The sequence below is a fragment of the Nuphar pumila genome, chromosome 5 (genome assembly GCF_984573655.1).
Source record: "Nuphar pumila chromosome 5, dmNupPumi1.hap1.1, whole genome shotgun sequence".
Taxonomy (NCBI): Eukaryota; Viridiplantae; Streptophyta; class Magnoliopsida; order Nymphaeales; family Nymphaeaceae; genus Nuphar; species Nuphar pumila.
The window spans coordinates 50,788,900-50,933,078 of NC_143253.1; the positions used below are offsets into that span (position 1 = coordinate 50,788,900).

The 144,179-nt window shown below is 37.7% G+C and overlaps 2 protein-coding genes and 1 pseudogene across 3 annotated transcripts in view; all 3 read right to left on the reverse strand.

Moving 5' to 3' along the window:
• Window positions 1-3,602, reverse strand: part of LOC149837575 (putative membrane protein At3g27390) — a 17,485-nt pseudogene extending 13,883 nt beyond the window's left edge. The window contains exons 1-5 of the transcript XR_016432234.1: window positions 3,592-3,602; window positions 3,172-3,353; window positions 2,603-2,713; window positions 2,298-2,488; window positions 974-1,110 (exon numbers count right to left, since the gene is read on the reverse strand). The product of XR_016432234.1 is annotated as a putative membrane protein At3g27390 (transcript). The remainder of the gene's footprint in view (window positions 1-973; window positions 1,111-2,297; window positions 2,489-2,602; window positions 2,714-3,171; window positions 3,354-3,591) is intronic.
• Window positions 3,603-15,402: 11,800 nt separating this feature from the next.
• On the reverse strand, window positions 15,403-20,569 carry LOC149837576 (protein-tyrosine-phosphatase MKP1-like). Its single transcript, XM_090007429.1, has 2 exons — window positions 17,752-20,569; window positions 15,403-16,220 (listed from the first exon to the last, which is right to left on the reverse strand). Exons 1-2 carry the CDS (start codon window positions 20,281-20,283, stop codon window positions 16,149-16,151), a joined length of 2,604 nt encoding a protein of 867 aa, XP_089863555.1. The 5' UTR covers window positions 20,284-20,569; the 3' UTR covers window positions 15,403-16,148.
• A 4,377-nt stretch (window positions 20,570-24,946) lies between these two features.
• On the reverse strand, window positions 24,947-114,627 carry HEXO1 (beta-hexosaminidase 1). The gene is made up of 15 exons (XM_090006131.1): window positions 114,125-114,627; window positions 113,386-113,469; window positions 112,956-112,991; window positions 101,998-102,109; window positions 101,806-101,876; window positions 101,395-101,525; window positions 99,234-99,250; window positions 93,742-93,790; window positions 93,548-93,648; window positions 55,335-55,394; window positions 54,602-54,635; window positions 28,794-28,892; window positions 28,571-28,630; window positions 28,211-28,461; window positions 24,947-25,418 (listed from the first exon to the last, which is right to left on the reverse strand). Exons 1-15 carry the CDS (start codon window positions 114,491-114,493, stop codon window positions 25,249-25,251), a joined length of 1,644 nt encoding a protein of 547 aa, XP_089862257.1. The 5' UTR covers window positions 114,494-114,627; the 3' UTR covers window positions 24,947-25,248.
• Window positions 114,628-144,179: the final 29,552 nt, after the last annotated feature.

The window sequence follows — 144,179 nt, forward strand, 5'->3', positions numbered from 1 at the left end:
TCCGAAAAAGGTGCATTTTACTGAACCTTTACTATTATTTGTTAAATTCATATTTTCCTACTCTTCTATGCAGTTGTCATGATTACACACTAATTACAATACTGTCATCTTTGTATCACTAGCTTTATCACTAGCTTTTGCAAAGAAAAGCCACAAACAAAATTTTGGTATCCAGTTGCAAGGTCAACAACAGGCTTCAAACATCTGAAACCGTTCAGAAACTATTGGCTAATTGGAAATTTTGGTTTTTAATAGGACTAACAAGTTTTTATCTACTATCATGGTTAAAGTCCATAGACTTGCTAGACTCACAAGGATTTCTTTTTCCTTTTTTTTCGTGACAGAATAACAAAGAGATTCATGTAAATTCCAAGCATTCTGAAGTCACTTGTTACCTAATTTGATAGTATGATCTCATTTCCTCATGTAGTTTCTCTTGTCAGAATGCCGATTTCTTCAAAGTGACACTTTATAAACTTCTCTCTGAGCACTTGCAGTATTCCTTTCTCCTCTCAAGATTTCAAGAAGTGGTGATTTTGTGAATGGAATAATTCTAATATCTATATACTGTTCTATGGAAGTAATAACATTGTTTATCCATTAACTATGTCAACAACTGGTCATCATTCTATTGAGAATCAGCTCCACTCATAATCTTTTTCCTAAATTACAAACTGAACCACAACCAGATATGTATGAACATGTGCAAGCTGGCAAATGTTAGGCACAAACTTCAGCAGAACCTACATATTTGCTGGCACATTTTTTATTATTCTGTTTAATATGTTAATATTAAATACAAAACCTAAAATCCACCATGATAAACACATCCAAAGTGATTGTGCCCTTCTAGAGAGAAAACTAGTCCTAGATTATAAAAAAGAAAATCTGCCTTATCCCTTACTATGGCTAAATGCTTAAAGCAGCAGTGAAATACTTGATATCTTAACAAAGACGAAAAGCAAGATCATACTTAATATCAAGAGGTTTATCATCATCCCGTATATCTTTTATCATGTCATCCATCAATGAGAAATATGAGTGGAAGCACAAATCTGTGAAATCCCGAACCAATGTACAGCTTCGCTTAACTGAACTCCAACTGCCATCCTGATAATCAGTAGAATGTATCATACAACGAACAGCATAATCTTAATTCACAGATGGAACAAACTAGTCAGCAAGAAAAGTTTATCCAAAACGCCCCATTATGATGCACATTTACACAACCAACCACATGTTGGGTATACCCGTCCTGACTCAGTGTCCCAAACCAATATTGGTGTACCCATGGGTTTGGGTTGGGTCCAAAATATAGACCCATAGTGAAAACGGGGTCGGGCTTAGGTATTGTAAATAAAGACCCAAACCCAATTGGACATGACCCTGATTATGTACCTGGACCAAATGGTTCTCCATATTTAAAAACTGAACCGACCAAACCTGACCTGATTTATGTACCCAAACCCGTTTCATACCCGATCCATTTGAAAGATTCTAATTGATAAATATTATATATTCAAATTAAACATTTAAAGATGTTGATAAACTTAGAATTACTAAAATGAAATATATACTAATTCTAAGTTTATCGTTTTTTTAGAGAAGAAAAAAAGATAAACTTAGAATTAGTATATATTTCATTTTAGTAATCTAAACTTTAATTCATTTTTGCATATACTCCTTATTTCCCTTTTGTCGTGAAAATTGTCGGATTGAAGTGAATCCCAGAATAATACTCAAGAACTCATTGAATTTGATACATTTTGAATATGATATATCATTGTTTTTTTGTTTCAACTTAAAATGTTTGGTTGGCATGGATATATCCTTTTTATATTCAGATTATGACATTATTTAGAATAGTTATGAAGCTTGTATTTTGTCAGCATATAATCTTCTTAATAACCAGTTGATTCCATTAATTTACCTATTTCTAATTGACCGGTAATTACGTCTTGAATACCGATCATATCAAGACCCGAGCTGAAACCCGAATCAAGACAGGTTTACCAAAGACCCAACCCAATGTATACCAGAAACCGTTAACCCATATGGGTCCACAGTTTCTAGCTGAACCCGAACTCGAATAAGATTGGGTCGGGTTTGGGTCTTACTTTTAGACCAGATTCAGAATTGGGTCTGATAAGACCCCGACCCGGTTACACCCCTAGACACTAGCAAGATCAAGTTAATAGCAGGTCATTACAATGGCCTAGGCCTTAAGCAGGCCATTCGATCTTTTGCATGGCTATAAACAAAAGAAAACATCTCTTGAAAAGCAGAATTATACATACCACCAAACAATGGTAGAGCTTGTCTCCTACTTCTTCACCAACGGCCTGCAAAGTGGCAACCAGTGGAGCAAAAAACCCATAGCCGATTCCAACAAGAAGGCTTCCCACTATAGTGAAGATTAGCCACAGAATCAAAGGCACAGTTAAAAGTATCAATGCCAAAATCTTCAAAACCGGTCCAAGCCTTTTGGCTCTGCAACCGTACACCAAAAAATATCACTGAACGTAATTGTGAAGCAAAAACCAACCAAAAAAGAAAAACTCACGAATCGATTGACCGAAGAGGAGGAAAAACAAATTGACACACCTCACTATGGCGTAGTAGATCCAGAAGGCATGCGCAGGCCAAAGGCCAAGCACAACCGCGGAATTTCCAACAAAAATGATAGCAGCCACAACCGGACCGAAAATCACAGCTGAAAAGTTGAATTGTCACACTAGAGTTAACAATTGGAAGTATCGCTCTGTTCATTCAGGTTATCCATCATGAATAAGGTAAAGCTATAGCGCTACATATCACTCGAAAGGAATAAAAAAGATATTCATTGTGCAATTCACAAGAAAGTCGGAGAATTAAGACGTTTCCACCGTCAAAACCATACTCCCCACATAATCGCTACTGAAAACCAAAACTTGTCTTTCTTTGATCAAAGAGAAAACCAGGAACTAACATAACATAAGTCACAGTTTTACACGCAAAAAAACCGTAATTAACTATAAACATTCATTAACAACTCAAGACTTCAAAAAAAAAGTGAATAACTCCCTTACTAGGGAAGAATTAGATCATGTCTTCCTCAAATTCAAGCAGAAAATGGCAAGCAAACAAATTCTCAATCAATTAAAGTCGAGGAGGAGAGACAAAATTCGCTACCCTTCAACGATCCAAGAACCAAAAGCATGAAGAAGGGCAAGAAGCTGATGAAACTCCAGAGAGACGAAAGGAACCTCCATCCTATAAAAAACCAAAGGAAGAACAAGAGGAGAGAGAAAGAGACGTCTGCGTTGGTAGGGTTTCTGCGGAGAGGGAATGGAGAAGCAGCAGAGAGTTCGTTTCTGCGGAGAGAGAGAGAGAGAGAGAGAGAGAGAGAGAGAGAGAGGTGTTACGCGCTAGGTGTCCTCTTCAGAAAGAAAGACGTGGATTCCAAACGGAGGTGTTACGCGCCAGGTATATATATATATATATATATATATATATATATATATATATATATATATATATATATATATATATATATATATATATATATAGAGAGAGAGAGAGAGAGAGAGGGGGGGGGGACTAAACGGATACCTGTGAGACATCTTGAAAGGAAAAGGGCGGTGGCGATCCGACGCAAACTCTGATACCCAACAAACTAAGCAAAGCACATATAAAGAAAAAAACGTAAGACACGAGATTTACGTGATAATACACGTAGGATAGAGCTCTCAACACCTTCACCCTCAATACACGAAACCCTAATACCTCGACTTTAAAAAAGAAGCTACTATATATGTGCATAAAACTCTACCTGATACAAAAATAAAAAATTATAAAACTATACAGGTTCATGGAGGCTCCTTCCTTGCAAGAGTTTGTAGTGGGCTCCAGTCTTGGCCACGATGGCTCAATCCCTATTACCACCAAAAACCCTTATTCAAGGTCACCAAAATATTTTCACATCTAATCACGCATAGAAACTACTCCAAAATTCAAGACACCCACAACACAAACACATGTGAAGGATAGTATGGACAGCTGCATCAGACTCAACATATTCTATAATGCCACTGGGAATTTTTCAGGCATCACATGGACCTTTGTCACCAAGATACGGGTACAACGTGATGTTAGACCTGAATCCTCAATTTGAGGTGCCAAGGGGTCGGATTTGACACGGATTGACTCATAGCGGGTTTGGTGATCAAGTCTGATAAAGAATTTATGTCGGATTTAAAGGATCGAATCTGATATGGTTTATAATTTTTTGCTATTCTATTTGTGTCCAAAATTGTAAATACTCAACTTTGTTATAACCTTTGCATGTATGACCTAGCTAAGTTCACACACAATCAAGGGGGCGTAGCTAGGATTCATATGTGTGTGTGTGTTGGGGGGTGTTGGAAACGGGGGCAGTGCCTTCGAAAAAAAATTTGAGATAAAATAAAAAATAGCTACAATTATTAATAAAAATCTATTTCATGTGGACAAATCACACTATTTGCTACAGTCTTTCTCAACCTCAACGGAAAGTTCTTAAACATTATCTAATGGCAATATATAACACTTTGCGATAATTTGAAGTTCATAACAATGCATAAATTTTATTTATGACAAAATAAATCAAAATACAAAAGTACCAACTAAAATGGACTTTATGCATAGGAATATATGCATAGGAGCTCATTCAGGAATAAAAAATAGGATTTATCTCAAAACTGGGTAAATTGTTTTTTATTTAAAATAAAATTTGATCAAAAATAAATGCAGTGAATTGTTTCAGGTCAGAATCAACCCTACTTCAGAGTTGATTTGATTAAATCCACTTCAATCCACCTATAATTTGATTAAATCAAACTAGCACATATTTAATTAATCAAATTACCCAAAAGATCGGTGTCTCATGGTCGTGCTCGGTCGGTGTCTCGTCATCTCGCTCACTCAGGAGCATGGGAGCAGCGTCGGAGGCTTGGAAGTGGGGGAACGGCGTCGAAGGAGAAGCTCGGCCGACGTCGAAGAAGAAGCTGGGCGGCTTGGCAACGTTGTATCGGTCGTCGAGAGTCAAAAAAATTGGGGAAGACGAGGACAAGAGCTAGGTCACTCAAAATCAAGATCGAAGAAGAAGAGGGGCTGAGGGGTAATAAGTTAAACGGGTCGGATCCAGCACGGGCGGGTGCCCGCCCTCGCCAGGTGCTAGATCCGACATGAAAATCAGGACTGGGCTTTAAAAATATATATATATATATATAATTTAACTGGGCTGCCCCCCTCCCCCCAGCTCCACCTTTACGACCCGAGAATCAGGACTGGGCTTTAAAAAAAAAATAGCTGGGCCGGGAGTTTTTTTTTTGTGTTGGGAGGCAGGACTGGGCTAGCCCCCCCCCAACTCGGCCTTTGCACACAATGTATGTATCGCTCCACTCTTCAAGTAATGTAAACTCTCACTTAAAAGGACTTTCACACGTTTTTTTATATGAACATTACGAAGTTTGCATAAAGGTACGTGTGAACTTTATATTAATCTCCAACTTTAGAACATCATACATACATGGCGAAATTCGCACATATATCATGAAATTTACATAAATTTATGTGTGAACTTTATATTAATCTCCAACTTTAGAACATCATACATACATGGCGAAATTCGCACATATATCATGAAATTTACATAAATTTATGTGTGAACTTCATGTTACTCTCAAACTTCAAAATATCTTACATATTGAACGAAGTTCGCACATATGTCACGAACTTTGCATAAAATTATGTGCGAAACAATTTAATATAAAAACCAAAACACCGCACCTCTTTTCGAATAGGGTTTTTTGTGGTCCCCAACCTACTTCTCGACATTGACTTTTTTGGCTGTGTTTTTAGTAATTATTTTTGTAACTATTTTGGCAGGAGTTCATCCTCAAGTATTTTGAAATTATCAAAGGCGATTTTTTTCACTAAACACATATTTAACTGTTAAACCAGCTTTTTTAAACATGATTTTTTCCATTTGTTTCGACAATTTGTATGTTTTTATTTCATCCTTCAGTTTTGTTGTTTATATGCTATGGATATTGTATAATAAACATGGTATGTTGGGTACAATATTTAATGCTTTTGTTGTTTTCTTAATAATTTGATGTTTTTTTTAGATATGATCATATAAACAACCCCATGTTGTGGATGTTTATATATATATATATATATTGTTTTTTATTGTTATTGTGAATCTTTTCAGTGTGTTTTCCTCTATTTTATTTAATAATTGTCACCAAATTTACTATTTAGGGTTTACTATATTTATCATTTTTTTCATAGATATATATATTTTGTGTATATGGATGTCTTTTTCTCATATGCTAGTTTTTGAAGATAAATGATATATGTTGTCTAGTTAGTATAGACATCTGATGATAGTCTCTGAAAGGGTTAAAATATCCTATTTTTGCATAATCACCCTTCTTGGAGATCTATATTGGTATAAAAAAACAGTAACTATAAGAAATTTGTAGCTTTGATATCTCGTAAAATCGGATACGTAGAAGTGTCAATTAGACTCTGGTATAAGGGAGATCCTAAATTAGATGACCAACATATATGGATAGAGGTCTTGAATAATGATGTTGTAGAATTTAGGTTATTTAGTGGTGATGTTTACTTAGTTGCTTACAAAACTGAAGAAAAAGTTGTTTTGAGAGTTAAATAAGTGGTTGATGAATGAAATGATAAGGATCTTTTGAAGAATGTGCATCTATCTCAGACATCATCTATCGAGCTTAGTACTTTAGAGCACGTGCATCTTCGACGTGCAGGCAATGAAAAACAAACAATTGATGTTGTGCACAATTAAAGGATCATTGTAGAGGATGGAGAGCCATATCGGCAAACCAATGCTAGTGATAAAGTTAGGTACAAGTTTTAATTTATACTTGAGATATAGATGCAATTATTTTATTTTTGCATATATGGTTAATCTTAAATATTGAAAATGCAAGAATGTTGAATGCATGAATGGGTTGAAAGCAATAGATACGATGAATCTTGACTTAGTTTATGCTACTAAACAATTAATTAGTGATAGCAGTGGAGAATCAGATGATATCGATGATTATGACTACGCTATATGGATGAGAGATGACGAAAATAGTGATGATATGGGATAAATAATGGTGCATGGAAGCAATGCATGAATGACATTTGAAAAGTTGAAGCCTTGGTATGTTGTAGAAATTATATGAATATTTTTTAGGCATACGAATTGTTTTATATTTTTTACACTAATGAGACATTGAATAGGTTCTCTTTCAATAGATTCTCGTACAATGAGAGAAATTTAAAATGATTGAAGCGAAAACATCTCATTTATATAAGCAATTGCATAATGAACTACTTAATGATTTCGATCAATTCCAATGGCTAACAAGAGACTCAAACGATTGAGAAATTGTTATTGATAAAAGGTTTAATGATCTCCAACATTGTCGCAAGTTTTTGAAAGATCATATGATTAGAAATAACTATAAACTAAAAATTTTGAAGAGCTAAAATAACATATTGATTATCGTATGCATGAAAAAAACCCTATAGACTATAGTTGTTTTTCCCTAGAAGATTCATTGGACAAAGGTGTGCGAAGCAGAGTTCCTTCAAATGAAGAAGTATCAAAGCGAGCATACATGTGATAGATCACCGAACAACCTTGCAGTAAAAAAGTGTCTTCCAAATAAATTTCAAATGTCATTCACAAACACATGCACAAAAACTAGAAGTTAACTCTAAGAGAATTCGTAAAAGACATAAGTCACAATGAAAGAATGGAGGTCACTTACAAACAAGCATGACATAGACAAGAATGAACTGAGGAACTTTATGGTTCATTCAAAGAGTCCTTCAAGATAATTTTCATCTATTTGAATCATTTAATAAATGCTAACCTAGGATCGCTAGAGTACATTCAGATTGATCAGAAAGATCGATTTCAGTATTTGTTTTTATCCTTTCATTCAAGCATCAATGGGTTTTTTAAAATGATGCCCTCTAGTTATTATGGTAGTTGATTTTTTTTTAAAAAGATACGTTGATATATTATTATTGACCCATAATATTGATCTTTGTGGTGAGATGTTACTGGTAGCGTTTGCAGATATTGGTAAGGAGTCAAATGATTCATGAGAGTGGTTTTTGAAACATCTAAAAGAAGAATTGATACACTACAATGAATATAAAGAGATATTAGAACTTATAGTTATCTTTGATAGGCATGAAGGTATAAAGTATGTTGTTCTCCACACATGGCCTACATGTCATATTGGATATTGCATGAAGCATTTGACATAAAAAAATTCTAAAAAATTTGGTTCACCACTTAGTGCACTTTGGTGGATTGCAGTTCAAGCAACCACAAGAGAGTAATGCACTTATTTTCTTCAAACAATTTGGAAGCAAGATGAGGCTCCATACAATTATGATGACATTGACATGCAATCAAAATATAGGGCTAACAGTTACTTTTCAATAAAATGATATATGTGTTTAGCGTCTAATAAAGAAGAGAGGTTCAATGTGTGGATTGTTTCCATACGTGACAAGCCCCTAATTCCTCCTATTGAAAAGCTTTGTCTCACATATTGGTGAAACTTTTTGAGAAAAGAAATAATGGTGAGCAACATATGACAAGCATTGTGGTGCCGAAGGTAAAAGAAAAGTTATAAGAACTCGCGCGGAAGGCACAACAAGTACGTGTATAAGTAGTGCATTGCCACCGAAAGCAGTACGAAGCATACGATGGATTTCACAGTTGTGATGTTTATCTTCAAAAGCATTTGTGCTCTTGTCAATAGTGACAAATTAGGGTGATTCCTTACGAATATGTGATTACATGTGTTTTGTATGAGGAGAACTTACTAAAGAATTATTGTGATAAGTTCTTCACAGTTGAAACGTATCGAGCTGAGTATATTATATTTTCATTTTTTCTAATGGCCAACAACATCCCACATATCAGTTCATCGAATCTTATACTTGTCTATCCACCAAAAGTGGTTTATAAAGCAGGGTGACCTAAGGTGAAGAGACAAAGAATAAAACACAAGGTTGTGCCATACAAGTACAGTTTATATGGTGAGATTGGCTACAACATGCAGAAGCATGAATAACAACATAGGATTTGTTAAGAGTTGTTTAATTACTTCTTTATATTTATCTAGTATTTTTTAATGAATTGCCTAAATGTTTTATATCTTCTATTTATATGTTAGATAAAAAAATGTATAAACGTAAAATGAAATATGGCATAAAGAAAACCAAATCTCCATCAAACCCAGCCCAAGCAAGAAACCAATTGAAGTGCCTCAAGTATAATCAATGCCCCGAGTCATGTCTGTATATTTGTTCTATTGTAAGGATATGTGCTTATATATAATTTAAATTGGTAATGAGAATGGGGTAATGAGGAAGGAGAAGTTGTGCCCCCAAAAGAGTATGAATTTAGTGAAAAAACTCTCTTGGCAAGTGATATAAGTGTTAGGTTTGCTCATTTGTATATTTGTTATATTTGTATACAGACTTATTTGAATATAACATGAATATACCACATTTTTTACGATTTAGCATCTAACAAGATTCGTAGAAAAATTACAAGTGGCCCACAATGAGGACATTGAAAGAGTAACGAAACCGCTGAAGACCCTTTCCTTACCCTATACTTTTTTATGAGTCTGAAAAGCGAGTTTTTGTTATTTTTATGTCGACTGATACAAACTAACTGATAAATGAGATTCCTTTCACAACAAATGATCAAAACTAAAGGGCAGCAAGATGGGGCAACTTCATGCTTAAAGGAAAACAACTTGATGTATCAATTCTTTAATGTTGACAAGGTACCTGTTGGACAACTTTACATACTTAGAAAACTTAAATTTTTATATGCATAATGATCATAAACTCGGTTTATGTTATAGGTCTTAATTTCTATCAACTAGGCAACTACATCTGGGTTCTTTGGAAAAGGAACATGCAAGAGGTGTTCAAGATGTACAATTCCATGGGGTCCATAGAGTTTGCAGATAATAACGTCAAACAACTAGTACCATAACATTACTTATTCAATATTGTACATGATTTTTTTGATACCTGTATGTTAAATAGAATTTTTACAGGTTAATTTCTTTGCAGTGTGGTTTGACTGTAACTGTTACACCGATTGGACAACTGAGGTCATGGAGGGTATTTCTCAACAGAAAAATGGGTAATTTCTTTGCATATGTCTGTTAACTTTTGTCATTTATTTTATATATGTACATGTTATTCATGACTTGATATATGATTGTTACATGTTTGATTGTGGTATATTTGTCCTCACGTACATGAAATACTTGGCCAAAATTTGAGGTTTGAACTTCACGCAGATACGTGTTTATGTCATATTCTGTTCAATTCTTTTTTTTCAGTTGATTATTTGCTAATAACCTTTTTTTAGAAAACTATTATGGAGTTTTGTCGATGTATCATAAAATTTTATGAACACCAAAATAAGAAGGCTTTGGAGGATACCAAAGAGAAAGTTGAACTGTAGTAGAACGAAGATAGTATGAATGACACATAAGACACTGAGGTGTCGACTAGCGAGGTCGCGACAACTGAACTGTGGACACTTGTGATGAGTTTATTTTGAATTGTTAATGTAAATTAATTTGTATGAATTGAATGTTCCAACATAGTCTATAAATTGTGAGTTTTTGTATGAGTTTTTTTATAAGTTTGATATGATTCATAAATTCATAGTTGATTTTGCATGAATTTAAATTGTGAATGTAAATTAACAGTCGAACTACAAGTTTAAATTCATATATATATATATATATATATATATATTCACAGTTTGATATGATCTATAAATCCACAGTTGCTTTTGCATGAATTTGAATAATAAATATAAATTTATAGTTAATTTTGTATGGATTCTGTATGAATTTTGTAAATTTACATTTTGATATGATTCTATAATTCACAGTCCGCAACAATAAATATATGCAAAAAATGAAGTTCATAACAAATATATGCAAAAAAATGAAGCTTGCAATAATTATATGGAAAAACATGAATTTTTGATGCAGACTTCATTTTTTTGCAACAATTATATGCGAAAAAATAAATTTGAATAATGATTTTTTTTTGCAAAAAATAAAGTTTGCAACGATTCTGTAAATTCTATGGACTACAAAATTTTCACATATATTTGATGCGAACTTCATTTTTTTTGCATATATTTATTGCAGACTTTATTTTTTTCATATATATTTGTTGCGGACTTCATTTTTCACATATATTTGTTGTGAATTTCCTTTTTTCAGGACCAAAACTTGCACAGTTCATACAAAACATATCATTTACAGAATCCACATCGACATTCTTCTCCTCTATCATCACGTCTTTATAGGGGCACCACTTTATCTACAGAAGCTCAAATAATTCAGGGTTAGTCATATATATAATTATGTTTCAAGACTGAGAAAAAATCATGAACAAAACTTACATCTGCCATGCTCAGCTTGCACAATAATTTTGTAAATTGGGCACGTCTCATTTGACGACTCATCAATCTTTCACCAATCAACTTTTTGTTATATAACCGACAAAATATTGCAACACGTGAAAATCCATGTAGACAATCATGCATTCGAGGTCTTGTAGTGAATATGTGCTCCTGTATCCAAACCTTCAAGGATTAGCAGAAGGATTAATATGAATGTTCCAACATAGTCTATAAATTGTGAGTTTTTGTATGAGTTTTTTTATAAGTTTGATATGATTCATAAATTCATAGTTGATTTTGCATGAATTTAAATTGTGAATGTAAATTAACAGTCGAACTACAAGTTTAAATTCATATATATATATATATATATATATATATATATATATATATATATATATATATATATATATTCACAGTTTGATATGATCTATAAATCCATAGTTGCTTTTGCATGAATTTGAATAATAAATATAAATTTATAGTTAATTTTGTATGGATTCTGTATGAATTTTGTAAATTTACATTTTGATATGATTCTATAATTCACAGTCCGCAACAATAAATATATGCAAAAAATAAAGTTCATAACAAATATATGCAAAAAAATGAAGCTTGCAATAATTATATGGAAAAACATGAATTTTTGATGCAGACTTCATTTTTTTGCAACAATTATATGCGAAAAAATAAATTTGAATAATGATTTTTTTTTTGCAAAAAATAAAGTTTGCAACGATTCTGTAAATTCTATGGACTACAAAATTTTCACATATATTTGATGCGAACTTCCTTTTTTTTGCATATATTTATTGCAGACTTTATTTTTTTCATATATATTTGTTGCGGACTTCATTTTTCATATATATTTGTTGTGAATTTCCTTTTTTCAGGACCAAAACTTGCACAGTTCATACAAAATATATCATTTACAGAATCCACATCGACATTCTTCTCCTCTATCATCACGTCTTTATAGGGGCACCACTTTATCTACAGAAGCTCAAATAATTCAGGGTTAGTCATATATATAATTATGTTTCAAGACTGAGAAAAAATCATGAACAAAACTTACATCTGCCATGCTCGGCTTGCACAGTAATTTTGTAAATTGGGCACGTCTCATTTGACGACTCATCAATCTTTCACCAATCAACTTTTTGTTATATAACCGACAAAATATTGCAACACGTGAAAATCCATGTAGACAATCATGTATTCGAGGTCTTGTAGTGAATATGTGCTCCTGTATCCAAACCTTCAAGGATTAGCAGAAGGATTAATACACAATATAGTACATCAAAATTTTAAATAATATTGGAGTATAAATCATGTCCTATTGTACAATGAAGAAATAAATATCTTCAACAATACCAACATCCTGGCCATGTTTTTCCTTTCACTCATGTTGCTCAAACTTGAATACAAGTCCTTCACTTCCTCTGTTAGTTTTATGAACCACTGATGTACTTGGAACCAGTAGAACTGGTGCATGTGATATTGAATCTTTTGGTTATGGATCCTACAATCATAATTAATTTTATTGGAATCAATCAAATGAATCATTTAATTACATTAAACTGCAAGAATCAAACTAGTGCTTGTAGGATATTCTAACAATATGTTTCACACACACATACATCAATCAACGAGAATATATATATATATATATATATATATATATATATATATATATATATATATATAACATTTTATAATTGTTAATGATTGCCTATAAGATAAATATATAATTAATGCTTGTCCACGAGCACCAGACAAACATCTTCTTTGGAGCTTGCACTTTCTCTTCCAAGATCGGATGTTTGAACTTGTGAGAATAATATCCCTTATGATCATTTAGTGCATTCTCCAGCTCAACCTAAAAATTGCCCTCAACATTTGATCTAGCCACATGATTCTGGGATATATCTACTTTCTTAAGATGGTCTACATTAACCTCAACTTTAGGTTTCTCATCCTCCTTTGGTGAGGTACCTCCATCCTCATCTCACTATTGCCACTGCAGTTGCCCGCATCTTCAGCCTTATTTATCCAGGCATTTAGGTTCGCAACAATATCAAAGTGAATCAATAGGTCACTCTCCTTTACCACTGAGTCATTTTCCGACCACTTTAGATGTTTTCGGGATGGAAGACAAGATTGTGACTATAAACCTTTTAACTTTTTTTACACATTCTTTCTTAGACATGGGCCACTGTAAAATGGCTACTTGTTGTTTGACCAACTTTCTTTGTATTTGTTGCTAAGTATTTTAGCACAGTTTTTTGAGTTTACAAATGATACATTTTTCATGAAAAATGTCATTGGATGTGGCTCTCTCTCTATCCACGTGTTAAGCAATCTCCTTGTTTTATAGTACAAATGATGACCCGGTTTACACTTTTTTTCTTTGGTTTTTTCTATTGTGCTCTAAGAGTAGAAGATGATTCGGGTGTGGACCCTTCTACGTAGACTTCTAAGTTTGTATATTGTATTAAACAAATTAAGAAATTTTTATATTACTAAATCAAGAAATATTGGTAAACATGTAGGCAACAGAGACATAAGACAAAAAACCAAATCGTTAAGAAAACAAAAAAAAATCAAATATTACGCCCAACATACCATGATTATTAAAACAAAACTAAAGGATAGAATAAAAGCATACAAATCATCAAAACAAATAAAAAAAAAGTGTTTTAAAAAAAATAACTGGTTCAACCGATAAATATGTGCTTACAAAAAAAATCACCGTCGATGGTTCTAAAATACTCGAGGTTAAAATCCCACTGAAATAGTTACTAAAATAAATGCAAAAAAAATCACCACCAAGAAGCAAGTTGAGGACCACAAAGAGCCCTAAAAAATTATGCAAAAAGAATTCTAAAGTACGATGTTTCAATTTTTATACCAAATTGTTTCACACAAAATTTTATGTGAACTTCATGACATATGTATTAACTTGGTCAGGTACGTGCAATGTTTCAAAGTTTGAGAGTAACACAAGGTTCACACATAATTTTATGTGAACTTCATGATATATGTGCAAATTTCATTGGGTACAATGTTCCTAAGTTTAAGAATAACACGAGGTTCGCACAATTTTATGTGAACTTCATCATGCACGATGTTTCAATGTTTGCACATAATTTTATGCAACCTTGGTGATGTCTACAAGAAAACATGTAAAAACTCTTTTTTAAGTAAAAGTTGGTATTATTCAAAGAGCAAAACAATATCACACAAACTTCACCAGTTCGGCATATACGTAGGTTAAAAAGGTCATAACAAAGTTAAGCATTTGCAATTTTGAACATGAGAGAATGGCAGAAATTTAAAAACAAGCATCACATTTGTACAGTACAATCATTTTCCGTTACTAATTTTCATACCAAACCCTAGGTCACACTGAAGTTTCAGTATCGGTTCAACCAGAGTTTAGATTAAGATTCATAATTTGTCAATAAAAAAAAATTTTAAGTTTTGCTTATGGGCCTTATTAGCTGAGTTTAGACCCCGGATTAACATCTCAAAGTCGGATCCAAGTCTGGACAGCCTTCACCCCTGTGTCAGTTACGTAATATCTTAATGAAAAATAAGGTACAAGGACGATTTTGTGAAAATTTTGAATTAATAAAAACTAAGTTGTAAATAATTTCATATATAAAAATACGTTTTTTACTAAATCCCTATAATTAAACAAGTAAAAACCATCGCAAATATTAAAATGAATTGATACGGATCCGGATGGCGTCAGTTTCTGGCGGCTACGCTCTGATGACATGACACTGCACATGCTTCTTAGACACACAGAGCATGACAGGATACTTCACCAGAAACACAAAAAAAACACCTCAACAATAAAAGTCTGATAGAGGGCCCCAAGATCTACACTATTATTTTGAGTGAATGTACAAAAGAGAGATCTTACGTTCACGGAGAAAAGAGAAATTACAGTCCCCTTGTGCAATGCAGTGGCAACTCCCTGAACAACCCTGCAAATGATGGCAAGCAGCTCCAAGAGCAACCTACTTTAGATGCAACGACATGGCGGGTCATCTGCAAACGTGGGATGGCTGAACTTGCTCAATTAAACAACAAAAACAGCAAAAACCAACTCCACGGATTCATTGTGATTGTCCACAACCAGCTTCAATGGGCTGCCTCCTCTAAAGTGCCGGAAGCATCATCTTCCGCCAAACAGGCAGTGATGTTCTTATACAGAAGAGAAGATAAACGGGTAGGAGGCAAATTTTCATCTTTTCAGAGCCTTTCTGCTAATTGTGATGGGAGTTTGTACTTTCAAGTTGCTACCATAAATTGGTCCTTGGCAAATTTGAGATATACGCTATGATGAGAAGTTATCACAATGGTGTACGAAGTTTCTTCATCTAGAAAATGCTTTTTTGGTGGTAAAACAAGGAAACCTGGCAGTTTTCATCATCTACAAGCAGCTAATGGTAAACAGTAGAAGTTGAAGATCAATGAAATCCTTGAAAGAATCAAGGAAGAGATAATGCCAGACTCTGCTGAGATATATTAGCAACGTTCAGTGCAAGTCGAAGGGGGACTTGCAACGCAATAATACTTAGATGAAGAATAGAGTGGAGACTTGCTCTTAATTAGTCCTCTGAACCAAGGAATTCAACCAATGTAAAAAACCTTCAGGCCGGTCTTCTTCCCTAACCACCTGCCCAAAAACAAACATAAGAAGCTGACACAGATAACAGTTGATTTTGTATAATTGGTGACACAAAACAACCACCAAGAAAGTGAGTCCAGTAGATGGATAACAATAAAGATATGCAAAATAAAAAAATAAAATAAAAAAACCTATATCACATAGATACTCTCCCAGTAGATCACAGGGCAATTTCCTTCATTCATCAGCGGGAACCAATTCAGTTTTTCTTATGGACCATGCACGAAATCTATGTTTGTAATGTCTTGATTCAGGTTGGTTTATTGGGTGGGTTTAAGTTGGGTTGGGCTATGTCAGGCTTGATGGGTACCAAATATGAATCTCTGAAAGGTTAAAAGATAAAACTACAGAGAATCCAATGTCCAGGAAGCAAGCGTTATGCCTAAGTTGGTAACGTGTGGATCATCTGGAACTCATTATCCCAAAAAACCAAAAAAACAAAATCCCTCACAGGTTGTTATTCAAAACCTGAAAAAAAAGTAAAAAAAAGCCCCACACGAGAACCGAGAAGGCTGGACAAAGTGACGCTTTAATTCTTGGACATGGATAAGAATACGTGGATGGAAAAAGTTGCAAAAAATACCCCTTATTAATTTTTTTTCTTGTAATTTTGTCCCTTTTCACTCTCATAAGTTTAGATTATGTGAAATGACTAAAACTCCCAGTCGCACCAACTTTTAGTAGTAGTTTCCACCTAGATCAGACTATGATATGCACTTTCACTAGCTATTCCTTTCTTTTGGGATAAGCTGGGATTTGCATTTGAACTGAGATAATTTGACACTTCTCTCATAATGTTTAACAGTAATAGAAGTAGCACTTGGTTTATTCTCCAAACAGGGTATCCTAAGTATTCACTTCAAACACGGACATCTTCTGAAACATTGTGATATAGAAAATGTTCTATCTTCATGAAGTTCTTTAGCACAAAAAAGGCAGGCTGAATTTATGATACATCTTCAATATGCATTGCTGAATCAATCATGAGAAAGTTTAAAACATCAATAACGACTTAACGACTTAACGAGTAGGTTAATGTAGCGAGTGCGTCAACTATAAACCTCGCCTAATGTTTAACCTATTAATCAGTTCATGCAATTGGAATGTCAATTGCACCGACCATCCATTCAATAGTCCATTCGCTTAACAGTGACTAATAGAAGAACAACTGGATCCTATGAGAATAAATAACAAATGGGTTTTGCAAGCAAATAAATATGTAAAATACCATATTGTGATAAACCTAACAGCACATGCAACAGCAGCATAATTCTAGATAACTAACTCCAAGACTCCTCATTTCAACAGCAGAGGAATATAATGAGTGCAAATAAAAGTAATTATATGACATTCATGAAGAGCAACACAGTTTCTTCAGAATCATACCAATCAAGTCAGCAGACAATTATTAAAGCAAGTAAAAGCGGGTCTTGCACATACAAATCTTAAAAAAATGGAAGGCATTATAAGATAGAGAAATCAGTGTGTATGAAGTAAGAAGACAAAAGGCTGTATATACCTGAACAAGGATATCTGTCGGTAGCCCCATTACTGTCAGGAACTCAATGCCAACTTGATTCCAATCAATGTTTCCAGTTTCATGTTTGTCTCTATCACTACATAACCATCTATCATCATGATTCCACTGACTTCCTATCCACAAGGTCAGGGCTTTAACTTTCTTAATGCCTAGAGAATCAGTGACTGGTGTTAGGACAAGTAGAGCTCCTTTGGAATCAACTCCGTCCAAACCATGTGGATCAATCTGCTTTGCATTTGGCCACTGATATACAATAGGATGCAATGAATCTGCAGCATGTAAACATTTAATGTTGGACGCAGTACTACCAGATGATTCTTGGGCAGCATGGCAGCTGCTACTAGTTAAAGAATCAATCTTGTGACACAACCCTTCTGATACTAAATCTCTTAAACACATATACCTTTGATATTTTACACTTGATTCTCTGTCTTCATTTGAATCATGCAGCTTGGAATCTGAAAGTTGGTCTCCATTATGCTTATCACTTTCCATCATCATACCCACTGACATACTAGTACAAGCAGAAGAGCAAGCATTTTCCAGCATTCTGGAATCACCAGAGAAAGTGGGTAACACAAGTGATGGCGACATATTTCCTCTACGCTGAGCAAGAGAAGTGGAAGATCCTTTAGAAGGTGAACTTGATATCCGACCACAAAGCTTTGATTTTTTTTCATTGCTAAATTGTTCATTGTCACTACACACAGGGTAACGGTACTCAGATGATGGAACTGAGACGCTGGGCCAAATCAATGATGCAGGTGATGAAGCTGATGAATTTGCAGAACATGAAGGTGAGAAAGAAGATTCTGAACTAAATCTGAAATCACGGTTTACATCAGAAGCAAGCGAACCAGAGAAAAGATTAAGGGGTGGTGGCTTCAATGACAACAAAGACGATGAAGTTGTTGATGATGATGATGGCAGTGATGAAAATTTGTCAGAAGACAAAAGCTGAGTCTTGTTTACAAAAGTATCAGCATCCTTCACCAACACTGAGCTTGAATATATATTGGATGACGACACCCCTGAAGCCGACAGCCACTCTTTTACATTGCCACAAACAAATTTTCGCCTCAATTTGCTCCAACCGATTTCTCTGGCTGGAAGGTGAGTCTCAAGCCCAATGCCAGACAATGATGCAAACGGAGGCACAACACCTCCTGTAAGGGCTCTATGAAAAATCTCAAAATCTAAGTTGTATGAGTCAACTATCTTCAAACCTACTGGGATGTTAGTCTCCAGTTCTACATGCTCCTTCCTAACCTCCTTTGTAGTATCCGAGCTTTCACCACAAAGAAGGCTTTTTGAGAAAGCATCCCAAAACTCGGCTGGTTCGTCACCTTCTTCAATTGCAACCACAGGACCCTGAGCTCGTTCATACCGAACAACCTGACATGCAGCTGCTTTGGCATCCCTTGCCATGACCGATTCACATTTCTTCCCAATCCAAACATAAATTGCTGAAGGTATATTGACAATAAAAGCACCTCTAGAATCTAAAGCTGCTGCAGAAGGTTCACTCAACAATTTTGGAACAAGATGCAAAGGGTCATATGGCGAATGTGGTGCTATCCTATAAATCCTAACTATCGAACTTGGGCTCAAAGGAACAGCATGGACTCTCTTTTGGCACTGCAACAACTGACATGCAAAACCCATATTTGGATTTGTGATCCCTCTAGCAGCCTTCACATACTGAAATGCATCATCGAAGCTCTGACCCTCCCTCCACATAAGGTAAGCAATTACCAACGATGTAGAGCGTGAAACTCCTTGACAGCAATGAACAAGAACTCTCCCTCCTTGCTCCTTCACATCTTCAAAGTAGTCAAAAACATCATAAAGTATACTTGTGATATCTTCTGACGGGATATCGTGTAACCAGAGAGTCTTGTAGACAAGGTCACTCTTGAAGTACTCTGGGCAAACAAAACCAACGCAATTGAGGACATGGGTGATACCGTGTTGGCTCAGAATTTCCCGATTCTTCGCAACTGAATCTCCGCCAAGGTAGATATGATCCGCCACCTTTGAGCATTCCTTATCGAAGCAGGCAATTCTCTCCCTCCTGACACTTGTTCCTGATGAAACCAAATTCTTCTCAAAGGGACCCAAATCAAGTTTCAATCCTTCGCTGGGCTTCCCAATTTCTTTCATAGCGCCCGGAGTGGGAGGCTGAAGCCAATCCCCTGTATCATCTGACCCTGGTTTCGGCCACTCATCCAAGCTCCGACGACTGATCGCCAGCGGCTGAAGAGGCGGCAAGCATGAACGAGCCTTCAAATTCTGCTGGGACCTAGGCGTAAGGGGCACGGGGAATCCCCCGAACGGGTTGGCCGATTTCTCTGGGTCAAATAGATCGGTTTGAGGTTTCCCATTGTCGCAGGAGATTGGAGGAGGCGTCGATCGGGCTGACCAGGAGGCCGACCGCCAGAACGACTTCTGGCCACTGGAAACCTTAAACTGCCCTCGTGGACTGCCCGAATCAGCTTCATCCCCCAACATTTCCCCGTTCACCACCACCACCACTAGAAATCAAGCTATCCAGAGAAACCCAAATCCCAAATCCCAAACCCTAACCCTAATTCCACTTCTCATGGACAATCCAACGTGACCGAAACCCTTGGCACCAACCAACTCATCCATGAAAAACCTCAAAAACCCTATAAACCAAAACGATAAGAACCGATTAAGGATCGCTCTATAACAAAACGAACGTCCAAATCAACGCCGAAAATTATCCGATCAAGCTACTAAAGATAATAAAAACTACTAAATCCACACATTAAAAGAAAAAAAAAAGGAAAAGACACCCACTAATAAAATCAATGAGAAAAACACTAAAGAAGTAATCAAATGGGATTTTTTTTTTCAATGAGAAAAACCCAACAAAGTAAAACAATCAAAACGGAGAAAGAGGGATGGAATGAATTCCTGCGGATAATGAGACGCATACAGAATGAAAATCATGCAATAACGATAAAAGAACAACTCACTACATAGGAAAAAAAAATTGAAGCCAAAAATTGAGATTTGAGGACTCACCAGGCGATCTAACTATGATCATGCAGAGAGAGAGAGAGAGAGAGAGAGAGAGAGAGAGAGAGAGAGAGAGGGAAAACCCTAGATGGCGAAAACCCTAAAGAGTTTTTTTTTTTATACTGAGAAGGCTCTCGGTTCACCGTGGTTAAGAGAAGGGGTTAGGTGCTGCAAATTGTACTACGGATTCGGTCCAATACCCTATAGGCCTGGCCCGATACGTTATGTTGGATTTAGGGTGGACCCTCTAGATCCAAACTCGACAGATGGTTACATTGGATCTAATAAGTGGTTTTCTACATGGGCATCGAATCGGATTAGAGATGCAAATCAGATTCAGAAGTATTAATGAGTTAAGAGAAGAGTGGGTCGGATCCAACTATGTGGGATGTAGCTGGGAGATCTCCAACATGATTTGGGGTCCAAATCCTGAATCCTATTAGCCTACATCTGCCCGAATCGGATATACTTGGACCCGAACCATTTCAAATGTCACTGCTTGATTTTGGTATTGACTCTTGATGGGACCAACACTGTGCACTTTGAAATTTTGTCACTAACTGGACTAAACTTGCTCATAAGTGGCAGTTTGGTGTGACTTTAATGTGGCAATTAAGGTTAGCAGTAATGTGGATTAATATATCAATACATATAAAAACATATTATCATCTTTGGCCTTCACATGCTACTCAGAGTATCATGCTAATATTTTTTATGGAACCTAAAAGTGTTCTTTATAAGTGAATACTAATCCCTATAAAGTAGCGTTGCACATCTTTTTGTTCAACTTTCGGATCAAATATATTTAATGGAAAAAGTCTCCCTTGACTTACTTTTAGCTGATTGGCAATAAATCGCCTTCATTGTTAATGACTTTTGGAGACCCTAAATGTTGCTTGGTTCAGTTTTGCAGAAAACTTATTATTCTACGTTGAAAAACAGTACATGAAGATTTCAAAGTTCCAAGTTTAGGGATCTGAGTGATTGAGCATTGGAGACTTTATACTTTTATATCGAAAGTAGAAAACTTTGGTCAATACGATTGAGTTGCTCTAGATTTTTTTTTTTAGCTCGAGAATGTAGTATAGACATGAAAAGATAGCTATAGGTTGTCAGGACCCTTCTCCCTTTCTCTCATCCTTCCATGCATCAGCACCCCTTTAGCTTCACAGCACACAGTGTTTAAGGACTGTTTTCTTTTTGGTTAATAACGTAGATGGCCCCTTATTTTTATTAAAAATATCATTGCTAGCCGCAAGCTAAAAAAAAATATAATAAATATAGTCAATTTACGAGAAAATAATTTATATGTCACCTGATTTTTTTCAGGTGACACTTACATGGCATCTGATTTTTTTAAGCGATAACTTAGACATGTGGTTTGATCAAAACGTGTAATTTTTTGGGCGATAAAAAGGTAAGACTAAGGGTGGCAATCGAGTCGGGTTGGCGGGTCATGTGGGTGGGTCAGCATACCTCAACACGAACCCAACCCGTTTATTAAACGGGTCGGCTGTGGCAAACACGAACCCGACCTATTTATTAAACGGGTAACCCGACATGACCAGGTAACCCGTTTAGTAAACGGGATGGGTCGGGTAAACGGGTTGGTGGGTTAGCGGGCAGGTTGGTGAGTTTGGTTGTCGGGTTGGCAGGTCGGGTTGGCGAGCGGGTCGGGTAAACAGGTTAACCCACCCGCCTAACCCGTTTATTAAACGGGTCAGCCTGGTTGGCATACCCCTAACACGAACCCGACCCATTTAATAAACGGGTTAGGCGGGTCGACCCGTTTATGACACGTACCCGTTTAAGCCAAACCCGAACCCGCCTAAGAAGCGGGTTGGCGGGTCGTGTCAGGTTTTGCCACCCCTAGGTAAGACCGTCAAGAAAAAAAGTAAGTGGTCATGTTTGACAGATTTTGATTAGTGAATTAGCCATGTTTGACATATTTCTCTGAACTCCGCCAAAACAAAAAATAGTGCCAAAAGTGAGTGTCATTTTCTATTTTTATCACCTTTTGGCAGGCCTCTGATTGGCAAAATCCTTGAAATCTCTTCTGTCCACTGCGAGTGAGTACACTTAGGGCACATTGGGTTGGATCATTCTAATTTACTTTGTCATTTGAATGAGAAAGTGAATCTGATTTGTATATGCAGCCGAACATAAAAAGTTAAGCTGTGAGAAAGAGAATCACTATATAATTTGCTTGAGATTCAAAAACACATGAGACCCCCATGTGATTCTGAATCTCAAGCAAATTACAAAGTGATTCTGAATCATGTTTTTTGAAAGGAGCAGCCAAACACCCTTACCTTCAACTTTATAGCAGGAGATGCTCTCTGTAGGTTTCGAAATCATGACATCTTGTCAACTTTTTACAAATCAGATGAAAGAAGACCTTGTGGGCTTAGATACTTGTTTGTAGCAAGAGGTGTTTGTGAATAACAACGACAATAAATTGAAAATTCTTATACATACGATGAGTGTATAAGCAGTGAAGCAAATGAATACAACTAATGTCCTCAACGCCGCCCCACTTGCCAAGTCGCTTTCTTTTTGTTTTAAAGTAAATCTCTCTCTCTCTCTCTCTCTCATGAATTCATGTGGAAGGCACGTGTCTAAGATAGTATTCTATGCGTAACCAACGTATCTAAGATAATATTCTCATTTCTTCATATCGTTTCATCTCAGATAAAGAGGTGAGGCACTAATGATATTTTTACATAAAAAAAGGCATTTAAGAAGTCGCATGTCTAGAGGAATCTTATTCAGCACGCTGCCCTTTAGGTGTCCTATGTACATCTATGGCACATGCTGCACTGATCTTCCCCATTTCGTTGGGAAAGACTCTCTCTCTCTCTCTCTCTCTGCTACTTTCATACCTTCAAACGTCATAATCTCCACAGGTAGCTCGATACAATATAATAAGTATTAGTTCTTATTACTGATCTTCTATTTCGAGCAATCTGAAATTCAACAAAAAAAAAACTACTGCAAAAGAAACAAAAACTATATATCACAAATAGCTAAGATGCATTAACTCACGTCACTGTCCTCCCTAATATAAAAGGAACATGAATACGGGAAATGCAAAAAACTGTCATTTGAAATATTGTAGTAATTATACATGGACTAGCAATATCCGTGAGGTCAGATGATCTAGACAAATGAAAGAAGCTAAAGTTGATCGGATCACATATCCGAGGATTTTACATGGCATTGGGCCCATGCTCAGATACAAGGCTATTCAACTGAGAGGTCACACATCAAGGATCTGAGATCCCTCTTGTAAAGGGAAATAGGACCAGACCCTCGGATATGAGGGGTTTCGTTCTCAGATCCTTGGATCTCCAATCCAAGGCACTCCCTCGGTTTTGAGATCCGAGCCTTCCAAACACAGCCTAAGAGAAGAAAAAGCCAAATATGAACCTTAAGATCGTATTTGATACACCCAACAAATGCTGTCCGGTAGTCACCAGTTGCACCCATAGTGTCCCGCACTGACGTGTTACAACGCATCAGGGACGCTGTTTGTCCCGTCCAGGAAGTTCCCTGCAGCACATATCAGACATAGGATGCACATTGCAGGGGCCACTTTGTCCCTGCGGCAGTGCGTCCAGCATATCAAACACCACCTAAAGGATGATACAAGAAGCATAACGTGTGGACTTGCGGCAAGCCCAAGACTTAACCCTAACAAAGCACACCCTCATCTAGCTGGGCCAAATCATGATGACCAACGTTCTTCCTAGGGATGGCAGTGGACCGGGGGACAAGGGGGCCCGCCCCGTTTGGACCGGGGATGAAGGGCATGAAACAGGGATGGAGGTGGGGATGAAGGTTAAAATCTATCTCCGTGCAGGGATGGAGGCAGGGATGGACTTACGCTTTCCCCCACCCCGCCCCGCCTCCAATCCTTCAAGGGATGAATATAGATAGAGGGGAAACAGGGCCTCGCCCCACCTCGCCCCTGTTTGGACCGGGGATGGAGGCAGGGGTGGAGGTTAAAATCTATCTCTGTGAGGGGATGGAGGTTCAGATTTTGAGACGGGGCAGGGGTGGAGACCTTGTCCCTCCCCCCCCCCCCCCCCCCCCGCCTGCCATCCCTAGTTCTTCCATATCAAGTTCCTTTGAGAAGTAAAACATCAACACTTTTATTACATAGAAAAGACATGCACAATGGGCAACAAACCCAGACGCCCCCTCAGAACTAGGACCATGACTAATGTTTCCCCACACTTGGATCAGTAGGAACATCTAGGTTTTATATAAAAAACTGCCCACTCTTCATTTCAAGGAATCTAAACTCCCAGCAAGTACCAGTTACTAGACCATTTACAGGCTTTCAGAACATTAATTTAACAATATTCAAGGCCAATAGACATATGCCACAAAATAGATGAATGATAATACAGAGAACGGGGCCTTAAATTATTGCACGTAACAGGAAGCTGGACCGAAAGGAGGTTGTCGGGCATACTCGTTTGTGACTGGAGCAGATGCAACTCCACGATGGTTGAGCAAGCATCTGAAGTATTCTAGCCTTGGTAACACGGTTTCATTTCCAGCTGAAGTAGCCTCCCTGGTGCTCCATAACCGCTCTGTGAAAAGGGTCAAAGAATCATTGAAGCATAGTGCAGAGTGTCCACCAGAAATAGAATGAGATGCACTTTATTATATATAGGGTGTTCTCAACTTCCACGATACAACATTTTAGAAACAGGGTTAGTATTTGGTCAGGTCACAACGAGCAGAAAATGCCATTTATCAACATCTTTTTCTATTTCTTTTGCATATCAAACCTTACAGAAGTGATCTACGTGAATACATGGTTTGTTTAAAAGGAAGTGATCACAATGTCTAAAGTCGGGTTTGTTTAAAAGGAAGTGATTACAATGTCTAAAGTGGGGTTTGTTTAAAAGGAAGTGATTACAATGTCTAAAGTTGGTTTTCAAAGATCAATGTCCCACAATGTTCAAAATTTTCAGGGCTCAATACATCATGTTTATACATCAGAAAAACACAATCCAAGGTGCATTCACTAGCAAACAGACCATGCTGAAAGCATGTGAGGTTGGATTAGATCGATACAGCTCACACCTATGATTTCTAGATAGGTCGGAAGTCTACCACATACTATATATATAAGAATTGGTTCCTCCTACTGTCCACACAGTGGACAGTGCTGATTTTCAACATTCTAAGCTATATTTTGCAAATCAGACCCTACAAATGTTTTCAGCATAATTCATTTGCTAGGAATTGGCTGTTGGATCACATTTTTTTTATTAAAAAATGATTTTATAAACTTCAAAATTTTTGAAAATTCCAACTCGTTGATTTTTGAAGCCTTATAAAAACCTGCTCACATGTAATCAGATAATTTAAAAGCTGAACCACTTACCCACAATATGACTGTAAGGATGTGTCGACATGGTCTCTTTTTAAGAACCAGCCCCTGGTTTGTGTTTTCTTACAAAAATAATATGATTTTATAACATTAGTATTTAAAAATTTCTGACCTATTGACTCTTAAAAAATATGTTTACTTGTTAGAACTACATAATCCAAAAGCTGGTTCCCACTAATTCGTCTCTGTTGAACACATGGGGATGAGTAGAATTAAATAAATAAATAAATAAATAAAAGAATGGTGAAAATTGGAGTGCACACTGTGCTCACAGATAAATCTGTGCACATCTAACCATCTCTCTCTCTCTCTCTCTCTATATATATATATATATATATATAATTTTTTTAGCATAACCTTACAGATGTGATCTACATGCTTGATTTCATAGGAATCAACTCTTGGATAATTTGATTCCAACATGTGGGAAGGTTTTTATAGATTAAATTAACCCAAAATTTTCATAAATACTCAAGACTGAAAATTTCATTTTTTTTTCATTAAAAAACACAATCCAAGTGTCAATTCTTAGCAAATTAACCATGCTGAACACACATCTGTGGGCTCAGATATGCAAAAAAAAGTGCCAAAATGCCTAGTTCATATGGTTATTCGTACATTTCTGGTTTGCATATTCTCCACCATATATATATGTGAACTAGGCATTTCCAATACTTTTTTTGCAAATCCAACCCTGCGGATGTGTGCTCAGCATAGTCCATTTGCTAGGAATTGATTGTTGGATCATGTTTTTCAAAAGAAAAACATGATTTTTGGATATTTGAATATTCACTAAAATTCTAAGATGTTGATTTTTAAGCCTTAAAAAATCTTGTTTATGCAGCAATGGGATGATTCAAGGGCTGGTCTCTTTAAAAGCTAGCATGTAGATCAGACCTATAAGGTTAGGTTCAAGAAAAAAACAATAAAACCCATGAAAATCTCGTTTAACACTAGTTCTCAGACTTCCAGTTATCATATTCTAGTGGTGCTATATATATAGGGTTAATGTTTGGTGCTATTGAAGGCACGGAATTATATGAAACTACTGTGCTGGAAATCATAGGTTTAGATTTCTTTTGTAGATTAAATTGTATGGATGTGATCTACATGTTTTGTTTAGTGGGAAATGAATTTTGAATCATACAATTGCAACACATAAGCAGGTTTTTGGCTTAAAAAATTAACGGTCCATGCGCTAAAATTTCATGACTCAAAAAAACATATTTCTGGATCGAAATAACACAATCCAAGGTTTGATCCTTAGCAAACAAACCATACTGAACACATTTATGTGGTCAGATTAAGTCGATAAAACTTGAACCTATGATTGTCAGCTCAATAGTTCCATATAATTTGGGGCCTTCAATAGCACCAAATATTAACCCTATATATATATATATATATATATATATATATATATATATATATATATATATATATATATATATATATATATATAACACCGCTATTTTGAAAATATCCTTATATCATGGGTATTTCAAGGTCAGCTGATATTTCTGCGTATTTTCAAAATATCGACAGGACATATTATTGTGATAATTTCCGGAGATATTCTCGAGAATTTTTAAAAACGTCTTTTTATATATTTTAAGTACTTGTTTTCTTTTCTTTTTGTTTCTTTATATTTTGCAAGAGAAAGCACTATAAAACCTATCATTTCTCATTCTTTTTTATTATTCTTTATATTTTTTCAAATTTCAAAACTTTTGATATTTTCCCGAGAGAACAACTTTTTGGAAAGAACTGAAAAACCTTGCCAAGAAATTGTCAAGAACATGAAAACTGGAGCTATCTCAACTAGTGTCAAACACGAAAAGAGATGTCTGATAGGGGCAGATCTGATCACATTTCTTTAAAGACAGGTCATAGAAGAAACACAAAAACTATAACAAAAAAGACCGTACTCAAAACCTGTATCAGCAGTTCTGAGATCAGCTGAACTATAACCAAACAGCCTACCTGCAGCAGCTGCAGCACGAGGCCATATTGTTTGCTGAATATTTGAGGCATCCACTGTTTCACCCCACATGCAAACTTCTCCCCCAAGCACAAGTGTTTGCTGGTAAGCATCAGTTATTCCTTCCAGTGGCTCATTATAGTAAAACTTCTCCCAAGGAACATCAAGATGATCCAGGTACCAAACCCCTTGATTACTTACAATGCATTTGAAGCCTTTAGCCACTGCTAAAGGACAAACCCCTGGGCCTAACCTACAAAACATAACAGAGTACAGACCAGAATAGGTATGAGTTGGAATTGAATGCACATTGCCTTTTTACTACAATAAATAGAAGAACAGCATCCCCATAGAAAGCATACCAGTTATGCACCACAGTTTTTGGATTCAGGTTGGCTTCAAATGCATTAAAAGTTTCTTCCCTGAGAGAGAGAGAGAGAGGGGGGGGGGGGGAATGCATCAATAGTGCTGCCAAATGCACATCTTAACATAATCATGAGCTGTACTTTGGATTCAATGACTAGTTACTAGTATGAACATAATAGAACATTTGAAAATTTTCCATATTTGTTTCCACAGACATACCAGTTTACAGGAGTCCAACCATAAGAAATTGCTATTTCTTGAGCCTTCAACACAAAATACTGATATGCAGCTTCCTCAGTCATATTATGCTCTTGAAGCCTGCATATAGCCTGAGAAAACTCATTCAAGAAGCATGAAGGATACACAATCGGCAATAATGTGATAAAATTGGTCTTCAGCATATCAAAGCACAACCAAGTCATTCACATAGAGGCATTTTTCCTCTGAAAGCAACTCATTTGGTACATGTAACAAAAGAAGCCTTACACAATGTTGACAGAAAACCTCAAAAAAGTCTGCAACTGATTGGAGCAGACCATGTTCACATGCACACCTGAACCACATGAGGACTAGCAAAGAAAATTGCACAGAAAATCAATAGCAACGTTCACGTACCAATACGAGTTTGATGTCAGGTTACTCTTTTATGAATTTATCAGCAAGGGAACATTCCAGAGTAATTTTCAAATGCTTGATTTTGTTGAGAAAATCTAAAGAATTTTTCAGACTTCAAATTAAAAGGAAGAGGAGAAAATGTATATAAAAAATACATGAAATATATTTGCCAAAGCTTGAGGATTCTCCTCTAAAACTATATAGGATTATTGGACTATATAGGATTCTCCTATATAGGATTGTTGGACTATATAGGATTCTCCTCTAAAACTATCAGTAAACATGATATGAATTTGGTTATTTCATCTAGGATTCCCTCCTAGACTTCATCCCCTTTGTAGTAGGGCATACTCTCAAAGAAGTTAACATCCATGACACTATTTTTAGCAACAAGATCATAGCATTTATACCCATTTTGAAGGAGGGTACCAAATGAAGATGCCTTTCATAGCTTTAGGTTCAAGGTTCAAGTTTGTCCCTATAGACTCCTAGGATATGAACATAACATGTGTGACCAAATACACTATGCCTAACATGAAAAACAGTAAACATATGGTTTAATATCTAAAGAGGAGATTTTTCTCCAAGGACATCAAATGCTACTCTATTGATCAAATAGATGGTGGTGAGAAAAGCTTCTGACAAATACACCTCCAAAGCATTCATTTCAAATAATAATGCACAGTCTCTTCTAGCAAGTGTTAGTTCATCTTATCAACACCATTTTACTGAAGAATAACAGGACATGTGCTTTGAGATTCAATTCCATGGCCATAAAGATAATTATAGAATATGGGAGATATACTCCCTCCCATTACAAAATCTTCACTGACTATGGGAGATATACTCTCTCCTATTATCTAAACACAAAATCTTCACTATATATAGCATGATATTGTTTCTCAACCATTTTGTGGTTAATAGGGAATACAAATGTAACTTAATTCTTAGGTTTTAATAAGTAAACAACTGTCATTGTTGAGTAGTCGCCCGCAAGGGTACAAAGTATCTATAGTAAAAAAACGAAAACTACTGAGGTAAGACACCATACATTGAAATGAACAACCTCAAAGGGTGCAGAACTCCTAGAGGTACAATGGGAAAGAAGGTCCTACATTGTTCAGCCTTTTGATAAGTTTTACACTATATAACTGAACTAGCATTAGCACCAACTATATCTGTAACGCCCCAAAATCGTGGACTTGAAACCTTTTATGAAAAAGGTGGAAAGCTTTGAAATCAATCATTTATCAGAGTTTAAAACAGAAGTTCAGCGGAAGATCAGGTTCAAAACAACAAGTCCCTAGACCTTGGGCACATTACAACAAAAAAGCAGATTTCCCTTTTACAAACTGACTTGCAATTCAAATATATATTTTATTGAAATGAAAAGAAGAACCACATTTTGGTAATACAGTTTTAGAAATCCAGAGTTCTAATCAAAAGAGATGTTTTCTAAGAAACCTTGTACTAGGTCTATCAAAAGAGTCCCCAGGAGCGCAACGTCAGGAAAGGGCATTGCCTTGAGTGCATCGCGTCATCATGCCATCGCAAGCTGTCTCAACCTGTTCACCACCTGCCCATGGAAATGGGTCAGTCACTCAACAGACTAGTAGGGGTGCAAAGGACAAGAAAGAGCAGAAGCTGCAATAAGTAAGATAAACGCTAGCTCAAGCAGAAACAAGCAAGACTAGCAGATCTAACCAAATGTGTTGTGGAGTAAGCAAAGCTCTAGTAAAGCAGACAGCTACGTAAAAGAGCAGGAAGGATCAGAGTGCTGAACAGACAACTATAGCAATCTCATAAATATAATAGGTGAAGAGTAACTAACTCTATCCACCAGCCAAGCAAAGCAATTTCATCAGACAGGTATTCATAACAACACTCGTAATACATCCAAGTACCATAGGATGACTCAGTCCATCGACAAGTGATTACATTAATTGTGAGGCACACGCTATTGCATCACAAGCAATTCCTAAGCAATATAAGATAAGCAATCAACTAGTATGAGAAGCTAGTTATTACCAAGCAAGGAACTGCGTAAGCAGTTTAACCAACAAGGGTAACGCCTCGACGGGCGTACCTAGCTCAACGAATAGCATACCGAACAACCGAGCTAACAAGCAAACAAACAATGCACGTCACAATATGCATATCTCAAGATCATGTGTATAAGTTATATCTTGTCTCATTACTGAGCAGGCCATTGTGGGTACGCACAAGGCAAAACGTAGAAACAACCGAGATCGATTCGGGGGTCCATTATGCTATGTATTTTATTATACCCCGAATGACTGACTGAGTCCGCTTCCTAAGGGGACGGTCTGTGACCAAGAGAGTAAATCCCCAAAGGCAAACAAAGGCCCAATGGATGCGCATCCGTACTTCTGCAGAAGTGGCCCGAAGGATTTCCCCTAACCTCCGATGATTGGGGAAGGTCGGATCTTTGCCCGAGATTGCCATATATGACTGTCCATCGGAGTTTTGTACCATCCATCCTCTCTCTTGATGAACCGTTCCGAATGAGCACGACGGAGGGTTTCTTAACCGTCGTCCCATTCTCATGCTCTGGTCTTTCAACCCAATCGAGCATCTTGCCTGTGAAGGCGCATGATTATTATTTAGGTGAGTTATACGCGCCATTGCGCGTTCGAGACAAGCACACAATTCACATCTTACTCACAGCAGTACGCATCGTAACTATTCATATATACAATTACGATGAAAAGGGGGTCAATCCTCAGTGAGGGTAGAAACATCACTCTTGTGATCTCAAACACATGCCATTGCATGTTCGAGGCAGACATAGGCCTCTCATCCTACTCATCGTAGTACGCAACGTACCTGTTCAAAAGTACAACCACAATAAGAGGGGTATGGATCTCTCGCAGGAAATCCCAAAGCTTCTACTTTATAGAAACCCGTAGTGAACTCATTCCAGTTCCAACTGATCGTGCTCGGGTCCTTTAGACAATCGCGAGCAATCTGCCTATTAGGCGAAAGCAACATAACAGGATTAGCTTAATGTGTCAATACACGCTTAGAGGTTACTATAAACCTCTCGTCCTTCTCTTCGTAGTCCAAACATATCGTACGTAACTAAAGGTATAGCTACAAGAGGAAGAACATGGATCTCTTATAAGAGATCCAGCAATACCTTCACGAAGGAAGGTGCTACAATCATGGTTGAACCAAAAAGCCTAAAACTAGGTCTCGCATCAAAGGTGAGGTAACGCCGGTCTAGTGATGACACAAGTACCTTGCTAGGATCCCCACCCCTATTCGTGCACCGGATCCTAAATAAGGTTATCTAAGTCGTATCGAATAGGCAAACTAAGGTTGTAACACATCTATCCCAAATACATCAATTTGGGAGGTCCGACCGCTACCTCTGATTTACAAGCTATACATCTTGAAAATAGGTTTGCACCTAAGACGATGTCTTTTGAGAACTGAAGTGCATAAGTGTGTGTCGTGGCTTGTAAGCCAAGTGAGACGATATACACTACGCACTCGAAGTTGCACTCAGAGAGTGCAAGCTGACAAGAGGCAAACTCATGCACCTACTAATACAAAGGTACGACGAGGGACAAGCCTCGGGGGCGAAGCCGCACCGCGAGGGCAGAACGCTAAAGCTCCACACGAGGTATGAGATCATACCTCGATCATCGTAACGCACAAGCAGGCAACTACGCAAGCGACTCGTGAGGTACAAGATCCTATACGAACTACGCCAGTGTAAAGGACGGCTCATGAGGCACGGGGTTGTACCTCGATAGATCGATAAGCGTAAACAAGTAAATAAGCATACGACAACAATGGACACATGAATGAACAAGGCATATGCACGAAGTGCGGCAACAAGGTAAAGACAAACGCATATAAAAGAAAAGAGCAAGAGCAAGCACGACAGCACCGGAAGGTAAAGCGCGAGAAGTAAAGCAGAAGCAAGGCCATGGCGCATAAAGCGCGGGGCAACAAGTAAATGCAGGAAGTAAAGTGCAAGAACATAAAGGAGGACCAGGATTACATCCTGGAGAAAAAGGCAGACATAAGCAAGTAAATGCCAAGGCGCAAAGCGCGGGGCAGCTGGAAAGTAAAGCGCGACAAAGTAAAGAGGACAAGGATCGCGAAACCGCGTCCTTGAGTTAAAAGACATGGAATGTAAAGACAGAAATAGAAAGCCTAGGCACATATAGCGCGGCGGCGACAGAAAGGAAAGTGCAGAAAAGTAAAGAGGACAAGGATCGCGAAACCGCGTCCTTGAAGGTAAAGACATACGTATATATATTATACGTATACATATATCGTCCTCTTTTAGTTATCTTCCTTATTTTAGCATTTATCAGTTCATTGTCCTTTCACGCAAAAATCCCCTACCTTAAGGGGTTGCGGGTACTCGTACGCATGTAGCGTAGGCAAGCAAGAGCTCGAGCCACAGAGGGCGAGCGGGATCCACCGTTCAACCTGGAGATCTTAGATAGTTAGCATATGCCGGAATAAACAAGCAACACAAGGCAGCAAGGCCTCCTTGCCGGCAGGAGGCAGGTGCAGAAACTCTGCATCCTGCAGACAAGGGTGCCAGAGGCAGGGGCCTCAGCCCTGCTTGGCAAAAGTTGCAGAGGCAGGGAGCAGGAGCTCCCTGTCTGCCAGCACAAAGAAAGGCAGGGGAGGGAGCAGAAGCTCCCTGCCACACCTGCCACAACAAGGCAGGGGGGGGGACACCCCCTGTCGGCAGCAAGAACAGGGCAAGGGGGCAGAGCCCCTTGCCAGAGAACACGGAGATGCAGGGGGCAAGCCCCTGCTAGAAAACAGAAAAGCAAGGGGGGCTTCGCCCCCTGCTGGCACAACGCAGGAGGCACGGGGCCTCGCCCCCCGCCGGGAACAACAGAGTGTGCAGGGGGCTCCACCCCCTGCAGGAGAAACAACAGAAGGCACGGGGCCTAGCCCCCTGCCGGCAAACGAAAGAAGGCAGGGGGACGAAGCCCCCTGCCGAGAAGCAACACAAAGGCAGGGGGACCCCGCCCCCTACCGAAAAACAACAGGTGAGCAGGGGGGTTCATCCCCCTGCCGGAAACAACAACATAAGGCAGGGTGCGAAGCCCCCTGCCGAACACAAGAGCAACGACAGGGGGGGGGCTCGCCCCCTGCCGAGAAAAGAAAGAAGGTAGGGGGCTTGTCCCCTACCGAAAAACAAAGGCAGATGGCAGGGGACAGAGCCCCCTGCCGGCAAGGCGAAATGGCAGGGGGGCTGAGCCCCCTGCCGGCAAGCACGATGACAGGGGCAAAGTCCCCCTGTCGACCCATACAAAGAGGAAGGCAGGGGGGTTAACCCCCTGCCGACAGGGGCTCAGCCCCCTGTCGAACAGCTCCTCAAAAGGAAGAAGAGGAGGGTCACAGGGCTCGATCGAGCCCTGCCGAAAAACCTGCTAGAAGCAGGGGAGCGGAGCCCCCCTACCAAAAAGCTAAGCCAACACAGGGAGCGAAGCTCCCTGCCGGCGCTAGGAAAGAAAGAAGAGAACGGGAGAAGGGGTTTTACCTCTGAGGACCGAAGCCACGTGTCCGCCGGAGGGGTTGCTCGCACGGGGGTACTCCGATCGCCGGCAGCAGCAAAGGTGGAGGGTCGGCTCGAAGGTCGCCGGAACTGAAAGGGGAGGCCGATGGCAAAGAACCCTCGCTCGAAGGGTGAGAGGCGAAGAGGAGACAGCAAGGGGGCGAATCGCCGGCGCTCGGCGACTGCAAGGAGGAACGCAGGTCGCCGGGGTGGCTACCGAAACTCAGAGGGGAGGCGGCCGGACGGAGATGCTCGCATCGTCAGGAGGCCGGCAGCGAGGATCATCGATCGTCAGGGAGGCTGCCAGACTGAGAGGAGAGTGCTCGTATCATCGGGAGGCCGCAGAGAGGATCGCCGGTCGGAATCGCTCGCCGGCGGGAGCGTGATGGGGGCGGCACAGAAGAGAGAGAAGGGGCAAGGGGTTTTGCCCCTCGCCCGAGACGCCTGTGACTTTTAAAAGTCACAGGCTTCTCGAACGATCGAGAAGCCGGATCCGAGTTCGGGCTCGGGTCCAGCTCGGATCCGGGTCCGAAACGGCGGACCGACCGTGACACGTGCAGGGCACGTGTCTTACACGTGTCCGACACGGGTTTTTTTTTTTTTTTTCACGGTCTTTACATCCTACCTCCCTTAAAAGAATTTCGCCCTCGAAATTCCATAGGAAGGTGATCTGCCTAGACCGCATCTAAAGGGAACTAGGTAGATTAGGATGCACGCACGCACACGAACCCCCAGACACATAAGCTTCTGAAGGGATCAGGACAACACATAATGCGTCCCAAAGAAAGGTTCGAAACCAACAACTTGATCGAACAAAGCGTATGTGTGAATTCACTAACACTTGTTTTCGCAAGAGTTCGCACGAGTCATAAAAGGAGGAGTTTAGCAAAAGACTATAAGAATGCTTATTCGCTATCCTCAAGGATGAAGAGACACAACGAGTCATCAAAGAAAATGGGTTTAGTAGAAGACCAAAAGGAAAGGTTAATCATTAACTTCTACTTGACCCGATAAGGCATGAGGAGACAAAACGAGACATTTCTCTAGCTTGCGTTCCTTGAACGGGGTCTCTAAATCACCATCAAGACGTCGTGTGTCCCACTCGCAAACTCTAACAAACTGTACGTCATGAATAACCACAATCTATACTCCCTCAAGGCCTTATGCGGCCAACTGCCACCTATCAAGACTCACTTAAGGCGACATAAAAGCTCACCCTTCCAATAGAAGGTCAAAAACATGATCTAGATCTAAAAATCAATACAAATCTAATTCTCACATCTGAATTGGGCATATAATCATGCTAAAACATAAAGCCAAATCTATAGATTCACAACTGGCTATACTCATAAATATCAGAAGATCAATACAACTCACCATAGCCTTCCCTGGCAATCAAAGTCACACAGGTTCCTTGTCGGACCTCCTGATCCGGGAAACGTACAACCTCACAAGGGATTACCGATCTAGATGGTATACCTGGTCTTGGACAATACACTTCCTCACAGCTCACCGTCTCCGCGGCTACCCGCTCTTGGACAGTGTATATCCTCACAGAGATTCTGCCATTCTAGCCGGGTTACCAGATCTTGGTCATACGAACCCTCACAGAAAATCTTTGAGAACCCAATCCTCAACAAATGCCATAATCAAAGAAAATCACTACGATACCCGCATCAACACAAATGACCGCTCACTGGGTCGATAGCCACTAATAATCGACAAGATCCACGCTGAGTCACCTGGTATGGGAAAATGTACGACCTCACGAGGAATTACCGTCCTAGATGGTATACTTGGTTTTGGACCATACACTTCCTCACAGTTCACCGTCTCCGCGGCTACCCGGTCTTGGACAGTGCACGTCCTCACAGAATTCTACCACTCTAGTGGGTCACCTGATCTTGGTCATACACCCCCTCGCAGATAATCCATTGGAGATCCGATCCTCAACAAACGTCATACCCAGTGATACATGCATCAAAACAATCGACTGATCAAAATAATTGACCGCACACAGGGTCAGAAGCCACCAAGATGGGCATAAGCATAAATACCAGCAATATGCATCGTATCACTTCTCATGGCAGAACAATTCACAAAATCACACATTCTCCCAACAATTCTTATCACGTGGCATATCAATCACATCACATAGGAGATTTAAACTACGCAACTCATCAATGCCACAAGAAACATTATATCCTCAGATAGGACCTCAAAGCGTGCGCAATCAAAGCATAAATTCTATATACAGAAATACGCAGATAACGTATTATGAATCAACTAAACTTCAACTTACGTAGTTCCTACGTAATCCAATAAATTCACAGGATTCAAGTTGTATGTGCAAATAAGACAATTCGAATCTTTGCACAATCATATGCATTCACAATTCTTACCTCGAAGCACATCGCATTCGACCACTTCAGCGTGAAACACACGCACATATCTACAAGACTTCTCTAGTCCAATACTCGTGATACTCATCAATCATGCTAAACAGATATGATAGATTCACACAACCAAACATAAGGTGAAACCCTGCAACACAGTTACGTAGGCGTGATGTATCATCAAACTACTAATCATTTGTAGCCGTGAGGTGTCATATATCTAAGGGATCTAAACTAATGATTTGTAGGCGTACAAGTCAACCACCTAAAGTTAATCAGTTGTAGGCGTGACACGTCATTCACCTAATAAGCATCACGATCATTAAGATCACAAAGACACCAAAGTCACACGAAATTCCATCGATAAGCCTTTACTTAACAAAAATACGCAACAATACACACAAAAAGTCAAAACTAAGACTAACAAAAGTGTCTACTCGACGCTTTCTATGTGTTTTGATGCTACTACTGAGAAGGTTGGGGCGTACTGCTCACTCGCCGAAGGTCATCGACCTTCTTTATGCGACAATCACGGATAAAGTGGCCTACCTTGCCACAATAAAAGCAACCACCAGAGGCTCGAGGACATGCCTGTCCATGGTGAATACGATCACATCTCAGACATTTTGGGTTTAACGGTCGTTGAGGCCCATTTCCTTCACTTAGTTTCTGTCTTTTAGCAGGTCGACGCTTGTTGTCAGCACTATCTTCGGCAGACTTTCGGTTGCGTTGTTGGTTAAAGTGGCATTCTTCAGCAGAATGCCCCATCTTTCTGCAAAAGTGACAATCAACAGGGTTCCGAAGGCACATCGGATCGGACAAAACATGAGGGCTGACACCTCGCTCTAGATTGGTGCTCGTGCAAACCAACATATCAACCTTATAATCCAGGTTCTGGACCATCGCTTGGAGCTGCTCAACTGCTCCGGTTAATGCGTTTATAGATTTGATCAGTTTATTGAACAACATCTAAGCAAAAACACACTCTTTAATGAAAATAGCTACAAAATAAGTTAAGATAAAATAATACTCACAGTGCGATGCAGATGGCGGATGATCAAGGATTACCACTTTCCCAGTTGCTCTGATACCAAAAGTTGTAACGCCCCAAAATCGTGGACTTGAAACCTTTTATGAAAAAGGTGGAAAGCTTTGAAATCAATCATTTATCAGAGTTTAAAACAGAAGTTCAGCGGAAGATCAGGTTCAAAACAACAAGTCCCTAGACCTTGGGCACATTACAACCAAAAAGCAGATTTCCCTTTTACAAACTGACTTGCAATTCAAATATATATTTTATTGAAATGAAAAGAAGAACCACATTTTGGTAATACAGTTTTAGAAATCCAGAGTTCTAATCAAAAGAGATGTTTTCTAAGAAACCTTGTACCAGGTCTATCAAAAGAGTCCCCAGGAGCGCAACGTCAGGAAAGGGCATTGCCTTGAGTGCATCGCGTCATCATGCCATCGCAAGCTGTCTCAACCTGTTCACCACCTGCCCATGGAAATGGGTCAGTCACTCAACAGACTAGTAGGGGTGCAAAGGACAAGAAAGAGCAGAAGCTGCAATAAGTAAGATAAACGCTAGCTCAAGCAGAAACAAGCAAGACTAGCAGATCTAACCAAATGTGTTGTGGAGTAAGCAAAGCTCTAGTAAAGCAGACAGCTACGTAAAAGAGCAGGAAGGATCAGAGTGCTGAACAGACAACTATAGCAATCTCATAAATATAATAGGTGAAGAGTAACTAACTCTATCCACCAGCCAAGCAAAGCAATTTCATCAGACAGGTATTCATAACAACACTCGTAATATATCCAAGTACCATAGGATGGCTCAGTCCATCGACAAGTGATTACATTAATTGTGAGGCACACGCTATTGCATCACAAGCAAATTCCTAAGCAATATAAGATAAGCAATCAACTAGTATGAGAAGCTAGTTATTACCAAGCAAGGAACTGCGTAAGCAGTTTAACCAACAAGGGTAACGCCTCGACGGGCGTACCTAGCTCAACGAATAGCATACCGAACTACCGAGCTAACAAGCAAACAAACAATGCACGTCACAATATGCATATCTCAAGATCATGTGTATAAGTTATATCTTGTCTCATTACTGAGCAGGCCATTGTGGGTACGCACAAGGCAAAACGTAGAAACAGACGAGATCGATTCGGGGGTCCATTATGCTATGTATTTTATTATACCCCGAATGACTGACTGAGTCCGCTTCCTAAGGGGACGGTCTGTGACCAAGAGAGTAAATCCCCAAAGGCAAACAAAGGCCCAATGGATGCGCATCCGTACTTCTGCAGAAGTGGCCCGAAGGATTTCCCCTAACCTCCGATGACTGGGGAAGGTCGGATCTTTGCCCGAGATTGCCATATATGACTGTCCATCGGAGTTTTTTACCATCCATCCTCTCTCTTGATGGACCGTTCCGAATGAGCACGACGGAGGGTTTCTTAACCGTCGTCCCATTCTCATGCTCTGGTCTTTCAACCCAATCGAGCATCTTGCCTGTGAAGGCGCATGATTATTATTTAGGTGAGTTATACGCGCCATTGCGCGTTCGAGACAAGCACACAATTCACATCTTACTCACAGCAGTACGCATCGTAACTATTCACATATACAATTACGATGAAAAGGGGGTCAATCCTCAGTGAGGGTAGAAACATCACTCTTGTGATCTCAAACACATGCCATTGCATGTTCGAGGCAGACATAGGCCTCTCATCCTACTCATCGTAGTACGCAACGTACCTGTTCAAAAGTACAACCACGATAAGAGGGGTATGGATCTCTCGCAGGAAATCCCAAAGCTTCTACTTTATAGAAACCCGCAGTGAACTCATTCCAGTTCCAACTGATCGTGCTCGGGTCCTTTAGACAATCGCGAGCAATCTGCCTATTAGGCGAAAGCAACATAACAGGATTAGCTTAATGTGTCAATACACGCTTAGAGGTTACTATAAACCTCTCGTCCTTATCTTCGTAGTCCAAACATATCGTACGTAACTAAAGGTATAGCTACAAGAGGAAGAACATGGATCTCTTATAAGAGATCCAGCAATACCTTCACGAAGGAAGGTGCTACAATCATGGTTGAACCAAAAAGCCTAAAACTAGGTCTCGCATCAGAGGTGAGGTAACGCCGGTCTAGTGATGACGCAAGTACCTTGCTAGGATCCCCACCCCTATTCGTGCACCGGATCCTAAATAAGGTTATCTAAGTCGTATCGAATAGGCAAACTAAGGTTGTAACACATCTATCCCAAATACATCAATTTGGGAGGTCCGACCGCTACCTCTGATTTACAAGCTATACATCTTGAAAATAGGTTTGCACCTAAGACAATGTCTTTTGAGAACTGAAGTGCATAAGTGTGTGTCGTGGCTTGTAAGCCAAGTGAGACGATATACACTACGCACTCGAAGTTGCACTCAGAGAGTGCAAGCTGACAAGAGGCAAACTCATGCACCTACTAATACAAAGGTACGACGAGGGACAAGCCTCGGGGGCGAAGCCGCACCGCGAGAGCAGAACGCTAAAGCTCCACACGAGGTATGAGATCATACCTCGATCATCGTAACGCACAAGCAGGCAACTACGCAAGCGACTCGTGAGGTACAAGATCCTATACGAACTACGCCAGTGTAAAGGACGGCTCATGAGGCACGGGGTTGTACCTCGATAGATCGATAAGCGTAAACAAGTAAATAAGCATACGACAACAATGGACACATGAATGAACAAGGCATATGCACGAAGTGCGGCAACAAGGTAAAGACAAACGCATATAAAAGAAAAGAGCAAGAGCAAGCACGACAGCACCGGAAGGTAAAGCGCGAGAAGTAAAGCAGAAGCAAGGCCATGGCGCATAAAGCGCGGGGCAACAAGTAAATGCAGGAAGTAAAGTGCAAGAATATAAAGGAGGACCAGGATTACATCCTGGAGAAAAAGGCAGACATAAGCAAGTAAATGCCAAGGCGCAAAGCGCGGGGCAGCTGGAAAGTAAAGCGCGAGAAAGTAAAGAGGACAAGGATCGCGAAACCGCGTCCTTGAGTTAAAAGACATGGAATGTAAAGACAGAAATAGAAAGCCTAGGCACATATAGCGCGACGGCGACAGAAAGAAAAGTGCAGAAAAGTAAAGAGGACAAGGATCGCGAAACCGCGTCCTTGAAGGTAAAGACATACGTATATATATTATACGTATACATATATCGTCCTCTTTTAGTTATCTTCCTTATTTTAGCATTTATCAGTTCATTGTCCTTTCACGCAAGAATCCCCTACCTTAAGGGGTTGCGGGTCCTCGTACGCATGTAGCGTAGGCAAGCAAGAGCTCGAGCCACAGAGGGCGAGCGGAATCCACCGTTCAACCTGGAGATCTTAGATAGTTAGCATATGCCGGAATAAACAAGCAACACAAGGCAGCAAGGCCTCCTTGCCGGCAGGAGGCAGGTGCAGAAACTCTGCATCCTGCAGACAAGGGTGCCAGAGGCAGGGGCCTCAGCCCTGCTTGGCAAAAGTTGCAGAGGCAGGGAGCAGGAGCTCCCTGTCTGCCAGCACAAAGAAAGGCAGGGGAGGGAGCAGAAGCTCCCTGCCACACCTGCCACAACAAGGCAGGGGGGGGACACCCCCTGTCGGCAGCAAGAACAGGGCAAGGGGGCAGAGCCCCTTGCCAGAGAACACGGAGATGCAGGGGGCAAGCCCCTGCTCGAAAACAGAAAAGCAAGGGGGGCTTCGCCCCCTGCTGGCACAACGCAGGAGGCAGGGGGGCCTCGCCCCCCGCCGGGAACAACAGAGTGTGCAGGGGGCTCCACCCCCTGCAGGAGAAACAACAGAAGGCACGGGGCCTAGCCCCCTGCCGGCAAACGAAAGAAGGCAGGGGGACGAAGCCCCCTGCCGAGAAGCAACACAAAGGCAGGGGGACCCCGCCCCCTACCGAAAAACAACAGGTGAGCAGGGGGGTTCAGCCCCCTGTCGGAAACAACAACATAAGGCAGGGTGCGAAGCCCCCTGCCGAACACAAGAGCAACGACAGGGGGGGGGGGGGGCTCGCCCCCTGCCGAGAAAAGAAAGAAGGTAGGGGGCTTGTCCCCTACCGAAAAACAAAGGCAGATGGCAGGGGACAGAGCCCCCTGCCGGCAAGGCGAAATGGCAGGGGGACTGAGCCCCCTGCCGGCAAGCACGATGACAGGGGCAAAGTCCCCCTGTCGACCCATACAAAGAGGAAGGCAGGGGGGTTAACCCCCTGCCGACAGGGGCTCAGCCCCCTGTCGAACAGCTCCTCAAAAGGAAGAAGAGGAGGGTCACAGGGCTCGATCGAGCCCTGCCGAAAAACCTGCTAGAAGCAGGGGAGCGGAGCCCCCCTACCAAAAAACTAAGCCAACACAGGGAGCGAAGCTCCCTGCCGGCGCTAGGAAAGAAAGAAGAGAACGGGAGAAGGGGTTTTACCTCTGAGGACCGAAGCCACGGGTCCGTCGGAGGGGTTGCTCGCACGGGGGTACTCCGATCGCCGGCAGCAGCAAAGGTGGAGGGTCGGCTCGAAGGTCGCCGGAACTGAGAGGGGAGGCCGATGGCAAAGAACCCTCGCTCGAAGGGTGAGAGGCGAAGAGGAGACAGCAAGGGGGCGAATCGCCGACGCTCGGCGACTGCAAGGAGGAACGCAGGTCGCCGGGGTGGCTGCCGAAACTCAGAGGGGAGGCGGCCGGACGGAGATGCTCGCATCGTCAGGAGGCCGGCAGCGAGGATCATCGATCGTCGGGGAGGCTGCCAGACTGAGAGGAGAGTGCTCGTATCATCGGGAGGCCGCAGAGAGGATCGCCGGTCGGAATCGCTCGCCGGCGGGAGCGTGATGGGGGCGGCACAAAAGAGAGAGAAGGGGCAAGGGGTTTTGCCCCTCGCCCGAGACGCCTGTGACTTTTAAAAGTCACAGGCTTCTCGAACGATCGAGAAGCCGGATCCGAGTTCGGGCTCGGGTCCAGCTCGGATCCGGGTCCGAAACGGCGGACCGACCGTGACACGTGTCCGACACGTGCAGGGCACGTGTCTTACACGTGTCCGACACGTGCAGGGCACGTGTCTTACACGTGTCCGACACGGGTTTTTTTTTTTCACGGTCTTTACAATATCAAGGTACAAAATCCACATTTGAGATAGAAGCAAGTGCCCCAATCTCATATCCAACAATAAACTTGACTCTCCATGAGCGGATGATTTGGTACTTCTAGATATCAATGCATGAGAGGTCTCAAGAGTATATAATCCCTTTCTTCATGTTCATGACCATAAATCCACCCTATCTTCAAGTCATGAAACACACAATATGAGGGATAAATTACACAAAACAATTAAGGTCCTTGGTGAGAGAACTCATAGATAAAAGATTAACAAGAAATTTGAGAATATGCAAGACATAATGTAATGGGAAGCAAAGAGCATGAATGGTTCCTTTTCCAAGAATAGAGGAAGGGGGGTGGAGAACCATTCGCCAATTTCAAGATTTAACTGTGAATGATAATTAATGAAAAGGTGCCCCACACTTGACATGATCAGTGGCATCAGTATCTATAAATCATGAGGTGGATGCTAAGTGAGTTGATGCATCCATACCTTGTTGAGCACGATAGGAAGTGTAGGTAGAGGTGGTGGACCTATCTTTGAATTGATCTACTGCTCGAAGCTCCAATTCTTCAATTATCTTAGCATGGCAGTTCCTCCTTACCATTGTCTTTTATCTTCTCTTGAGTGGGATTGTTCAAGGAGGCATTATACACTCCATTTCCTCTAGCATAAGGTTTTCCCACTAGATCAAACATCGGTCTCTAGTGTGTCTTGCACCTCACTCATTCCTTTGCATCGCCCATATAGGTTCTCTACCACTGAAAAAGGTGCAGGATCCGACCCGATCCATGTAAAGACCATACAACTTTCTTTTTAGTTATCGGGTCTGGATACACCAGACCCGGACCCATGGTGTAATGTAAACTTAAATACACATTTAGGTCACGATTTCTTTTACTGAAATCGTGACAGCCGCAATCGATCTCTCTCTCTCTCTCTCTCTCTCAATACAGGGACAAAGGAAAACTTACATGGTATCAGAGCATAGATCCAGCTAAGGGTTGAAGAGAAGGTGCGACAGATCAAAGGTTTGAGGTTTCGTCCTTTCTTTCTTTCTTTCAGATTTCTTCTTTCTCTACCTCCATTCTCAATCTCCATCTCGTTTCCCCTTTCTGTTTTCCCAGCCTTTTCTCTTCTTCCTTTAGTGGATTCACGTCTCACGTGAATCCCTAAACTGTTCACGAAGAATTCACGTGAATCTTGGTTCACGAAAACGTTGTTCATCAAAAAACAAAAAGGAAGGGAAAAGCTTGTTTCACGTGAATCTCTTGTTCCACGTGAAACACTAAGATCAAATTATAAAGATCGTGCATTCCACGTGAATCTCCTGTTTCTTTATTCAAATCTGTTTTTTTTTTCTGAATCTCCTGTTTCTTTATTCAAACTGTTTCTTTATCCAAATCTGTTTTTTTTTGCGTATCCCTTCTTCATTTTGGGCAGACGTGCAACATAAAATCTGGGACTCTAAAATCTGACATAAAACCTTTTTGCTGTCCAGCCTGCTGTGCGACATAAAATCTGGGATTCATTTTGATTTGACTTTCTTTCCTTTTGTTCTCATTTGTCCTTTCTCGTATCATATTTGTTCTGACTGTTACGAGTGGGATCCACATTGAAAACTCAGTCCTTCTTCTGACAGCTTCTGGTCGTCAATCTTTGAGTTACTCAGCGCAAAAAAAAAAGGAGGAAGACGATCAGCAAACCTCTCTGGCTGCAGACTGAGCACTCTGTGAATACTTCAAAAAAAAACAAACAAACAAAGGGGTTCCTTTTCTTGTTAAAACTCCTTTTTCATGGATCTTCATTCTTCTTCATCCAATCTTTCTTCAAGTTTTCTCACTCAACTCGTTTCTGAAAAGTTAACTACCTCAAACTTCTTGATTTGGAAGAGACAAATCATTCCTTTTATAAGGAGTCAAGGTCTATTAGGTCACCTTGATGGAACCACTCCCGCTCCACTCGAATTTGTTACGAGAGAAGAAAAAGACAACAAAGGAGTAAGTTCAATTGTGTATGTCAAGAATGTAGAGTACCTCAACTGGGAAAGGAAAGATCAGTCAGTGGTTGCATACATCACTTCCACCTTGTCCCAAGAGGTCCTTGTTGCAATTCCCGACAATTGTACTGCTCTGCAACTTTGGGAAAAAATGGTTCAAACATACTCACAAGTTTCGCAGGCGAGAATGGTTTTTCTCAAGAGGGAATTTCAGATGTTGAGAAAAGATTTCATGACCATCATGGAATATCTGAACAAAATGAAGACTATCACAGACCAACTTGCAGTTATAGGATGTGCGGTGAGTGATAGTGATATGGTACAACAGACTCTGAGTGGATTGGGATCCGACTACAATATGATCGTCACTTCACTATTGTGTCTCCCTGCCCTTCCTACCTTTGATGAGTTGCGAGCAAAATTGATTCAGTATGAGATGACTCTGAAAGGGTTCTCTGAGGAATCTCACATTCACACAAACTCTCAGGAAGTTTTTGCCACAGGGGTGACTTATGGTAGAGGACGAGGACGAGGAGGACAAGGGCGAAATGGACACGGAGGGCGTGGTCTGCTTCCCACTCCAAATATGTTAGCTCATGCGCAGGGGTCAAGATCCACTCCTACCTGCTTCCTTTGTAACAAAAAGGGACATATCAAGGCGAATTGTTGGCATAATCCAGAGAATAAAGGAAAGGGTCCACAGACAGAAAACAAAAAGAAGTTCTCAAGTAGTGGAGAAATTAAAGATCTGCTGATATCTGCCTTGTCAGAGTTGAAATTGAAGCAGAGTGATGAAGGCACTTGGTTTGTCGACTCAGGGGCAGCGACTCATGTGACAGGTGATGCAGGTAAGATTTTTAATCCCATTCCTTATTTTGGAAAAAGTAAGATTGTCACTGGAGATGGATCCCACCATCCTGTTTCTCATGTTGGAAAAATTGTCATTCCCATGTCATATTTCACTCTTACTCTTTCTGACGTTCTTCATGCTCCTGACATTACGAAAAATATTGTCCCTGTTTCTAAACTTATTGATGATAATAATGCTTCAGTTGAATTCACTCCCTTCTTTGTGCAGGTCAAGGACCTACGCACGAGGGAAACATTCGCTGAAGGAAAGAGACGAGGCAATATGTATGTCTTTGAAGAAGCTCTTTGTCATGCTGTTCGCCCTGTCCACCTGAATTCAAAACCTTCATTAGAGTCGTGTTCATCCTCTTCTGCTAATGTTTTTAGTATTTCTGAATGTAATAAGTCATTCATATGGCATAGTTGATTAGGACATTATGGGAGTCATTTTATTGAGAAACTTGTATCTAATAATCTCATTCCAAAAGAAAGTCTAAATAGGGATGAGAATAGTCACAAATGTTCCAATTGTCTTTTCTGCAAGAGTCATGTATTGCCTTTTCATTCAATTAATAAGAGAGCTTCAAAACCTTTTGAGATAATCTGTTCTGATGTATGGGGACCCGCCCCAGTTGCCTCTGGATCTGGGAGCAAATACTATCTGTTATTTGTTGATAGCTATACTCGATACACTTGGATATATTTCATAAAAAATAAGTCGGAAGTCTTCTCTTTGTTTCAAAATTTTCTTTCCCTTGTCAAAAATCAATTTTCTGAGTCCATTCAATTTTTCCAATGTGATGGAGGTGGGGAATTCTCATCCCGTGATTTTATTTCTTTTCTTCAAAATAACAGAATAGGAAGAAGGGTGTCATGTCCTCACACCCCTCAACAAAATGGAATTGCTAAACGAAAACACAAGCATATCGTTGAAAGTGCCATAAGTATGCTTCATGACAGCAATTTTCCTATCAACCTATGGACAGAAGCTTTCCATTCTGCCGTGCATGTGATAAATAGACTGCCTATGGTTATTCTGGAAAATAAGTCTCCTTATCACTGTCTTTTTGGAACTCATCCTAGTTATTATGATCTACGTGTTTTTGGATGTGTCTGCTATGTGCATATCGATCAGTCCCTGAGAAACAAGTTTCAAGATAAGGCCCAAAAGTGCAGATTTGTGGGATATGCAGATGACTACAAAGGATATAGGTGTTATGATCCCACCAACAAACGCATCAGAACCTCAAGAAATGTTGTCTTTGATGAACAAAATTTTGACTACGGAGCTGACACAACGAATATGTCAACTGAAATTTACTATCCTTGGCTGAGCTCAGAACTTTTTGCTGGCTCTAATGAAACATGTTCCTCAGATTGCATGCAACAAGAAGAAAAGGTATTTGAGAACACTGGGACGTCGGGGTCACAGAATGCAGAGGAAGTACCGGACAGATACAAAAGCATTGTCTATTCCAGACAGAGACCGACAACATCAAGCCATTCAGATCATGTCTCAGTCGCCAATCCTACTCCTTCTCATACCCTTGCAGTCAGAAAATCAAACCGCATACGACATCCTATTGACAGGTGGGTTAGTTATAACAACTTCTCCTTGGATCTTCAACTGTTTTTAACTGCCATCAATAAGGACGAAGAGCGTATTATCAGGCAACAACTTCTATGAAATGGGTAGAAGCCATGAATGATGAAATGCAAGCCTTGCATGAATGTGGAACATGAGAAATTGTTCTCAGACCACCTGACAAAAATGTTGTCGAATGCAAATGGGTCTACAAAATCAAGTATAAGCCAGATGGAACCATTGAACGATATAAGGCAAGACTTGTAGCAAAAGGATTCACTCAAGAAGCAGGGCAAGACTATGATGAGACTTTTAGTCCAGTTGTAAGAATGAGAATGATTCGAATTATCATTTCTCTGGTTGTTGAACATGGATGAAAGTTGAGTCAGCTTGACGTAAAAAATGCATTCTTACATGGAGATTTGAAGGAGGAAGTATACATGGAACAACCCCCGGGATATCAAGAACAAAATTGTAAAACTCATGTATACAGGCTAAAAAGAGCCATCTACGGCCTGAAGCAAGCATCTCGCTTTTGGTTTGATAGCTTCTCATCAGAGATTCAGAAACATGGATTTTCACGTTCCATGCTGGACCACTCATTATTTATCTTTAAAAGCCAGCCTGTGACCACTCTATTATTAATTTATGTCGATGATATTATCATCACAGGAAACTCTGCGGACCACATCCAAGAAATAAAAGACTTATTAGGTCAAAGGTTCAAAATGAAAGATCTTGGAGTTCTACGCTATTTCCTTGGTATAGAAGTTGATAACCAGACTCATGGATTGACACTCACTCAACACAAGTACACTGTAGATGTTCTCAGCAAGGCAGACATGAAAGACTGCAAACCTCTAGGAACTCCGAGTGTACTTCATCAAAAACTTAGCGCTCATGATGGAGATTTGTGTGATGACCCCACCAGGTATCGCAGCATAATAGGAATGTTACAATACCTCACATTCACTAGACCTGATATTGTTTATTCAGTCAATCAAGTGTCTTAATTTATGCATGCGCCACGTACTGGACATATGGAAGCGGTCAAGAGGATCCTTAGATATCTGAAAGGGACTATTGGGGATGGATTGATATAATTACAACAGTCATATGGCCAAAACGAGCACGAAATTACTGTATATTGTGATGCAGACTGGGCAGGAGATCCTGACGAAAGAAGATCTACATCAGGATATTGTGCCTTCATTGGAAGAAATTTAGTCTCTTGGAGCAGTAGAAAACAAAAAGCTTTCGCTAGATCAAGCACTGAGGCTGAATATAGATCCATGGCTGCTGCCACTGCCGAAGTCACATGAATCAGGCATCTTCTAACTGAAGTAGGAGAAAAGATCTCCCACACTACCTTGCTCTGTGACAATCAAAGTGCTATCAATATGTCATTCAATCCAGTACATCGCAGTCGTGCCAAGCACATTGAGATCGACCAACACTTTGTGAGACAGAAGGTTGAAGAAAAAGAGATTGAGCTTGAGTTTGTCAGTACTGAAAGACAGGTTGCAAACATATTTACCAAAGGGTTAACCAAGGATCCCTTTTGGATGCTTAAAAGCAAGTTGTTCATGGTCCAAAACCATGATCAACTTGAGGAGGGGTGAAAAAGGTGCAGGATCCGACCCGATCCATGTAAAGACCATACAACTTTCTTTTTAGTTATCGGGTCTGGATACACTAGACCCGGACCCATGGTGTAATGTAAACTTAAATACACATTTAGGTCACGATTTCTTTTACTGATGTAATAACCGAAATTTTTCCATTAAAATTTTTAATGTTGTATGCGGAATACAGGCTGATTTGGGCACGGATCCAAGTTCCGGATCCAGAACCCATACTTAAGTAAATACCACTTATATATATATAAACCTATTAAATATCCATATATATACGTAAATGAGAAAAATAGATAATATATATATATATATATATATATCATTAGTTGAGGTTTGGACCCAACTATGGGTCCACATCTTTAATGAGACCCGAATCCAACATGTTGGATCCCGGGTGCGGGTCGCAGTTCGGACTCGGACCCGGCCCACATTTTGTAAAACGAAAAAGGGGGGGGCAACCCGATATGGGTTGCCCGATAAAGCTATGAGGGAGAAACCCTCTTCCCCGATAAATCTCACGTTAGGGTTCTTTTGAACCCTAACACGCTGAGAGCGTGAGCGAGGGGAAGGAGAAAACACCGCAGCCGCCGGGAGGAGGAGCTCCTTCCTTTTCGGGTGGCCACTCTCCTACAAAAAAAAAGGGGACCCCCGAATCCCTTCCTTCTCTCTCTCTAGCTATCCCATTCTCTCCCTCTCTCTATCTCTCTAATTTTCGGATCGCCCTCTGAGTTTTAGGACTGCTGCTCGAAGCTTTGCCGGGTGACGCCGACCGACCTCCTTGCGTGGCTGCCACAACTCCTTCGCCGGAAAATGGTAGGGGCTGTAATTTTTTTTTTCAGGTCAATCATGGGTTGGTGGGGTGTGGGTTGTCCTAAAACCCAAATCAATCAACTTGTGGGGGGGGGGGGGGGGAAATCCCCAATTTGGGGTCATCTGTCAACCCCAAACCGAAAACCCCAAATCCACGATTTGGGGGTTTCGGAATTTTTGTATAAGGGGTGTTTTTGGTTTTTGTAGGATTTCTGAAATTTTTTTTGACTGTGCTCGGTCATGTTGGGGTGGGTTGCTGAGGAAACCCTAACTCGATCGACCTAGAGTCCTCTTGGGTTACCAGTTGCCGGAAACCCCAAATCTATGGGTTGGTAGTTTCGGCAGTTACAAAATCCGAGCATGGGGAGGGGTCGGATGTCTATAAAAAAAAAAAAAAGTGTTTGAATTGTCTGATAGGGGTATATGCACTGGGCTCGTGCTTACATGGAATTCACTGCCTTGATTGTTTTTAAAAAACTCATTATTCTCAGACAAAATGGGGGATTAGACGATGTGCTCTGTTAGATATGTTTCTTTTGTTAAGTTGCATCTATTCTTCAGATTGCTAGACATGCACGTTCATAAGTTAGGCCATTTAGATGATTTCCTGAAGGTTCGGTTTTTAAATTCTTATTGAATTGAAATCATTATAAGGAATCTGTTTTTTTTTTAGCGTTGTAGCTCCAGTAATTTCTCTGATTTAGGGGCTCAGAAATCCATCTGTTTATCAGGGTGTTAATGGTTATAGTTGTGATTTTCTTTTGCTGAATTGTCTCTGCTATGCATACTATGACTGTCTATGTTGACCCTCCATGCCTGAAATTAAAATCTGTCAAGGTTAAGCTTTAGATAACTGCTATCTTCACTAGTTGACACCAGGATTGCTTTATACATTGAACTGAGCATCATTGATGAAAATTGGAAATTTTAACAGTGTCCATAGTTCCTGAAAAGTTTTGATGTATATGTTAGTCATGGTTTCATACTTGGATTGCATGGCATAATCGGGTCTTACCTTTTTAAATTAACTTGGCTTTATGATTGTGTACAACGACAATCGTTTCTTTTCATATTCCTAACGGATGTTACATAATGGGTAATCCGCTGACAGGTCCAACCATTGTGGCTAGATTGTGTCCTTAATTATACTAAAACTTTCTGCACCTGTTAAGGAAAATGTTAAGACTTAATTCTTGCACATGTTGGGTTCAGAATTGATAGGCCCTAGTTAGGCTGTGTGAGTTGTATCAACAGTACTTCATTAGCTGTTGTGTATATGTACCATGCTCAATTATCTAGAAGGGACTATACCATTATATTGGAACATAACACAAAATGGATTGGATGAACTATAACTAGTGTCGTTTGGAACACCTTGCCCAATGGGCGATACTGGTTAAGTACCTAATGTAGGTACGTGATCTGGTTCAAGTATATTGGCAAATAAATTAAATAATAACTTTTGTTCTTGACTGGTTTAAAGGCACCGGAGCACTTTGGGTGGGTTATGCAATCCATATGATAAAACATTGGGACTGTTCTATACACCTTGGTACAATGACTAAGGTTGGGAATTTTACTGCTATGATAGTAGAAGGAAGTTGGGGAAATGCCCCCTACTTCGGAAAAATAATTAAAAGAAAAGATTAACCCACTCAGATTCGGGCTTACCTTGGAGAGGGTAAGTGGTACAAAACTCTGGGGACATGTGTTTGGTTTCGAGCGTAAAGCGACTCGTTGGTCCCAGTCCTCAGAGTCGGGGGACCCGGACTACCAAATGGGTCCTAGGCGGTAGTTCTATGTTCTTCTGCAGAAATTAGGGATGCATCCTGGTTTGGTTTTGGCCTTTGGGAGTTTCTCTCGGTCACTGGCCGCTCCCTTGGGATTTCAGTCACAGTTAGAATGTTCGGGTTAATAAAACGACCCTGAATAATATACCCCCGGACATTCTCTTCTGTGATGGTTGCCTTGGCCCGTGTGTACCCGCGGGATAAGAAAAGATAAACATTAATTAGAACAGTTAGGTATCACTGTGTTGGAGTCATTAAAGAGACAACTGTTTACTTTTTCATCATGCTGTATATTCGGTGCTTATGATAAAACAACGTCCTAAACTGTGCATATATTAGTTAATTGAATTCATATTATGGATGCTATATAGATGTTATTCATGTTAGTGTAAGTTCTGTTTTAATTTCTTAATACCTTGTTTAATTGTTGTAGTTGAGTAAAATGCTTTTTGTGCTTAAGTATAAACTGTTACATAATCTACCTTTCTATTCAGATATATGTCTATTATTGCTATTGCATCGAATTCCCTATGTGTTTATTTTAGACTGAAATTCCAACACAACACCCACATCACACCTGACACATGATCTACTTGCAAGAATAATTACAGTTTTCCTACTTAGACGTGGTAGTCTAATTCCTATAATTTCTATTATTTTCAGGAGAAGAGTAGTTCTATGAGCGATACGGGATGAGGCGCTGACCGAGACTTGATCTATTTGTTCCCTGGCGGTTCTGCTTACTTTCAGATTGAGATTTTTGTTTTGAGACTCAATGTGAAAACTCTGATGTTGGATTTTATTATTATTGAAGTGGAAATAAATGGTGTGGTTTGCTTTTACTTTCCTGTATCGTTCTGAAATGCTTAACCCGAGAATTTCCAGTTGTTTCCGCTTGAAAAAAAAAATCCCTAAAAATTTGGGTTAAATTTCAGGGCGTTACAACTGAAATCGTGACAGCCGCAATCTCTCTCTCTCTCTCTCTCTCTCTCTCTCTCTCTCTCTCTCTCTCTCTCTCTCTTCTCTTTCTCAATACAGGGACAAAGGAAAACTTACAACCGCAGCCATCAAAGGACATTCACCCTCTTCCCCTACCCTTCTCACTACTCATTCTAGAGAAGAGTATCGTACTTAAAAGGGTAGATCTCTTGGTGTTAGGCTCATGGGTGGCTACCAAATTCTTTGTTTTCTATCAGAGTGTGTACATGATATTTAATAAAGGAAACTCTTCATGTCCCACACTGTTTGACTTGATATGTTCACTTCACATACTATTAAATCCCTAAAGAAAATCAAAAGCTTTACTTTATTTTAATTTCTCCTTTCTTTCCTTCATAAAATGAACACTTTATTTAAAAAAACTTAGTTCCTCCTAAAGTTTCACTAGTTATTCAATGGGCAACCCTCTTGCTTGCATATCCTTATTTTATCCTTGACATGACATGGCTTAGCAACATTAGCTCTTCTTGAATAAGCATCCAAAATCTCATTCCACACTTCTTTGGTGGTTTCAAAATTCAAAAATGTTTTACCAAGGGATGGTTCCATAGGTTGTAATAGCCAAATCATACTAAAAGTCAAATATATTTCAAATTTCCAATCTACATATGTTGGTCGCTTTCATCAGGCTTCTTGACTCCTCTATGATGTAGCCTAACTTCCTTCTTGCATTGATAGAGATCTTGATAGACTGGGACCATGCCTCATAATTTCTCCAGTCACATTGGTGGTTTGCAAGCCTTGACTATCATTGAAGAAAGACCTCCAGTCACAGACTTAGCAACACCAGATGCTTCATCACCAATGATGGTCATCTCTTTTTCTTTTGAAAATTTCATCCTTATTGATACTATACTATAGAGGTTCTATACCTCCTCCACATAAGACCACTCCCCTTTTCTTCCATAATCCATCATTTTGGAGCAAATAGGCATTAGTATAACTCAAGAACACTCAGCCATATACACATGTCAAACAGCTACATATTCATTCATCCATAGACTTCTCAAAGTCAAAACACTAAACCACAACTTGACAACCCATTGTTTCTAGGATTTGGCTAGGTAAAACACCTCCAAAATATCCAAATATATCATGTAAAATACTCTATTCATTTAGCTTTAAAATGTCCCAAAAAACTTCATGAAAGGAGCCTTCATCAAGCCAGTCATGACATCATGCTGACTTCAGCCTCACAGTAACCATCCCCTTCAAAACTTGTTGCTTCCTAGTACTATAAAACCATGTACAGCATCCCTAGTCCTCTTCTTCAGGTGTATTGAAAACGAATTAAGGTGTTGAAGCAGACAGAAAGGTGAAAAAGGAGGAATGAGTGGAGAAGTCTTGGCACTCGAAAACATGAGCGCTAGGTAGACCCCTTTCCTTTTATTAAAGAACCCTTTTAGTGTTACATAGGGACAGAAATACCCTTACGATAATATTTACATAATATCCAACATGCCCAGCCTGGTCAACTTTACAATGGACAAAAAAGATCTCATCATCTAACATTTTACATTATATTTATTTTGGCAAAAAATCCTTCCAATTTGCCTTGACACTTTTTGTAGTTATTGCATACAACATTGATGTATCAACCCTTAAAAGAAACAACATACAAGCGTTTCAATGCATAAGAGAGTACATGTAGCATTACCATTGTTTAATATGTGTTGTTGACCTCCAACAATCTGCCAAATGCTGAAGAATTACAATAGGACACTAAACATGAAACAATCATATGAAGAGCAGATATATAGTGTCATATCAAATAACAGTGCAAAATCACATAACCACTGTTATTTAATATGATTGTAGTAAAGACAGTACATGTCATTTTATGGCACAAGCACCAATCGTGAATGTCATCAGAAAACCAGATCTGAACTATCAAACTTTAGAAAAATCATCCAAACTCAATACTTCATGCAATTTTTTTCATTTTCTTTTTTAATATGAAAGAGAAAGTTCTTGCAGCCAAAATCAATGCAAAGTGTGTCAAAAGGATTATTTTAACTGTATCAAAAATTAACACTTATCGCCCCATTTGTTTCATTTCTATGGGAAGGAACACTCTTTCAAGGGGGTGGCATGACTTTCTAAAAAGTCCTGCCAACATGGCCATCTCATGAAAGTTCTTTCATACAGGACGAGGTGTGAAGGACTTTTAATTTGAAAAGAGGAAGATGATGTAAAAAAAACTGGGACCCACTTGTGCCAATAAGGCACTTTCCCACCATGATCCTTGGATATTTGTTTCACCGTGGTGGGAAAGGGATGCAAACTCAGCATTTTCTCATGAAAAACACATAAACAAATGGGCCCTATGAATCTTCAAGGTTCCATGGAAGGAGAACCAACTGTACCAATTTATAGACATAGTGACATACCTGTATTGACTTCATCTCCACCCAAATGAAACAGCCCAAATGGAAAGATTTTTCTCATATCTGAAAAATATATCTTGTTGAGTTAAAACATTATAAGAGACAGAGAAAAATGAAAAATTAATACATAAAGCATGGAAAATTTTATGCAATAAATTTTGTTAACAGTGTATGTCATAAAAACGTAATACATCCTTTTCTTTTCACTTGAAAGTTGAAATATATTTTAATGAGTTTCAACACTAAATTTTAAAGCAGAAACAAGAAAAGTAAGAAGAGGAAACAAAAGGATTGGGCATTACATTAATTAGAGATTAATCCCTTATAACCATATCAGGACTTCATTAGATCATGCAAAGCTAAATGCCAGTCATACAATACCAGCTATGTCACAGGGATTCGGCCAGCAGGGTGCCGCACCCGCGTCGACGCAACTCGGGTGCGGCACCTGGTGCGGTCAAACCGACACTGGGTGCGGTCAATGCACCCAGGGTCATAACAGTCCAAATCTGGACTCTAAAAAAAATCACGATGAAATGGGGGCTGGGCGGGAGATTAGGAAAAAACAATTTACCCCCCCCCCCCCGATCCCGACGCAATTTACCCAGTCCATCTCCTCCGGTGCGGCGACTGCAGTAATGTCTCTCTCTCAATCTCTCTCTCCCCCGTCTCTCTCGCGCATCATCCACCTTGGGATCCCTAGCTCAAAATCACAAGTAGACAACCCACCACCAAACTGTTAAAATATTATGCCTCTTTTAACTGTAAACTGAAATACCCATCAGGGGTATTTCAGTCCTTTTACTCAATAGGTGTCAGCCACCCTAATGAGCTAACATTTTTACTTTTTCTTTTTTTATTTACTTTTGCTTTTTACACTTTTTTTCTTTTTGACTGTTGTGAAAGGTGTTAGAATACAGTTTGCGTTAGAATACAGATTGCATATGCGTATGGATCTGGATCCAGATCCATACGCATATTATATGAACACATGCAATATAACCTCATTAATGGCATTTTTGTAATATCACTGTACATGATTTACTTTATAATGTTTAGGGTTTTGGAGGTCGAGCATTGTAGTGCCGCCCCAGCCATTGTGAATTTCTCTCTCTCTCTCTTTCTCACTCTCTCTCTCTCTCCTTATTTCCTGTAAGCAAATCTGATATGGTATCAAAGCATAGGTTAATCCTGTGCGTGAAGAAGTTCTGAAACAACAATCCCAGATCGTGATTCTTCAGCGTGAACAACAACCCCAGATCGTGGTTCTACAGCGTGAATAGCAAACCCAGATCGTGATTCTTCAGCGTGAACAACTCCCAGCGTAAACAGGTCTTCAGCGTGATTCTTCAGCGTGATCATCTTCCTTTTTTTTATCTTAAATTTCATCTTCTGAATCTGAAATCTCATCTCTATTCTGAAAGGTGGTACCTTTTTTTTTTCTTCCCTTTTCTTTCAGCGTGCTCATCTGTTTTTTTTATCTCCTTCATTCATCGTCTGTGTTGATTTCATCTTTTCTTCAACACCAACGACTGGTTTTCAGACCTGTGTTGGTTCCATCTTCCCTCAACACAAACCGACTGCAGTTCCCTTTTTATTACAAACCAGTTTTCTCTAATTCCACAAGTTTTCTTTCCTTTATTGTTGTTTCCTTAATTGTTGTTTCAGTGTTCTTTGTGCAACACCTTTGGTAGTACAGGTATATGCCTTATTCAAGGTTTACTGATTGATTAAGTGATCTCAAATCTGTTTTATTTCTTCCCATTCATCTTGTTTGCTTATTCACTGTTTCACTGCTATGGATTTCTCTTCGCCATCCGATCCCTCTGCCAATTTCTTGAGTCAGCTCGTTACTGAAAACTCACTCATTCTAATTTTTTGACCTGGAAGAGGCAAATCCTTCCTTTTATACTGTAACGACCCCAATCCATACCCTTTTAAAAATGCGGAATATTTTTTTTTCTAAGAGTTGCGGAAAACTTCCCAGAGACCTGGGGTCCCTACAGTTCCAATTTCAGTTGGATAACCACACACCACAAACGAAGTTGCAATTATCATCCATATCAACCAACTAAAACTCTTTTATTAATGAGTAATAAAATTTCAAAGACAAGGTTTTCTTCAACTGAAAGTAAAGTAACAATTGCAGAATTTAAAAGAACCGAAAGACAAAAGAAAGAGCCACAATATCCTCTACTGAAGCTGACAAGTCCAAGTATAACTCATCCATCCCCAGATGCATGTCCAACTTCACTGTCCACCAATTCCTGTGAAAAACCAACAAAGTAGGGTGTCAGAACCGAAATTCTGAGCACAGCTACTTCTAAAGAAACCAGGTGAGAGAAAGAACATGGATAAGATTTCATGCAGTGATTTGAGTGAGTGCAGATATAAAATTTGCAACATTTAAATTTCCATAACTACCAATGATTGCATTTACTCACCAGTCAATAACAGTAAACAGTGTCATATATCAATAACTAAATGATCAAACCTTTCAGCATGATTTCACAAAGTAAGTCATATGCTACCAACAAATGATGTCATGATATCAAGAATGAGTCAAACATGCATGATCTAATGCATAACAGAAAAATGCATGATTAGGTGCAATGCATGATTTCTTCTGTTATCTTTCATTTAAGTTCCATCTTTCCATATGCATGCCCTATTAAATGCACATAACTTTAAGTTCCTCTTTTTAATTACCGTGGCCCGCGGATACACCAAAAACCCCGAGGTCAAGTAGGTTCCCAGGGTAGCTTAACACACAATTTGTATTTTATTACTGGGTTCCAACTTAGCCCTCGACCGATATCAGGAAACAGCACCATCCATCGGAACATTAGACCTCCACATCTAATGTCGGGGACACAAGGGACACCCCACGCCCACAAGTGCCACTTCCTTGGTACCATAAACTCACAGCTGTGACTAACACACCACTCCCGGGTAAAGTAGCGGATTCTCCCTAAAACCGTGGCAAGGAGAAGAACCTCAATATCAGGTTCAGGGGCAACAACGCACACAGAGTTTTTGTATCCTCACAGTCTCCCCAAGACCGGATATCCAAGATTCTCATACTCCAGATGAGATATCCCAGAATGTATATTACACTGTTCTTATTCTTTATTTTTATTTAAAGTTCATTCTTTAAGTTTGCAACACTATATGCAAAAGTAAAGTGAAAACCCTGCATCCTCCCTTACAGGGACCCATTCGGGACTCCAGCCCGTGTAAACACATAGAACAGTGTAGTAAAGTGTCAAACCATCTTATGTGGTTTAAGTGATGCTGTTAAAAACATAAATAAAAGAAAACCAACCCACGGCACTCCAGGCCGATGATGGTCCAATTTGGCCATCGGTGCATCACATAATAAAACCATAACAGTGTTTCCTTTATAACACTAGGCCAAAATGCCAAACAACATACATATTCATGCAAATATAAACCCAAACATATGCATGTCATAATTCATTCATATGCATTTTCAATATGTGTGTGTTACCTACATCACATACGGGTATTAACCAATCCATGGTTTCCTTCAGGGTATGAGTGTACATGTACCATTTCACATATAAATCAAGTGTACATGTTCAAGAAGCATTACTAATAATTGAATCATGCTCACACTCATGCGTACCATAATCATAAAAATCAAGTGAAAGCATAAACCTCCACGGCAAGTGTTTCTATACCATCCAATACACAAGCTTTTAAATAACACGTGGATTCTAGCCAACAATATAATGTTCAGCTAGAGACATCCAAGCAAGATACATTACATATATAAGATTTCAGTTTTATGTATCCATCCTCCCTAAACAGTGTAACATGAGCACTATTATACACAACTGAGAATTTTCAGGTTATGTTTCAACGATCCCACGCTGCATCTTACAAACTTTGAGCTTACTACACTCAAGCACCATCTTATGCCAATAGACAGCCTACAACATCACATTAGGTAATGCATGCAAGATTCTATCGGACTTTAACTGTTCATGAACCTAGCAGCAGTGTATTACACTATTCATGTTTTAATAGTTTAGGATTTTGTATATTCATTTATGAGAATAGGAAGTCTGAATAACCTCATTTAGCTAACTTATGGAAACATATGGAAATCAGCCCTTCTAATAGAAATCAGGACATTCTTCAAAAATATACATGCTTTCGATGATATAAGACTGTGTAAGACCATACATGACCACATGAACTTGGATTAACTTGATTCCAATAGTTAAGAAAATGAATAGAACTCAAGTCTGATAACAGGTAACTAAGACATATGTATTCAGGTTGAATATCAATTAATAATCACACAGGAATATATTTGATATAACTGATACATTAGCATAGTCTTTCTATTATAAATACAAATTCTGGTTTAATGACAGAACCCAGAGTTTCTTAGAATGATTTATACCCAAATTCTGAATTTAAAACAACATGGAACCTGTGATACATTTAGCTCGACATCGATCTAGCATCTTATTATCTTAAACAGGGTGTTTAATTTAGGGGGGTACACAATGCAGTTCCCAACAACCTGATTTGTAGTTCAAGTTCATCTTAAGAATCTGACTCTTATCATCATGAATATACCATCTCAAGACACAAATGAAATTATTATATAAGATCAGAAAACTATATGTAAACATAAGGCCAAAGCATGATAGCAGTAGCAGTATGTGCTACGGATCCTCACAATCCTGCAGGAGGTTAAGGAACAGAATGGGCTTTGCAGCCCTATCAACATCTTTCCGGCTATTTACATTAACAATGCTATTTAATATCATCAAGGAAAGAGGAAAGGAACCGAAGGATTTTCTGCCCTGTGCTCAACAGAACAAGACTCCCTGCATTTCTTGGGTTCAAAACAGAACTTGATTACGATCAGTGCATGAAAAATTTCACTGTCATTGAACTCAATCCTTACTAGCTGCTGTCAAAACTCATACCACCAACAGTAAATGTTAAGATCGTGCTAGAGCTTAAAAATTTAAAATGTATTTCCACTGCCAAATCTACAATTTAAAAGTATGCATATAATACAGGTTAAGTCTTATATACATGAACAACCATATCAGCCTGTCTTAGGGCACACTTCTAGATTATTTCTAAAAACTCAGTACACCCGAATGAGAATTATTGTACAGTTCCTGCTCACAGGTCGCAATACTAAACCAAAAGTGTCAATGAAGTATGCATACATTAGCTTTTAGTTATAGAACCACGGATTTCTTTTGTCCCACAAAACATGCACATTCAACAGAAACTCATTATCAGAAATTTACGTATCTCATTAGCACCCTACCCATCGACAACATCAGTTAAAAAAAAGATTTGTTTACGCCTATTCTAACAGAGCCAAGCATCTAATACATAGAAAGACCGAAATCTGAAACCTGGGTATGGTTATTACCCAAACCCCTTTTTCAATAACAAATCCAAACACCCCATAACGTATTTGGATTTTCACGAAATCAAAGGTATTCTCCCCAGTAATCGAAAAAAACTGAAAACCCCTGATTCTTGAGAAAAAGAATAGCCCCAGGAAAGGGTTTCCCAAGAACCCATCTCAAATCATCGCACGGAATCGAACCCTTGTTCGATTCCTTCCCCGAAATCCAAGAAGCACCATACCTCTAGAAGACTTTTCTGGCAATCTTTCCGGCGATCGGAGGCTGGAAATGCGAAGGTCGAGCCGCGGCTGGTGCTCCTTGTTGCTGCCGTGACAGGTTGCTTGCCGTGGCCTTCAATGGCAGCCGGTAGCCCCCCCCCAGTAATCCGGCGTAACCCACACCGAGAGAGATAGAGGGAGAGAGATACGAGGGAGATGAGGAAAGAGGGTGAGACCCCCTCTTCCGCCTCCCCTTTTTATCGCCGAGATGGTTACGCCCCTTGCGTAACCCCCCTCCTGTCCCCTTCCTGTTTCTGCTAGGGTTTTATCGGGTTGCCCTTTTCATTTAACAGCGCTGAAGAATATGGGGTGGGGCTCGGGTCCGAACCCGAGACCCGCAACCCGGCCCCAAGTCAAAATGGATCCACAAGTGGATCCAAATGGATCCACTGTGGATCCAAATGGATCCACTGTGGATCCTCAGATAAATTAAAAAAAAACTTAAAAATTTTATTCATTTTAAATCTCGCATTTTATATAAAACCTTAACCCCCCACCAAAATGGATCCGCAAGTTGGATCCAAGTGGATCCAACTGTGGATCCTCGAATCCGCTTAATATATATATATATATATATATATATATATATATATATATATATATATTATATTTCTATAGTATTACCAATATTAATATTATTTATTTATGATTATACACACATATATATATATATATTTAGATATATAAATATATATATATATATGTACATGGATCCGGTATATGGATCCCATACCCATCTACGCACCCCTATTGAATGATTATTCTCCGAATTATTTAGTTAATTACAAATTATTGTACTTATACGTACATATCAAATTTACGAGGTAAATGTATGTGAAAAAACCCCTTTATGGGTCCTGGATCTGTAATTTGGATCCAGGCCCAATTTGCAAAATTTTATAAAATTTTCGGGTTTTACATATACGAAATCAGGATCTCGATGAACATTTGGGTGGTTTAGTTCCTATACCAACACGGCTTATTTTGCAAGAAACCGAGGATGAGAAGGGTGACACAATATTCATTTCTATTAAGAATCCAGAGTATACAGCTTGGAGGAAGCGGGATCAGTCTTTGGTTGCTTATATTACATCAACACTCTCTCAAGAAGTGTTGGTTACTCTTTCAGATGATTGCACTGCGGCAGATCTGTAGAGTAAGTTGTCTCAGACATACTCTCAGATATCAGAAGCCCGAGTTATGTACTTAAAAAAATGAATTTCAAAGTTTGAAGAAAGGCTCCATGACAGTCATGGAATACATAGGCCGCTTGAAGAGTATTACTGATCAATTGGTTGTTGTTGGAAGTGCTATTGCAGATAAAGATAAAGTTCAACAACTTCTCAATGGATTGGGTCCTGATTTCGACATGTTTACCACTGTTAAAATATATATATATATATATATATATATATATATATATATATATATATATATATATATATATATATATATATATTCCTTTTAGTGAAATACCCGATAGGTGTATTCTTGTAAAACTGCAAAATGTACTTTTTATATTTTTACTTTTTCTTTTCTTTTTCCTTTTTTTCTTTTTTGTTTCTTGTTTGAACCACAAGGGGCCCCACTCTTGTAGTCGTTGGGGCCCCAATGGTCAGATTTATGACCATTGGGGGCTCCCAACGACTACAAGGGAGCCCCCTTGTGGTCCCTTCTTGTGCCCTCCTCCTCTATAAATAGAGGAGGTGTTCCCCTCTTGAATGTATGGGTTTTTACACCCTTCTCTTCCTTTCTTCAATAAATCCAACTTATGACTTTAAGTCATTTTCTATATTTGTGAGTTGTGTGTGTGCACATTTGGTGTTTTGTGTTCTTGGCTCTAGTAGTCACTCTTAAAGAGTGACCTTTTGCTATATTGGTGCTTCCGCCTCTTTTTATTACATGGTATCAGAGCTCGGTTGGTGATTGGGCTTTTCCTTTGTCATCTTGGAACGCGTGCCTCTCAAAGTTTTGAAGAAAGGAAGAATATTTGGTGTTGATGGAACGTGACTCTAAAGTGGAGCTTTCTTTCAAGCTAAATGGGTCCAACTATCTCATGTGGGCCTCCGCTATGGAAAATCATCTAAGAGGTAAGAAACTTTGGGGCTTTGTTATGGGAACTACTCCCGAACCCTCTCTTGTTCTTACCAAAATTGAAAATGAAGTTGAAAAGGCTTTAGATGGCGATGAGCGCATCAAAGCCATTAATGAACATCAATCCAAAATTGAGGATTGGGAAAGTAACCATGCCAAAATTTTGGCATGGTTTATGAACAATGTAGACCTTAAAAATTGTGCCAATATTGCCAAATTTAGAAGGGCCAATGAGGCTTGGTTTTTCCTTAAGGGTATGTATACCCAAAAGGATCTTGCTCGGCAATTTTTTTGTCAAGAAAAAATCCGTTCCACCAAACAAATAGATATGAGTGTCCGGGACTATTTTAGCTCTCTAACCCTTCTTTGGGATGAGCTTGCCCTTCTTGAACCCAAATGGGTTGCTCCACAAGATATTGAACTAAGAAGGGAACAAATTGAAAAGGAGCACTTTTTCCAATTCCTTCATGGTCTTCGCCCGGAATTTGAACAAGTAAGGGCATCTCTTCTCCATAGAAGCAAAGCCCTACCTATTGAAGATGCCCTTGCCGAGATATGTCAAAAAGAAACTCGGCTTGGCTTGAGCATTAGGAGTGATGAAGTTTTGGCCGTTAATAGGCCCGGATCGAATGTTAAAGCTTATAGACCTCCCCACTTTAACAAAAATAGTAATGGGCCTAGAAAGGGAATTATATGCCACTATTGTAATGAACCGGGGCACATTAGACCGGTTTGTCCAAAGCTTAAAGGAAAGGTTGCCGTGGTTGGAGAAAGTTCTTCAAAGAAGGAAGAAAGTACCAAAGAAGGAGATATCAAAGAAACTCTTAATCATATCTCCGAAGTTCTCCAACATCTTCTCAAGTCTTCCCCTTCAACATCCGGGGCCGCCATCGCCTACTCTTCATCACCTCCAGGTATGTGGATATTAGACTCTGGTGCTTCTTTTCATATGACATCTCATAAAACCTCTCTTTCAAATGTTTTTTCCGAACCCATGTCCTCCTATGTTTCAACGGTAGATGGAACGTCATTGAAAATTGAAAGTATTGGAACTCTTGACTTCAAAAAATCTCAAAACTTTTTTGTTCCTAAAGTAAGAGTCGTCCCAAAAATTAATTTAAATCTCTTTTCCGTTTCTCAAATCACCGACCATGGATGACAAGTCTCTTTCTCACCTAAAGATTGCACCGTGCAGGATCTCCAGTCAGGGAAGCTGATTGGGCAAGGCCATAGAAGGGGTGATCTCTATTTTATGAATTTTTTGACGCTTCCATCTAAGTCATCTTGCAATCTTGTTAAAGACAAAAGTATTGGAATTTGGCATGAGAGACTTGGTCATCCAAATTTTGTAAAAATGTCTCTTTTCCCTTTTTTGAACAATACTTGTAAAGACAATCACATGACTTGTAAAGATTGCATTTTTGGGAAATCTAAAGTTATTTTTTTTTCCTCAAAGGAGTTACTTTACCACTCGGCCATTTAAACTTGTTCATTCCGATGTGTGGGGACCCTCCCCAATTTTGTCTAAAGGAGGTTTTTCGTATTATATGGTCTTTATTGATGACTTCACTAGATTTACATGGATATACTTCCTAAGTCGCAAATCCGAAGTCTTCTCCTTCTTTAAAGAATTTCATGCAATGGTTAAAAATCAATTTTTGGGAAATCTATCTATTCTTAGGTCCGATTCGGGAGGTGAATATATGTCTAATGATTTTCAAAATTACTTAAAAGAAAATGGAATTTGTCATCAACGTTCTTGTCCCAACACTCCGCAACAAAATGGTCTTGCGGAAAGAAAGCATAGGCACATAATAGAAACTACAAGAACATTATTAATTTCAAAAAATATCCCAAAATCCTTTTGGGCCGAAGCGGTTCTAACCTCAACATATCTCATCAATAGAATCCCTTCATCCTCTTTAAAAAATCTTTCTCCATTTGAAAAACTTTACAATATGTCTCCCGACTATAAAAGATTAAGAATTTTTGGATGTAAATGCTTTGTTTTAACTCGCAAAAATGATAAACTTTCTCCTAGGGCTATTGAATGTATTTTCTTGGGATATGGCGAAAAACAAAAAGGATATCGATGTTTTGACATTCTTAAGAATAAACTTTATATCTCAAAAGATGTCACATTCCTCGAAGAAGAAAATGGTTTTTCACATCAACCAAATGAGAATATTGACAATTCCTTTTTATTTGATTTGTTACCTCAAGAAAACATCATAGATGATCATGTTGATCCTAGTGAATCTCTTAAAGAAGATCTTGTTGAACATCCAAATAATGATCAAAACTTAGAAGAAAATGCGTCTAGACAAATACAAGTCTACTCTAGAAGGAATGAAAGAAATCCTCCGTGTGCTCTTGAAAGATTTTCTCAAAATGAGTCGATAGAAGAAACCTCTCAAAGAAGATCAAATCGCATTCCCAAGATACCAAATAGATTTGTTTCTTATGACTCTTTTTCTCCTAATTATCGAGCATGTCTTCTTGCTCTTCACTCCTTTCACGAACCATCTCATTACAATGATGCCAAACAATATGCTCATTGGAATGAAGCTATGGAACTTGAACTTAATGCCCTTGAAAGGGCACAAACTTGGGAAATCATTGATCCTCCCAATGGCAAGAAAGCCATTGGATGTAGATGGGTGTTTAAAGTAAAAACTAAGAGTGATGGTTCATTAGAAAGATATAAGGCTAGATTGGTTGCCAAAGGATATGCCCAAGAGTATGGGGTAGACTATGATGAAACTTTTGCCCCAGTTGCTCGAATGACTAGTGTTCGAGCCCTTATTGCTATAGCTTCTGTTAAAAAATGGCCTATCTTTCAACTTGATGTTAAAAATGCCTTCTTGAATGGCAATCTAAATGAAGAAGTTTATATGAAACCACCGCCAGGTATGAATTTAAATGGAAAAATTTTGAAATTAAAAAGGCTTTATATGGACTTAAGCAAGCTCCTAAAGCTTGGTATGCCAGGTTTAGTAATGTATTAATCAATTTAGGTTTTTCTTCTTGCTATACTAACACTGCTCTTTTTGTTAAAAGGACAGGTGACTCCATTATCATGCTTCTGCTGTATGTTGATGATATGATCATCACTGGGAATGACAAAAAGGGAGTAAATGATGTTAAGTCTATGCTAAAAGATACCTTTGATATGTCTGACCTTGGTTATTTGCGATATTTTTTAGGAATTGAAGTGGCTTATTCCGAACGTGGATACATCTTATCTCAAATGAAGTTAGCTGCTGAAATTTGTACCAAATCAGGAATATCTGATGAAAAGAAAGTTGAGACTCCCGAAGTTATCAATGCGAAACTAAGACTTGAAGATGGTGTTCTTCTTGAAGATCCAACTCCCTACCGTCAATTAATTGGATCCCTCACCTATCTATCCATCACCCGTCCTGACATAGCTCATGTGGTTCATGCAGCGAGCCAGTTCCAGCACGCACCTACCACGATTCATATGGCGGCCGTAATGAGAATTGTGCGATATATCAAAAATACCATCTCCAAGGGACTCTTCTTATCCTCTTCCTCATCTCTTGAATTGACTGCTTTTACTGATGCTGACTGGGGAGGAAATCCCAATGATCGTATCTCAATTACGGGTCTTTGTATTTTTTTAGGTGAATCTCTTATCTCGTGGAGATGCAAGAAGCAGCAGAAGGTCTCCTTATCATCTACTGAAGCTGAGTATCGGGCTATGGCGATGACAACTATGGAAATCGTATGGCTCAGAAGTCTCCTTGCTGAAATGGGCGTCCTCATTTCCACTCCTACCAAGCTCTGCTGTGATAACAAAAGTACGATATACATTGCCAGCAATCCCACCTTTCATGAGCGGACAAAGCATATCGAAATGGATTGCCATTATGTTCGAGACGAATACCTCAGAGAGACTATCTCATTACCATATGTTACTTCAGAGTATCAACTAGCTGACTTCTTCACCAAAACGCTCCCAACTCCACGATTTATGTTCCTCCTTAGCAAACTTTCGGTCTTCTCCCCGTAAAGTTTGAGGGGGCGTGTTAAAATATATATATATATATATATATATATATACACATATTCCTTTTAGTGAAATACCCGATAGGGGTATTCTTGTAAAACTGCAAAATGTACTTTTTATATTTTTACTTTTCTTTTTCTTTTTCTTTTTCCTTTTTTCACTTTTTTCTTTTTTGTTTCTTGTTTGAACCACAAGGGCCCCCACTCTTGTAGTCGTTGGGGCCCCAACGGTCAGATTTCTGACCGTTGGGGGCTCCCAACGACTACAAGGGAGCCCCCTTGTGGTCCCTTCTTGTGCCCTCCTCCTCTATAAATAAAGGATGTGTTCCCCTCTTGAATGTATGAGTTTTTACACCCTTCTCTTCCTTTCTTCAATAAATCCAACTTATGACTTTAAGTCATTTTCTATATTTGTGAGTTGTGTGTGTGCACATTTGGTGTTTTGTGTTCTTGGCTCTAGTAGTCACTCTTAAAGAGTGACCTTTTGCTCTATTGGTGCTTCTGTCTCTTTTTATTACATACCACAACTTTATCATGCCTTCCTCACTTGCCCACTTTTGACGACCTCCAAGCGAAACTTCTCCAGTATGAGATGATTATAAAGCAAAGGGCAGAAGGAAGTGAATCAGCTCGTCCTCATTCAGTTTTGGCCATGGACACTTCTGTAGGTTTTGGACGAGGGAATGGAGGGTATCAAGGAGGTAGAGGCTGCAGACGTTTCGGGCAGGGAGGATGTGGTATCTTGCCTACACCTAATATTTCAGGGGCTTTTAATATAGGGAATCAGAGGAGAGTGCCCACTTGTTTCTTATGTAACAAAAGAGGACATGTGAAAGCTGATTGTTGGTTCAATCCACGGAATAGAGGAAAAATAAACAAAATTGAGAATAAATCAGCTACTGTTGTGGACACAAAAGTGCCATCCACAGATGTGCAACAACTTCTGTTATCAGCATTGTCACAGATGACAATCAAGCAAAATAAACAAGGCGAATGGTATGTTGATTCAGGTGCCGCCACACATGTTATGGGTAATGCGGGTAAGTTATCTCACTTATTGCATTATTTTGAAAAAGGTAGTATAGTTACGGGAGATGGAACTTATCACTTCATTAGTCATACTGACAATGCACATATCCCTATGTCAAAGTCCTCACTTCATTTGTCAAATGTCCTTCTTGCTCCTAATATTAAAAAAAACATTGTTTTTGTAGCTAAACTTGTTGCCGATATGAATTCTTCCGTCGAATTTACTCCCTCTTCTGTTTATGTTAAGGATCTACGAACGAATGAGACATTCGCTAAGGGGGAGCGACAAGGAAACATGTACGTCTTCAAGGAGATTCCTTCAGTGTCTTCGCCCTCAATCCCAGTCCTCCAGTTGAAGTCGTCCAAGCATTCTTCAGTGTCTTCGCCTTCAGAGTCTCTCCTTTTTCCTTCATTGAAAGTTTTTAATTCATCTCATTGTAATAAGCCAGATATTTGGCATAGTCGTTTGGGACATTATAGTCGAGGTTTCGTTGAAAATATTGTATCTGATGGTCTCCTTCCAGAGTCTAGTTTAAGTTCATTTTTTGATAATAATAATAAATGTTCTTCATGCGCACTCTGCAAAAGCCATGTTCTTCCCTTTCATATTATAAATAAAAGAGCTTCAAAGCCATTTGAGATTATTTGTTCCGATGTTTGGGGACCCGCACCTATTCCTTCTCTTTCTGGCATTCATTACTATATTGTCTTTATTGATTTCTATTCCCGTTATACTTGGATACAACAACAAACAACAACTACGCCTTCATCCCAAAACAATTGGGGCCAGCGATATGAACCAAAAAAGAAATTCATTTTGGGTCTTCCACATGAATCCTTTTCCTCCAATCATTTCTATCCAATGCCATGTCCTCGGTGGGGTTCAAAGCATTCATATCATTTCCTATCATCTCCATCCAAGTCTTCTTAGGCCTACCCCGACCTCTTTTAACTAATATATTTTCACATTTCTCCAACCTTCTAACTGAAGCATCATTAGGCCTTCGCCGAATATGTCCAAACCACCGTAAACGATTCTCTCGCATCTTATTTTCAATGGGTGCAACACCTACCTTCTTACGTATCTCCTCGTTCCGAATCTTATCTTTTATTGTATTTCCACACATCCATCTAAGCATCCGCGTCTCAGCTACACTCATTTTTTTAATATGATGTCTCTTGGCAGCCCAACATTCCGTACCATATAGTAAAGCGGGTCTAATAGTCGTCCTATAAAACTTTCCCTTCAACCGCAATGGCATTCTACGATCGCACAGCACTCCAGTTGCACTTTTCCCTTCAACCCGTTATACTTGGATATATTTCTTAAAACACAAGCATGAAGTTTTTCAAATATTTTGGGAATTTCATTCGATTGTCAAAACAAAGTTTACTTGTGATATTGTGCATTTACAATGTGATGGTGGAGGAGAGTATTCGTCGAACGAGTTTATTGCCTTTCTTCGAGATAAAGGAATAAGCCAACAGGTTTCTTGCCCTCATACTCCTCAACAAAATGGGGTTGCGGAGAGGAAACACAGGCATATTGTCGAGAGTGCGATGAGCATGTTACATGATAGCAATGTGCCCGTTAGTCTCTGGACAGAAGTTTTTCACACATCTGTTCATATCATAAATTGTCTTCCTATGACACTTTTGGATCAGAAATCTCCCCATTATACTTTATTTGGGCAACATACCTCTTACGATGAGCTGCGTGTTTTTGGTTGTGTATGTTATGTACATTGAAAATAAGATGAGAGAGAATCGTTTACGGTGGTTTGGACATATTCGACGAAGGCCTAATGATGCTCCAGTTAGAAGGATGAAGAAATGGGAAAATATATTAATTAAAAGAGGTCGGGGTAGGCCTAGGAAGACATGGATGGAGGTGATAAGAAAGGATATGAATGCTTTGAACCTCACCGAGGACATGGCATTGGATAGAAATGAATGGAGAAGAAGGATTCATGTGGAAGACCCATAATGATTTTCTTTGTTGGTTCATATCGCCAACCCCAATTGTTTTGGGATGAAGGCGTAGTTGTTGTTGTTGTTGTTGTTGTTGCTGTATGTTATGTACATATTGATTCATCTCTGCGAAATAAGTTTCAGGACAAGGCTGTCAAGTGCAGATTTGTTGGGTATGCAGATGAATACAAAGGTTATCGATGCTATGACCCTACTACAAAACGTATTAGGACCTCCAGAAATGTTGTTTTTGACGAACAAAATTTTCAGGTCAATGACTCTGCAGTGTTGCCACCTCGAGACTTAGAAGTATATGATCCATGGATGAGCACAGATCTTTTTGCTAATACAGGAGAAACATGTCAAACAAATTGTCCTTCCTTCGGCTTGAGTAGGGAGTTGAATGACTCACAAATGCATGTTGAATTATCTCCAGTTGAGCCACCCCCAGTAGAACGTTTCTCTGGACAGATATACACTAGACGGGACAAAAATACAGAGCCGAGGAATGTGGAGGAAAGCATCGCCAATGATTCGGCTCAAAGGCCGTCACGCATTAAGCATCCCATTCAACGATGGGTGAGTTATGAGACCTTCTCACTTGATTTCCAGTTATTTATGTCTCAGCTCACAAAACAGGATGAACCCACTCGTTTTAATCAAGCTCTTCAATCCCGTCATTGGACTGAAGCTATGAATGAAGAAATGAAAGCTCTTCATGAATGCCAGACTTGGTAAATAGTCCCTCAGCCAGAAGGAAAGAATGTTGTAAAATAAAAAATAAGCCTGAAGGAAGTATCGACATATATAAGGCGCGACTTGTTGCTCGAGGATTCACACAACAATATGGTGAAGACTACGACGAAACTTTTAGTCCCGTAGTCAAAATGGGTACTATTCGTATCATCATATCCCTAGCAGTCGATCAAGGTTGGAGCCTTAGCCAGATGGATGTTAAAAATGCATTTTTGCATGGAACTTTAAAGGAAGAAGTGTATATGGAGCAACCACCTGGTTATGCCGAGAAGGATCCTATTGCCTGGGTGTGCAAACTAAGGAAATCTTTGTATGGGTTGAAACAGGCGTCCCGTTCCTGGTTTGAAAGTTTCTCTATGCAGATTCAGAGTTATGGTTTTAGAAGATGCTCTCTGGATCACTCACTCTTTATTTACCAAAAGGCAGACATTGTTATACTCCTTATATATGTTGATGACATTGTGATCACTGGGAGCTCAGATAGTCATGTGCAAGACGTGAAACAGTTTTTAATGAAAACTTTCAAGATGAAAGATTTAGGGGAGTTACGATACTTTCTTGGTGTGGAAGTTGACAGACAACAAGACACATTGACACTCATGCAACAAAAATACACTCTTGACCTTCTGAAAAGAGCCGGGATGACGAATTGCAAACCAGTCAGCACTCCTAGTGTATTACATCAAAGGCTAAGCTCTGAAGATGGTCATCTTTGTGTCAACCCTACAATGTATAGAAGTCTCGTGGGGATGTTACAGTACTTGACCTTTACCAGACCTGATATAGTTTATGCTGTCAATCATGAAATGAAATGGGGATCTTCGAAACACGAGCTTTGATTAACAAGAGCAAGTGTCAAGAATGAGACTAAAGCATAACCCTTAAAAAGGGTATAACTGGAAACAAAATAAAAATAAAAATGTATTCTTTATTGATATGAAAAACCAATTGCTTAAGAAGCATTGGAGTAAAATACAAGAGGGGCTGCACCCCTTTATATACACAGCTGAAAGAGGACTCAATAGAGCTGTTGGGCACAGTCCAACAGCTCTATTTAGAGCTGTTGGAATGTGTCAGTCCAACAACTCTATTAAGAGCTGTTGGACTGTGTCAGTCCAACAGCTCTATTGCTAGTCAAGTCTGGACAGGACTTGACTAGCAACAGTCATTCTAGTTCAAACTGAACTAGATGACATAAAGACAAAAAATAAAAATAAAGGAAAAAAAATACAGAAAAGAAAGAAATGAAAAATGTATTTATATATATATATATAATAATATAATATTATTATATATACATATATATACAGTTTTACATTTTAACACTTCCCCAAAAACTTACGGTACAATGAGCGAAAGTTTGTCTAAGAGAAAGTGAAATCGGGGAGCAGCGAGAGGTTTTGTAAAGAAGTCTGCTAACTGATATTCTAAAGTGACATATGGCAGATCAATTATCCCGTGTAGATATTCCTCTCTGACGTAGTGACAATCCATTTCGATGTGTTTGGTGCGTTCGTGGAATGTTCTGTTACTGGCAATGTAGATCGCACTTTTGTTGTCACAACACATTTGTGAAGCCTTTGTTGCTTCAACTCCCATGTCAGCAAGCAGTCGTCGGAGCCAAACTACTTCCATGGTCATGGTTGCCATGGCTCTGTATTCAGCTTCGGTGGATGAGAGAGATACCTTCTGCTGCTTTTTACACTTCCACGAGATTAATGATTCCCCTAAAAAGACACAAAAGCCAGTGGTTGAGTGTCTGTTATTGGGATCACCTCCCCAATATGCATCAGTATATGCAATTAAATCAAGAGAAGAGGAGGAAGATAAGAAAAGTCCTCATGAAAGAGAGGACTTGATGTATCTGATAATACGCATGACTGCTCCCATATAAACAGAAGTAGGAGCATGTTGAAATTGACTTGCTGTATGAACAGCATGTGCTATATCTGGTCTGGTAATGGATAGATAGGAAAGTGCCCCGACAAGCTGTCTGTAAGGAGTAGGGTCTGCAAGAAGTTCTCTATCATCAATCTTCATTTTAACATTAACAACTTCTGGAGTGTCAACTTTCTTATCATCAGTAATACCAAACCTGAAAACAATATCAAAAGCAAATTTAGTCTGAGATAATAAATATCCTCTAGGAGAATAAGCAACTTCAATGCCTAAAAAATATCTCAACAAGCCCAAATCAGTCATTTCAAAATGAGATTTAAGAAGTGTTTTGATTGTTTCAACTCCCTGTTTATCGCTTCCGGTGATGATCATATCATCCACATAGAGAAGAAGCACAATGATCCCTGCATCAGAATTCTTAATAAACAAAGCAGTGTCAGTTAAACAGAATTGAAAACCAATATCAATCATAACACGACTAAACCTATCATACCAAGCTTTTGGTGCTTGTTTAAGTCCATAAAGAGTTTTTTCTAAGCGAAGGACTTTACCCTTAGGAATACTTAGACCAGGAGGGGGTTCCATATATACTTCTTCAACTAGCTTTCCATTTAAAAAAGCATTTTTGACATCCATTTGAAAAATAAACCATTTTTTGATAGAAGCTAAGGCAATTAAGGTTCGGACAGTAGTCATACGAGCCACCGGAGCAAAGGTTTCTTCATAATCAATCCCATATTCTTGGGCATAACCTTTGGCTACTAAACGGGCTTTATATCTTTCAAGAGTACCATCACTCTTGGTTTTAATTTTATAAACCCATCGACATCCTATAGTTTTCTTCCATGGATGAAGATCTTGAATATTCCATGTAGAAGCCTTTTCAAGTGCATCTAATTCAGCTTTCATGGCTTCTATCCATTTGATATCATTTTTTGCTTGAAAATATGTGGATGGTTCTGCATATGAGTGAATTAATGCAATAACTGCCCTATATGTGGGTGAGAAAGACTCGTATGATACAAACTTTTCTGGAGGCCTCGAGATTCGGGATGATTGTCTAGTTGGAATGTTAGAATATTTCTCAAGTGCACATGGAGTATTAGACTCTTGTCACCTGGAATATTGAATACTAGTATCTCTATGAACTTCTTCATTTTCAACATTAAGATCAATAATTCTTTGATCATCATCAAAGTTACAATCAAGGTCATATTCATCAGATGTTGATGTTAGATCTAGCAAAAAGGAGTACTCAGTGACGTCTTTTAATTTTCTAAAATCAAAGAAGCTCTCCTTTTCAAGAAAGGAAACATTTCTAGACACATATAGTTTATTATTTTTGAAGTCAAAACATCTATAACCTTTCTGGTTTTCAGCATATCCTAAAAAGGCACAGGGAATCGCACGAGGGGAAAGTTTATCATTTTTGTCAGTAAATATGAAACATTTGCACCCAAATATTCTTAATCTAGAGTAGTCTGGAGAAATGTTCATAAGTTTTTCAATGGGAGTGATATTTTGTAACGAAGAAGATGGCATTCTATTAATGAGATAGGTGGCAGTTAAGGCAGCTTCTGCCCAAAAGTCTTTCGGGACTTGATTTGCTATTAATAAAGTTCTAGTGGTTTCTATAATATGGCGATGTTTTCGTTCTGCCAATCCATTTTGTTGAGGTGTATAAGGACAAGATCTTTGATGTGTGATGCCATGCAATTTAAGATAATTTTGAAAATCTGTGGATAAAAACTCTCCCCCTGAATCTGTGCGAAAAATAGTAATATCATTTTGAAATTTGTTTTTAACCATATTATGAAAAGTTTGAAAGTATGAAAATACTTCAGACTTATGTTTGAGAAAGTACATCCACGTATGTCGGGAGAAATCATCGACAAAAATAACATAGTAAACAAATCCTCCTTTAGAAATTACTGGTGTAGGACCCCAAACATCCGAGTGTATTAATTCAAGTGGTCTTGAAGAGAAAAAGGTTCTATTCTGAAATGGTAATCTTTTCATTTTGCCGAGAATACAATCTTTACAATCAAATGATTCAGAGTTACAAAATTTCCCTAGATTTAAAAAATGTTGGATTTTGGCTATATGTGGGTGACCAAGTCTCCTATGCCACAGTTCCAACTCTATTTTTTGAATATTATAACAAAAAGCTTTCTTCGGCATTTCCAAAAAATCCATGTAATAGAGTCCTCCTTCTCTATGGCCTTCCCCAATCAGCTTGCCTGACTGGCGATCCTGTACCCAACAACCATGAGAAGAAAAAGAAATATTACACCCATAATCAGAAATTTGAGATACAGATAAAAGATTTAAATTTAATTTGGGAACATGTCTAATTTCTGGAATAAAAAAAATTTTTGTTTTATAATTTTTTTCAAAATTTCCTATTCCTTCTATTTCAAGAGAAGTCCCATCAGCAGTAAAGACCTTTGACACACTTATTTTATTTTTAACACATTTGGATAGACTTTGATTATTTGGGGTCATATGAAAAGATGCACCAGAGTCAAGAAGCCAAAAAATTTTACCTAAATCAGAAAAAGATGAGGCTGCTGCGCCGGTTGAAACTTCAGATGAGGAAGAGGCACCTTCGATGAGAGGCTGAAGGATCTCCATTAGTTGGGTCAGGGAAACTGGTGCGTCCTGATCTTTAGGCTCCGATCCAGCAATTGCAGCTCTTTTTTCTCTCAGCTCCTTAAGTTTGGGACATTGTGGCCTGTATTGTCCCGGTTCATGACAGTGATGACAAATAACTTTCTTCTTATCATAGTCACCACTTTGTCGGTTAAAGTGAGGAGGCCTATATGATCGAACATGATTCCCTGGTCTAGACACGGCTAAAACGGAATCATCTTTAATTTTTAAAGAACCTTTCCGGAGACTATTTTCTTCCATTGTTAACTCTTCAATAGTTTCAACAATAGAAGGAATTTTTCCCCGGTGAAGTAGAGGGCCGATTTAGTGGTTTCAAATTCTGGCCTTAATCCAGTGATAAACTGGTAAAAATGTTCAGCATCGAGTTGTTTCTGACGAAGCTCGATGTCTTCGGCACAATGCCACTTTGGTTCTAAAAGAGAAAGTTCTTCCCAAAGTTCGGACAACCCATTGTAATATTCACGAATAGTTTTGTCTCCTTGTGTCATCATTCGAACTTTTTCTTGGAGGTTGCACACGTGTGCAATATCTTTAAGGGAATACATATTCTTAAGGTATTCCCATGCCTTATCGGCATGATCAAATTTGGCAAGACTTGAGCATTTTTTAATGTCAACGCTATTGATAAGCCATGACATTATCTTCGCATGAGATATTCTCTATTCTTTCCATTTCTTCTCGTATGAGGCAATAGCCTTGATTTTCTCTTCTTCCGATAGAGGGACCTCTTTATCTCCGTCCTTTTTAGTAAGAGATAGCTTAGGTTCCGAATCGGAACCATCCACAATCCCCCAAAGCCTTTTCCCCATATATGATGCTTCATGATTGAAGCCCATGTTACATAGTTCGTATCGCTTAGTTTCATAGGCATGATGGTGACTTTATCATTGTCATCCATCGATTACAAGGAGAGAAAGAATAGGGATAGAAGAGAAACAAGAAGGAAAATGAGAAAGAAAAAAAAAACAATACAACAAGATGTGAAATCTTCTCCAATGAAGTGATAAAACACTTCTCTTCAAGTGGCGAACACTTTTGCAAACGGGCACGGAAACCGAGGCAGCTTTTCCTCAAGATTTAGTACTTCCGCGGCTCTGATACCATGAAATGAAATGGGGATCTTCGAAACACGAGCTTTGATTAACAAGAGCAAGTGTCAAGAATGACACTAAAGCATAACCCTTAAAAAGGGTATAACTGGAAACAAAATAAAAATAAAAATGTATTCTTTATTGATATGAAAAACCAATTGCTTAAGAAGCATTGGAGTAAAATACAAAAGGGGTTGCACCCCTTTATATACACAGCTGAAAGAGGACTCAATAGAGCTGTTGGAATGTGTCAGTCCAACAGCTCTATTAAGAGTTGTTGGACTGTGTCAGTCCAACAGCTCTATTGCTAGTCAAGTCTGGACAGGACTTGACTAGCAACAGTCATTCTAGTTCAAACTGAACTAGATGACATAAAGACAAAAAATAAAAATAAAGGAAAAAAAAATACAGAAAAGAAAGAAATGAAAAATGTATTTATATATATAATAATATAATATTATTATATATACATATATGTACAGTTTTACATTTTAACAAATCAGGTAACCCAGTTTATGCATGCTCCAACGGAGAGTCATATGGAAGTTGTGAAGCGCATTCTACGCTATTTAAAAGGAACTATAGGAGACGGACTTGTTTATCGCAAGAACGATAATCTGCATAGAGGACATGAACTCATCACTTATACAGACGCAGATTGGGCAGGGGATCCAGATGAGAGACGATCTGTCTCTGGATATTGTGTATATATTGGGCACAATTTAGTGTCCTGGAGCAGCAGAAAACAAAAGGCAGTGGCACGATCAAGTACAGAGGCTGAATACAGATCGATGGCTGCAGGCACGGCAGAAGCCACATGGATTAGACACTTATTGAGTGATCTTGGGGAGACAATTATTCGATCATTTCTTTTATGTGACAATCAAAGCGCAATAAACATTGCATGTAACCCTATCCAGCATAGCAGAACGAAGCACATTGAGATTGATCAACATTTCATACGGCAGAAAGTCGAGATGAAGATAGAACTACGTCATGTTCGAACAGAAGATCAAGTGGCAGACCTGTTTACCAAGGGATTAACAGGACGTCAATTTTGGCTATTGAAGAGCAAGTTGTACATGCTCCAAAATCACGTACAACTTGAGGGAGGGTGTTAGAATATAGTTTGCGTTAGAATACAGTTTGCATATGCGTATGGATCTGGATCCAGATCCATACACATATTATATGAACACATGCAATATAACCTCATTAATGGCATTTTTGTAATATCACTGTACATGATTTACTTTATAATGTTTAGGGTTTTGGAGGTCGAGCATTGTAGTGCCGCCCCAGCCATTGTGAATTTCTCTCTCTCTCTCTCTCTCTCTCTCTCTCTCTCTCTCTCTCTCTCTCTCTCTCTCTCTCTCTCCTTATTTCCTCTAAGCAAATCTGATAAAAGGGACGGCTCCATATAGTTGTTGGAGCTGCCCCAACAGTCACAAATGTGACCGTTGGGTGCAGCTCCAACAGTCATATTGAGCTGCACCTGTGGCTTCTTTTTGCATTATAAATAGGCCTTAGTGGCCCTTGTAAACATATCCTTTTTTGTGAGTGCATATGCAATATTGTAAAGCCCCTCTTGGGAACTTATGAATTGAAGTTCATTTTGTTTCATGCTTTTGTGCATGTGTATCCGTGCCTTCGTGCACTTGTGAGTGTTCTCCTTTGTGCACTCTTTGTATTTCTTGTATTGTGGTGTTACACACAATCTCTTTTTGTAGAGATTTTCACATGGTATCAGAGCGAGGTTGTTTGGAGAAAGAAATTGGTGTGATTCTTCTCAATATCAAGTGCCTCGAAAAACATGCCTTCAACTTTTTGGTGATTGGAGTGGAGAATCTTCTTCATTCAATATTTTAGAAGATTACTACAACAAGAAAGATTTAAAATCTTTCTTGTTGTAGTAATCTTTTCTTTTTTCTTTCCTCTCTAATGGGTGAGAAAGACTCCCATTTTTCTCTTGGTTTCAAGCTAAATGACTCAAATTATCATGTGTGGGCCGGAAATATGGAAGCTCACATCAAAGGGAAAGGGCTTTGGGGTTACATTCAAGGCTCGATTCCGGAACCCGAGCCCAAAATTACTTTGGTTAAAGAAGGGGAAATCAAAATCCTTGAGGGAGATGAAAGAACTAATGCTCTTGAGAAATATAGTAGGAAACATGAGGAATGGGAAATGAAGAATTTTAAGATCCTGTCTTGGATTTTCTTTTCCGTTGAGACAAGGATTAATGCCAACATTATAAAGTTTAAAAAGGCTTCTCAAGCGTGGAAGTATCTTGAGAAGATGTATACTTCTAGGGACTTGTCCCATAAGTATTATCTTCAAAAGAGAGCGTTAACTCTTGTTCAATGTGATATGTCTATAAGAGAGTATTTTGCGGAACTCTCTTCAATTTGAGATGAGCTTGCCATGCTTGAACCCAAGTGGAGTGGAGAAGCCATAGAGCTTCGTCATAAGCAATTAGAAGAAGACCGATTCTTCAATTTTTTTAATGGACTAAGGCCCGAGTTTGAGCAAATAAGATCTTCTCTCCTATCCTCTTTTACCTCTCCTTCTCTTGAAGATGTCTTAACTAAATTAAGTGGAGAGGAAACCCGTATGGGCATTAGCAAGCAAAATCCTAATGTGCTTGCAATGTCCACAAATCAAGAAGAATGTGATGGTGTTAATGTCGTTTCTAGACCCGGTAACAATTTAAGAACATATAGACTTCCTCATTTTAAGAATCAAAATCAAGGAGGAAGAAGAGATTATAGCAAAATCTCGTGTCACTTTTGCAAAGAACCGGGTCATATCAAACCGGTTTGCCCAAAATGGAAGAAACTTCTAGCAATGGCAACTACATCTCAACCATCCAAAGAAGAATCTTCAAAAGAAGCTCTATCTCTCAATCAAATTGTGGAGACTCTTCAACCTCTTCTAAAGGAAGCTATTTCCGGTGCCACTGTATCCACCTCTTCTCCTCCAGGTAAAACTTCTTGGCTCTTAGATTCGGGTGTATCCTTTCATATGACCCCAAACATTTCATCTCTTTCCGAATATTCTAAAAATGTGTCACCTTCTTTTGTTTTGACCGCGGATGGTACTTCTCTAGAAATTAAGGGAATTGGAAATTTTAAAACCCAAAACTTCTTTATTCCAAAAATTAGACTTATACCAAAATTAAATTTAAACTTGATTTTCGTTTCTCAACTCACGGACCTTGGGTGTAACATTCAATTCTCATCTAATAAATGTTTAATACAGGATCACCGGTCCGGGAGATTGATTGGGAAAGGCTCTAGGAAAGGAGACTTGTACTATGTGGACTTTCTTCAAATTCCTAAAAACACCTTTTGTAATGTGGCCCAACATAAAGACATAAATGTTTGGCACAAGAGACTTGGTCATCCCAACATTAGCAAGTTATCCTATCTACATTTTGTTAAAGATCTTTGTAAAAATACTTTCTCTTGGAATGATTGTATTCTTGGAAAAATGAGAAGTATACCTTTTGAAACAAGAACTATGTTTAGTACTAAACCTTTTGAAATTATTCACTCGGATGTTTGGGGACCGGCACCTGTCATATCCAAAGGTGGTTTTGTTTACTATGTGATTTTTGTGGATGATTTATCATGATATTGTTGGATACATTAAACATAAGCATAAAGTTTTTTCATGTTTTAAAACATATCATATGATGATTAAAAAACAATTTAATAGTAATTTAAAGATATTTAGGACTGATTCTGGAGGTGAATATCTCTCTAATGAGTTTAAGATCATGAAAGTTTATTGTTATTGCACTCGCACGCTTATATACTTGTATGCATGTTTTGCTAGAGGTGAATCAAAGAAAGAATGATAATTCTCTTGTACTTAGAATCGACATGTTATGTTCGATTAAGACATTAGTGCAAGGTTGCTTGCATATGCATGTGCATACATGGAATTGATGTATTTTGGCACGTACCTCATGGCGTGCGTGTTCACATATTTTAATTGGAATTGGTTCATGAATAAAAGTATGCATTTGACTTGAGTATGCATCTGAATTGAACAAAGACATGCTTATGAATATTTTTGTGGCATACACATGATACATGTTTGTATTTCTAGATGTGCATATAAATTTTCAGAAAGTGTGGTGTGCATGTATTTTGATTCTCGAGACATGTCAAGATTTGGAATTATTTATATGCTTTGACTCGATGTGATATGCTTAAGCATCACATTATATGAAGTTTATTTTAAAGGCATGCGCATACATGCATTGATGTGTGTTTCGCATGTACATAAATGCATGAGTTGTTCACTTGTCCTAATTGAGATGATTCATGAGTGAATGCATGTATGTGGAATGATTTCGTAAAGGCACATGCACATGAATGGTGAACACATGCATATGAATGTGACATATCATGCACATGGTTAAATTGACATATATAAATATGCATTTGGAAGCATGTTGACCTCATTGCATACATTATAAGTTATGATTTTTGTGTATGATGCATCGATAGTTTAAATGAACCATCACAGGCCTGAAGAGTCTTGAGCTTTGGTTGCTCTTTCTTTAATTGTTTAAATGCATCGCAAAAATCACATTTATATTATAGTTTTAATTGCGTTGTTTTATTGATGCCATCGGTGGTAGACCGTGAAGAGCTGCGCATGCTGATTTGCAAGCTTATGGTTGCATGTTGATTTGCAATCTTATGTTATTAATTTTGCATGTTGATTTGCAAATGTAAAAGAGATAAATTAATAACAAGATAAAAAGAAAGTAAAGAACAATGTAATTTATGTTTCTTTGATGTCCCATCTTTAGTGTGAAAATCTTGGATATTGCGGTTTTGGAAAAACTGTGAGGATACAAAAACTTCGTGTGCGTTGTTGTTACCCTTGAACCTGATATTAAGGTTCTTTTCCTGACCAGCGTAAAATGGAGGAAAAGACGAAACTACCCCTACGACTAAATAAGAAGAAATATATATATTTTATATATATAATAAGTAGATACATATACATATATATTAATATATGTATATGTATTACCTTATATATATAAAATATATATATATTACATTAAGTGATAAGGTACATAATTTAACACCCCCCCTCAAACTTAGGGCAGGATGACCGAGAGTTTGCTAAGAAGAAAGTTGAAACGCGAAGCACACAAGGCTTTGGTGAAGAAATCCGCCAATTGATATTCGGACGTGACATATGGAAGGTCAATGATTCCTTTGAGGTACGCCTCTCAAACATAATGACAATCCATCTCTATGTGTTTGGTCCGCTCATGAAATGTGTGATTTTTAGCGATATAAATCGCACTTTTGTTGTCACAGCAAAGCTTGGTAGGTCCTTCAATAGTGATTCTCATGTCTTCCAGCAATTGGTGAATCCAAACAATTTCCATGGTAGTAGTTGTCATGGCACGATATTCAGCTTCAGTTGATGATAGAGACACCTTTTGCTGCTTCTTGCATCTCCATGAGATTAATGAGTCTCCTAAGAAAACGCAAAAACCAGTGGTGGAGTGACGGTTATTTGGGTCACCTCCCCAATCAGAGTCAGTATAAGCAATTAACCTTAACTCAGAAGAAGAAGACAGAAAAACTCCCTTATTAATAGTGTGCTTTAAATATCTTACGACACGTAAGATAGATGTGAACAGAAGTTGGTGCATGCTGAATCTGACTTGCCGTATGCACCGCATGTGAGATATCTGGTCTGGTGATACTTAGATACATCAACGATCCTACTAATTGCCTGTAGGGAGTAGGATCAGAGAGAGGAACACCATCATCAATCTTCATTTTAGCTCATACTATAGCAGAAGTTTCACAAATTTTATCATCTGTAATGCCTGACCTGTCAACAATCTCAGATGCAAGCTTAGTTTGAGATAAAAAATATCCTCTATGAGAGTAAGCTACCTCAATACCCAAAAAGTAAGTTAGGAAGCCTAAGTCAGACATTTCAAACTTATCCTTTAAAATGGATTTTATGCTTTTAATCCCTTTAGAATCGCTCTCAGTTATAAGATGTCGTCCACATAAAGTAGTAGAATAACAATCCCTGCATTAGATTTTCTAACAAACAAAGCAGTATCAGTAAAGCAGGATGAGAAATCATTTTCTAACATTACGGAGTTAAATCTATCATACCAAGCCTTGGGAGCTTGTTTCAGACCATAAAGTGTTTTCCGAAGACGAAGCACTTTTCCCTTAGGATGCTCCATTCCAGGAGGAGCATCCATATATACTTCTTCGTTTAGATCTCCGTTTAAAAACGCATTCTTAACATCCATCTGATAGATGTTCCATTTATTGATTGAAGCTACAATTATAAGACATCGGACGGTGACCATACGAGCAACGGGGGCAAAAGTCTCCTCATAATCAATCCCATATTTTTGGCCATATCCCTTTGCAACTAAGCGGGCCTTATATCTCTCAAGAGACCCATCACTCTTAGTTTTGACTTTAAATACACATCTGCACCCTATTGCTTTCTTGTCTTTAGAAAGGTCTTGAAACTCTCAGGTCTTTGCTTTCTTTAGGGCTTCAAGTTCATTGTTCATAGCGACTATCCATTCCGGGCATTTTCGTACTTCCTCGAAATCCCTAGGTTCTATGTATGAGTGAATGGCGCTTAGACAGGCTCTATATTTTGGTGAAAAGGACTCATATGAGATGAACCTAGAAGGGGGTCTTCTTGATCTTTCGGTCCTACGAAGATTTCCTTCACTTGAAGGAGTAGACTCACTATCATATCTTTCGAGAGCACTTCTAAAAGTATTCCTATCTCTATGAGAGTAGGTTATAGGATCTCTATGTTCTTCATTGATATGTTGATCAGAATGAGTTTCATTATTATTCAAGTCATTTTGATTTGTTTCATCATCACTAGTATCATCATCTTCAGTTAATAAATCAAACAGAAAAGAATAGTCTATATTATCGTCATTGATTTCAAGTTTTTCGAAACCACTAACATTTTCCAAAAAGCTTACATTTCTGGAAACATATAGTTTATCACTCTTAACATCATAACAACGAAAACCTTTATGAGTTTCAGAATAACCAAGAAAGGCACAAGGAATGGCCTTAGGAGAGAGTTTGTCATTTTTATCAGTAAGGACAAAACATTTACATCCAAAAACCCTTAACCTGCTATAATCAGGTTCTTTTCCATATAATTTTTCAAATGGGGAAATTTTTTTCAAGTTTTTGGATGGAAGTCTATTTATGAGATAGACAGAAGTAAGAGCGGCCTCCGCCCAAAGTTTTTTCGGAATATTTTGGGAAATGAGCAAAGTTCGTGTGGTTTCAATAATATGCCTATGTTTTCGTTCAGCCAACCCATTTTGTTGGGGGGTTTTAGGACAAGACTTTTGATGAAGAATCCCATAGTTTTCAAGATAGCTTTTGAATTCATTGGAAAGGTATTCACCACCTGAATTGGTTCTAAAAATTTTTAAATTTCCATTGAATTGATTTAAAACCATCATATGAAATGTTTTAAAAGTTGAAAAAACTTCATGTTTATGTTTAAGAAAATATATCCAACTAAACCTAGTGAAATCGTCCACAAAGATAACATAGTAAGAGAAACCTCCCTTGGATATCACCAGAGCCGGACCCCATACATCAGAGTGAACAATTTCAAAAGGTTTTGTTGTAAACATGGATCTTTGAGGAAAAGGAAGACTTCTCATTTTTCCAAGAATACACTCATTACAAACAAAATTTTCATTACAAAGATGCTTAATAAAAGGCAAATAAGAGATTTTAACAATGTTGGGATGACCCAATCTCTTATGCCATACATGAATATCTTTGTTTTGAGCAACATTACAAAATTGATTCTTGGGAATTTTAAGGAAATCAACATAATAGAGGTCTCCTCTCCTAGAGCCTTCCCCAATCAATTTCCCGGACTGGCGATCCTGTATCCAACATTTATTAGAAGAGAATTTTATATCGCAACCACAGTCCGAGAGTTGAGAAACGGAAAGTAAATTTAAGTTTAGTTTTGGTATAAGACGAATTTTTGGGATAAAGAAGTCTTGTTTTTCAAAATTGCCCATTCCTTTAATTTCAAGAGGGGTTTCATCCGCCGTTGAGACAAAAGATGGAAGACAATTTTTAGAATAATCAGAAAGAAAACAATGGCTTGGAGTCATATGAAACGAAGCACCGGAATCAAGCAACCAAGATGTCTTACCAAGAGAGGAAGAGGATGACATAGCGGCTCCAGAAATGCCTCCTTTGAGAAGAGGTTGAAGAGCATCCACAATTTGATGAAGCGAAAGAGGTTCATTTGAAGTTGAAGGCCGCTCCTCCGATTGGGATGCTAAAGCCGCGGCAAGAAATTTCTTCCATTTGGGACAATTGGGTTTGATATGTCCCGGTTCTTTACAAAAATGGCAAGTTAATTTGCTATAATCTCTCTTGTCATATCGATCATTTTGCCCTTGATTTTTGAAATGGGGCAGTTTGTAGGTCTTCAAATTATTTCAGGGTCTTGACACGGCATTAACCACTTCATAGTCATTTTGAGAAGGTGTAGCAAGGATGCTTGGGTTATTTTTACTAATCCCCGTACGTGTTTCCTCACCACTTAGCTTGGTGATGACATCTTCAATAGATGGGGAGGTGAAAGCCGATAGAAGAGATGACCGAATTTGCTCAAATTCGAGTCTAAGACCATTTAGGAAGTTAAAAAATTGATCTTCCTCTAGTTGTTTGTGCCTTAATTCAATAGCTTCTCCGCTTCATTTTTGTTCGAGCATGACAAGCTCGTCCCAAATAGATGACAACTCGGCAAAATATTCCCGAATAGATAAATCATTTTGTTGAAGAGTCAAGGCTTTCTTTTGGAGATAGTATTTGTGAGACAAGTCCCTTGAAGTATACATTTTTTCAAGGTATAACCAAGCTTCGAAGGCCCTTTTAAACTTAATGATGTTGGCATTAATCTTGGTTTCTACGGACGAAAAAATCCAACACAATATTTTGAAGTTCTTCATTTCCCACTCATCATGCCTTTTGGAATATTCTTCTAAGGCCTTTTGTCTATCTTCTCCTTCAAGAATCTTAATTTCCCCTTTCTCTATAATAGAAAGCTTGGGTTCGGGTTCCGAAATGGAGCCTTGAACATAACCCCAAAGGCCTTTCCCTTTGATATGGGCTTCCATATTGCCGGCCCAAACATGGTAGTTCGAACCACTAAGTTTAAACCCAAGGGAGAAATGGGAGTCTTTTTCACCCATTAGAGAGAAGAGAAGATGGAAAATAATGCGTACCTTAACGGATTTTCAACCTTTTCTTGACAAAAGTTGCTTCTAAAATATTGCCCGAAGTAAATGCTTCACTCAAAAACTTCACTAGCTTGAGGGCATGTTTTTCGAGGTGCTTCACAAGAGACGAGATGCACGATCCTCTTTCTTTCAACGAGGCTCTGATACCATGTGAAAGTATCTTCAATAAGATACTAATATCAAGACCTTAATATTCTTGATATTAAACCCACCACGAAAGCACAATAAGAACACTTGTGCACAAAAAGCACAACCCACAAATAACTCACAAATACACAAAGGCATAAAAACAATGGAATCGATTTATTGAGAACTTGGGCTTTGACTCAAAGCCGTGAGAGAATACAAGGGGAGAGCCCCTATTTATAACCACAAAAAGGAGCTTGGGAGGGGCTCCACTCATAGACGTTAGAGCCCCTCCAACGGTCACAAATGTGACCGTTGGAGGGGCCCAACGTCTATTTGAGTGGGCCCCCCAAGGTTCCTTTAAGTACAAAAATAAAAGAAATAAAAATAAAGAAAAGAAAAACTAAAAAGAAATTACAAACACATTCTAAAAGTGAATGTGCGTAAAATGGAGGAAAAGATGAAACTACCCCTACGACTAAATAAGAAGAAATATATATATTTTATATATATAATAAGTAGATACATATACATATATATTAATATATGTATATGTATTACCTTATATATAAAATATATATATATATATATTACATTAAGTGATAAGGTACATAATTTAACAGGTTTTAGAGAGAGTCTACCACTTTGCCTGGGGGTGGTGTATTTGACACAGCTGTTGTTGTTTTGGTACCAATAAAGTGACACTTGTGGGCGTGTGTTGTCCCCGACATTCGATGTGGAGGTCTAATGTCCCGATGAAAGGTGTTGTTTCCTGATATCGGTCGAGGGCTAAGTTTGAAACTCAGTAATAAAATACAAATTGTGTGTTAAGCTACTTTGGGAACCTAACTTGACCTCGGAGATTTTACATATTTGGTGTATCTGTTAAAATGTACCTATTATATATATATATATATATATACATATATATATATATATATATAAATTCTATTTATTACATCAATACCCGATAAGGGTATTTTTGTAATTTCACAGTTGTTTTAGAAAACAACTATTTTTTCTTTTTTGAACAAATGTAATTTTTATTTTTTATTTTTTTCATTTCTTTTTTATTATTTTTGAGGACCTAAAGGGGCTCCAACATAGAAGTCGTTGGAGCCCCCAACGGTCACAAATGTGACCGTTGGGGGCTCCCAACGACTCTATGGGAGCCCCCTTTTGGCTCTCCTTTTGAGGCCCTTTGGCCCTCCTTTTTCCTCCTCCTCTTGTATAAATAGGGGTGATCCCCTTGTGTATTCTCATCTTGGAGAGCTCCTCTCTCTTTTCAATAAGAGGCTTTGTATATTGTTGCCTTCTTAAAGGCTTGTGCTTGTATTGTCCCTTCGTGGACTTGTGATATTTTCTCTTTTATTCATTGTTGTATGTGCTTGTATGCACTCTTTATATTTCCGCAATATCTCATTACATGGTATCAGAGCTACGCGATTCTTGAAGGAAAGGTGTGGTTCGTGTATCTCTTATTTTGGTGGACATCTTCTCACTTCTTGGCAACATCATGGAGACAAAGATTGATCTTTCTTTCAAACTCAATGGAAAGAACTATATGATGTGGGCATCGGCAATGGAGAATAATCTCAAAGGGAAGAAGCTTTGGGGTTATGTCATGGGGACCGTTCCGGAACCTAAGCTTATGCTCACAAAAATGGAAGAAGATCAAGAAAAGGCTCTTGAGGGAGATGCTCGTCTCAAGGCCATTGAAAATCATCAAAAGGAAGTAGAAGATTGGGAAAGCAATCACGCAAAAATCCTTGCGTGGTTTATGAACAATGTGGAGCTTAAGGTATGTGCTAATATAGCTAAATTTCGTAGAGCCAATGAGGCTTGGTCCTTTATGAGGGGTATGTATACCCAAAAGGATCTTGCAAGAGCATACTTCTTGCAAGAAAAAGTTAGAACCACCAAGCAAGGTGATTCTAGCATTCAAGACTACTATAGTGCCCTTAACCCACTATGGGATGAATTGGCTCTTTTAGAGCCAAAGTGGGTTTCTATGGAAGATGTTGATTTAAGACAAAAACAAATGGAACAAGAGCGATTGTTTCAATTTCTTTTTGGGCTACGCCCCGAATTTGAGCAAGTGAGATCCTCACTTCTCCATAGATCTATTTTTCCTCCTATTGAGGATGCTATTGCCGAAATCACTCAAGAGGAGACAAGGCTTGGCATGAGTAAGCATGTTGATGAAGTCCTTGCCGTATCCAAACCGGGTAACAATGTTAGAACCTATAAGCCTCCTCATTTTGGGAAACAAGGGAACTACAATGGAGGAAGAAAAATGATTGTTTGTCATTATTGCAATGAACCGGGTCACATTAGACCCGTTTGTCCAAAGCTTATGGGAGCCTTCAAGCCTAAAGTAGCCTCTCTTGAAGAAACCACCTCCAAAGAAGATGAAGGCAAAAACAATGACATTAAAGAAACTCTTGGACAAATATCTATGGCTCTCCAACAAATGCTTAAAGTTTCTTCCTCCACATCGGGTGCGGCCATTGCTTTAACATCATCACCCGGTACGTATTCTTGGATCCTTGATTCCGGAGCTTCTTTTCATATGACCCCTCATGAGAATGCACTTAGTGATGTTTGCATCAATTCAAAGGACTCTTGTGTCTCAACGGCCGATGGAACCTTTTTGAAAATTTCAAGTATTGGCTCTTTTAAAGATTCTCAAAATTTTTGTGTTCCAAAAGTAAGAGTTGTTCCCAAATTAAATTTAAACCTTTTTTCGGTTTCTCAAATTGCCGACCATGGATGTGAAATATCTTTCTCATCTAATGGTTGTTTTGTGCAGGATCTCCGGTCCGGGAAGCGGATTGGGCAAGGCCATAGAAAGGGAGACCTCTATTATATGGACCATCTTGATCTCCCTACAAAGTTTTTTTGTTCTTATGTCCAAGAAAAAAATATGGAAACTTGGCATAAAAGACTTGGTCATCCAAGTTATTCCAAAATGTATCTCTTTCCTTTTGGAAACAAATTTTGTAAGGAAAAAGAAATTAATTACAAAGATTGCATTTTTGGAAAAATGAAGTCTATTCCTTTTTCAACTAGATCTTTTTTCTCATCAAGGCCTTTTGAATTGGTGCATTCGGATGTTTGGGGTCCTTCTCCGGTTATGTCTAAAGGGGGTTATTCATATTATGTTACGTTTATTGATGACTTTACTCGGTATGTTTGGATTTATTTTCTTAGTCATAAGTCGGAAGTATTTACTTTTTTTAAAGATTTTCATAAAAAGGTTCAAAATCAATTTCAAAGTAACATATTTATTTTAAGATCCGATTCCGGTGGTGAATACTTATCTCACGAATTCCAAAACTATTTAAACCAAAATGGCATTTGTCATCAAAAGTCATGTCCTAGAACTCCTCAACAAAATGGCCTAGCGGAAAGGAAACATAGGCACATTATAGAAACCGCTAGAACATTGCTTGTGTCTAGAAATATTCCAAAAAATTTTTGGGCGGAAGTCGTTCTTACCTCAACCTATCTAATCAATAGAATGCCCTCTTCTAAGTTAAAAAATGCTTCTCCCTATGAGAAACTCTTTAAGTTTTCACCCGATTTTAATCGACTTCGTATTTTTGGTTGCAAATGTTTTGTCCTACTACATAAAAGGGATAAGTTATCTCCCAAAGCAATTGAATGTGTATTTTTTGGATATGGTGAAAATCAAAAAGGGTATAGATGTTATGATTTTAAGAATGATAAACTATATGTTTCAAAAGATGTAACATTTCTCGAAGAAGAAAACGGTTTTGATAAAATCGAAGAGACAAATGAAATCGATTATGTATTCTTATATGATCTTATTGATGACATACAAGAAGATTCTCTTGAAAACATAGATGACACTCACGAGGTATCCCCTCTTGACATAACACTCTCAAATGATAGTAATTCAAATACAAATGTTCATGATAGCAATGCCAATATAAATGTTTACTCAAGAAGAAATCAAGAAAAACCTATTAGTGCCCTCGAAAAATACTCTCAAATTTCCGAATCCATTGAGGAACCACAAGTTAGGCATTCTTCTAGAATATCAATACCCCCAAATAGGTTTGTCTCCTATGACTCTTTAACTCTCAACTATCGGGCATGTTTGATAACTCTACACTCTTATTTTGAACCAACTCACTATAATCAAGCTAAATCTATACCTCATTGGGTTGAAGCAATGCAAGTTGAACTAAATGCTTTAAAAAAGGCCAATACTTGGGAAGTAGTTGATCTACCCTCACACAAAAAACCTATTGGTTGTCGTTGGGTCTTCAAAGTTAAAACTAAAAGCGATGGCTCTTTGGAACGATATAAAGCAAGATTGGTTGCTAAGGGATACTCCCAAGAATATGGTATTGATTACGAAGAAACATTCGCCCCTGTAGCTCGTATGACAAGTGTCAAAACCTTAATAGCTGTCGCATCAACCAAAAAATGGCCTATTTATCAACTTGACGTAAAAAATGCTTTTTTAAATGGAAGTTTAAGTGAAGAAGTTTATATGGATCCACCACCCGGAATAAATATTAAGCAAGGTCAAACCAGAGTTACCAGTCGAGGAGGCGGGAGCGGGAAGCGATACGGGAAGCGGGAGCGGGAAGCGAGGCACTTTAAAAAATTTAGGAAGCGGGGAAGCGTGGGACCACTTAGAAGAAAATTCTGAATCGTCTCGGAAACGACCTAGGAAGCGAACCGGAAGCGACCTAGGAAGCGAACCGGAAGCGAGGGGAAGCGAAAAAAAATGAAAAAAATGGGGAAGCGAGGGGGAAGCGTGGGGGAAGCGCGCTTCCCATTTATGGGAAGCGCGTTTCCCATAAAAGGGGGACGCGCTTCCCATAAAAGGGAAGCGCGCTTCCCAAAAAAGGGGGACGCTTCCCCTCACGCTTCGGAAGCGCGACGTTTCGCGCTTCCGAAGCGCGCTTCTCCTTTTGCCTAGGCGCTTCCGGTAACTCTGGGTCAAACACTTCGGCTTTTAAAGGCATTATATGGTCTTAAACAAGCTCCTAAGGCTTGGTATGATCGTTTTAGTGATATCATGATAAAATTAGGATTCCATTCTTGTTATACTGACACTGCTCTTTTTGTTAAAAATGCAGGTTCTAGTATCGTAATTTTGTTGCTTTATGTTGATGATATGATTATCACTGGAAATGATCAAAGTAGTATTATTAATGTTAAAAATATGTTAAAAGATAATTTTGATATGTCTGATTTAGGTTTTCTCAGATATTTTCTTGGAATTGAGGTTGCATATTCTCCTAGAGGATATATTTTGTCACAGATGAAGCTTGCTGCAGATATATGTTCTAAGTCTGGGATTTCTGATGATAAGAAGGTAGAGACTCCCAAGGTTATTAATGCCAAGTTGCGGTTAGAGGATGGGGTTCTTCTGGAAGATCCTACACCATACAGACAACTCATTGGGTCTCTTACATATTTAACCATCACCAGACCAGAAGCTGAGTACCGGGCAATGGCAACCACAACAATGGAACTTGTATGGCTTCGCAGTTTGCTTAAAGATATGGGAGTTGATATTACTGAAGCCTCAAAGCTGTGTTGCGACAATAAGAGTGGCATCTATATTGCAAGCAATCATACTTTTCATGAACGTACGAAACATATCGAAATGGATTGCCACTATGTTCGTGATGAATTTTTACGAGGAACTATTGCTCTGCCATATGTCACTTCAGAATATCAGTTGGCAGACTTCTTCACTAAAGCTCTTCCGGCTCCTCGGTTCATGTTTCTTCTCGGCAAACTTTCCGTCCTTCCCCCGTAAAGTTTGAGGGGGGGTGTTAAAATGTACCTATTATATATATATATATACATATATATATATATATATATAAATTCTGTTTATTACATCAATACCCGATAGGGGTATTTTTGTAATTTCACAGTTGTTTTAGAAAACAACTATTTTTTCTTTTTTGAACAAATGTAATTTTTATTTTTTATTTTTTTCATTTCTTTTTTATTATTTTTGAGGACCTAAAGGGGCTCCAACATAGAAGTCGTTGGAGCCCCCAACGGTCACAAATGTGACCGTTGGGGGCTCCCAACGACTCTATGGGAGCCCCCTTTTGGCTCTCCTTTTGAGGCCCTTTGGCCCTCCTTTTTCCTCCTCCTTCTCTTGTATAAATAGGGGTGATCCCCTTGTGTATTCTCATCTTGGAGAGCTCCTCTCTCTTTTCAATAAGAGGCTTTGTATATTGTTGCCTTCTTAAAGGTTTGTGCTTGTATTGTCCCTTCGTGGACTTGTGATATTTTCTCTTTTATTCATTGTTGTATGTGCTTGTATGCACTCTTTATATTTCCGCAATATCTCATTACAGTATCTGCAGGCAACGGTAAATAAAAAAATAAACTTAAATTGTATGCATTTAATAGGGCATGCATATGAGAAAAGGAAACTTTAATGAAAGATAATGAAATGTTCATGTATTGCACATAAATTATGCATATTTCTGTTATGCATTAGAACATGCATATTTTACCTGTTTCCTTTAATTGTTACATGTTGGCGGATGCGTGATGTTTAACTTCTGATGCATGTTAAATGTCTTGCTTACTTAAATGGTAATCTCTGCTGTTGATTAATGTTCTTTTTTGCTTAATAAATGTTTCATGTTGCATGAATACTAAATTGAATTATGAAATTATCATAATTGTTTTCCTCTAAATTATTGCATGAAATCTTATTTGTGTTCTTTAGCTCACTTGTTTCATTAGAAATACCTGTGCTTAGGATTTCGGTTCTGACACCCTACTTCTATGGTTTTTCGCAGTCGCGGGTGATGAATGAAGCGATTGGCTCCTAGGAGAGTTACGAGTGTCATATTCTTGCTAAACGGTTCACAAAAGGACAGCGTGACTCAATTTTTCGTTATTTACTTTTATGTCATTTAAATAACTTTGATATGTCTCTTGCAATTATTGCTTAAACATTATTTCTTTCAAATAAATGAATAATGGTTTGGTTTTGTTTGGTTTGGTATGGATGATAAGTGTAAACTCTATTGTGGTGGGTGGTTATCCAATTGTGAGTGGAACTGTAAAGGCCCCAGATCTCTGGGAATATTTCCGCAATTGAAAAAAAAAATCTGCACTTTCAAGGGGTATGAGTTGGGGTCGTTACAAGTGCTCTAGATCTTCTGCCCTGATACCATGTAATTCCATGACAACCATAAAGAAATAGAGGAAGAAAGTATGAGTAGAAACAATAGAGAGAGAATAAAGAGAACATAGAGTAGAGAGGGGCAACAGCTTTTGGGAAAAGGCTAAACGACTTTGTCCTAGGATTCTTCTATTCATAATAGTTGGTGGCTAGGGTTCTCCATCATACACCAATAATACCCTTGAATGCAAAATACTTTACAAGCCTGTCATTGTTACACAATCACAATAAACCACACATTCAAGGATATAATTACAAACGTATTCAATATCTAACAATTGTAAAATCAAGATGGGACATCTAAGTCCATATTTTTACCTGTTAAAATTCCAGAAATGACATCAAATGTCAATTTTTTGCTGACATCAAGTGGCTCCCTGCAAGTATCTGAAGGCCAAAGTTCTGGATAACCAGTTCCCCTTCAAAACAATAGCAGTCATACCTTAGAGGAAGCCAATAGAGAGAGAGAGCAGAAAAGGTACAAAAAACCCATGAAGCTAAAAGAATTGTACCATGATTCAGCATGGCCAGGCACATCTATTTCTGCCATGATATTGATGCCTGCAAATGAAAAAACACAGAATATCATGGTCAATATAAATACTTCAGTCCATGCAAGAAAGATGATGATGATGATAAAACAAAAAAATATGGCCAATGCATACAATTGAGAACCCAATAAACAAAGATGATGATGATGAAACAGGAAATCACAGTCAATAGATGTAATGAGTATCCATACAACCAACATGAACGTATCAAACCCACAACATAAGCAAAACGCTAGAAGTTCCAATACACCATACACTCTCTCTCCATGCACAAACCCATAGAAAGTCAATATATCACCTTAAATTACCATTTTTATCACTAAGTAGGCAACTAGATTCCCTTTAAAAATCAAAGACAGTGTATGTAAGCAATATCGTGATTTGTCAGCAATTTGGTTGATAAATCGCTAATCATCAGATAGAGGTTTAGGTATTTCTCAGATCACGTAAGAGACAGGCCAGTCTTAATACTTCTTAAGGACAGATTGAGTGGCATTCAATTAAAAAATGTAAGTCCTTTATAACCTTTTTTTAATGACATGAGATTTACTGTGGCTCATACGTCATTTTCCGATTTTTTTAAGAAAACAGAAAAAGTACCCCCCCCCCGTCAAGCAATGGAGAGTCAGTAATCTTTTTGCATTTTAAGACTATTGGTTTGCCTTGTTTACGTTTTAGGATTTCTATTCTTTGGACACCCAGGCTCTCTCTCTCTCTCTCTCTCTCTCTCTCTCTCTCTCTCTCTCTCTCTCCTTAACAGACTTAGCCATGGGGCTCTAACCTCTTTTCTTCTGTTTCTCTCTAGGGCCACTCCAGAAACTCTGGTTTCTACTCTGACCAGAGTTCCCACTCTTCTCACTAATCCCTTTCACAGCCAAACCCTTTCCCTTAACTGTAGGAAGAGGACTCTTTCTTTCCTTCATCAGGAAAACTATAAAGACCAAGAAGAAGAAGAAGAGGAGGGGTTTTAGGACTGAGAAGGAGAGGAGGAGGGGTTTCCGGAAGAGGTCTTGAAGCACAGCTGCGGGGTTGATTGGTTAAGATAGAGTTATTTATTGGTACATAGTGGTTTTCCAAATTCTGAGTTAAGTGCAATTTTATGGTTAGTGGATATCAAAAAGGTTCATGTCAGACATTTTTTTGGTTCATGTAGGTCTATCAGGAGCTTTTGTGTGCTCTTTCTTGATTTTTTGGCTTAATATGGAATTTAGGTGTTTCTCATATTGCTTTCTTGTGTTTTCTCTGAAAAAAATTATCAATATGTCGAGTAGCTCAGTCTTCAGTTAGTTTTATTTTCCTTGAGTTTTTTTCCCCTTTTTGTTATATGCAGTAATGTCCTTTTTATTTGCTTCATTAGCTTCTTTCAGTTAATTAGGTTGAGCTTTTATTTTTAGCCTGAGCTTCAGAGTTTTAAAACTATGTTTCTGAACGTGTGTATCAGAGATGTTTGTTTTTCTCCGTTTATAAAAGGGCTCTTTTATGGAAGTACAGGCAAGATGATAAAAAGTTTATGATGTTTTTCAAACTTCATTGTTTTTTTCTCCTTTCTGTTGGATTCAAATTCCAGTTTTTATTCTCTCCAGCTCAAAGTCGGCTCCTTTTAGCACTTTTATGTACATATTCTTTGTTACTTTTCCTGTTTTCCAGTTATCAATGTCATAGAATAATTATTACTGAACTATATTGGTGTAAGATGTGTGTGTGTGTGTGCATCTGCATTTCCAAGCTGTGATTGCATGTACATGTGTATACATGTACATATATGTGGCCGTTTTTTTATAGTTTTTTAGAAGTTATCCTGTTTTCACCTATGAAGTACACACCCAGTAAACATGACACATGTGGATTGTATTTATTTCCTTTTTTTCACAGGATTTGGACAAAGCAAAATATCAAGATGGGGATGAATGTAGATTTTCTTGTCCTAACAGAGGAATGATGATGGGAGTTTGCAAATGAAGAAAGGGGGACTTTGGTTTATCTCTTTGTTGTTTGTCTTGGAGTTATGTTTGGGAGGTGAATGATTAAGAAGCATTTTGATTGATGTGTCATGCAATCAGGTCAAGAAGGAGAAATCTAAATGGTGTAATTGGGAACATATTATTTATGTGTTGAGAAATTTTAAATTCAATTTAAAACACAAGTGATCCGGATATGAATTTTATTGGTGTTCTTTGCACTAAAATCATGATTTGATTTGCACGTAAACCATAAACCAAGGATGAAATTGTTCAGTTCAACAAGTGAAAAAAAATTGGATACTGATAGGAAGTGCTTTGTGTTGGCTCAAATAAGACATACAATCCTATCATTAGCAGCAGGATCCGTGAAGCAGGACTTTTAAAAAGTGATTCTTTCTTATGCTTAATCGGGATTTAGATTAAAGTCTTACTAAACAATCTCAGTAACTTTGCAGGCATAATTCAGGATCATGATTTTGCAACAGTGACAGTTAATTGGTCTCTGCTCATACAAGGGTGGCTAAATCTATTCATTTCACTTCCTCTTCTGTGAGGTGTATTGCTCGGCAACAAACTTAAAATATACCTTTAATACTTAAAGAGAAATAGTTTTAGAAAATGATTTGGAATTGAAATAGCTAGAAATCTTGTTTTTGTCCTTTTAAATTGATCCCTACAGCATCCATAAAGGCGGGCTGTTTTCTATTCTGAGTATAATACTCGCACATTGTCTGCAAAATGTGTTTAGGGATGGGTAGATCCAACTCAGTGCACCCAAATATATGATATGGGTGTGTTTTTTCACAGCATCACTAAGAAATACAATATACACAATGGCTTCCTCTTATCATTCTACTCCACTCGATTCAAGTTTGAAACCCACCTTAGCTCTTTTAACATAAAAGCCCACTAGTCATGTCAGATACGATGCTTGATATGGGTCAGGTCAGACACAGCCTATAACATTGTCACCAACCCAAATCTGGACCCATATTCTGTCGGGTCTAAAAATTCAACCACACCATTTTTACACGATTTTTTTTCTCTTCTAGTATGGATTTTGGTCAGTTGGGTACCCCCAAACCAGATCGGACAAGTTGACAACCCTGCCTACACCAGAATAAAGCAAGGGAAGTAGACATTTACAACCAATGAACAGACAAGATCCAAGACATAAAATTCTCATTGTGGAGGCAAACTAGTAACCAAGTATCCACCACCAGTAAAATGATCAGGTGCAAGCAACTTTCCTTGATGTCCTTAACATGATTATTGAGTTATCTCCCCATCTACCAAAGAGCATTAATCTCTACTCTTCCAAAAATGAAGTTATCAATACTTCCCAAGCTTCAAGTTCCTCGTGTTTTAATCCTCATTGAAAAGGAATTCCCCAATTTCCCTGTCTAGTGGAGCACTCCGCAGAATTTGAACTTGCATCATGTACAATTAGGATGGGGCATGAATGATATCCCCATGGGGGCTTTTCAAAGAGACATGTCCCTCCAAAATCCAGAGAGCAGTTTTACTTTTGACATGTGTGAAAATATATCTATAGGGCTGTTCTGAAGAGACATGGGACTCCAAAATCAAAAGACCAGCTTTGCTTTTGATGTGGACAATGAAACTCTAGATCTCTAGTTCTTACGTCAAATTTTGAGATGCATGATGGTCCTTTACATAAATTACCAATTATATGGTTTAAAAAATAGTATGTAACTGAATATTAAGAAAGCCAAATCAACAATGATAGTGTACAAGTTAGAATTAGGAGGGAGACACAGGAAGGAGAGAACAGAAATCTATTCATTCAAAATCCAGAGAGCAGTTTTACTTTTGACATATGTGAAAATATATCTATAGGGCTGTTCCAAAGAGACATGGGTCTCCAAAATCCAAAGAGCAGCTTTGCTTTTGATGTGGACAATGAAACTCTAGATCTCTAGTTCTTACGTCAAATTTTGAGATGCATGATCCTTTACATAAATTACCAATTATATGGTTTACCAAATAGTATGTAACTGGAGATTAAGAAAGCCAAATCAACAATGATAGTGTACTAGTTAGAATTAGGAGGGAGAGACACAGGAAGGAAAGAACAAAAATCTATTCATTCAATAGGGTTTCAAGAATACATGACAACTCTTAGGGGTTAACCCCCTTGTTTGACTGTAAATAGTTGGACAAAATGTCCTTATGAAGTTGACCAAGACAAATACATTACAAAAACAATATACAACTGAATGAGAAATAAATAAACGATTAAGACAACTATGTACAAGAGTAGATCTGACAACAAACAAAGAATACCGTGTTAAGTTGTATCATATATATATATACATATGTTCATATCATTGTAATAGGTAATATCCAATAGGGGTATTTCAGTCTTTTCACTATATAGGTTTTGCCCACCAGGGGCACTAGTGTCTTTGTATATTTTTTGTTTCCTTTATTTTTTTCTGTTTTGTAAATTTCTGTTTTTGTAATGGGCAATATTGTCATTGCCCAAATATATCTGTTGGGGGATCCCAACAGATATATTTATAGCTGTTGGCTCCCAACAACTATATTGGCTTCCTTTGTGTATATATAGGGGTGCTTCCCCTTAGATGGGTATTGCTTTTCTCAAGCACCCAATTTCTCAATAATATTCATTATTTTTACTTGTGATTCAAGCTCGTAAGTGGCTTATGTGTATGAGTTTTGTATTGACCCATAAGTGGTCATTGTGTTCTTGTAAGCCCATAAGAGGCATCTATTTGTATTTTTTGCTCTTTCATTTTCATGTCCCTAGATAGAACTAACTTATTATTTTCACAGGTAGAAACAACTCTCTCTCTCTCTCTCATATAATTGTAATTGATGTGTCTTAGTGATTAGGATAGACAGACAATGAGATTAAGAAAAAAGAGTTATAGAAAGAGAGATAAAGAACAATGAGAATTAAGAAAAAAGAGCTTACAGAAAGAGAGGACTAAAGGAAAAAATCCCTACCATTCATAACAAAAAGTAAGATACTTGTCATTAACATTAAACCACTTATTTCCAATAGCTTAAAATAAAAATAAGAAACAAACATAAGATCACCAAAACAAATTCCCATATATTATGTCAAAACTCGAAACAAGTTTAATAAGTATGGCATATCTATAAATAATTGCACATTGAAATGATTCCTTAAGATCCAATAATAATGCAATATCCAAGAAGACTAAGAGAGTCTAGTCATTTAGGAACATATAATCGGGTTTTCAACAATTACCACTTCAGAGAAATTGATAGTAGCAAAACAATACAAGATAGCAAGAGTGCAGATCAATCGATGTTAATAAGCAGTGAAAAACCTATTGTTAAGCCACTTAAAAATCTACATGACAATATATCTTGGAGAACAAATTATACATAGGCTGAAAAAGTAATATTTTTTATAAAGATAACAGTTTATTTGGTTCTTGTTATATTCCTTTATCAACATATTCAAATTGAACTCACCTCTGCTTTTGGCAAACCTTTGACACCCAGTAATACATGAAACCAGAAAACACACATAATTAGTTGTCTGGGAATAATCAAATGAAAAATATAACATAAGGGGCAGTTTAATCTTTAATCAGAAATATGTAAAAGGAGATGGAGGGATATGAAAATGAAGTTCATCTAACAAATTTGAAACACATTTTGCCCAGCCTTTGCTATTTGATAGACCAACTAATTATGAGATAATCACAAAAGTAATAATCACAGCTAATTCTACAAAAGATTGGTTTTTGGATGTCTATGAGTTTAGATTCCATATGCAGTTCTACTAACAGTCTTCAGTGAAAAATTGAGAAATATGATCAAAGAAATATAACAATACAACTTTTCTCATGCATGGATAATCAGCAAAATGTAATTTTTAGAAGACAGATTATGAAAATGCAGGGTAGAAACATGATTGGTACTCATGCCACATGAAAAACGTGTAACCAACAAAGTACAGGTAATAAATGTTTGAACTCATGTCCTAGCCCAACAACACATTGGTGTCCAGTGTCCTTTTCCTTTGTTACAAGAAGTAACAAAATAACACTATCAGTAATTTAAAACTGCACTTTATCTAAAGTAACTGGTAGCCAAGCGACATGCACAAGTTAACCAGAAACCAATGCTTTGATGAACAAATAATAGTAGCTCCAGTTGCAAAAACTGGCAAACCAAAGAAAGTAATAGATTGAACAATTAGGATAACACAGGTTTAGCCTCCATACCAAACAAACTAAGATCAAATACTAAGTTAAGATTCAGAAAGAAAAACAAAAGGAGAATAAAATCCTAATTTATCATATCATAGATGTAACTGTTTTTAGAATATTACAAAGTGAGACAACCATAGTATAGGTTAGCTTCTATAACAAAATCAGATCCAACACTAACTTCTAATTCAGAAAGAAAAACAAAAAGACAATAAAATCCTATTTTATAACATCATAGATATAATTGTTCTTCAGAAGATCACAGTGAGATAACCATGCTATAGTTATTTCCAAAATACTCAAGGTTCAAGGAAGCTATGGAAATCAGATAAACATCAAAAGTAATGGAGCACAACATATAGATGAACAGGAATCTTCTAGTTATCGAACAGAATATTGGCATGGTTTGGATTAGATAAAGGTACAGGTAAGGCCAAGAGGCCCAAACCCTATCTAACAGGACACAGCAATCAGATTCGTCTCTAGATTCAGACTTCAGTTGGGAGACCTCTTTACCAATAAGAATCCTGGCTCCCCACCCTAAACGGCCTTTTTACAAGCAAAATAGCATAACTAATTGTGTTACCTTTATTGAATTCAGATATCTGTTAGGTTTTAATCAGATATGAAAATGTATTGTCAAATCTAACTAAATAGTGCTGGTTGAATATCAAAGCTGTCCTCTTGACATCCCTGTAGACAATTCCATCTAAATTAATGAAGTTCAAACTGCAGTTACAGATATCAGAAAATATCACCACAATTTGAAAATACCATGATTTTATCTTGATATCAACACTTTATCAATTTTGTTTATTTTTTTATAGTTTTTCATGATTTCCTATATTTTCCAATTACATATATGTGGACATTTTCAAAGACTTTCCTGGAAAGAAAATTTTTAATTTTGTATGATATTTTCCCTTGCCAAGAAATCTTGAAAACAATATTTGTGACATTGGTTTGGGCCTTGCTCATTGCAAATGGATTTAAATGCAATTTGCAGGTTAAATGCATTAAACTTCACGGGAAAAAAATAAAAGAGTACTTAAATGGATGTCCATGATGTAGAAATAAGGAAAATCTTACATTTACAAAGATCAATAATTCTAGAGAGTTTAATAGAAGACATGTTTTAACTCATATAAACAAGAAAATTACAAATGCAATCATTAATTTTGGGAAAAATAACTATAAAGTATAAAATTTTATGATGTGCAAAAGAAGAAAAAGTTAATTTTGGTATTGACAATCCCATATGAAACAATTCTATCAAGAACAGCAATTTTCGCATATACAAGAATACCTAGAATAATGATTTGAAACCAACTCAACAATTTCAGATGAGAAACAATTCTATCAAGAACAGTAAAAACTTTGCGTATACAAGAATACTTAGAATTTGATTTGAAACCTACTCAACAATTTCAGATGCATCCTCGACTGTATAGCGCTCCCACTTTGTGTATGCACCATCCCATAGACTAGGATACGAAGGGACCTCCAAAGGAAATGACTGTTCATCTATGATGTGCCAATGGAGAACATTCTGGAAAACATTTTTCCCAATAATAAGTGGACATGCAAAACGGTTTATCAAATGAAAGAAACGGTAAGTAAAATAGCATTGTTATCTTTTTAATAAAAATCTAAATAAAGAACAAACAACATATGTATAAGCATGAAAGCTTAAGAGGAAGCTGGAAAGGTGAGAAGGTACCACACATCTACAGGCTGATGTTACAAGGAGCACAAACTAGACAGGCTAACAGAGTGACAGCATTCAGAAAAGGCATTATATAGTGTCACCAAAAAGAAATGTTCCTTACAAGTTTGGCATATGACATAGACTCAATTACTCGCTTGATTATAGTTACTGGCAAATAATGTCGTGATGTATCTGTAAATGAATTCAGAAAGCTCTACACGTTACTGCTAGTGGATTGGAGAGAGTAGAAACACTTCTACTCAGGAATTTCAATAAATAAAAAGAAATAATCATAAAGGGACCTGTAGCGTACCAAGAAGAAGCCCACGAAATGAAAATCTAGGTTCATCCTGAATGTACCATGGGGCCCTGTATATTTCAACATTTTTTGTGAAGTAGTTGAAAGTGCACAACTGACTAAATGTCTGCAAAAGTTAAGATATTTGGTGGGTCAAGTCTCATAATCAGTTAAAGTGATACCAGAACTGAGCATCAGCAGAAAGAAAGTAAAAATTACAATACACCATGTACACCCAATAGCATGAATTCACCAATAATGAGATTAAATGCAGTAGACCTAGAGAGATCTACGTAGAGATCCACCAAGTTTATTCCTTCCAAACTATGACTCGCACATTCATGTTAGAAGATATTGTTCATGAAGAACTTTACAAAGTAAAAATGCAAAATGCCAGTACTGTTTTAGGGTTCCAGAAAATGATAATTTCATTTCCTAAGATCAATCTAGTAAAGTATTTCTAGTAATTGATACATCTGAAAAACCACTGCCACTACAAAGAATATAATCTAATATCATACAGTTGTTTCTGTTAAAATGTATCTCTCTTATGTAAATATTTACATATATATATATAAAGAGAGATACATATACATATATACATGATGTATATATGTATATGTATCTATCTTTATATATATATATATGTAAATATATATGTTTCCTTTTTCTTGTAAAACCCGCAAGGGTATTTTAGTCATTTCCCTTCCTTTTGCGCAAATTCATAATTATAAATATGTTGTAATATTTTTTGTATTTTTTACTTTTCTTCTTTTTCTTTTTTCATTTTTTATTTCTTTCTTTTTTGTTGACTCAAAGTCAACTTGGAGGGGGCTCAACACTAGCTGTTGAGCCTCTCCAACGGTTAGAATTCTAACCGTTGGAGGGGCTCCAACAGCTAGTGGAGCCCCTCCAAGGCTCCTTTCCTCTTATAAATAGGGGAGTTCCCCCTTTGTAAAACTCACTTCTTGGAGCTTTTGTTCTCCATTCTTCTCAATAAAATTCTTTATATTTTGTATGCCTTTGTGCATTTGAGTTTCTTTATTGTACCTTCGTGTACATTTGTTCTAAGTGTTCTTGTGCATTTGTGCACATTGGTGGTGGTGTGCTTATCGCACACTTTATCTTTTTTTTGAGATATTTTCACAGTTTCAGATCTACTGGATAAATTTGTCGTGATGTAAATGTAAACTTTCCCATCTTCCCAAAATTGCCATATAAGCTGGCATACTGCACAGGCATCAAGAATTGAAATGATAGCAAAAAAATTACCATTGTCTCTGTTAAGTTATGCCCTGTATTCCCGAATTATATGTTTGACTGTCTCGTTCTTATCTGTTGACTTACCTATCGATAAGTTTGAGTCATTTCTGTGTTTTTCCTTTTTTGCCAAACGTCCTGAACAACTTGAAGAAAGTATTTTTAATTTTCTTTTGTGTCTCCTGCATTTGCACTGAGGTTACCTCTATTTGCCTGATCTTACCTCCCACCAAGCTGTCCCAGTCCCAGATGAGCACCTGCAAGAGACATGAGGAAGAAGGAAGAAGCAGAAGACAAAAGACAAGAAGAGGAAAGATGGGAGAGGGTTCGGTTGAGAGACCAAAAAGCATATTGTGGTTGACTATCCCTCATGTTTTATTAATGTGCAAATAGCTCTTTTACAAAAAAAAAGGACAAGTTTATGCTCATAAGGGTTTACTACGTACTTTTTCAAAAAAGAAAGGTCAAAAGAACCCATTAAGTCAATCTAAGGTGGACAACAATGTCCTTCTCAACAGTCCACCTCAAGTTGGGAGTGAAAACATCATTCATCCCCAACTTGCTCACAATCTCCATGTGTCTCTTTTTGTTTATTGCCTTTGTCAAAACATCAGCTAATTGATCTTGGGTCCGCAAGTGAGGAACCTTGAACATCTTACGTTCAATTTTTTCTTGAATTTTTTGACAATTTACCTCAACATGTTTGGTCCTTTCATAGTGAAACCACATTTGAAGCAACATTAGTGTTGAAGTTATTGTTACAATGTTCCATAGGAAGGACAACCTCAATAACCAACTCCTCCAAGATGGATTTTGTTAATATTCTTTTACAAGCTCTTAAGGCCATACCCTTATTTGGATTCTGCACTAGATTGTAGCACATCTTGCTTATTTTCTTTTCCATGAGACAATTTTCTCCTATGAAGGCAAATAGTCTGTGATATGTCTTCTATCATCTAAGGCTGGCCCAATCTACGTCAGTACAAAGCTCTAACCCAAATGGTTGTTATTAGCATAGAAAATTTCTTTTCCAAGATTTCTCTTCAAATATATCAACACTTAAAAAATACTCTACATATGTGAGATCATGTACTTAGTCAGTACTCCCATGACATAAGTAATATCAGGTCTGGTAATCATGAGGTTGTTAGAATATGGGTTCTTATTATATATATATATATATATATATATATATATATATATATATATATATATATATATATATATATATATATATCTGTGTGTGTGTGTGTGTGTGACTGTAATATGTATTACCCTCCAGGGGTATTTTTGTTTTTTTTGACAATTGTAATAGGTGCCGCCCATTAGGGGCTTTTTATATTTATTTTTGTACTTTGTTATATTGTCAAGGGCATTTTTGTCCTTGACAATATAACAGCTTTATAGCTGTTGGGAGCTCCCAACGGCTAGATTTCTAGCCGTTGGGGAGCCCCCAACACACATATTTGGGAAGCCTCTCACTCCCCTCGTGTCTATAAATATGGGCCATGAGCCCTTGTAAATCTATGCATTTTGTGTGCATTTGACATCCAATAAAGCATTTATTTTTTATGTTGTGTGTATTTCTCTAAGCCCTAAGTGGCTATTGTGCTTGTGTTTATTTCTCTAAGCCCCTAAGTGACTATTGTGTTTGTACCCCTTTGTGTGGGTTTGTATTTGCCCCTTGTTTGAGGTGTGTGGAGACTTCTTGATCTCATTACATGGTATCAAAGTCATTGCAATCTTGATCGTGGTAAAGCTTGTTTGTGTGGATGTGAGATCATTGATCGTGTGATTGTGGACTCGTGGTGCCCAAAAGAACTTTGCTTTCATTCTCTCCTGCTTTCTCTCTACCTCTCTCTCTTTCTCTCCTTGTGTCTATGAAAAATGAACGAGAACTGATTGTCACCGTGCCCATGAGACTCAATGACACAAACTATGTGATGTGGGCATCCACAGTGAAGTACAAATTTTGAGAAAAAAGTTTATGGGGCTTGTGGATAGATCTGAGAAAGAATCAAAACTTATGCTTAGCAAGAATGAAAACGGCAAAAAAATTGCACTTTAAGGAAAAGAGATGAATAAAGTCATTGCCGACTATAAAAAGAGATGGAAAGAGTGGAGGACGGGTCATTCCAAAATCATGGGATGGCTCATTAATAGTGTTGAAATAAAAAAAAATGTTATAGTTTAGCAATGTTTGAATTTTCTAGTGAGGCTTGGAAATATCTCTAAGATATGTATTCCCTAAGGGATGTAGCTCATATATGTAATCTCCAAAAGAAAGAAAGGATAATAACTCAAGAAAATATGAGAGTAAGAGAATACTACAATGCTCTTTCTCTCTCTTGAGATGAATTAGCTCTCTTAGAGCCTAAGTGGCATTGTCAACTTGACATAGAGCTCTATGAAAACAAATAAACTCGGAGCACTTTTATCATTTTATAAACGGGCTTAGACCCAAATTTGAAGGGACTAAATCGACATATATTTATAGAGGAGGTGTTCCTTCTATAGTATAAACTCTAGAAGAACTAACTATGGAAGAGAATAAATTAAAAAAAAAAACTCATCTACTAAAGATGAGGAATCGTTGCTTGCTATGTCAAGACTCAAAAATCACACAAAAGCATATAGGTCTCCTAACTTTGGAAGAGACCAAAATGACTATGGAAGGAGCTCAAATGACTATGGGAAGAGCTCAAATAACTATGAAAGATATTCGAGTAATTATAAATACAAGAAAAGTGGTAAGATAATATGTCACTTTTGCAATGAGCCGGGTCACTATGACCGATGAAACGTCTTTGAAGGTCATAGTTATGTTTCAACCGACGATGGAATGTCTTTGAAAATAAAAGGTTTTGGTACTTTAAAAACTCTTCTAAAATTAATCAAAATTTTTATGTCCCAAACATTATAGTAGTACCCAAACTTAACCTAAACCTCTTATCTGTTTCTCAAATTACCGACCATGGATGTAAGGTCACATTTTCATTTTGCTTGGTACAGGATCTCCAATCCGATAAGCCGATTGGGCGAGACCTTAGAAGAGGAGACCTCTACTACATGGACAATTTGGAACTATCCAATCAAGTTTTTTATAATTTTGTTGAAAAGACAAATATTAAAAATTAGCATAAAAAATAATTGGCCATGTTAGACCTGGGCTGCTTGGGCTATGGCTACATAGCTTTATTGATTACAGTTTTGCCCTTCCTCTTTGTATTGGCCTCTCATCACCATTCTTTGATTTCTTTTGTCTCTTTTAATGAAAGCTTGCTTTCCTTTGGGGGGATGGGGTGGATTAAAAAAAAGAGGTGTACTATGGCTCAAGCTTCAAGGCCTCATAATGCTTGTATGTACATGGGTCCAATGAAGCTGCAAATGCAAGTAGTCTATGGTATCATTGTCAGAAATATCAACCTGCAAGAGTTAAAGATGAGGTAAAGAGAGAAGAGAGGAGTCGGCGGCAATAGGGTTTTCCCTTTTCTTTTCTTTTCTTATTTATAAGTGTTGTACAGGGTATAACATTACACAAGTAATAAAGTAAAATTACAAACATACCACCGCCCACGCATCCCGAGGTGGATCCTTGGAATGTGGTGCGGGTCAAATCCATGATCCAAACTAACAGCCTCCCTCAAGTTGAGTATGGTCTTTGATCATGCTCAACTTGTCTTTGAGTGCCCAAAACTGATGAGTGGATAATCCCTTGGTAAAGATGTCAGCAACTTGCATATTTAACCGAACATATGCAGGTTCAATTTCTTTTTCTTCCACCTTTTGTCTAACAGAGTGTTGATCGATCTCAATATGCTTCGTGGGACAATGAAGGATGGGATTGAAGGTAATATTAATAGCACTCTGATTATCGCAAAGAAGCATAGAGGACGAGATCGGTTCTTGTAATTCTTGCAGTAGGTGTCTCACCCATGTAACATCGGTTGTTCCTGCTGCCATCGCACGATACTCTGCTTCAGTACTAGATCGCGCCACTGCCTTTTGCTTCTTGCTACTCCATGTTACAATATTATTGCCGATAAGAATGCAATACCCTGAAACTGATTTGCGCTCATCAGGATCATCAGCCCAATTCGCGTTTGTGTAGGTGAATAGTCGATGCCCTAACGTATAAGTTGTGTCCTTGGTATACATCAAGCCATCTCCAATCGTACCCTTTAAATACCGAAGGATCCTTTTTACTCCTTCCATATGTACATCTATAGGAGCATGCATAAACTGTGAAGCCTGATTGACAGAGTATGCTATGTCAGGCCTAGTGAATGTTAAGTATTGTAACATCCCTACAACTCGACGATACAAAGTAGGATCATGATAAGTAATGCCTTCTTCAGCACTTAGCTTATGAGTTATGATTTAGAAGGCAAGGTGTGCTAATTGGTTTACAATTCTCCATCCCTGTAGCAAGTAAAATATCAATGGTGTACTTATGTTGGCTCAATGTAATAATCTCATGTCGACTATCAACTTCCACACCCAGAAAATATCGCAAGGGACCCAAGTCTTTCATCTTGAATTTAGCCATCAGCATAGACTTAACCCAAGATATGTGATCCTCATCACTCCCGGTAATAATGATGTCATCAACATATATAAGCACCCAAACAATAGCTGAATCACTTTTGAATATGAACAATGAATGGTCTAGAACACTTTTAGTGAACCCATGATGCTGGATCTCCGTGGAAAAACTTTCAAACCAAGATCGAGAAGCTTGTTTCAGGCCATAAAGAGAGCGTCGAAGTTTACATACCCAATTTGATGAATCATGCATGCTATAACCAGGTGGCTGCTCCATGTAAACTTCTTCCTTTAGTTCACCATGCAGAAAAGCATTTTTAACATCAAATTGACTGAGTGACCATCCATGTTGTAACGCCAATGCAATGATAATCCTGACGGTGCCCACTTTTACTACTGGACTGAACGTTTCATCATAGTCCTGCCCATACTGCTGTGTGAAGCCTCGTGCAACCAGACGAGCCTTATAGCGCTGGTTTGAAAGAAGTTTACATGGAGCCATCCGGTTTGTGCTTGATCTTGTACACCCATTTGGATCCTACAACATTCTTGTTATCTGGCCTTGGTACAATTTCCCATGTGTTGCATTCATGCAATGCTTCCATTTCCTCATTCATCGCCTCTACCCAGGCACGGGAATGTACAACCTCATGAAAGGAGGAGGGTTCCGTTTCCTTGGACACTCTAGTTAGAAATATTTGAAAATCCAAAGAGAAATTGTTATAACTTACCCAGCGATCTATAGGGTGTCTAATCCGAGTGGAACGTCGTAGAGAAGTCTCATCATTAACTGGATGAACTCTACGAGAATAAACAAGACCAGAAAAACGTGAGGATGTTGTTGTAGGAGGAATGTCTTCCATATGTGGTTCCACATCGAAAGTATAGGGTTCATTGTTTGTCGATAAAGATGAATCCTCATAAGGCAACGAGTCATATAAAAGTGAGCCACTGAGCCAAAGATCATAACTATCATGTGTATCTGTGGAAGATGAACCCAGAGTGTCAAAGTTTTCATCATCAAAAACAACATTTCTAGATACCCGAATTTTGCCTGTATGAGGATCATAACACCTGTATCCCTTATAGTCATCTGCATACCCAAGAAACTTGCATTGTACAGCTCTGTCTTGAAACTTATTTCTCAATGAATGATCAATATGAACATAACATACACAACCAAAAGGATGTAGCTCTTCATATGATGGATGACAATTATAAAGAACAAAATATGGAGAATTATCTTCAAGGATGGTCATGGGCAACCTGTTAATAACGAAAACAGCTGTATGGAAAGCCTCTGTCCAAAGAGAGAAAGGAATACCCACAGTGTGCATCATGCTCAAGGTTGTCTCAACAATATGCCTGTGTTTTCTCTCAGCTACTCCATTTTGTTGAGGGGTATGAGGGCAAGAAATGTTACGTGTAATGCCATGCTCCTTCAAATATTCACTAAAATCATGGGATATGTATTCTCCCCCCATCACACTGGAAATATACAACATTGGTATTGAATTGGTTTTGGACTAGTGCATGAAACTGTTTGAACAACTTGAAAACTTCATGTTTGTTTTTCATGAAGTAAATCCAACTCAAACGAGTGTAAGAGTCAAGAAAGAGTACATAGTATCGAGATCCAGAAAGAGAGGCAATAGGCGCAGGACCCCAAACATCTGAGCATATAATCTCAAAAGGCTTTGTTGCTCTTTTATTGATACTGTGAAAAGGAAGTACATGACTTTTGCATAAGTGATAATTTGGACATTTTGACTCTAAACTGACTGCGAGTATTAAACCTTTAGCAGACAACGTGTCAAGAAAAACTTGACTACAATGACCCAAACGAAGATGTCATAAGTCTGGCTTATTAAGTTTCAAGACTCTAGATGAAGAACTATGATCTGTAGATCGACTCAAAAATGTTGGGAAGGAAGAAGCTGAAGAAGCCACGGCTACAGAAAACGACGTCTTCAAAGGCACATGAGATTCTTCAAAGACGTACATGTTCCTGCGCCGGTCACCTTTAGCGAGCGTCTTCTTGGTGTGAAGATCCTTAAGATAAACAGAAGGAGTAAATTCAACGGAAGAATTTGTTTCATCAACTAATTTTGACACAGATAGAATATTCTTTTGAATAGCAGGTGTGAGTAAGACATTTGACAAGGGTAATTGAGATTCAGGCAAAGAAAGGGAGACATTTCCAGTGTGAGAGATGGGGTGGTGAGATCCATCTCCTATGACTATAGTGTCATTTCCAGTGTAAGGAGTCAAGTGAGTAAATTTACCTGCATCAGAAGTAACATGTGCTGCTGCCCCTGAATCAATATACCATATACCTTCATCATTTTCGCGCAAGTTCATCTGATTGAAAGTAGTCATAAGGATATTTTGTACGTCCTGTGGAAGAACCTGTCCCTGAGAAGTGCGTGCAAACTAATGAGTTGCCTTCTGCCCTGGCCTACTATCTGGCCTCCCTGTTTTGTTCCGGTTCTGAGGATTGTACCAGCAATTTGCTTTAACATGTCCCCGCTTGTTGCACAGAAAACAAGTAGGAACACGTCCCCCTCGTGGTACACTGCCTGAACCAATACCTCCTCCACCTGGTGTAGGTAGTAATCCTCCTTTGTTCATAGGTGTTCCATTGGGACGAGGAGGAGTAAATAAGACTCCTGTTTGAATAGGCGTATGTGCCATCATCACAGGATGAGCATCATCTGACGCGTGTTCCTGATTTAAACTGACCTCATATTGCAAAAGTTTAGATTGAAGATCATCAAAACATGGAAGAACTGAAACAACCTGGAGTGTCGTGCAAAACATGCGATATTCAGGTCCAAGGCTACCTAATACCTGTTGTACCATATCCTTATCTGATACAGGACTTCTAATTGCAGCTAACTGATCTGTAATCACTCTGACATCCCCCATGAACTCTGTAATGGATTTGTTTCCTTTTCGCATGGATTGGAATTGTCACTTGAGTTGTAAAGCCCGAGATTTGGAAACCTGAGAAAAGGAATGAGCTAGTCCATTCCACAACTCGGCAGCAGATTGATCATCAGAAATAGTTTGTAAAACACGATCAGAAAGTGTGGAAGTTATGTAAGCAACTAATGTCTAATCCCGTTGTACCCATATGTCATAAGCAGGATTGGTGATTCGAAGTTGACTCACCTACCCATCTTCACCTGTTATTTCTTGCATGATATGTGTAGGTGGGGCGGGTGATCGCCCATCTAGATGCCCATAAAGACCATGACTGCGAATAAAGGGCACAATCTGACGTTTCCAAAGTAAGTAGTTATCATGGGATAACTTGTGGGTCATGAGGTGAGTAAGAAAACTAGGGTTCAACTTGGAATCCATGGGTTATATGAAGAATGAGATGCCAACTGTACCAACAGTGTATTGAGGGAAAAACAACAATGTTGTGTGCTGAAATAATATCAGCACACACATTACACAGAAGAATAGTGGTGTGTGAACCAGAAAAATATTGAATGTCGACTGTACTAACAGTGCATTGAGGGAAAACAGCAATGTTGTGTGCTGAAAATAATATCAGCACACACGTTACACAGAAAATGATATCAACACACATGTTACACAGAAAATGATATTAGCACACACGTTACACAGAAGAATATTGAACAGAAATGTTTTGGGGAGAAAACAAAGATTCGGCAGACTGAAAACAGAATGTTAAGACATGCGTACCAGAAAAATACTGAAAAATGAAAAGAATCGAAAGAGAAACTGGAATGACGTGAAAGAGGATTAAGAAAAGGAAGAAAGAAGCAAATCTGATTAAGGAAAAGAGACAGAAATAAAACCTACGTCCTTTAGCAGCACGTGTTGATCCTTAGAGGCCTTCTAGATGATTGATTTCCGCGCCTGTGCTCTGATACCATGTCAGAAATATCAACCTGCAAGAGTTAACGATGAGGTAAAGAGAAGAGAGGAGTCGGCGGCAATAGGGTTTTCCCTTTTCTTTTCTTATTTATAAGTGTTGTACAGGGTATAACATTACACAAGTAATAAAGTTAAATTACAAACATGCCACCGCCCACGCATCCCGAGGTGGATCCTTGGAATGTGGTGTGGGTCGGATCCATGATCCAAACTAACAATCATGAGCATATCCAGTGGCCTTCTGAGTCAAGTTTCCGGTCAGTGATGGGTCAAGCGCATAATGGGCCTAGGTTTGGATCTTGGATAGGGCCATATTGCTCACATGGGTCCATAAGTCACTGCATGACTATATTTGCTAATTTTACATTCCCTTTCTTCCAATACATTAGCTAATTTTTACATTCTATTTGTGTTAAATAGGGTACTTTTAGTATGAGATCCACTTATGAAAAATTTGATATTGATGTCAGTTTCTTTTTTCTGCTCTTTTTAACTTGAGTCTCTCTGTCTATCTCAGTATGGGATTCACTTCTGCACAAATCTTGCATTGTTCATTCTATCATATGCTCATTTCAGTTTCATAAAAAGGTCAAATTATTTAAATGTTGATTTGTATAGGAAACTTGTGTATGATGTTTTATCAAATATGTATTTTCTTCAGAACAAAGCAGAATGTGCACATGCAAAATAATAGTCTACAAATAGTGCAAATATTTATTGAAAAAACAAGAAAAATTGATAAATGTACAAAACATTGTAAGTGCAACCACATTCATTCAAAAGAAAGAAATAGAAATATCCCTACAAACCTGCAAGATAGTAATTAATACACATTTCACTAATTTCTCGTGGAAGAATCACAATAGAAATAGACATAATGACATCTAAAATCTGGATTTTGCATGAGACATAACAATGTGAGGTTAGCATACAGACATGAATGCATTTGCTGGTCAGTAAAGAGACAAATTACCAACTTCCAGTGTTTAGTTGCATGAAAAGAACTTTAACCATGTACAAGTATGAAGTTGCACTGTTGCAACTTCTCTATTCTGTAGAAGACATGCTCATATCTGGAAAATAACAGTGATAATGAAAAGGTGAATATACCTAGAGTAACGACTTTCCTATTTCACACACATTCCATGTGTATACGCACAAGCACATTGTGAATTTTGCAAAAGTGCATGCACATGAACACACACATGCACACACTCACGCACTATCAGCACAGTCATAGATGGTCAAGTCCATACCTCCAACCCACGTAAAGCCCCGTACACATTATTTGCCTGAAACAACAGGAATGAAACGGTAGTACCACAAATGAAAATAATCAATGAACAAAGTAGTGATGCTCCCTCATTGTTCATCAAATAAAACCAAAGAGGACAATGCCTTTGTGCCAAAAAAAATGTAGCGGTAACCAACAATCTGACAAAAAAAAGATAGTTTGGCTCTTTGAATTCATAGTTGGTTCCATGGAATGTTATACAGTCTCATTGAATCCATATTCCACGAAATGAGGCACAAAGGCATTCTGACTAATAACAAAAACACCCTGTCCTCCCTCTTTATGAAATATGGATTTCATATTCATGTAATTCACACAACATAATTTTCACTTTCATAGAATGTGCAGTCAGAACCAAACACCCCACTGATATCAGTAAGGATTCAGAATACCTCGAGAAAAGCTCCATGCAGAATGGATTTACCATCTCCTTTAGACACATAAAGGGTATAGCTCTCATCCACGCCAAGTTGAAGCTGAAAAGAACTTCAACTTATCAAATCCTCATAATCATTGTGATGGTTAAGAATGAGGCATGCAAATTTAAGAAAACATAAGATTTAAAATTCACCAAACCTCTTGAGAATTCACAAACAAACGGAAGAGAAGACTTTTTTCATAATTTTAATAAAACTAATGGAAGTTTCAACCAAATCTCAACAAACTTAGCTAAACGATGTCGATCTTTCTATGCAGTTAAGTCAGTAAACACTAAGCTGAAAACCGAGTGTATACGATTCTGAGAAATTTTTATACTAAAGAAAACAAAAAGAAAAAGAACAAGCATTTCAATCTAGATTAAGAAAATTTATCTTCAAAACTCGATCTTCAATCCAAACAAACTCAGTAGGCGAAAACAAACAAACAAACTTCTCTACGATTCTGAAAACAAAATGACAGATATTTTAGCCTAAATTCGACAAATGCAGCTCGAAATAACTCAATAGTCCACCCGAATTCACTCAGAACGAAGCAAAAACAAATTCTTAAGATGTTGAAACGGAAGAAAGAAAAGAAAACTGCATCCTAAATCCAACAAAATTTCAGCTCAAAACGAACGACCTCCTGCACAAACACGCCGAAAAATCGAAAAATGCAGCGCAATTCCTCAACCAAAAAGCGATTACTTACGTTCTCATCTCCAGAATTCACGACGATCGTCAGCTTCGAGACGTCGTAATCGGATTCCCTCGCCGATCTCGGGTCCGAATACCTGGAGTGGTGCTTGAACATGTGAAACTGGTACCTACGGAACGCGCGTGCGACCAGGGACGAGTTCCCGCCCTCCCCGCGGGCTTCCAGAGAGAGGCTCGGGTCGACGGTGAGCGTATCGTTCCCGAACCGGAACTCCTTGGGGATCGGCCACAGGAAGACGCCGGAATCGTCGAGATCCGGCGGGCTAGGGCCGGAGCGAGAGGCTTCCTTGAAGGTCAGGTACCTCCCTTGGGTTAGGGAGACGGAGAGGAGGGCGGTCAGTAGAAGAATGGGGAGAAAATCCATGAGAGTTCACGGGGAAAACTGCGTTTGGCGGAAGATTTCGAGGGAGATTTTCCGGGCTCTGTCGCGTCGTAATAGAGCTTCGGGGCTGTGTCGACACGAGGCAGGCAGTGAAAATTTTCGGAATCTATCCCCGAGTGCCCGTTTGGATAACAATCGTCATTTTCTTTTGTTCTTTTTTTTTCCTTGACAAACGGCCGGGCGAAAAGGTACCGCCTTGACCATGGTCTTTGTAGGTGTCACAGACTTCTTTTGTCCACCGGAGATGGTTTCTCGTCCTGTTCTTGCAACGAGGGACACGCATGTCTCAGGTTCGAACTCTCGACGTTTTTTAACCTCAACGCCTTTTAAGCAAAGCAGCACAACTCACTTTTAGGGCACGTTTGGAAGCAAGAAAAAAAAATCACAGGAAAAAAATTTGTCTATAAAAAGTTTTGATACTATTTTTTCAAATGAAAAATTTTCTCGTGTTTGTTTTAGCATGAGAAAAACGAAGTGAAAAAATGTAAGAAATGAGAGAGAGAGAAAGAGGTATCGACTAGGGGTGGCAATCGGGTCGGGTTGGCGTGTCAGCATACCTCAACCCGAACCCGAACCGTTTATTAAACGGGTCGGCTGTGGCAAACACGAACCCGACCCATTTAATAAACGGGTAACCCGACACGACCCGCCAACCCATTTAATAAATGGGTTGGGTCGGGTAAATGGGTTTGCGGGTCGGGTAAATGGGTTGGAATCTTGGCGCTAGGATGGGCGTTTATGCATTTGGTGAACCTGAGGTAAAATCTTGGTCAAACTACTTTGGTGGTCCTGTTTGGAATCAAACAGGCTCTAGGATAGGTGTTTATGCATTTGGGATGGAAAGGGAGGCCCTTTATCCTTTTTGACAGCGGCCAATTCTTCAAATGCATAAACTCCATGAACACCCATCCCAGCGCCAAGATTCCAAACAGGCTCTAAGTCTTTTTCAACTGACATAGACTCATCACCCATTTTATTCTTCACTCACCTCTCTGACCTCCTATCCAACACGTGCTGTGCAATTATTTAGTCATTTGTTTTCTGATTTGTGAGTACATCCACACAGCACATTCGCCAGCTGTCAAACTTCTATGAATTGAATAGTCCAAGAGAATTGCACCAAAGTTATGTTGTGACAAGAAAGGTTTGTGAAATTGCGTTGTAAGAGTCCGATGCAAGTGGCCAATTTACTATAAGAAGATGCATCTAAATCAGTTCTTAGTATTATTTGATTACTCATGTTTTTTTTTTTGCAATCTCACAATGACGTACGAAGGAAAATATACTAAACCACCAGCTACTCTTATCTAAAACTATAATTATCTAGCTTTATTTAAGAAAACAAGAAAAGATTCAAAATTATGAAATTTACATAACAAGAAATCATCTTATATCAATCTCAACTCTGAATCATGATTGATTCTCTCTCTCTCTCTCTCTCTCTCTCTCTATATATATATATATATATATATATATATATATATATATATATATATATATATATATATATATATATATATATATATATATATATATATATATATATATATATTATAATCCCAAATAACTAAGGTTGCCTATCTAGATAAGCACCTAATTAAGAAAGCAAATTCTAATCCTTCTAAACTCTTAAAATGAGATATTGATCAATTACTTTGATCCAATATCCATTACAATGGCCTAAAATAAGAAAATATTCAAACTAAAAACTAGAGATTTCAAATGATCCAACTAACAATGTGAACCTAAATATGTGTCACTATGCTCCTACATCATTCTCTTCGAGACTTGCCCTCAAGTATGAATTTTGATTGTGTTTCTTCCAATTTCACTCAATTTTTAAGAATCACAAAGGCAATGCAATCTCTAATGGATATGGCTCTATTAAGCATTGATATAGAGAAGTATACCATAGTCGGATCTATTTTGTCAATAATCCAAATAGAGAGAACATCCGAACCCTATTGCTCCTTTTTAGCTGGTGCAAAACAACTCAAAATGAATATGCTTGCGATATATGAGCCAGGATAGAAGGACCCAAATGTAAGTGCTTATGGACCCAAATGTAAGTCCTTATGGATCCAATTATAATTGATCGAGTCCAAGTTTGTGCCACTTGGGTCAAGTGGGTACTTCATGGGTTGTTCAAGTAATGGATATTAGTGGGTTTTAGATAGCATTTGGGTTGGTGCATGCCCATTCATGAGGTTGGTTTAGGTTTGGGTAACTATATTAGATCCAAAGAAATTGGGTCGGGTTTGAGTCCATTATAGAGGCTTGGGGTGAATTTTGGGCTGGTCTAGGATCCCAAATAGGGTTAGGGTAGGTTAAAGAAACCTGGAACGGGTTTTGAAATCCCAAACTGGTTCCTAGTGTTGGTGCAATGGGAAGGAAATTGTGTGGGAGACATAGGGGTAATGAGTTGAACCGGTACACAAATGAATCGGTTTGCTCATCACTACCACCTCCCGCGATGGTTTGGGGAAGGAAAGAGGTGGGGCTTGGGTACCACACCCTCACCCTCCATCAATTAGGGGTTGTTGACAGGATCATGGGTCGGCAACCAGGAGTCTCGTTCACCTGTGGTGACCGACGACCTCTGGTCAGTTGAATCCTTGTCGTCCTGTATCTTACTATGGTCAGTCAGATGGGAGAGGAAGCATGGGGAAGACAAGGGGAAGGAAGGGAGGGCAAACCAAGGCGAGCTGGTGAACCTCTCATCGACCTTTCTCACTTGGCAATAGGATGGTGGATGGGAAGCCACCAGTGGTCATGACCTGCTCAACTGGGAAATGACAAGAAGAGAAGGGGTGGTTTGATCCACGTCCTCTTCCTCGGTTAGTATGGGTGGCAGAGGCACCATCGACAGGTGAAGATTCTGTCAATTCGCCTCTCTTGTCCGTTGGCCTAAAGAGGGAGGAGGGTAGACGAGCTCTTGTGGCTGCTTCCTGTGAAGAGACAGAGAAGAAACAATGGTTGGCCGATGCCCACCACTGCTCATAGATGGGCAGACCTTGGTAAGCTATTGATCCTCCTTCAAAACATGTATCGCCGGCGGGATAAGAATGGATGTACCTACACTGCCGTTGGGAGGCAGCATGTGTAAACTACCATTCACCCACATATCACACTTTTGACATGGACCTCCATTGCTATCGAATTTATTCTTTTGCGGATTTGTACATATGTATTATTCGAACATCTTTTCCAACAATGCAAACCTTTTATCTGCCTCTTTTCGTCGTTCTTCGCTAGCTTGCAGTCGTTATAATTTCTTTACTTGTCTTTTCCATTTTATCAGACCATGAAGAATCTAACGGCCACATGGTGTTGTCAATTGTGTTCTTCTGATTGAATGCCTCGTGACTGGTAAAGCCAACGGGATCGTCCTTCGAATGGAATCAAGGCAATGATCCCTCGTTCTGAAATCAACTAACGTAAATCTTGTGAGGATTTACTAAGAACAATCTACCAAACTACCCAACTACTCATGCCTAAACTATGATTATCTAGCTTTATCTAGGAAAACAGGGAAAAACTGAAAATATCAAGAAATTTAAATAACAATAAAATATCTCATATCAATCTCAACTCTGAATCTTGATTGTTTGCCCCTCTCGTTTATATATAGATGAGATATTACAGTCCCAAATAATTTAGGTTACCTATCTAGATAAACACCTAATTAGAAAAGCAAATCCTAATCCTACTTAACTATTGAAATAAGATATAGATCAATTACTTAGACCTAATATCCATTAAACAACCCAAAATAAGAAAATATATCTAGAGATCTCAAATGATCCAATGAACTATGTGAACGTGGATATGTGTTATGCTACTCCTGCATCACATATGCATTATAACATGCATCCAATGGCATACAAGTCTAAGCACCATCTTTGGTTTGGGTTGGAAAACGAGATGAACTGCTTAAGGCTCGGCTTGTGTTCACCTCATAAAATGTTCCCTCAAACACATAAAATAAGCTCAAAAGGTTCAACATTAACAACTAGTATTTGGCTTGTATAAGCTTATTTGTGGGTAATAAATATATTTTATGTCATAGAATATAGATGGTTGATGTAATACCTAGCATTTTCTAAAATCTAGAAATCTAGTTTGATATAAATTTTATGAGAATTTTGTAATAATTAATTAATTAATATTATTTATTTAATAATATGGATTAGTATATCATGTTGGACCGCAGACCCTTTGGATAAGATCCATAGTTCATGTAAAAGATCACTTTAGGAGTTCACGTTTAAAAAAAAGAAAGAGATTAATGAGTTTTAATTTAAGAGGATACTAGGAAACCCTTTAGAGAGAGTTTGGGTCCCAATAGGAAACCCAACCCTCTTCTACATAAAGAGGGTTAAGCCTTCTTATTAGAAAACACTATTTACGTTTTCGAGAAGGGAAGAGAGAGGAACACGTTTTAGAGAGGAAAAGAGCAAAGGGAGAAGAAGATTGGCCAACCTTAAGTAATGATTTCTTTTTCGTGATTTTTTTCGGTGACCAGTCATAGGATCTGATCATACTCATGTTTTTATTTATTTTCTATGTTGGATCTAATATAAGGTATGTATCTTGTCCTTGAACAACAACCACTTGCATTAAGGAAGACTTTTCCAATTTCTTTCGTATTTAGACAATGTTTCGGGAGAGCTTTATCATATTTTGATATTCGTTCGCATGTGCGATATTTTATTCATTCGTATTCGCATCAAGGTACGGGATTTTACATTGTTCAACATGTTTAGAGTTTAGGATAGGTCGATCAAGCATGTAATCATGTTCCTGAGGTTCGATTTAAGTTGTATTAATATTTAAAATCTTATTTTTTTATAATATTCATTTTAATTCGTAGGAGCAATTTAACCCATTTTCTAGTGAAAATTAATTTAGATTCGTGTTTAAATTCATGTTATAAGTTACATTCGATGTTTACAACATACTAGATATGTTTATGCATGAATTTAATATGGTTTTGATGGATTGGAAATTTGTTTGGAGGTTTTCATAAACCTAAAATCCTTTTTTGAAAATCGATTTTGAGCACAAATGTATTATCTTATGTAAAAACATTGGATCTTGTGTTTGATTCATAATATGTATGATATTTGTATATATCATGTTTAGATGTGTATATGCATGTTTATGATTTGTGTTTGATGAATAAAAATTGTTGTATGCATGTTATTGGTATTTTAATAAAATACGTAAAGTTCTTGAAGTGTTTTCTTGAAAATTATGTTTTGTCTTGTATTTTTATTTTGACCAACCATAAAGAAAATAATGGTTCTTCAAAACAGTGAAACCATAAATCTTAAAAATTTAGAGAGATGTTCCAGATATATTAAACCAATCTATGAAAACAATTTGTGCTTAAATGAGTTCGTGGTTGGGAGATACGACCTCTATAAGTTGACACATAATTTTTGTCCCAACAAAAAATCTGTGTAGGCTGCACTTTTTTGTAAACTTTATTGCTTCCAAAATATTCAAGGTTTATGGCTCATATTTTTATATATATTAGTTCATATATTGAAGAATACATGATAAAAATCCTGTAAATTGATTCTTTAGAGTTTGGAAATTAAAATTCATGCAATATTGTCCTAGAGCCTGTAATTTCTGGAAAGTAGTCTATCAAAGAACATAAATAACCTATATTGTTTGAATTTCAATTCTTTGAAAAAAATAATTTTTAACTCAAGTTTTTCAGAGACTTGTATTAGACGTATCAAGTCACCCTTAGTAAAAATGTTAGAATTTATTTCATTTCATGTAATGTATGTCTGATGTTTCTTTGGAAAGAATGAACTGAATATGACTGTTCTATGAACAAAAAACAATTGATGGCTTTGAAATTTTTATTTTCCATAAAAAATCTCAAAGTTTATTTCATTTGTTGTGATACATGATAAAATTTATACTTACATTTTTTTTTTACAGTTTTTCATGTAAACTGTTTTGGCATGTTTTATATGATGTGTTGAATTGCATGCATGTGATGGTTCTCGATTTGAACCCGGTGTATTATGCATGATGATAATGTATAGCATGATGTGATATTATATGTGCTTATGATGATAATGCATAGCATGATGATATTAAAATTATGGTTTGAAATGGATGGTTGGTGTGGTGGATGTGAATTTGTGATGTGCCCCATATCAGTGGGATATTTTCCGTATTAAAATTTTTTTATTTCTTTTTTTTTTTTGACAAAGGGATCTTGTCTCTCTTTCTTGAACTTAGTTCTAATGGGCTATTAGACGCTAGCGTTTGCGTAGAATCCAACCTCTTAGAGCTTAGTTTGGTTAGGGCAAGACCATAGATTAATCCTGGTGTCTTTCACTTCCTTTTAAAAAAAATTGTGCATTTTCAGGGGTGAATTTGGGGTCGTTACAATTAAAGTGTTAAAAAATTATCGTATTGGTCTTTTAAAATGACATGTTCTTGAAAAAACCCATAAATATGCCAAAAAAAATTATATGTCTAAAATCATTGATTCTTGATTTATTTAAGACCATTTTACATTTCACAACATATTTGTGTGGATCTCCTGACGTTCACATAAATATATTGCAAACCTCTAAATATGGTTAAAATCACTGAGGAGGTTTGCAACATATTTGCACAAACTTCATGTTGCCATTTGCACAAATATGTTGTGAACCTCCAAATATGGTTAAAATAATCGAAGAGATTCACAATATATTTGCACGAATCTCCTGACATTCACAAAAATATGTTGCAAACTTCTAAATATGGTTAAAATCATTGATGTGGTTCGTAATATATTTTTGTAGACATCAAGATATTCACATAAATATGTTGTGAACATCCAAATATGGCTAAAATCACTGAGAAGATTCACAACGTATTTTCACAAACCTCCTGATGTTTACACAAATATATTATGAATCTTTGAATATGGTTAAAATCATTGAGGATATTCATAATATATTTGTGCAAACCTCCTGATGTTCACACAAATATGTTGTGAAGCTTTGAATATGGTTAAAATCACCGAGAATATTCACAACATATTTGCATAGACCTCCTCACGTTCACACATATATGTTGTGAACCCCAGACGTAGTTAAATGAGATTCACATAATATCTATGCGGTCCTCTCGGCATTCATACAAATATGTTGTGAACCTCTAAATATGGTTAAAATCAAACTAAAGAGTTTCACATAATATTTACGAGACCTTTCGATATTCACACAAAATATGTTATGAACCTCCGAATGTTTATAGTTACATGATTTCATACTCGTATAAATGCTTGTTTTTTTGTCACTCTTTACCCCTCGAGAGAACCCTAACGTGTGCTATCCTCTACCTCTCTGTAATTCTTGGGCGATTTATACAAATGTCAGTAGGTTTGTGTAACTATCACGTAAATATTCTCAATGATGTTCATCATATTTGGAGGTTCGTATGATAATTATGCAAATGTCAGGAGGTTCGCACATATATTATGTGAATCTCCTAAGTGATTTTAACTACATTCAAAGGTTTATAATATATTTTTGCAAATATGAGGAAGTTTTCGCAAATATATTGCAAATCTCTTGGGTGATTTTAACTATATACAGAGCTTCACAATATATTTTTGTGGACATCAAGAGATCTGTGCAAATATATTCAGAGGTTCACAACATATTTGAGCAGACATAACATATTTGTACGAACGTCAAGAGGTCCACACAAATATATTGTGAATCTCTTCGGTGATTTTTACCATATTCAGAGGTTCACAACATATTTGTGCAAACGTTAAGAGGTTCGAACAAATATGTTATGAAGGGTAAAATCGTCCTAAATAAGTTAAGAATAAGTGATTTTGGATACACAGAGAATTTTGGCATAGTTGTGGGTTACAAGAATACACCATTTGTAGAGGATAATACAATCATTTTTTGTAAAGTGTTTGACTTGTAAGCAATAAGTTTAGAGTTCAAATCATATTCCTTAATCTTTAAAACTTTAAAAGTGACCTATCAAACATGTAAACTAGTTAAATAACAAACACTAGACACAAGTACGATGAAGTGACTAAACTGAATGGGAATCTATTTCCATGTGAATTTGCTCCATTCCATTATTCCATGTGAATTTGGCCAATCGTAATCCTCAACTTTAACTCTTTTTTCTTTTTTCAAGCATGATTTACTTTTCTTTTTACTTGTCTTATTTTTTACTTGTAAATATAGGTTACTCTTTTTTTCTATAAGTGAAAAACATTAAAACTTTAAAATTGCATATGTTATACATACATACATACATACATACATATATATATATATATATAAGAAATATGTATTTAAAATTAATATACTTAGTTTTTATGTTTATAAAAAATGTATTTATATAAATCATATATATACATATTTGTACACAAACATATACTTCTATAATTCTATGAAGTTATATTATTATTATATAAAATTTCTGAGAAGATTGTTAAACACACTTATATGTTAATTTTAGTAATAATACATATATTTTTTGTATCACAAATTTCCCATTTCATTGAGTTGACTCACCCAAGTCATCGAGTTGGATATGGCCGACCCGATACTGAGTTCTGAGAATGCCAACCATGGACTATTACAATAAATGATTGTACTGCATGGATAATTTGACCCGATTTCCTAAAAATCCTATAATTTTTTATATTCATCCGATATCCAAAATCGCAAATATCCGACATCGTTAGGACCCTTTTACCCTTTGCAACTGTGAATTAAGGCCTTATTGCAATAAAATTGTACCGCTCGTCGACTAGGTCTAACTGTTACTTAAATCAATAATCACAGGTTTTTTATGCGGACCTCACGAACTCACATAAATTTATTTACAGATTTTTGGTGAAACTGAAACCACCAAAATTTACAAATATTTTATTGTGACACATACAAATTTAATTTATTTTATCATTTAAATTTGAGCAAAATTTAAGTTAAATTCAGGCAAAATCTGAGAGTTTAAGTTGAACTAGGACTCTAGTTAGGTTCGATATGAGCCATACAAGTCATAGAAGATCAGATTTGGTGATTTTGGTTATAGGTTGATTCAGAAAATGCAATTTTTAAAATTGATCAACCTCCATTTTGGGTTTTTCCAACTTGGATAAGGTTCAAAATTTAGTTGTTTATGAGTGATCGAGCTATGTTTTGGACTCAAACCAGGTTCCTAATAAGACCCAAAGGGTCACGCCCAACCCAATGGGGTGCCATGTATCAACGTGGTAGCCCATAGGGGTCAGGGATAACCAAGAGTTTTTATGAATCTTAGATGAGTCATATTTAGATTCAAACCTTAGTATTTGGATCCAATTCAGATTTGGATTAAATATATATTTAGACCTTAAATTAGGTAGTGGATTTAACTAATGGTATTTGGATCCAACTCAATTAGGTTGGATATAATCCATGACATTGGGATATAATTAGAGATGGATTGGATTGGATGCCGAATCGACTATTTAAACATTGAATTCTATTAAGTCTTTGTGTCTGTAAGCCTCTCGGAAGGTTCACGTGTCACTAGAGCCCAAGCCAGGGTAAGAAGTCTCCACCTTTCTACTCGAGCTTAATTAATTTCAAAATTTAATAAATTAGGACCCATAATTTATTTTTTTATTTTATTAATAAAGAAGATTAATATATATTAACCTCTTATATTAGAGATGAGACTCTTGTCTAAGCCCATCTATAAATAAAGATCATCATGAGTAGGTTTAACAAAGTTAGTTCTCCCTCCCTCTCCCATTCTCATTAGAATTCTCTAATATTTCTTTCTACCATCTTCTTCTTTTATCTTAGAGTTTTTCTTAGCAGTCATTAAAGTTGCAACAAGGTGTTAAGATGAAAAACGAAGGTGTTAGTTCATCAAAGAACACTATTCAAGTAGGATTCACCATACTTATAGCATAGATCAGATGCAAACACATAAACCGTGTGTCTTGCCGATTCTATAGGTTGATCCATGGTGGATCAGATATGGAACAAGTTATTACAAAGTGTTTTTAAATCAATACCATGCTTTGAAATAGTTTTACAAATACGATTTCGGTAAAACTATCAGACAACTAAACCAGAAATTGGGTAATGCGAAAAGCATAGTTTAATGTTCCTACATGATTTAAGATTACTATATTCTTGTTTTCCACACGATTGAATGAATATTGATTTTCTCATGTATTTACAATATGAATAATGTTCATGTCAATTTATTTTATGTGTTCCATGATGATTTCACATACTAGCATCTTAAACTAGTTATTCTATAAAAAAATCTTGAGTTATATTGATAGTTTAGGATCCAAAGTATGTTTTATTACCATATGACATTTTTATGACTCTAAATAATGTTTAGATATTGTCCATATGGTTGATGCATGATTTGAAATCAATATTGCACGTTGATGCATGTGTTTTTCTTATTTCTATCATGTTTTATTTTATGATATACATGCTACCTTGATTTTCTTAACAGACTTATTATGAAAAAAATAAATATAACTCTCAAATCGAATCACCACCGGTCAAACCATTTTATGGAGAACTTCCAAACATCTGGGAGGCGAGAAAAAAGGGTCTCAATAATGGTACGAAAGTGAAGGTTATGGCAGATATAACCCAAGACAAAAATCCTGTCTTGTGTAGAGCAGTTTTTTATAGTCAATTTTGTAGAAAATCTAATAAATCAGAGGATTACTATTTATGGTTGTTTTTTGGATAAGTGATGGTTATTGTATGAATTAGTCTGAGAAAAATAAAAAAAAATAAGTTTCGTTCTTTGTTAATCTTGGAGTCTCACACACAAGTGTGAAATTTAAGATTCTGCAGAAGATTGGATTTGGAACGGTCTCAGATAAGATCCGATCTAAAAAATCTAAAAAATTCATATGATAGAGTTTTTTGGTAAACTCATATGCTTTTGAAAGCTAACAAATATAGCTATCGTTGAAAAATTTGGAAAGATCAAATCCTTCTCGGATCAGGTCTGGTGACTACTTCTTTATGAAGCAAGTTTCTGGCATGTTCTGTCAAAATAAAAAACAGTCTCTGGTAAGTGAATTTCTATGGGGAAACAAAATTGTTTTTTCTGTGAACTATCACTTGGATTTGAAAGCTAATACTTTCTATTATAACTGAGATTTTTTATGGGTTCATATCTATTCAGGACAATGGCCTAACAGATCCGTGATTAGCATAAAAATTCTGTTTTATTCAGGACAATGGCTTGTGGATTTGTTTTGCTAAAATCATATGCTTGCTTATGATATGAGATGTTTATCATGTATATCCTGATATGTGATGTTTCATGAATATATTGTATGCAAACATGTTGATTATTTATGCATGATGACATATGAGACTGCATCTTAAAACATGAGAGTTAAGCATGATGATTGGGCCATGTAGTGCGCATAGACATATATATGTTATTTTATGAAATTCATGATTCATGCTAAATTTAAATGAATCTCATGCATCATGTAGTGTGATATGTTGTAAGTCATGTAAGACATGCATACATAGGGCTCGAATGTGAGCCAGGTTCGGTGGAACCAGGGTGCGAGTGAGCACCTAGTTAAGTTATAATAAACATGCTCATATGCACACACTTAAGTTAAACTCTTGGGCATTCCTTAATGTGAGTACGTACCTTGAAATACTCTTGGGTGCTCCTTAATGTCGAGTGCGTACCTTGAGTGGATCAAATGAGTTGTCTTTAGTACACCTCAGTGATTTCGGGGGATATGGGTTCATGCCTTGTGAGACAATGGTTTGAGCTACCTAGAGTGGATCTTGAGGTTGTTGAGCCTAGTGTTGAGTGCACCCAATATTGTAGTTGAGCTCAGTGTCATAACACCTAATAACTCATTTAGTCCAGATTCTTACTTTAGAGAGGGTAGGAGGTACACATGTCGTCTGACGTGTTTTGAAGGCATAGACACCTCTTGAGCCTCCAGTCATCGATGTAGGGGAATGGGACTGTCAATTTATCCTAGGTATGCAATTTGGCTCTGAAAAATAAGAATCAATTCCCTAGACCACTGTTAAATCTCTCTCGGTTAAAAATTGTTTTAGTGGATGTTTGACCTGACTCTTCAAATCAATAGGGTAATTAAAATACATAGCATAATAGACCCCTATGTGGTTGCTGAGTTAAGATTAGGTCTTGCGTGTGTACCCTTTCAGGATAAAAAAAGAGAAACAATGCATTAGATTAAGTTCACAAGTGTTTAAATGATTCATTGAATGTGACATAAATTTTTATGCATGTCATGTATGATTTCGAGTTCATGCATATGTTGGCATATATAGATTTGTTTTACTATGATCTTGAGTATTAATGATATGATGAGGTTCGTTACATGAGTGTAAAAATGAATTATTATGAAATTTATTATGTTTAAATTACCATTGTTGTGAATCTTTGTTGTGTTTATATGATATGACATGCTATGATTTGTTTGCATTGGGAAAGATGTATACTTTATGTATTTGCATTTGTTTCATGCTTATGTGTAACTTGTAGGATTTAATATATAGTTTTAATTTATCAAAAGAAAAGTGGTCCCTGTATCCTCCCCATGAGGTTGAAAGTTCATCTATAACTTAGTTCATTCACCAAGTCATGCCAAGTTTTTTTTTCTTTAATAACAACAAGAAGAAACCACCATTATGGTTCAATTAAACAAGTTGAGAGGTGCCCTGTTTGAGCAGGGATACAAGGAATGCTTAAGTGCCTGCCTATGTGACAAATGCCAAACACATAACATCATTTTTATGTCCATAGAGTGTTGTTATGTGATTGTTCTGTGTCACATACGGGCCCTTAAGCAAGCTCTGGATCTTGTTCATGTGTAATGGGATTCTAACCTCATCATTTTTATGACCAACCAATTATGAATTGTGAGAAGGCATTTGTTACACTTTCACTCAATAGCCGCTTTGGAGGGAAAGTGCTTTCCCAAGGAGGGGGGGAGCATGAAACCCATTTTGATAGAAAAAACAAATTTTTTGTATTCATTATTAGGTCTCGCCATAGATTTCTCGTAAACATGTTTGTTTCACTCTTTGTAGGAAAGATATCATATTTTCTATGAAAAGGAGCCTCTAAGAAAGGGCACGAAACAAGTGCCCCCCGAGTGACTCATTTATTGGCTGAAGCCCCTCTACCCATGTGAACCCATTCTCCTCTTCTGGTAATTATGTTTCTATTAGAATACAAATCACCTAACAATTCCATTTTGCCATTTTTATGATGCGAGCAACTCCAATTTGTAGTGCTTGATGATCGATGCCATTCTGAAAGTGATACAAGCAACCATGTGATTCTTCTTCTTTGAATGTAACAAATGGGACTTACTGATGGAAAGTTACAGGCTTTCAGCAATGCATGAAAGGTGAAATATCCAAGTTCATGAATTCTCTATAGGGACATTTATTTAATTCTCTTTCCCATAAAATAGGAATTCTTTAATAGGAAGTAGGGTCTCCTTCCTACAAAGATTGGAACAAACATGTCTATGAAAAATACATGATAGAACCCACATAATAAATATAAAACAACAACTTTTCTTTCAAAATGGGTTCATACCTCCTTTGATAAAGTACCTTGAGATATTCTTGGGTATTCCTTAATATGAGTATGTACCTTGAGATACTCTTGGGTGCTCCTTGATGTAGAGTACAGACCTTGAGATACTCATGGGTGCTCCTTAAGTTGAGTATGTATCTTGAGTAGAACAAATGTGATTTCAGGGGGTGTGGGTTCATGCCTTGTGAGGCAATAGTTTGAGCTATCCAGAGTGGAGCTTGAGGCTGTTGAGCCTGGTGTTGAGTGCACCCAATGTTGTAGTTGAGCTCAATGTCATAACACCTAATAACCCATTTGATCCAGAGGCCTACTTTGGAGAGGGTAGGGGGTATACATGTCGACTAACATGTTTTAAGAGCATAGACACCTCTTGGGCCTCCAGTCATCGTTATAGGGGCTGGGACTGTTAATTCATCTCAGGTAGGCAGTCAGGTTCTGCAGAGTAAAAATCGATTCTCAAGATCACTATTAAGTCTCTCTCGGTTAAAGACTGCTTCAGCGGATGTTTGGCTTAACTCTTCGAATCAATGAGGTAATTAAAAAACATAGTATAATAGACATTCACGTAGTTGCCGAGTTAAGATTAGGTCTTGTGTGTGTAACCTTTCAAGATAAAAAAGAGAAACAATGCATTTGATTAGGTTAAAAAATGTTTAAATGATTAATTGAATGTGACATAAATTTTTATGCATGTCAGGTATGATTTCGAGTTTATGCATATGTTGGTATATATGGATTTATTTTACTGTGATCTTGATTACTAATGATATGATGCAGGTTTGTTACTTGAGGGTAAGAATGAATTATTGTGAAATCTTGTATGCTTAAATTATTATTATCATGATCATAATTTTTGTTGTGTTTATATGCTATGACATGTAATGATTTGTTTGCATTGGCAATATATATATATATATATATATATATATATATTTTATGTATTTGCATTCTTTCCATTCCTATGTGTAGGGTGTTTCCTACTAAGGTTGTGGCTAATGCCTCTACTTTTAATATTTTAGGTAACAAGTAAGTTGGAGGGTGATGATGGGAGGCTCAGGGTGGAGCCAAGAGAGTCACACTTCTTTAGGCTGTTGAGATGACTTGATATATTATATTATTTGATTATTTCATTAAGTCCTGTAAACTCTGATAATTGTGAGACTAGTATTTGATTTATTTTAATGTAAATGATGGTTTGATTCAGTTATTCTAGTCTTACACGTGTGAGTTGTAAACTATAACCCGCCCAAGGCTTGAACCGTGCTTAAAAAGAGTTTATATTGTTTCGTTGAAAACCTATAAAGAGATTAAAAAAAAATCTCTAAATTTTTAGTTTAAAAAATTGGAGCATTACATCTATGCTTTCATATATGTCAATATTTCACATAAATATAATTGTGAAACTCCACTTAGATTGAAACCATTAAAATTGCATATATCATACATTTTTGCATATAATTCATGATTTTGCATAAATATTTTTGTGATAATCCTTTTGGTTCATGAAAATCCTTATGTTTCAAAAATAAATTGGGTATTTGCGATTTTAGTTGTTTCATCGGTTATGTGAAACAATGGGATTTTTGTGAAACATTCAGATTTTTGTGACAGTAAGATTTTTGCAAATATATTTATGTGAATTTGTGAATTATATGTGAAAAGTATGATATATGCAATTTTAGTGGTTTCAGTATAAGTGGATATATGTTTAAGCGAATTTATGAAGTATTTGCAATTTTAGTGGTTTTAGTTTTTAAGTGAAGTTTCACATATAACAACATAAATAACAATAAATGTAAGCAAATAAACATTCAAACGATTTGAAAACATATAAACATATAAACAATGACATTATATATAAATCATTTAAACACTCAATAGTGATTTCAGTTTAAGCATTCAAATCATTAAAATACCTAACCATGTTTTCAATTTAAATATTTAAATAATTTAAACACTAACATTATATACAAATCAATAACATTCAAATGACTATGTAAAAATTCATTCATAGAAACATTCAAATGATATTATATACAAATCAATGAGTTATAATGTTGATCTTCAAATACATAAAAAAAATAAAAAACAATCAAATGAATTTCTATTGTTGAGGATGTTGTGATTGTCGTGATCATAGTTCCTTGTTGACCTTAATTGCATTCTCCAGAAGGCCAACTTGAGTTCGTATCATATCCTCTTGAGTATGTATTATATTCTTTAGCATGCAAATTTCTTCAAGTGCAAGAGCCAACTCTCCCTCCTATCCACTTATGGTCTTTTTGTGCTTCTTTCCAACTTTCTTCTCTCTCTGAAAGGCCCTACTTGTCATTGAAGAACATACAACCTGCTGGGCGGCTACAAAATCGTCATTGGTGGCATATGCCATGGATGAGAAATCGATGTCTTCACCGCCCTTACACCAATCTTGAAGTTTGGAGAAGAATATCATGGGGTAATCCTTCATAAGATTCTTTGTGGCATGCAAAAGAAATTTGCAAACTGCGTGAGGGTGATTGGTTGGTTTCTGAACAAACCCAAACTGCCAAACGACTTGATTGACTATTTGACGCTCAACTCCATTCATATTGTGCAACTAAATATACTTCATCATGATGACCTTCGCCCTATAACCATATCAGGATTCTCCTCCTCCTCTAACACACCTTCATAGGGGCATCAATTTACTTACATTTCCTTTATGGTTAGAACTACATACATGCATTTATTAAACAAATATACGAAATATCAATAGTCATACTTATGTTTGCCCTAGTCAGCCTGTGAATCAATGTAGCATATTCGGCAAATGACATGCGAGAACCTACCAATCTTCGATCACGACCCTCTTCATTGCATGACTGATTCTACATTGAGACACATGAAAATTCATGGACAACATCACACGTCTAGGGCCTCACTGGATATGTGCTCCCATATTCAAACTTGCATAATAATGATTAATAAGGATTAATACATAATATGTATCAAAACACAATTTTGGAATAACTATAAATCAAAAGTTTAGGTACAATGAAGGAATAAATACCTCCAACAACACTAACATCCAGATAAGGTTTTTTTTTTTTGCTTCTCATGTTACTCAAACTTGTATACAGGTGTGCAAGTATGACTGATCCGATCCAGGTCTTCCAACAGTTCGATGTGCGATACGTGGACCAACTTTTCATTAATGTCGATGAATAAGCATGAGCCAAATAAGTATAGCAAGAATGCTCTCACCATTTTGTCCACCATACTATCGCCCTTTCCTCTAACACATGGTAGTCTCGCCTTCATCCTCCTTGCCTTAATAAGGTCATAGTACATCCTTAGCCATGAAAACTTGATCATATCAGCTTCAAACACATCATCATTTGTTTGCAACTAAATATCACACAAATGCTTCAAATTTTTACACCATTGTCCACTAATTGAATCCCCATGACACTTTAGTCTAGTGATTCATGCCACATCCTCCAATGTGATGGTCATCTCAAGATCTTCAAACTGGAATGTGTTGGTTGTTGAATTTCAAAATTACATAATGGCCTTTAAGAAGAGGTGACTAACATTTCATAGTGTGATCTTCAAGATTTTACGAAAATGCATTTGATCCTACAACTCCTTTGCTCCCTCCGTTAGTGTTAAAAACCATTAGTGTGCTTGGTTCCAGTAGAACTGATGTATACAGAATGTTGGCTCTTCTGAATCAATTTGCTGAGAATCTTGCAATCCAAATTAATTTTACCAAAATCAGTCAATTTCAATGATTGATTGTATATATATACTAGAAATTTCAATTTTAATTTCAATTGCATTCATGGATAGTAGCAATATATATATATATATATATATATATATATATATATATATATATATATATATATATATCCCAATTTAATCAATAAACTCAATCAATTTGAATGATTTCTGCATGTTTCACACATACATGACAAACTAATCAATTAAATTTATTGATAGTAGCAACATTAAACTAATCAACCATTGAATTTATATATGTATATTAATAATTTCAATTTCAATTTCAATTTCAATTGCATTCATAGATAGTAGCAATACCTATCTATGAGCATCGAAGCTTCCTTCCCGCTGTGACCTCTTTGTCAGAGCTTATGTTTTCTCCTTTGCATAGAGAGCAACATCAAACTCCTGAATGATGTTCGCATGCGATCCAGTCACATAACCCACACTTGCATCTACTAAGGAGGGTCCACATTAACCTCAATCACTTGGTCAGGTACCTCATTCGTCCTCTCACCACTACCACTACAGTGGCCGCATCTCCAGCTTTATTTATCTGGGCATTAAGGTTAGCAACAACCTCAATACTAGTTAATGTGCCTGGCTCATTAAATGCTTCTGAGATGTGAGCCAAGATTGCGCCTACAAACTGCTCAATTTTTTCTACACATTCTGCCTTAGATACAAGTCACTTTGAAATTTATAGTTGTTCATTGTACGACAATTCAGATTATTCTTTGAGCTCACTGTTTGAGCACAACTGTATGTGATTATTGAGGGTGCATTTTTTGTGAAAAACATTAGACACCCACATTTTTGGCTTCGAACGTTGCTCCCTCTCTATGCACATTGAGCCGTGCTTCTAAATTACTAGGATGACCCAGTTCATAGTTTTTCATTGGCTTTTGTTGTTGTGCTATAAAAATAGAAGATGATGTGGGTATGGACCACTTCATTGTCTTCTTCTTATTGGCCATATTATATTAATAAACAGATTCAAAATTTCTTACAATAACAAGACAAGAAATATTAAACAAACATTACAAAAAATAAACAAACTATTTGCGTTTTAAAAAATATTTAGTAAGTTTGTTTCTAGCATGTCTTCTTAGGCATCCATGTATTGAGAAACAATTTTCTATGCTTGGTATGTGATACATTCGGCAAAACTGGGTTATGGTTGAGTCTTCTTTTTACAAAACTAGATAATTAGGTCAGTCCATCACAATCCAAGCCCAATGGTTGAAATGTTAAAGCGACATCTAAATTTTATGCTTACATTAATTTATAGAAATAAATCCTAAAATATAGTAAACATGACACGCATAATTATTGAAAGGATAAAGCATGCATTCATGCTTTTATAAATATCAATATCATTAGAATGAAACTGAAATGCCTATTATGTCAAATCACTACTTTAATGAACAACTACAATGTTTCAAATCAATGAAACTGATGCCAACATTTTAAGAAACAAAATAGAGGCACAATGATCTTGTAGCAGCATCTCTTCAATCTTATAATGGAAAAACCAACTCGACATAAAGATCATGAGCCACTCTCAGAAACATTAACATGTTTACACGAAGAAAACATTATGACATACTCTCAAGAGTATTTCCTGAAAAAAGGAGAAACCAAATGGTAAGAGTATATCATAAAGAAAAGAGATGATAATAGAGCGTGAAGGCCGAATAGCAATGGGTGCAGTACCACATTCTCCAAATAAACATATGAACTTAAACTCAGAAGGAGAAACTAAAAAAGGTAGAAGAAGCAATATGAAGAAGATGAATATACCAGGATCATCAAGGAACGTGGAAACCATGTTGGTGGCATAACCAAAACTCTCAGCGTGACTAAGAGAGAGAAAAAAATCGACATCCCCCACTATCAAAATTTGATGTTTATCATAGTACTGAGCAACTTGTCTCTCTGGTGAATCCATTTGCATGGTCATGCCTTCTCTCTACTCGTTCTCTCTCTTTTTGCACATCTCTATACATAGAGAGAGAGAACAATTTTGGTTTACGCCAAAGATTTTAAGGAGATGCAATAATGAGCTAAAGTAATTTCCTAAAATACCCCTAAAACTTCCTCCCCTATTCTAATCGAAACAAAAAAATTTGGATTGAAATGAAATTATAGAAATGTCTCGTCTCAATCTATTTTTTCAAATTTTCAAATCTTGATTATGAATGAGGATTATCATATCCTCAACTTTTTAATATTAAAAACAAAAAATGGTCTTTTCACCTTTTGATTGGTTTTTCAAGTTTCATCTGCATGGTTTGTGTTTTGGTACATGTCCTGGTGGTTTTTATCAGTCATTGTCAACAAGATTCAAAAATTTTAGGCTAAACGTAAATTTCACAAGAGTATTATGAAGTTTTTTTCAGTCATATTATTACAAATTTTGAATTATTTGATTATGTAATTTTTATGCGTCATTGACATCTTACTGGATAAACAACCACATTATGAGGGTTTCAAGGGTACAATATGGGTCTCTATATCCATTTCACTGCTGCAGATTATATATTCATTTGATACATTATTGCATAGTTGTCACATTAGGAAGGTTTGAAGCATAATATTGAGTACCAATATTCTTTGATTCAGAGTATGCATTCATTGTTACATGCTCTATTTTTCAATGCAGAGTATGCATTAATTAATACATATTCTATCAAAAAATGACCGTACTGTATGGTAAAAATGGTGTGTTTCTCTAAAAACCTCATAATTTTTTATATTTTTTTCATGTCTAAAATCACAAATAGCCAATGTTGGAATGGTCCTTTTACCCTTTACATGCGTAGAACTGATGATGTTTACGCGATATATTGCTCCACACCTCAAGTGTCGCATATGCCCACTTAAAATGAGGTCAACATATTTTTTTTTTGTGGACTTTATGAAGTTCACATAAAATTATATGTGAACTTTCTGTTAATCTTGAACAAATGAGGAAATCCACATATATTTTATATAGACTTTCTTAAGTCCTCATGTATTTTATGCAGACTTGAAGAAGTCTGCATAAAATATACGTGGACTTCCTCATTTTGTTCAAGTTTAACAGGAAGTTCGCATATAATTTTATGCAAACTTCATGAAGTCTGCAAAAAAATGTGCGGACCTCATTTTAAGTGGGCATATGCTGCACCCAAGGAGCAAAGCAATATATCACGCAGAATTCATGAGTTTCATGAATGCAAAAGGTAAAAGGGGCATTCTAACACTGGTTATTTGCAATTTTGGACATGAAGAGAAATATAAAAAATTATAGGGTTTTTAAGAAAATGCATCAAATTACTTGTACAATATGATCATTTTCCATATTCTATTCATAGTTACCTTAATCGTACTTAGGAGTGTGGAAACACACTTTCAAGGTAGAAAAAGTGGTGAAACACCCTTTCTCGTTGCTTCTTGTTCGCTTTTTCTTCATTTCTTTCTGATTTAGCTTTGTTTTTATGTTTTTCATGTTTCTTTTTTTTCTTGGCTTTACACTCATTTTTCCCATGTTTCCTTTAACTATGGTTCTATTAGATATATGATACACCAATATGTCATTTTTTTTTCGACATAGAAAGCTGGGGTTAGGCGGACCCCCTACCAGTTTATCAAAAAGCACGAAATTACATTTTTACATGATTACAAAGGGTGAACCCAACCTGGGTTCATATTGGACCACTGACGATTCTCATTAAGGGTAGCCGAGATCTCTAGGGTCTAAGCTAGCCCATTAAATATCCTGGGGTTACACTGGATAGTACTTCTATGAAAACCGAATTGAGCATGGACAAGGGACTCAAAAGGCTCTTCGGTGACCCCCCCTTTGTTTCATACTCTGATTGATTTTGAGGACAATATCTCTTCTTGATGCTTCAACTAAGATGCTTGGTAAAAGAGGGATAAAAGATAAGATACGAGTCCAACATCGAAATTCCCTTTCTTTGATGAGAGAGTGGTCAATGACCCACCCAACCTTAATAATCCAACCCTTTGCGCCTTGAATCACATAGCCCACCTTCCGGCAAGATCTATATATACTAAAAATATTAATTTTAGTCCACTGAGGAGGTGTGTGTGTGTGTGTGTGTGTGGACTCCATTGACCTACTAGGTTCCATCTCCAGATAGTCGGGTGGTCCACTCCTGCATAAATTCGTAACACATGTTCTTTTACTGCAAAGTAGCATATATTCTGGATCTGCTGAATCTGAAATGCTTTGACTTCAAAGGTGATATAATTCTGGATGGTCCGAATCTCCCAAATGTTAATTTGAAAAGCTACCATCCACGCCCGCTGAATAAATTTATTTTGGTGATGGTATTGCTTCCATTTTTTTATTGTCTGGGAGAGAGATCCATATGGCCTAAACATTCGGCTGATGATGTTCCATGTTCACTGTGTGACTGAGCAAGATACAAATGGATGATCAAGCGATTGGTCCATCTTACCACATAGGCAACATCGACTTGCTAGGTGAAAACCTAAATCTTTGTAGCCGATTTTGAGACAAAAGTCTGTTTTCAACCACAAACAGAAGAGTTAAGGCTGCCCTAGGAAAATGACTCTTGCACCATATAAGATGAGCCAGAGGGTGCTTGGGTCCTGCTGCACGTCCCCTTTGCCAGAATTTTTTTGTAGAAAAAAACTTACCTACGCCAAACAGGATATGGTCCCGTTGTTCAGTTTGTATCCTCATGGCATGGAAGTTAATTCCAACACCCTTTATTATTTGCTGAATGTTCTCAGGGAGAGGATCTAGGGTGTCATGAGAAGACTCCATCATGTCTGCTACTCGAATTGCTACTCGAATTGGCAAAAGGAACCACACCAACAATCTTGTGATTGGAATGTGAAGATGGGATATAAGAAGTTCTTGGCTGCACCAGGGATCTAGCCAAAAAGGAAAAGTTTTGAGCGTTCCCCACTTTCCATTTCACTTCTTGAATAAAATGGAGCCTATGGATTAGGCTTCTCCATCCACGAGAACCTTGTATTGAAACTTTAGGAAACCAAATAGAATTATTATGAACGTTATCAATTGAGTCCAAATTGATATTGTTTTGAAGAATATCCCATCCTAATTTAGATAGGCATGCTGCATTATGGTCCTTCAAGTTTTTTATACCAAGCCCTTCATCTTTGGGGGCGACAAACCTGATCACATGAGATAAGGTAGAAGTGTCTTTTGGCTTCAGAGTCATACCATATAAAATTTTGAATAATGTTTTCCATATGAGAGATCACTGAACTCGAGAGGACAAAACATGTCATCCAATATATTGGAAAGGAATCCATCAATGTGTTATAATAAAAAATAGTATTATGTTGTAAATCGGATTTTCATATAACATCATATAAAAATAAAATATTTAATTCAAATTGTAACAGGGTTCAAGCATATCATATACAGTTTTAAACCAAAATCTAGACAAGATCAACAGATCAAACATATGCATTAAACAAAATAAAAACAATAAAGAAAGCATGTTATTATTCCACAAAAGGCTAAGGCGCATAAAAATACTCACCTTAGAGAAGATTCACCCCCACATACGATGCAAAAAGGTCTGACATCCTTCCCCCAGGATACAGTAGCCTCGACGATCTGAATCAGTGCACTTCGATGGTAGATCGTCCTTCGAAGACAACCTCAACGAACAACTGATGCATAATTTCCCTTTTAGGAGAACACCCACAGAGAAAACGAAACGAGAGAGAGAGTAGAGAGAGAAAAAAAAAACAAGAGTCACTTGCGTCTCCATCTATATAACTCCAACCCTCTAACCACATTTTATAACCCCTGAACGATTACAAAACGTGGAAGTGACCTGTTACAAATTATAAAGTAACGTGACCCGATAACAAAACTATCCATTATCTATTTCTCTTATCCCTTTATTTAATTCAAATAAAAACAATAATGCGGGACAAAAAGAATATTGGACTTAGAATGAATATGTCCCTAAAGGACAAATTACCCGAACCCGGCCCGGCTTGGCGCGGTGTGGTGGGCGCGTGTGTGTGTGTGGTAGGCATCCCATTCTCTTGTTCTTTGGAACAAGTGTTAGAATCTCCATGTAGGTTATAAAGCCCACAACCTTTTTGAGATTCTTCAATATAGGATTATTCCACATTATCAGAGTCCAAAAGCACTTCATAAAGGAGTGGTCCCCAATTATTTTCTTTATTTGAATTACCTCATCATCTCTTCCAACATCCAACATTCCTCCACAAATTCAAAGAATGAAAATAGGAGAAAACAAAGATGCAAGATAGAGTAATCTGCAACAGAACATATCATGCTTTCAGTGATGGTACCTTCCAGTTTAAACCACTACCTTAGTTGACTAACTTTACCCCCACAGGAACAAAGTGAACTAAAGTCCCAAATTTGAACCTTTGGTGTAGGAGTGTCCATTAGCAACAACACGATAAAGGTTCTGGTTGTAATCTTTAGAGGCGGCACGTTAAAGTCCATGCGCCCGAATCCTGTTTCATGAGTGACTTCAAGAATAACTCAATTCTTTAAACTGTTGCCACACAATCACAATCACATAGGTAGGCTTCTCCAGAGATGCACTGCTAACATCTCGCCTAAAAGGCTTTGAACTCATTCAGAGTTTTAACTCTTCCTTAACTTGCAGCTACAACACCTTTTCAGAGTAATTAGGGAAAAAGACAGATACATAGTATCACATTAAGAAGGTGCTATCCTGTTCATCCTACAGCTTGTTATTACCACATTGAATTTACTTTGTGAGATCTCTACTCAGATAGGTTGGGTTGCCACTGTAGATGAACTACTAATGAGTTTCAGTCTCATCCCTTCTCTGGATTTCAGGACTAATGACTTATCTAGTCATTTTGTTAATGGATCAACTGTGTTCTCTTTGGATCCAACATAGTCCACAACAACCACTAACTGAGACACCAGTTCCCTTACGAATTTTATTCTGACTTGGATGTATCGTCTCTGTTTTTTATTATATTTTGTGCTTTTGATTTTTGCAATTGTGGCCATATTGTCACAATACACAGATATTGCAGGAATTGGTTTGCTTATTAAAGGAAGATCCTATAGAAGTCCCTTTAATCATTCAACTTTCATTCTTGTGATATCTAAAGCACAGAGCTCAGTCTCAAAAGTAAACCGTGACAAGATGGTCTGCTTTACTGATTTCCAAGTGACTGTGCCACCACCCAAGGTAAATATATACTCTGTTACGCCATAACTCTCAGAGTTTATGGCTATCCAGTTTGCATCACTATATCCCTCAAGAATGACAGAAAATCTCTTGTAATGCAAACTCAAGAAAATAGTTTCTTTCAGGTACCTAAGTACCATGTCCAATGCCTTCCAATGAGTGTGATTTAAACAACTTGTGTATCTACTTAATTTTATCACCGAGAACGAAATATCCGGTCTCGTACAATTTGCAAGATACATCAAACTTCCAATAATCTGTGAATACATTAATTGAGACACATGAACATCATTCATATTCTTATAAAGAGGTGTAGAAGGATCATACGGAGTTGCTACAAATCTTCCTTGGTTATAGCCATTTTTTTTGAGTATTTTCTCAACAAAATGAGATTGAGAAATAATTATTCTATCAGCTGAATGAGTCAACTTTAAGCCTAAGATCACATTAGCAATTCCTATATCCTTCATATCAAATTTACTACTAAGAAACGACTTCGTCTCATTCACAATTTCTATATTGGAACCAAATAATAGAATATCATATACATACAAGCATAAAATGATACATGCATCACTTTTAACTTTGTAATAAACACATTTACTAGGTTCATTGACAACAAAGCCAAATGATAAAATAACTTTATCAAACTTCTCATGACATTGTTTAGGGGCTTTTTTTAGTCCATATAATAACTTAACAAGTCTACAAACTTTATTTTCATTATCAGGAGCTACAAAACCCTCAGGTTGATCCATATAGATCTCTTCTTCAAGATCGCCATGCAAAAAGATAGTCTTCATGTCCATTTGATGGACCGAGAGATCATAAATGGAGGCCAGTGCAATAAGCACCCTAATTGTGGTCATCCGAGTAACTGGAGAATATGTGTCAAAATAATCTATTCCTTTCTTTTGTTTGAAACCTTGGCAACCAGTCTAGCCTTGTACTTATTAATGGATCCATCTAGTTTTAACTTCGTCTTAAAGATCCATTTGCACCCAATAGTGAAGCTACCACGAGAGAGGTCAACCAGTTCCCAAGTGCTATTAGAGACAATGAAGTCTATTTCACTCTTTATGGCTTCTTTCTAATACCTTGCTTCAGGTGAAGCCATTGCATTTCAGAAAGTGGGAGGATCATCATCGATCAGGTAAGTGATATAATCACTTCCTAAACCCTTGGTAATCTGTGGTCTCTTACTCCTTGGTTCAACCACTTCCTCGAAATCATTTAGTCCAAAGTGGGAACAAGATGGCTCAACCCCCACATCTGTTATCCTTTCCACATATTCGAGAATGGAACCAGAAGAATGTACACCTGAAGAAGAAAGATTCTGAGGTACTCCAACTTTCATGGAAAATACATCCTCAAAGCATGTAGCATCTTGAAGCTCAACAATAGAGTTTACATCTATGCCAGATATCTCAAACTTAATTACTAAGAACTTATAGGCATAACTATTCTCTACATAACCCAAAAAGACAACATCTACATTTTTAGGACCCAACGTCTTCCTGTTGTGCTCTAGGAAAAATACCTTTGTAAGGCACTCCCACACTTTGAGGCATTTTAAGCTAGATTTCCTATTTCTCCATAGTTTAAATGGGTTACTATCCTTATGCTTCTGGGGAATATGGCAAGCCGTATTCAGAGCATCCCCCCACATATAGGTATGTAATCCAGAACTCCCAAGTAGAGCATTTATCACGTCAGTTAGGGTTCTATTCTTTCTTTCTGCAATCCCATTAGATTGAGAAGAATATAGAGTGGTAAACTCATGAACTATGCCAACGAATTTGCAATATTCATCAAGTTTGTTAGACGTATATTCTTCCCCTCTATCATACCTCAATCTTTTAAGTTTTCTACCACTTTGTGTATATGCTTCATTCTTAAAAATAAGAAACTTATCAAAAGTTTTATCTTTTGATTTTAGCAGATACACATAACAATATTTAGTGCTATTATCTATAAAAGTAATAAAGTACCTTTTATGATTTCTAGTTAACACTGTGTTAAACTCAAAGATATCTGTGTGCACCAGATCTAATATTTCAGAATCTCTAACAATCGTATGAAATGGTTTTCTACATTGTTTTGCTTGCACACAAATTTCACACTTTTTAGTTTTATTTGTGGAATGTTCAAGAATCATCTTTAAGTTCATCATGCGTTTTACAGAATTAAAATTCACATGACCCAATCTATTATGCCACAAATCAGATGATTCTATATTATAAGCAACATTAGACAATGTATCAAAAAAAATATCATTCTCTAATTTATTACTACAAATATGTTCAACACGAAGTTTAAACAAACCATCATCTAAATACCCCTTACCAATAAATGTTCCAGAATATAAAATAACAACTTTATTACATTTAAAATTAAATTCATAACCCTCTCTAACTAGACATTAACCACTTAAAACATTTTTTCTAAGTACAGGCACATGGTGCACTCTGTCTAGAGATAGAACTCGTCTTGAAAGAAACTTCAGGTCCACACGTCCAATCCCTAACATCTTTGCAGCCGTTAAATTGCCCATAGTCACGGATCTGCCTGCAGCAGCCTGGTAGGAGACAAAGCCAGACTTATCAGCACAAATGTGCACATTAGCCCCAATGTCAACCAACCACTCAGTTGGCTCATAAACATGATAGATTTGCGGGTTAACAGAAATATATCCAGTACTGGTCCCAACGACCTCAGTCACCATATTGACCTTCTTAGAAGGACATTCCTTAGCCCAGTGCCCAACCTATCTACAGTTCCAACACAGTTTGTTCTTTGCCTTATTCTGGATTTTGGCCTTAGGTTTAAATTGGTTTTTCATTGCAGGTTTCGCTTTTTGTCCCTTGCCTTTAAAAGATCCGGTCATCATATTCACTTTAAGCTGTTCAGTTGGCATCACAACCTGTTTCTTCTCTAAGACCGTTAGAATAAAAAATAGTATCATGTTGTAAATCGGATTTTCATATAACATGATATAAAAATAAAACATTTGATTCAAATTGTAACAGGGTTCAAACATGTCATATACGATTTTAAACCAAAATTCAGACAAGATCAACAGATCAAACATATGCATTGAACATAATAAAAACAACAAAGAAAGCATGTTATTATTCTGCAAAAGGCTAAAGCGTATAAAAATACTCCCCTTAGAGAAGATTCACCCCCACATATGGTGCAAAAAGGTACGACGTTCTTTCCCCAAGATACTGTAGCTTCAATGATCTGAATCGGTGCACTCCGATGGTAGATCGACCTTCGAAGACAACCTCAGCGAATGGCTAATACCGAATTTTCCTTTCAGAGGAACACCCACAGGGAAAACAAAACGAGAGAGAGAGCAGTGAGAGAGTCACTTGCGTCTCCGTCTATGTAACCCCAGCCCTCTAACCACGTTTTATAACCCCTGAACGGTTACAAAACGTGGAAGAGACCCGTTATAAATTATGAAGTAACATGAATGGATATGGCCCTAAAGGGGCAATTACCCGAACCCGGACCGGCTCAGCTCGGCACGACATGGCGCGGTGCAGTGGGCGGGCACATACGTGTGTGTGTGGTAGGCATCCAATTTCCTTGTTCTTTGGAACAAGTGTTAGAATCTTCATATAGGTTATAAAGCCCACAAGCTTTTTGAGATTCTTCAATATGGGACTATTCTACATCATCAGAGTCCAAAAGCACTCCATAAAGGAGTGATCCCCAATTGTTTTCTTTATTTGAATTACATCCTCATCTCTTCCTACATCCAACACGATGAATGAATTAGAACAAGTCTGTCTGCCATGAATAAAACTCTACTACTACAACTTTTCAGCAGCTTTCAAAATTTCATCAGCAAGGCCTTGCAAAAATATTTTTTAAGTTTTCCTTCGAAGAGAGGAAGGCCCAAGTATTTTAATATACTATGTTCGAGACAAGGATAACTGAAAGGGAATGAATACAAATTTAACTGGACTAGCAGACAATTCAGATTTGTCCTCGAAGTCATGAATAATATCCAAGAAATGCTGAATGGAATGCTTTTTGTCTCTTAGAAAGAATAAAGCATCATTCACAAATAGAGAATGACTCTAAGAAAACCCCCTCACTACCACTGAAGATATACTTCCTTTCAATTCAGCTTTGCGCAATCAATGACTCATCCTTTCCATGACTAGCAAAATAAGAAGGGAGATAAGGGGTCTCCTTGACAGATAGCCCTACTGCTACTGAATGCAGGACCCGACTCACCGTTGATCATGACTGCAAACTTGGGAGTGGCTATGTATTTAATAATACAGTGGACAAAAGCAGATGGAACTTTGCTACGAGCCATCAAATCAACCAATTCATGAGCGAAAAGGATGCTTTCATGAATTCCTAAACCCTTAAGAAAAGCCCTTTGGTTATGCGAAATGATTCATTGAAGAATAGGAGTCATGCACATAGCCATGATCTTAGTAATGATTTTATACATGAAGTTACAGAAGCTTATAGGTCTAAACTTTGCTAGTGTATGCCCCCCATCCTCCTTCAGAAGCAAAATAATGTGGAGTTAATGCTGGAAAAAAAATTTCTTTGCGAAAAAAATCTTGTATAGAAACACATATATCCCTAAAAATGATGTCTCAAAAAAAGAAAAGAAAATACCTGAAAAGTGATCGGGACCAGGGGCGCTCTCGCCATCAAGATAAAAAATTGCTACTTTCACGTCCTCATATGATATTGGCCTAAGAAGGTTGGCATTTTTCTCGGGGACTAACACATGGCCCCTTAAATCCCTCAAAACAATTAAGGGAGACATTAGAGCTAGTGAAAAGCTTGGAGAAAAAATCAGAGGCCTCTCGGATGGTGTCCTCTCTGTCTGTCACACTAGATCCATCCTCTTTCTGAAGCCATTGAATATTTTTTCATTGCACATTTTTACTTACCATTAGGTTGAAAATTTTGGAATTGCGATCACCTACATGAACTACACCAAGATTTTTGGTGCCAGTCGAGTTCCTCTATGGAGAATGTCTGCTAGTTCA

What these genes read in the sequence shown, in the direction of transcription:
- LOC149837576 (XM_090007429.1), bottom strand. Translation starts at nt 20,283, where the DNA reads ATGTTGGGGGATGAAGCTGATTCGGGCAGTCCACGAGGGCAGTTTAAG. An exon ending in CGACAGATATCCTTGTTCAG is followed by an intron (nt 16,221 to 17,751) that starts GTATATACAGCC and finishes GTTTTTGGGCAG; the next exon opens with GTGGTTAGGGAAGAAGACCG.
- HEXO1 (XM_090006131.1), bottom strand. Translation starts at nt 114,493, where the DNA reads ATGGATTTTCTCCCCATTCTTCTACTGACCGCCCTCCTCTCCGTCTCC. An exon ending in TGCATGGAGCTTTTCTCGAG is followed by an intron (nt 112,992 to 113,385) that starts GTATTCTGAATC and finishes CTGTTGTTTCAG; the next exon opens with GCAAATAATGTGTACGGGGC. An exon ending in CTATGTCATATGCCAAACTT is followed by an intron (nt 101,526 to 101,805) that starts GTAAGGAACATT and finishes AATGTTTTCCAG; the next exon opens with AATGTTCTCCATTGGCACAT.